Source organism: Notolabrus celidotus, chromosome 15 (genome assembly GCF_009762535.1).
Source record: "Notolabrus celidotus isolate fNotCel1 chromosome 15, fNotCel1.pri, whole genome shotgun sequence".
In the NCBI taxonomy this organism is placed as follows: Eukaryota; Metazoa; Chordata; class Actinopteri; order Labriformes; family Labridae; genus Notolabrus; species Notolabrus celidotus.
The window spans coordinates 15,535,167-15,678,610 of NC_048286.1; the positions used below are offsets into that span (position 1 = coordinate 15,535,167).

Genomic DNA, 143,444 nt, shown 5'->3' on the forward strand with positions numbered 1-143,444 from the left:
CTTTGGTTATAGCTCTGTATATGTTTGGGAGCTTTGAAGTGGTAGTGGAAAAATTCAGCTATTTTAAGTGCTGTCACTTTAAATTGCACATTAAGCCAAAGTCACTTTGGTCTCTGGGTAGTTAACTGATCTTTGTAGTCACTTTTCATAGTGAATATTGAGACAAGAATACTGAGACAAGATTGATTGATTGATCCATATGTGGAAAATCCCCTGCTTCCTGTATGGGAGGAGCTGCAGAGCTAATAAAGGTAGCATGCTCACCAGTGTAAAACCTTTTAGGCACTGGCTGTCCTCTTGTGGATGCCTCGTGGACCCCAATTTTTTGACTGTGTGTCTAATATGAAGTACTATTTTTGTTTTAAAATATAAGTGGATTTAGGGTATTTTATGCTGTATCAATTTAGTCTCTGCTGTGCTTCGATTATATCGTGACTACTAATTAGGAATCATTTTTTGGGAACAATGTCTAGAGCAAGTGGCAACCTCCGGTCTAAAAATATGAGTCCAATGCGGAAGTGCTAAAAGCTACAGTTCATCGCGGATCCGCTTTAGGCTTGCTCCAGAAGTACCGGAAACCACATACATACCAATTCAAAAAAGACGATCTTTACAGCAGAAATATGTACCAGGCAGGTGTAGTCTGGATAGCTCATTTCTCGATCGGCACACACTGTGAGAGGGGTGAATCTTTTTCTAACGCAGCAATTTCAAAGATATTGAGATTACGAGTCTTCCAATGAGAGGCACAGCTGACATTATTAGCTGACAGGCAGGAACACTGTAGCTGTTGGCGAGGAGGCTCAAAGCCCGCCACTTTACGTCACAATCGCTCGACAGCAGCAATATGGCTGCTGCCGACGATTGGCCTCAAAACAGCTCTTCAGAAACAGATGGGTGACGTCACGGATACTACGTCCATATTTTATACAGTCTATGGTCTAGAGCAATATTCCCAGTTAGACTCTTTCTTGTTTCAATTTCTCTATGTTGTTAATGTAGACTTAAAACCTGTTTTGGAATGCAAATGACTGGACATTAGTCATGCAATGAAAAATGTGATTAATTGTGGTTTACTAATGAAGTTCAGCGATGAATCACGATTAAAAAATTTTATAATCTGATTACAGCCCTAATTCTTAATACAGTTAACATGTTACCAAAGCCCTGTGAACAGATGTTATGATGCTTTGCAATCTTATTACAGCAGAGGATGTTTGCTTACACTGCATTATCATCCGACACTTCACACTTGAGTGTAAAACTGGTTTGCTGTCCACAAAATAACAAGCTCTCCTCTGAAAAGAAATGTAAAACCTATTTTCTTACATCAGTGCACTCCACAGAGGAAAATCACAATTATCTATAGATCTGAAATCTGACTAAATTGACACAGATAAAGACACTTTTGAGAAAAAAACTGACTGGAAACCAAACCATCTCCTAAATACATGTTGTATGAAACCCCTCATCGAATTGGCCAACATCCAAACCGCACAGTACTATAGGCGTTGTACTCATCTCACATGTTCTGCTGACTGGAGAGATCAGTGTGACTCCAGATGCCTGAACACGTAAAGGTCTGTTACACTGTGAGAGCTTTTGAGACCACACTGTGTCCTTTCTGTCTTAAAATTAACATGAAACAGACCAGTGATGTCATTCACATGTGGGAACACACTTAACATCCACATGAATGAGACAAAGAAAAGTGACTGCTACAAGCATCAAACAACCTTCATTAAAAGGCTGGCATGACTATGTGTTGTTGGCAAACCAGCATGTTTCTTCTTCTTCACTGGTGTGCAAAAGATCTGAATCCTGTTGACTCAGTCAGCATAAAATGCCAAGTCACCATGGTAACAGGGGATGCAACACGCTTTGTAAAGGCTGATGGAGAAGACTGAACACTATTCTCCAACAGCACCATCATCATCATCATCATCATCATACTCATCATCATCATCATCACCGAAGGATCTATTACAACTGTTCACATTGCAGTGATTGAAATCTACATATAAACGCTGCACACACACCGGATATCCCGTTAGATATTGTGCACCACACACACGCGCAGCCAAAGCCTACTACAGGTCACGTTGAAGCTTCTTCGTATTATGTAACTGCGTTGAATTAGTGGTAGCAATTACAAAGCGTTGACGAATTCAGAAATCACACATAAGCGGCATTTAAAGCTGTAACATTGCTGTTTCACAGGCAGTCTGAACTCCCTCTGCGTTTTTTGCGCCAGACACGTCAGAAACCAACAGCGTTGGTCTACAAAGTTGCATAACATTTCAGTCACATATCAGGCTTCCTTAAGAGGATATTTAGAGCTATCCGTTACATTTTGAGGGATAATCTCACAGGAAATGCAGCCTACAGGGAAACCAGCCCATAGGGACGTTGTTTTCATTTTCATTTGCGTAAAACATGAGCGCATTTGGGTATATCCATGTGACAACACCCGAATAAAAAACAGCTGAGGGAAACATTTCTTGGGGTTCAGGGTGGATGTGTGAGATCCTACCTGTCCTCAGGTTGAAGGAGAGTCGGGCTTCAACCAGATAGGGGGTGTCGCTCTTGGAGCGAAGTCTCCGTATGGGTCTGCGGTCTGTGCTGCTGTCTTGAGTGGTCGCCATCAATCTGAACCTGCGTCCAGAGGGAGACTGCTGCTGCTGCTGCTGCTGCTGGCCGACCGGGCAGGAGCAGCACCACCACCACGGCCGGGCTCTCACACACTGAGGGGAAGATGCTGATGGGGAGGAGGGAGGGAAGGACTTCACACACACTAACACAACACACACGGAGAGAGAGAGAGAGAGAGAGGAGAGAGAGAGAGAGAGAGAGAGAGAGAGAGGAGAGAGAGAGAGAGAGAGAGAGAGAGAGGCGTTGGTGGTGTATGACATTGATACAGAAAAAAGAAAAGATATTATTTCAAAATAAAGGGTAAAATAACATTCTGCCCAATCTTTAATATCTTGACCAAATATAGATTTTCGACTCTAAATCAAAAAATAAAATCTTGATGTTTAGAGTCATACAGCATCCAATACACATTTCCATTTTAAAAATAAAATCTAAAATAACCAAGATAAAAATAGCTATGCCAGTATTTTGCTGAAGGTTAAGGAAATCAAATATTTTATCATCAACTTTCTGGATGCTATATTTCTTTAAACACAAATATAATAAATAGTAAGGTATTATTATGTAAAATCCTAAAAAAAATCTAAATATAAATGAATTTCACATCACTGCACTGTATCCTCTATCCACACTAGAATACATGCTTTTTTTCAGCATAACCATAAAAATATCAACATAAAATCAATATAATTCAATAATAAGACTTTCTCGACTGTTAGACTTCAATGGTGCAACATGAAATTTCACTTTACCTTGAGGAGATCGGTGAATGAATCACCCTGAATGAAACTCATTGACTGTGTACCGCCACTAGATGGAACTCCTTTACAAAGCATTTATTTTTTCCCCCACTTCAGCTGTGTGCATTCTTAAGAGCGTTTTTGCGACAGTGTGGTTTGTTTACGGCCCCTCATGATAATTACACTGGAAGTAAACAAGAAAATTCAGCGTGACTTCTTTGCCCCGAAAGTGGTATTCTCACAAAACAAGGTAAGAACAGCACAGCAACCGAGAGAAGTTAATTTAAAACACATGTTTTGTTCATGTTTTCAGCAGTTATCACCAGTGGATATTCGTGTTTGGAGGTGCACGCTATAATTCCTGTTCGTGTGTTAGGAAGCACGTCGACATTTGACGAATAGCAAACTTAGTTCACGATGTCAAATGAGGACAGAAGCAACGCAGCCTTTCACATGGAGTGCATCCTCATTGTATCTCATGCAACAACATTTAGTTTTAATATTTCTCTCAACGCGGAAGTGAATTGAGGTGGTCTTTAGTTTCAAACACATGCTGTGCAGCCTGTAAAACCTGTTTGCACACGTTTTGCACAAAGTTAGATCTGGAATTCAGGGCGTGCCCAACCGTAGTGACAGTGTCTGAGCAGGCCGTCTAAAAACCTGCTTTACTTTAATTTCAGATGTGTTTGATTAAGAGTGTTATATCCACATTCCTAGTGTTATCAGTCAGCTGGATTCCTCTGCGTTGTTGAAACCACAGTACACACGAGACCACTTCCCTGAGTGCGCAACTGCAGTTTCGCCCGTGTATGTTACAGTCATTCTACTTATTTGATTTGTCGAAGCAATTTTATTCAAAGTGAGACACATTTATACAGCTTCAAATACATAGTCACTTCTTTGAAGTTGCGCTCTAAAGTTTCATATTGTGCATGCTGTATAGCAGGGGTTCCCAAAGTGCGGGTCGCGAGAAACAAATGGGGGGTCGTGAGATGTCTTCCAGATTTATTTTTTAAATGTTATCTAAAAATGTGTATTAATATTATTATTTATTTATTTTCTTTTGTTTGTTCATTTACATTGTTTTCTTATGTTTATCTTCCTTTTTGTTTGTACTGTTAATTATTATTATTTGTGTATTATTATTATTATCATTATTTTTCAATTTTTTTGTATTTATTTATTTTTTATTTTCTTTGTTTGTTTTGTATTACTTTTATATCATTTGTTAACTTGTGGTGAACAAAGAAATACTGAAAAAATGCAACAAAAAAGTTGAATGACAAACGTTATCTAAAAATAATAAATTGTATCCATGTATAGTAAAAAAATATTGACAGAAATAGATGCTAAACTTGAAATAAAACCTTGAAAATAGAAAGTGTAATGAGCTTTCTGCCTTTCTTTCTTTTGTCAGATGACTCCTAAGTTTAGGGTTAGTGAACAGTTATTTATGAAAAGCATCAGTAGCTGTAGGTTAATTCATATTGGCTCAGGAAACACAGCCCCATGCTCATATAGGAAGGCTAAATTTCTGCTGACCAGCTAAATGAAGCCACAATAAATTACTTCGAGGGAGAGTGGGGGTCACAAGTCTTTGGCACCTATATTTTGGGGGTAGCGGGCTGAAATGTTTGGGAACTCCTGCTGTATAGTATCAAAACACAAGAAGACAAGCTTCTTCCTACACTCAGTTTCACCTGTCACTGAAATAAATTGCAAGAAAGCATGTGCTTTATGTCTTCATAAATATACCAAATGCATCATTTTGGGCACATAACATATTTTCTATTTTAAACACAGTGAGATTCTTGTCCTGATAAAAGTCAAAGTTATGCAGGTTCAAACTGTTTAAGATCAAATGAGTTTGTGAAGACAGCCGACATTTGACTCTGGTTAAGCTGAGTTTGATCGAAGGTTTAATATCATACTAAGTGCATGAAAATCATTATGCATGTCATTTAAACAATCTTAAATCTGCAAAAGCTGCACCAAACACTGAACGCTATACAGAGTACTCAGTAAAAAATTGACTCTAAAGTTACCTTATGTACATACTGTTCATTTGTCTTTTCATAATTTGTTCTCTTGTTCTTCTATAATGATAGTAAGGATGCTTCTCCACAATCGAGCTGTGTTTGCTCTTGGTCTTCGCTTGTACTCCAATCAAGTGAAGAGAGGACTCTTGATCGATGCGGCGAGACACAGCTCAGGTAAAATAAAAGTTGTGTTAGATTTATAAGACATTATTGTAGTTAGTTAGAAGTTATTGACAGGTTATTGTCGAACAAACCAATGTACCAAATCATTTACCATGATTGTATTTCTGGGTAGGAAAACAAAAGCACGATTATTGGACTCAAGTAGTTTAATAGCTTAAAAGTAGCTCCTTGTATGTATAAGTTTAAACAGTTGATATAATTATATAAAAAGACTCAATGTAGATTTTCCCTTTGTTTCCTAGACATGTCTGAATTTCGGGATATCTTTTCAAAAGCCAAGCACATAGCAATCATCACAGGGGCAGGAGTGAGTGCAGAGAGTGGAGTTCCAACCTTCAGAGGAGAGCATGAGAAGTGGAGGAAATGGCAGTCTCAGGTGAAAAACACATATTTGTAATTGGCTGTTTTATGTATTAATTGTGTTTGTATTCCGGTCAACACTCAGTGTTTGGTCTAATTTTCTGCTGTGTTTCAGAGTCATATTTGTTGAGTGGGTGTGTTTTCTGTTTACATAATAAATCACATATCTCAGTGGACTTATCTCGGCAGTAACAGCCAGGAAAGAGATAACTGTTGTTTGTTTCATAACATGGCATCTTGTGGTGGGCTGCAGAGGGAATTACCTACAGGGAAAAATGTTTAAATGAGGCAGTTAGACTTCTTTGCTGTCTTTCATCATCTGCTCTGATTCCTCCTCCTCTGACTTCTACACTTTCGGTTTTACCTTCCTAGCTCTAAAACAAGTCTGTGCTGATACATCCCCAGGACCTGGCAACCCCAGAGGCCTTCTCTCGCACCCCATCTCGGGTCTGGGAGTTTTACCATTACAGGAGAGAGCTGGCTCTGAACAAGAAACCCAGCGCTGCACATCTGGCTATAGCAGAGTGTGAGGCCCGGCTGAGGAAGCAGGGACGCTCTGTAGTTGTCATCACCCAGTGCACAGATGACCTCCACCAACAGGCCGGCTCCAAACACGTGCTCAAGGTTCACGGTGAGAGGCAGAATTTAACCTACGGGACTACAACTGTTTTTAGACTTTAAAGGTGAAATTTTACAGGACATAGGAGATATGAAGGAACAATATTTGAAATGATTTGACTGAGAAATATTTTCTGTACGAGGAATAGAAGAAAAGAAGAAAAAGAAAGGGAGTAAACTGTCCATAAATTAGATGAGGCAGGGGGGGTCATACTTCCTTCCAACTCTAATGTCCTGTTTAACATTGGGGGTTTAACATTGTATTTAAAAAGAAAAACTATCCTGAAATAAAACCATCTTGTATTTTTCTTTTGAAACTTTGAATTTGAAGAAGTCGCCATCAAGAGACAAAAATACTGATACAGGTTAAAATACAAAGACTTAATTTGAAATATTGGGGACAAATACAACACAACCAGGTAAATTAAAACTGAAGTCCTGAATGATTTAATAATAATAGCTGGAATTTATATAGCGCCTTTCAAGAAACCCAAGGTCGCTTCACAGGGTCAGGTAGGGGGTCTGGGGGGTAGGTGGGGACAACACTAGCTAATGGGTAAAGGCTAGTGTTTGACAGCTCTGTAGTTTATAGTTTTTTTTCTTGGTCATAGAAAGTTTTCTGAGTCATAACTGTTGGTTCTTTCAAACAAACATTCCTTGAGTCCACAGAGTTAGTCACATATTTAAGGTCATTGGACTAAAGTGTCTTGTGATGACATCACCTAAAGTGTTAATTCTCTCATTACAGCCTTGTCTGGCTTTTCTGTTTTCAGGGTGATTTATGGCAAAAACACAAACTAATTACTTATGCATGAGTCAGGCTGCAAAGCCATCACTGTTTACATATTCTGTGAATAGAGAGGGATGTTTTCTGTGACCCCAGCAAACCTCACTAACAACCAGCTGTGTTTTCCATGTGTATCTGCAGGCAGTCTGATGGAGGCGCGCTGTGTGAGTTGTGGACACGTGACCGTAAACAAGCGGAGCCCCATATGTGCTGCCCTGAAGGACAAAGGGTAAAAGGCAGCACCTCTGGAATACACACAGACACACACTGATAAATATGTAGGATTTGTAGCATGAGGTCTTGAATTTGACCTCATGTGTAGGTTATATGTGATTGTTACTGCTGTGCTCCCATTATTTATGTACAGTTCACCTGGCCCAGATGTTGCAGATGCACAGATTCCGGTGGATAAACTGCCAAGGTGGGATTACTCGCATTTCATATTAATAATACTGAAGGTCAGATTCATAAAGACCTTTGGTGTGTTTTTCTGCTGCACGCTATTCCCAGAGTTTTCCCTCTTTGAAGACTGATTTATTCAATTTTATTAATGACCTTCTGAAATGCCTTGACTTACTAGACACTTACAGTGAGTAAGACTAAGAGACATGAATCAAAACCAGACAGAGTCAAAACTGCAGCAACACTTGTAGTGTAAAGAACTACTTTATTATTTCTTATTATTATTTCTGTCTTAGACCGATTACATTTAAATGTTGCTGGAGTTTTGAACCTTTTAGACTTCTTTTCCCTCTTGGTGCACCTTGGAAGTAGGTGAAGTTGTGCCAGGATCCTCTACCCTGCTTGAAATGTAGACCCATACATCACAAAAATATTATTAAATGATACAAAAAATAAATTAAACCATTTTGATGTGCCTTAACTGCTCTAGGAACAACACTGCTCAACTGATGAATTAACAGAAAACAGTCCCACAGTAAAACAGATGACAGCGGGTTTTTTTGTTCAGTTAAATGCAGTTTAGTAAACATACAGGACATCAACTGCATTCAAGTCCCTTTGAAATGGCTTGCTGAGGACTATCTGACTCTACATATTTGCCCTTTTCTCTGATATAAAAAGCTTTGGAGGGCTTGTTTTGGTTATGGATTGGGTCTTATTTGGCAACCAACCGCACTGAAGTGGGTACAAAATACTGGCAAAGCAACTCTTCCCCGTTGAGCCAGATAATTACACAAGTGGTTATAAAGCCATTCAAATTTTTTTTTTTGATTCAATGGGAGCTGTAACTTCTGTCTCCATCGCCCATTTGCTCCACTTCGCCGCCCTGCTCCTTCCTTTTCAGCGCTCTCCCTGTCTCAGCTCTGCCTCCCTACCTGTTGCAGTATTGTCCTTTTATATAGTGTGTTGTATATTTTTTACTGAGCTTAGATATTTCAGGCTCTTAACTTGCATAATGGACTTTGTGCTGATGTAGCAACAATCTTCTGATGTAGCAACAAGCTGTTGCCTTTGTAAATCAGTGAGAGAGCTCTGTGAACATTTTTTATTAGAAACTCTGGGCCCAAGACCACCTTTGTTTTATCAGGCATTGAAGTATCCGTGGGGCTGCAGTTGAATGCTTACATATTGCAACATCAGGGCCTCCAGTTAGGGGCAGTGTTGTGCTGCAGGAATTGCCTCTTAGAAGCAGAAAGTGTTGCTAAAAATACAGCCAAAGATTTGTATGCAAATATATTGATTTTTTTATTCAAATGCAAATACAGAGAACAGCAACAAGGAATAATATAGGAACAATAGGTAAGAGATTTTGCTTTCATTTTGTCTGTTGTTGTCGTGACATTTACATGATAATTGAACACAGGACTGCAACTATTCAGCAAGTTGCACCTCACCACACAGGCTTTGAAGTTATGACTGTGTGGCTCATGCTTCTGTGTTCCTTCTGAAATAAAACATGTCACAAAAAACATCTAAAAACTGTTTGGTGCTGCTGCATCAAGGTGTGGTGAAAGCGACTGCCACGGTCTGCTGAGGCCCAACGTGGTGTTTTTCGGAGAAACTCTGGACTCGCATATCCTGACCAAGGTGGAGAAAGAGATGGAAACGTGTGATCTCTGTCTGGTGGTGAGCATATTTGTGATGTAACCTCAATAAAATTAAGTTAAACCATATTTTTTCAGGCCACTAAAGCTGAATACAATGCTCCATGTTAGCTGACTATTTTGTAATGTTTATCTCATTTTAACTTTCAGGTTGGGACATCCTCCATTGTTTACCCAGCAGCCATGTTTGGCCCTCAGATTGCATCAAGAGGAGTCCCAGTGGCAGAATTTAACACAAACGCAACACCCAAATCTGAGTACTTCACGTAAGTCAGACAAGAAACTGTGTGCACTTAAACAGAGACAGAACTTTACTGCCTATCTAGGAATTAGTAATTTGATTAGCATGGAATACATGAGTCAAAAGTGGAATCAACCCAGTGAGAACTAATGGATGTTTAAACTGAAGTTTAGTGCCACCCACTGGCAGCATATAGGCAAGAACCCGACCTTCCTTAAGTAGCAGTTCACTGAGTCATTCACTCATTCTGAAGCACTTTCAGCTCAGTGAGAGACTTTCCACCCACTAACAGAGACTCCTCTTGTTTTTTCTGTCTCTCTGTGTGTGTGATGTGACACAGGCATCATTTTCAGGGTCCCTGTGGAACTACGCTGCCCCCGGCTTTGGCGCGTCATGAGTCAGAGGTTATTTAACAGCACTGTCGGGGAGGAACTTTACAGACAACCAGAGGCTTTCTCTACAGACGGCACAACACGAACGTTGAGAGAAAGTTTATAACATTCATTAAGTCTTTTTTAAATCCCAAATCTTTGCCTTAAACTGACTTTAGCTGTTAATGCTTGGGGGAGGGGGAGATATATAGAAATTAGCTTCTTAAGGCTTCTACTTGAATATACAGCTTACTAAACTGGAATTGGGATATTGTATATATTTGCTGCGGAGAATAAGGAAGTAACTATGCAGGGTGGTATTAAAAGGGAATGCACTTTGATTGTATGTATGTGCATAGGATAATATCTCAGAAATCAGGTGGTACTGTTATTCTTTACATATCTTGCATATCAGATGCTGGTGAAGTATTGTCATACTTGGATATGCTGTGCTCTTAACGTAATGCTGTAGTTCAGACTGTTATTTTCCCTTGAGCAAATGCACAACATTCCTTTTTTCTTGCCTCAGAATGAACAGATGTACAGATAGTATCATAATCTTGTGCCTTTCCAAACTGTTTACACAACCTTGACCAAATGCTCGCCTCAAACCTCAAGTGCAAATCGACCAATGTTACAGAGATTAAGCCAAGTGCACAGACTCTGCTTTGACCAAGGACAGAGGAGGTAGAGAAGAGAAATGTTTGACTGTGTTTTATTATGACATGAAGTGGATTTACATGTCATTGAGTTTTCATGATGCATTTTTACAAACTTCAGTGTCTCGTTTCATAAAATATATCTGTTTTCAAATACTGTAATTTGAAATCCTCCAAAAATCACAGAAATTATATCTTGAGTAACTTGATCTTTTATTTGTTTTATGCTCATAAACATCTTGCTTGATTTCTTATGTTTTCTAATCAAACTACCAATGCAGTTATACAAATCATGACTATTAAAACACTAAATAAATGTACATTTGTTGTGTTGTGTCTTATTATATTGAAGCAGATTGAAATGCACAGTTCTGTATGTGCCTAAAATGAACAGTAGGTGCCAGCATGTAGCTTTTTATCCCAGCCTTTAGTAACATGTGAATGCGCTCTGAAAGGGACACAACCTTGTATCCACTTTGACTCTGCTTTTAGTATGCATGAGTGAGAAGAAATGCAGACTTAAGTACCCTGAGGCCATCAGTGAACTCAGAGTTTTTACGTTTGAATTGAACTGAGGAAACAGTTCTCAATCTTGAATGTGGTGCTGAAAAAGACATTTCATGGTGAGGAGCAGTCTGGCAGGAGGTTGCATCTGTTGTTCCTGCTGATCTGTTGTAGATGTCTTAATGTAAGGAATATGTATAATGAGTGGACGGAGACAAGGATATTTCTGGCATCATTCAGCTCTCTTTCTTCTTGGTGCTCTGCAATTGACTCATAAATGAAGGTAAATGTCAAAGTCACAACTTTTGACATTATTACTATTATCCCCTTCGCCTCTGATGGAAGGTATTTTGTAGTGATCAGCAACTTCGAGACAGGCTCTTGCTCCACTTTTCCTTCCAGCAAAGGTACGGAAAGCCCCTCAAGCTGCTCACATCTCTGTCCAGTAACTGTCTTTATTTCCTGACTCTCAAGACCAACCTGAAACAGTAATTAACAACGTCATCAGGCAGAGGTGAAATATGTTGGACTCTGTTCTACCACTTGGTTTGTTGTGACTTGTGATAGCAGATTGCCCCTGTCATCTCTTTTGCCGTTGAGATTGAATCACCCTTGTTATGGGGTTTTAACCAATCAGAATCAAGTATTTAACACAGCTTGTTAATATCTTGTAATTAATGTTATACAATATTATGCATCGCAAATAGTTATTCCACTTTGCCCTTTGTTTAAAATCATATTTTTTTGATTGAAGTCGAGCTCAGCAGGTTTCTCAACCTTTTTGCCTCTTGTATTGTCAAAGTGTGACAAGTGGTCAGATGTTATACTCCCCTGCTGTGGCCAGTTTGACCATCCAGAGGTGCATTATAATCCACTTTAGGTTTGTCATTGGTTTCAGCAGACAAAGTCTGTGAATCAAATTTGGCATTGGCCTCAGGGGACTAATATAATGATATTACTGGTCAATTTCATGCTGCATTTGATTATACACATGCAAAGCTTATGGAGCTGTTGACGTTTCACTGACTGTAGGTATGCCATGTTTACATGCAGCATATGTTAAGTACATTTTGTTCATGAATACGTTTTATTGACTTTAAAAAAAGGCGACAATAATGCAGTTACCTCTATTATGGCATGATCTTCTTTATTACATATAATAGACACGGTCATGTTGATTCTTTCCAGTGTACTAACTAAAACTGTTCCATTGCTCTTTAAATCTTTTTATCTGATTTAGTTTTTCAAGCATCACTTTTCATGCAATTATTGCCATCATTTGTTCTCTTGACATTTTTAGTGTCAGGGTTACAGGCTCTTCCCAATGTCTGAGACAAACTGGTTTCTTATTCTGCCCAGTGAATGTGTACACTTTGAGGGGTTTGTGTAATCCAGCTACACAACGACTGTGTTGAAGAGGAGGAGTAACATGTTGATAGAGATTTGATGGTCTTTGCAGTTATATGGAAAAAATCTGTGCATATATATCAGCATTGGCAATCAGCTAGTGTTGCTAGAGCTAGAGTTGGCAAACGCCATCATTACAGTGCCACCCACACCGCTTTTTACTTTTGGGGTCGTGGGGTGCTTGAGGCTATCCCAACTGTATTGGGCCAGAGGCAGGGTACACCTTGGACAGGTCGCCAGCCTATCGCAGGACTAACATATAGAGACAAACAACACTCACACCAAAGGACAATTTGTTTTAGAGTGACCAGTAACCTAACAAGCATATTTCTGGACTGTGGGAGGAAGCTGCAGGACCTGAAGGCTACTGTCAAGCCAGGGAATAGAACCAGGAACTTTCTTGCTGAGGCAACAGTGCTACCACGGCACCAAAGTGCACAGTTTTATCAATGCATTGCTTCCTTTTTAATTTGCTTGTAAAAAGGGCAATGATAACAGAAGAGTCTTCAGAAATATTCCAGTAGAAATCCCCATTTTTTCTGCTTTTCTGTTCTTTCTATTTTCCTAACTCCTCATGTTTATCGGTTGTGTTTATTCTTACTGACTCAAAGGACTAACATGGTTAAGTCATTCAGTGGAAATGAGAGCAACAGAGGGCTAGCAGTCATTCAGATTAGCAGGGGTCATTAGACAGTTATCATGATGTAATGATAGTTGTAAAGGGATTATCTTAAGAGAGCAATCTGTGTGAGGCCAGTAAAGAAGTAAAGGCGTACGCAGGCAAAGGAACATATTCCATCTTTTATATCTTGGTCCCTCAGGGTTAGTTTAAAGCCCACTGTCACTAGAGCGCTTACATTTTTTATTTCACACACCACAAACACACCAGAGTTGTTCTACATTTCCTGGCACTATTTCCTCTGAAGTCATAGTCCTTCCCCGCTGTTGCATCTCAATTCTTTGGATGCTAACTCAATGATTAGCATCCAATTCAAATCCTTCTCTTAACTGCACAGTACCTCCACCTGATTACCATCATCATCATTGCTGTGATTAGATTTCCTCATTTCCTTCTCTCTTACTGCTGCTTCCCATAAAGTAGAGGTAAGGCCAGGTCCTATTTGTCATCAGGAGAAAAAGTACATGAAGAGCCACTTAAAAGGAATCTCAGCTGTCTGATGCGGTCATTTCTTGAGCTGATGTGAACTAGAGCAGAGAGCTGACAACTCTAACTTCGGAATCCTGCAGCTTATTCATGGATGCAGCGTAGAGGGGAGAAATAGTAGAAGAGGAAAGGTTCTTGTGTGACCCAGAAGCCAAGGGTTAATAGACTCATCATCATTGGTGGCAGCTCTACAAATATCCCTCTGTCTCTTTGGATGAGGAGCTATATTGACCGGGTGATGGCATCTGTGTGTGCTTTTAATGTGAGTGTCTGTGTGTGATTGACTCTGTGACTTATTTTCTTGGACTCTGTGTTTGGAGAGCTGTATTTGATGGCCAGCTGGATCAGTGTGTGTTTGTGTGTGTGTACATGTAGACACATCAGGGTTAAGAATGTGTTTGAGTGTGTGTATGTGTGTGTGTGTGTTTGTGCTCTGTGTGCTCTGGTGTGAATTTCTGTCTGTATGCAGACTGGCAGAAGTGTCAGACCAAACCAGGTCAAGCTTGGTGAGGAACCGTGAACGTTGCACAGATACACACACAGTTTCTTTACAGTTACACACAGCCTGTCCATGTGCATTAGGCATGGCGTGGCTCGGTCTGCCATTTCAGAAGAGCACTGTCTTTGTTTTGGAAACAGAGGCGTTTCATTCAAATAGTTTACATCTTCTATTTCAAAGAGGGAAAACAATGACGAGAGCATAAGGGGGACTGTAAACATTGGACAATAATATACAATATTATGAAAAAAGCTACAGTAATTAGTGGAATTTCAGCCAGTGTTTTTTAAATGGCTGCTATGTAGTCAAATTATTTTAGCAGTCTTGATATCATATGTGGTGCTGCACACGTTTCTTAGGACCCTTAATCTTCCTCATATACTGTAGATATTATTGCATTTTCATGCTGACGGTTCAGCTCCATTAGTTTGATCAAAACAGGTTGTTAACATGGGATATATTTCGAATTTAAGCTGCAACAAGACTTGCAACACGCAGATTTTCATTTGTTTTATTAAACTAGGGAGTTACATGTGACATGCTGTGGCCAATAGGTGGCAGAAGCAAACATGCAGTAATCATAAATTTTGATGATGTATATATTTAGATAACACTGTGTAAATTTCATGTTATTTGGATGATGTTTGTTTACTGCCCCTTGTCACTATAAATGTTGTATGCTTTTATATTCAGGAAGGCACTGTCATCAAACATGTATCAAATCATTTTATATTGGAGACGGTCCTGCCTTCTATCACTAGGTGACACTTTGCTTGTTGCTGAATATTAGTATGTAGATGGGCTCAGGTGTAAACCTTAATCTTTCAAGATTAGAGGCAGATTAAACATTACAACTTCCTATGAATATCAAAGTTTGTCGCACTTTCAGGGTCATGCCCATCAGTGAAACCTTGCAGTCTCTATAATACAGGATCACAATACAATACAGGATCACACATAGTATGATGTGGATCTGATCAGTGGGATAGGCGTTATCCACAGTGATATGAATCATGACGGGGCCAAGTTTGTGATTTATAAAAACAAACTTGACGGGAAAATGTGCCTACCAGTAAACAAACTCTGACCCATGCGTACGCTCATTTTAGAGGCAGGGGAAATTAGCTACACAGGCGGTGAGAGGGAGAGCTGAAGTCAGATTATATTTCAATTCTTTTTATACATTTCATTTAATTGAATAACAACATTTACAGACCCACGTCACCATAATCACTAAAACTAGCAGCGACGTGGTCACTGAATATTTTTCTTATTTTTCTTTCTTTTGTGGCACTCCTGCAGTAAGAAACAAACATTAAGTGTTCTCTGACCTCTGCTTCATTCACAAGGACCACGGTTTGTGTGTCAGAAACTTTATTTTCTCCGTCTTCCTCTCTGTAGTTGCTGTGATTCACCGTGAGAACCTTTGATCTTCAGGCTCATTCATATGCATTTTCATTCATAAAGTGCTTTGCATTGACCGTATATGGTTAAATGTGGGCGTAAAAAGGCGAAACACAAGGCTAAACTATACGTACACATGTCTCAAGGTGGTTGGTGTTTCATAAATGGAACATTGCGTAAAGTTTGCGTACGAAAGTTTTTATAAGTCAGAATTTTTTTTGGCGCACGCCACTTTCGGGTTTCAGAGTACATATACTTTTTGTAGGGATTCTACGCACTCTTTTATAATTGAGAACCCTGGAACTGTTATGATTGTACAGTATGTTAAACTTGGAGAATATTGATCATTGTACATTATATGGGTGTTACAATGGTTTTATTTTCAGGGCAAATAGACAAAAAATGATTCCTTGTATCCAATAAGGTCCCTATAAACGTATCGTGATTACTTGGATTGTTGTAATTTACGTGAGACTTTCAGCCCGTTTGGTAAACTTTTGACTCAAAAAAATCCAAACCTGTCTAAAATAATTTAACAGATAAAACTCCATGTTAATGAACTATTTTATTTCTGTTTGATTAATAAAATGGTTCTTCATTGATAAGATAACTGGTGTCAGGGTATAAATGTAATGGTGTGATAGTAGTCATGCCAAAAATTCAGTTTAAGGTTAAATAAATAATCTTAACAAGGGCTCTCCCTTGTAAATATTATATCTCCTCATTTCATCAGATGGCATGTAAAACCAGAATCAATTTCAGATTATAATAATATAAAAACCTGTAATAAATTATTTTGAATTACCTCACATTAAACTTAGGAAAACAGAACAAAAGAGGCCTTTAGTTAGTATCTTCTTTTTTTTAGCAACTGTCGATTTGCAACACTTGAGTGGTGACTGAGTGGGCTTGTCTCACATGCGAGCAATCTTGTGCACACACACACCCACACACACACACACACACACACACACACACACACACACACACACACACACACACACACACACACACACACACACACACACACAGATATTACGTATACACAGTTCTAGAAACACATACTAATCTCCTCATGACCTCTTCTCTCTAACCTTTCCCTGAACTGTGTTTTTAACAGACTTGGCTGTGATAACAAAGGTTTACAGTTAATCTGTCCGTTGCCATAAAAACTGTCTTTATTTGAAAGGTTCATGTCACTAATCACCCCCCCGTTTGAAATACCCACCATGCAGTGTATTTTTGTCACTTTATTTTTGGTCTTCAGAGGGAAGGATTTTATAACCTGACTAAGGTGTCTTTTGCTTCTAGGTACCCTGATAATTAGTGACTTGTTTTTTGAGAAAGGCTAAGGTAGGGTCTCAGGTGTGAGCTAATCTGCTCTAACTCTCCACTAATTAGGATCAAGGCCAGTGGCCAATTTCTCCTGGTTATTGATCACATGCCTTGCCTCACCTAGAGAACTATTTGGCTCCTATGAGAACAGCAGCACGGGGTAAACATGAGAGCCCAGTCTCTGTCTGCCTAACACTGCTTGTGTCCTTGATATTCAATGACCTGTTCATCTTTAGCATCAGTCTTTCCCACTGGTTTCCAACTGTTAAGATGACCTCACCTGAACTACTCATTCATTGTATGGCTGTCTGTAAATAAGAGAATAGTCATCTCCATTTTTCTTGGTATATTTACTTTCTTCTTGCTCTATTTTGGTCTCCACCAACTGCTAAACTAATTTATACTAAAAACAACATTATTTTGTCAGTTTTATTTTCAGGTAAAAACTGTGTAGGAAAAACTATGCCAGCACTTACCTCCTACTACAATCAAAGCCTTCTGTTGATAATATGAAGAGCTCATTCTGAGGACTCATTTATAGGTAACTTATAACCTTCCTGCCTTCTTATTTATAGTAATAACAAGCATCTTTTCATTTCATTTCCGATTATAGATACTCTTAAACTCTGCACACAGGTTCATTAAGTTGATAAATGCTCTGCTATGTATGCTAGGTAGATTGATTCACTAACTTTGTAGGTTAGCTTAAAGCCACCAGGAAGCTCAAACAACCTTGCTGGGGAGAGAAGTAAGACCAAACCAACCAGAAATTTTGGGGGCCAGATGCGCTGAAAAAACAATGCGCTGAAAGACTCTAGTAGTTTGAAAAAGATTAAATACTGTGTATATTTTCATAGTCATGGCCATCATTCTCATTGGTGAAAATAAATCAGAGAAAAAATTATAACCCAACATACACTGACTGCATACTTGGGCAAACACAATTTTGCTTAGACTTGATTTTTCCCTGATAGGACTGCATTGTAAATATATCACAACATGCCCAAATTTCAGAAGTATAGCAATAGTGACCAAAGTTCTAATGAGTAATCATTTCAGTGAAGTTTTAATCTTGATCACAGGCAGCTATTTTGTTTTACCTCCATTTCTCTCTCTCTCTCTCTCTCTCTCTCTCTCTCTCTCTCTCTCTCTCTCTCTCTCTCTCTCTCTCTCTCTCTCTCTCTCCTTCTCTCTCTCTCTCTTCCCCTTCCTCCTATATACTGCACGGTGAACACTTGTAACGCTAAAATTCAGCAGGGCACGTGATACCTTCAGAGACAGCCTCTGTGGGAGGAGACACCGCACATGGATTGGACGCAAATACACAAACACACCAACGCACACACACATGCACACACACTCACACACTCACACATTGCCTCTCCCAGATTACTTGAACTATCAGGAGCTTTAAGAGGATTTTACAATGGGGAGGGTGCCACACTTGAATCTCATGCACCTGATGGCTATTGATCCATTATAAGCTTGCAAACCAACACACACACATGCGCAACAGGCGTAGTTGTTACCTCTTGTCTTTATAAACAAGCTTCTGACCTTGCTTCTTCATTTTTTTGACCCATGGTAGTCTGCACCTTTTAAATCTGAGTTTACAGTACACTGCTTTAAAATAATAAACCTGTTGTTGTTTACCTGTTAGCATCAGAATATCCAGTTATTGCACAGAAAGCATCCTCAAAGTAATCTAAACCTTAATAAAGAGAAACGAATGCACTAGAGGCTTCTTCCCATCCTGCTCTGCTCCTGATATAAATGTGTCCATACACAGTATACTCTGGCAGCAGGGCTTATTAGCAATGCTGATGTGAGTGGAAGATTAGAGGGGTGGTGTTGTCTGTAATGGAGATGCTGAACGAGTCCCTGGGATGTGTAGGTTGATAAGCAAAGGTTGCAATCAGCCAGCTGTCATGTGAGAAAACAGGATAATATCATGTATAATGTTCAGGGGAAGGAAGGTACTGCCTCAGGAGAACATTTGATGCTTATTCTTTGTTTCTACCTTTCAATTAGATTATTATTAATTTTTTTTATTTAGATGTTTAAAAAAACTTAGTATCATATCTAGAAAATAAAAACAGGAAAAAAATAGGCTCTCATATTTAGAAAAAGTTACCCATATCTGGATTTTCAAATTAAGAGTAGCCAAATACCCTGGCCTATATGAGGATTTAGCTCTGACTTATTTCCTGTAAGGCGTAGCCTATTATAGTGGGAAATAAGTATTTCTTTACTTGTATTGTATATTAAAAGATATGTTTATTTATAAACACACACTATGACACTGGGATTTTCAGTTTAGCTTTTCTCTATTTAAAAATATCCTTTATCTTGAGAAGCTTCCTGTGGCCGACCTTTGGATTTATTTCTTTGAAGACTGACCCTTAGTGACCTTATGAGCTTACCTGACAGGGAGAGGCTAAAGTGATCTCTTGTTCAGACTGGTGGACTCTGATTGCTAATCGCTTACACCTGTGGATTCATTCAGCCTTTGTGTATGAGTTCTGTTTACCACATGTATCTGTAATTTCCCGGGGAAGGCTGGATGCCAAAACAAATTAGAGAAATACTTTTTAATCATGTTCTATCTTTAAAACTTGTTGGTTTAAAAAAAAAAGGCATTTTAACTTTTAGTTTTTTTCTGTCTTTCTTTTTATAGATTTTCTCATACCCATCACCTCAGGACACCATATTTTGCCCCATGGTTCTTCATAAACTTTGGTATCACTCTGCTTTGCGTCAGTGGTTATCAGTGCTCTTTATAAGGGATAAATAACCCATAAAGATATAAACCTAGCTTCTGTTTATGTTGATTGTTGGTACCTTTAATGCCTACATACACACAGGATTTCATTTCCCACAGACCTCTGTGGTTTCCACCTCTTTTTATTTTTTATTGGGTAGAAAGATTACAAAAAATTAAGTCGTACATAAGACATCCAAGATCAAAGCTGTTCAGTGTTGTTTCTCTCTTTTAAACTATTATCTTAAACTTTATGCTTCTTAAATTATCCTTCCAAGGGTGCAGATTTAGTCAATGGTTAAATTGCGTGCCCATATAGTCGGCAGCCCGGGTTCGATTCCACCCTGTGGCCACTTTCCTGCATGTTATTCCCCCGCAATCTCTCCCATATTCTAGCTCCATCCACTGTCTTCTCCTCTCTGGAAAAGGGATAAAAGTCCCAAAATATAACTTAAAAAAAATAAATAAAATATATATATATATCCTTTAAGTACACTGATCCCAATTGAAAACGATTCAAAATTTTTATATCTACGTGTTTGATGAAGAAAAGTAATTTTTTAAAGCTCCTATGAGGGACTTTCTGTATGTGTCAGTTTTGGGGGCCCCTGTGGACAAAATTGTATGTGTTGATTTTGGTGCCCTTTCTGGACACAGTGGTATGTAATATCACTCTTGATTTAATTCTGTTTCATTACCAGTTTGAAACTCTTCACATGAGCTGTAAATAGTAATGATGCTAGAAACAAGGCAGATTTAAAACTTTGAACAAAACCCACTGCATGTTAACAGCGAAGAAAAGCCACCAGTACAAATAACAAGCCATAACGTGTCATCTTTTTCTTATTCATATCTTTCAAAATAATTTTCTGACTAACATCAAAATGTCTCTAGGGATCTCTTTAGAATACAATCCAAACCTGTACACGGACCTTGATGTCAGTGAGCTGTATAGTGCAACAACAGATGAATCGTGTACGAATCGTGGATTCATCGGGTATCAAGGAGTCTTCATTTATCTGTGGATGTGTTCTGGAGCGGGGACCAATCACTCTCTGTGCTGAATGAGTGATAAGCTCATAGATTTTTTTCCCTGAGTCCAGTTTTGATTTGGTAATTATGTGTGTGTTGTGTTTTCAGCCTTGACAAATGGAGCTGTGACGGGTCCTGCTCAAGGCGGGATTTTGGCTCATTTCTTTTAAGTTTATGTGAAAAATATGTGACTTGTGGCCATATTTGATTAATATTTCTGTTTATGTTTCATAAGCAAAGGAAAAGAAACAGATTTGTCACCATGTTGTGAAAGCAATATAAGTGAATACCATGAATATAACTCTCATATTTTCCTAGGTTCCCTAGCTTCCCAATGTAGCTGTTTCTCTGAAAATCCAGGAGCAGCACACCTGAGTGACAAATGTGAGAAAAGGTGTTTTTTTTTTCTTAGCACTTTTTAATTAAGGCTGACATTAGCTAATTCACAACATGCATTGTCAGTCCCCCTTGGGTCTGACTGTGCTGTATAATTTGCTGGTTGAGCCAATGTGTCTGATTATAAGACCCGCTAACACATCTGGACACTGGTGGGACTTGCAGCTGCTGAGCCTCGGTTACAAATGATCACTTGATGACAGCGAGTGTAAAGCACATTTTAAAAGGAGGCAATAACACCAGAATTATTTTAGAGAGTTTTTTGTTCATCTGCTTTTTTTCTTGTCAAGCTTCTCCCTTCCAAATCAACCTCCAGATGGAGAGACATCCTGCTGTTTGTAGAATTAAAAGGCTGTGTTAATCTTTTGCAAGCATTTTGCAGGAGAGTCTTCCAGACAACAGAATCCATGTTTGAGACATGACCAAAGGCCCGACATGAAACACATTCAGTAGCAAGCTTGCTAAGATCATTTATGTGCTATAGATCAGCTTTTGGAAAGAAGCTATACAGCTGACATGTGGCAGAGAAGATTTTAATTGCTCCAGAAATCTCAAGCTGTTGAGTCATCAAGCTGTTATTCACTTTGCCATTTTGGGATGTAAATATGTCGGATACATAATCAGATGTTTTACATGATTTCAGCTGCTTGGCTGTTTCATGTCTTTCACTCAGAGAGGGTTTTATGGGTGTGATGAAAGCCAGAAATAGAAAGCGCACATGGAGGAATTGAAGATGATTTTCAGCAGAGCGGCATGCAGTGAGGAGCAGGATTCTGTCTCCTTGTCCGAATGCCCTTGGAGTGAAGCTTTGTGGCGTGAACTCCCATAAGACCTCTCTTTGTTCTCACAAGATGAGGGTTAGCAGAGTGTGACTGTGCACTTACACCTGAAGCCATCAGAAGCGGAGGGAATTACACCTTTATACTGTACCATGTCTCTGCTCTCATCCTTGCAGCTCCAATTTTCCTGTACACAAACAGGCCAGGAAGTCCTCCTGGAAAATACTGCACACCTTCACACATATGCAAAGAAACCATTTGTCAATCATTTGCATTCCAAAAAGAGTCCAAACCTGCATGTGCAGATACATAAATGGCAGTTTGAATGTCAGATTTTCATCTTGTTTGATGCACAGTCTGACATTTGCATCAAAGGAATGTGCCATGTCTTGCAGAATTGAAAAACAGCAGTGCTCATTATTTAGATTAATTTAGGAGCTGCAACACAAGGAACATTGAAATATTGATTAAGGCAATGACAGGGAATCAATGGCAGATTAATTACTCTGGGGTTGACAGACTATAAGTAATGACACTTTGTTTGATTTCAAAATCTATTTTGTGACAGCCTGTGGCTTGTTACAGCATCCCTGTACAGTATCACTGACAGGCACACTAGCGTTACACAGCAGTGTTGATGTGTGGTCTGATTAAAGCTCTGGTGAGAAATGTTCTGTTTGGTGATATCTTTGCTCATCTTGTTCTGGACATGGAATGGTATACTTTTCTGAAAAAGGATCTCATCTTGCTTTCTTTTAAAAACCAAATGTGTCACCCATATAAGATGTTTGCTGTTAGAAGACAGCTGTTTCTTCAGCAGTCAATCATCTGGTCTGCCCATTCAGATTTACAATAGAGAAACTGTCAGTCTTGATGCTGGTGGTCATTTGCTCTTAGAGGTCATATAGAGGCATCAGTATAAATTTCAGTCTGTATCACAGCCAGCGAACAACTCCTCATGGGAGCTTTAAGTCTAGTCAAAGGAGACGCGAGTATCAACCTAAAAGCATCATGTCCTACATCCTGTGTCCCACATTGTCCTCTCTGAGGAGCAGAGACAGATAGCACAGAGGAGTGAGACTGCCAGGCAGAAGAAGGGGGGGGGGGGGGGGGGGGGGGGGGGGGGGGGGGGGGGGGGGGGTAAATCAACAATAGGATGAATCCTGTCAAGTCATTCAGTGTAGCAGCAAACATTTTTTTAATTTGTGGCTTTTTATCAAGTACAGCTTTAAATAAACCTGAATATATGCTCCTCACTAAAAGAAAAGGAAGGACACAGCTCGTCTACCATTGAGTTAGACCTTGTGGAGTCAGGTGATGTTTTCTATATGATTGCTGGATGTCTCCTGGCTTACAACAAACACACTAAACTTTGTTATTTGTGTTATACCGTGATGGTTATTTGGCATTTAAAGCTGCTATTAACAGCAAAAGATATCACTCACTGTATATTTTTGTTATGGAAAATGTAAATAATGCATGTTTCAGCAGTGTGCTGTTTGCACCTTGTGTGACACCTACCCCCTGGCTGTGATTTATATGTGTTAATACTTAATCAGAGTCATAAAGAGGTATCACTCTAATTTTCAATCTGTTTCATAACCAGCTAAAAGCTCCTCAGAGGACCTTTAATTGGGTATGTACCTTTAATTCCCAAGTTATATAATTCATTATTTTTAAGAAATTGTTTGGTCTAGCAAATGTGAGAAAAGGTGATGTATCTGCCAAAGATATCTGTTACAAAACCTGTAGGGTAACATCTTCACTGTGAAAAAATCAGAATCAGAATTACTCAATAAATTCCAGGAGGAAAGGGGAAAAACTAAAAGGTGTTGAACTTGGATAAACGCAAACCACAGAAAGGCGTTGATTTTTCAGAATTGAAAAGCGAATCAGAGAAGATGTTGTATTTTTTTCTTGATGATTGACACAAAAGAATCACAAATTGTCAAATTATCCCATTTATTTAGTCTTATCAGTTCACTGACTCATTATTTCTGCTCCAATACAGCATCAAAATACATGAGCTTTTATTTTTTTTACCCCTGAAGAGACACGTAGTAACTTTTTTTCTCTCCCTCATAAAGCACTCTCTTTGATGCTCCTCCACAGTCAGACAGATCTTTTATAGAGCACTGCTTCTTTTTTTGGTGTATGAATTTGGTCTCCTGCCAAATATACTTTACTTCTCTGTTTCTATTTCTACTACACCCCATCCATTTGTCTCTCTTTGTTTACCTGTCACACTGTATTTTCACTCGTTCAAAAGCTGGGTTATATCTGTGTGAGCTGGAATACTTACTGAGAGAGTAATAGAAAGAGAGAGAGTGGACCAGGACGCATGTGAGTGTCCAGGGTAGCATGGTTAGAGTGCTGGACTTTGGCATGGGTCGCCCATCCTTCACTTTCTTTACACCCTCTCCCTGGCACTGACGGGTCATGGCAACGGCAGCTTGTGACGGATGACTAATGTTCCCCTGATAATGAATGAGACACAACCCTCTGAATGCCAAGTGGGTGCTGGGGGTGGTGGTGAGGGTGGCTGCCTCTCTGGCAAACACAGAAATCATATGAGGATGATGAATAGCATGCAGGCATGTTGCTATCCCATGTGTGTGCCAGGCAAACACAGTAAAGCTGCCAGATTGGGAGAATCTGTTGTGAGAATTTCATGAATCAGGGTCTGATAGAATTCAAATACTGTATTATATTAACTAAATCTTTTAATTCTGCTTCTTTTCTCCTCTCGTGTATTTAAGGGATGAAGGCAGGAAAATGAAGAGCATAATTGAATGAATTGATGTTAGAAAAATTAAATTAGGCAGGCTGTAATGATGGAAACATGCCATGTGTAGGTGGAAAAAAAGAACATTGCCATTACGGATGATGTATGTACTGCTCTGTGAAAAGGGAGCTCTGCAGCTCACAGTCAAATCGTCTTGACTGTGCGTTGAGTAGCTGAGACCTGTCTTATCTTCACCTCATAATGCGCAGGCGTGATCCTATCTGAGCCCCGCAAAAAAAAAGCTTTTAGACGTCGTGTGAGCTGCTCTCCTTGAGGCGAACGCGTAAAATTTGAGAGGTTTCTTTTGCAAGCGCGAATAAAAGAAGAGAAATGAAGCTGTGTATGGAAGGTGAGCTCTCTGAAAAGCACAATTCAACCTGTGGATAGTGTGTGGAGCGCGTCTGTAGCCACCGGTCAGTCTACAGGCGATCCGGGACGCTCTGCCTCCAGACTGCTGTGCTGTTTGTGCGCGTCTTTTCCCCACCGTTTGCTCCGGGATCCGGTGTGTTCCGTTTGACCCGAGGCTGTGAGCAGGTATTCAGTTTATGAATGGCACTGACATGGAGGAAATACCGTTTCAGAAAGTCAAAACCAGGCGGAAGAGAAGTCACTGTCCACCGGGCGTCCCTCTGACCACCATTGTGTGCGAGGACGAGTTCGACTGCAAGGAGCTCGAGTCCCTCTTCCAGAACTACAACCTGAAGCTGGAGCAGACCTCCACCTTAAAAGCCCTGGCCGTGCTCATCTTCATGTCCTCCACACTGGCCGTGGTGGAGTTGCTGTCCGGCCCCAGCCTCACCATCTCCAAGGGGTCCCATCCGGTGCACTGTGTCATCTTCGTGTCCCTCTTCATCGTAACCAACGTGAAGTACCTGCAGGTGACTCAGCTCCAGCAGATCGTCAACCTGACGCTGCTCTTCGGCTTCACCTTCTCTTTCCTCTGCTGCCCTTTCTCGCTGGGTGCGATGGGGATGGAGCCGCCGGAGTCCCCGGAGCAGGGCATGTGGCAGCTCATCCTGGTCACCTTCGTCGCCTATGCGCTCCTACCTGTGCGGACTCTGCTGGCTGTGCTGCTGGGAATAATGGTGTCCATCTCGCACTTGATTGTGACTGCTACTTCTGTCACAGTGAAGACACAGAAACTATGGAGAACGGTACGTATATGTGCTATATTGATTTTTGAAAATGTTTTTTTTCTATTACTATACCTCTATATGTCATTATTTAAACTTAACCTACAGAAACATAGAGTATAATGACACAGAAAGGGGCTGATACGGAGAAACACTTGAGAATCCAGTTCAGCACCAAGGACAGCTACCCATGGTTAGACTTGATGGGATTTGCTCAGGCTTTGATCAAATTTGACACAAGTGTGATTCTGCCAAGAACTGTTTTTGTTACAAAAACAGAACCCCGCTCAAGAAAAAAACCCATAAGAAATCATTTAAATGAGCAATTTGATCTGAACTTGAAGTGGCATGTAGTGGACAAACTCAAAGGGAAATATTTCTGCTTGAACAAGTTTTCTCCCCAATGTAGACACTTAAAATACCACAGATAAACGTAATTCAGTATGTTTGAGTTAAACTCACTTAAGTAATATTTGTATATCTGTGCAGATGCATACCTGTAAACTCATAAAGAAAATAAACAAACAAACATAGAGGGGGGGAATGAATGAGCAAAGCAGTCTGCATGCCCCTGTTTTTTCCCCTGTGGATGTGATTCAGCCCCCAAAGGATCTGTCTGGGAATGAAGAAGCAGAGTGACATCCTGCTAGCACAAGAAGTAGGGCAAACAGAGGGGCGGGCACACACACACACAAACACACACACACACACACACACACACACACACACACACACACACACACACACACACACACACACACACACACACACACACACACACTCATAAACACTCTCACTTCACTATATACTTCAGTTATGAAAAAGAGGGCAAAGTCATGCATGCCGTTCCAAGAGCTGAAATAGAAATTGGTACAGTGCTCTCTGTACATTATATCTTTGTACCTTTTTCTGTCACGCTGAAACACACACACACACACACACACACACACACCACACACACACACACACACACACACACACACACACACACACATTCATATTTCTGACTGTCACCAGGTGTGAGGAGAGAAGATATGTCACATCAGTCAAACCCTCCAGGGGTAATGGAACATTTCTGCCTCAGCCTCAGTGCAGCACATGACGTGAAGATTGTGCATTTCTTGGAAATTGAGATATGATCAGTTCATCATCGCCCCCGGTCGATGACAGCGGTATTTGCAGAGGAGATTGTTTTCCCTTCTGTATGTAGGCTATGTGATACCTGCATAGCCATGTGAAGGACAGTGTTAGCTGTACTACCAGAGATAGCTAATCCATTAAGCTTAGAGATGAGCCGTGTGGCATGACCCCGTGCAGCCTGGGCCTGCACCAACCACCCACCTAGGTCCCAGGCACTCAGGCTGCAGAGCTGTCTGCTCTCAAGGCTCAGTCTACCTGCTGTACCCTTTGACTGAGGCAGGAGTTGTGGAGAATTTAACTTCAAAAATAGGTTATTTTAAAGCTGCAAGCTGCTCAGATGGGAGTGTTGTTGTCCTTTAGGGTAATGGCAGAACATGTTTTACATGGTATTTATTTTTAATTAACACCAGGCCTATTCAGTTACTACTATAAGAAGGGTTAGATTCATAAACAGTGAACACAAATGAAACCAGAATTTTCCATTTCCTTTCAGACCTCTAAAGCTATGATGTTATGATGATATTTAATGGAGCTAATAATGCAACTTTTTTTTCTTAGAGTGAGGAAGATTGATGTTATAAGAAACCAATGTAACCTTTTTTAATCAATTTGACTCTCATAAATCATCAGTGGTATAAAACATTCAACAGAAAAAATGCATTTCTATCCCCAACTATAGGCTCATAATCAACGGCCCAAATAACTGACTGATAATGTCACAACTTGCTAATAGTCAACCTGTGTTCTTGCAAATACACCAAACTTAGCTTCAGCTCAGAGTTAACCTTCTTTTTCTGAATTAAAATATAAAAAATGTACATTTTCAAAAGCTCACACCCAAATTGTATCTTTACAAATGATAAAAGGGCTTAAATGACCTTTTTCAACCCAATTGAATGAACTTATAGAGACAATACTTGATTTGCATGTTTGAAAGCAAAACACTTGACAAATTTTAGTCAGTAAAATCACAAACACAGCCACACAAAATAACTACTGTAACTGTCATTAACAATATACTCAGTCCCAGTGTGTCTTTTATTTTGCTGTCCATTTGCATTATGTAAGAGTATCGCTGTATCTGAAAGCCCTGATTGAACAATACAATGCCAGAGGTATGCATTAACTACCTTTAAAATCATTAAAAACAACTATTATACATAACAAAATTGAGTATAAAGGTTGTCATTTTCTCGTGGTGCGAGAGTCTAGTGAGCAGAACGAGTTATTAGAATACATGATGGTCAGTTTTGGCAAAGAAGACAGAGGAGTGAGTGTTTTTACACCACTCCACTCACAGGTCCACATTCACTAACTGAAGGCTGTAAAGTAACTTGAGCATCGTGTGAACGTGTTGTAGCTCGCCAGCTCTGCTGCTGAGCACAAAGAGAGACTGCTACTGCCAGAAACAGTCTTTTCAAGGCAATCCATTATTCATCACACTGGGAAACATGCCTGTCTGTGGCAACAGAAGTTTGTTTAACGCGAGAGGCGGCGTGAATATCATATGAAGCTTTGACAGTATATTTTTGATGCTCATAAATACATTGAAGTTACACTTTATTCTTTACAGTGGAAGTGTTATTTGTTATAGCTTTCCTCAAGGTCAAATGTGCCGCAATAGTTGACTCTACTTGTAACAAACACTCATGATGAATGGCCCAGGATAAGAAGAGAACGAATTCCTTTATTCTTAAGAATACATAATTACTTTGCAGGGTGACAGCCTGCTAGTGCTCAGTCTAGAGGTGAACACAGGACCTTGTTCAGTTTGTGTACAAAGTCAGAGCCAGCTGACTTCAGTGAAGTAGAAAAAAACACACTTTTCTTTGTGTCCTGCACAAGGTTATAGCAGTCATGCTGCTGTGCGTCTGCTGTGATGGATGAACGGGGCCATGGATCCTCAAATGTTTTAATGTCACAGACTTCAAAATAGAGAAATATTAGGACCCACCACAGTCTGTTCCATCTGTAACACAATAGGGTGTTAGTTCTGTGGATTCAGCTTGTAAACATTATCATTTTGGGGTATAACAAAGTGAAATCTGTGTGGGATTAGAAATTCATGGTTCTCTATAGTATGTACTTTAAATATAATAGTTCCTAAGGTAATCTTTTAGAGTCAGTTTTGATTATTGAATGAACTGTTAATGACAGACAAAACACAACCACCAATGTCAGTCAAAACACCTTTTTGATGTATTATTTATTACATAAAAATTAGGATGAATTTAGCAGTTTTTTCAGGATATTATAAAGTGAACCACATATAATAAGAACCTTCTTAAGACTGACTATATGTTGTGTTTTTCTTCTGTTTGCAGTTGGTTGCCAACACAGTGCTGTTCACCAGTGTCAACCTGTCAGGCCTGTTTGTGCGCATCCTGACAGAAAGAGCCCAGAGGAAGGCCTTCCTGCAGGCGCGCAACTGCATCGAAGAGAGACTGCGCATGGAGGACGAGAACGAGAAACAGGTACAGGCACCTGTGCTGAAACGATCTTAAAATTAGATGTGTGTCCCTATTTTTCCTCCTCTCCATCCCCCTCCTTCCCTCTCTCTTGTGAGTCACATCGACACATTATTCACATTATTCATTTTCTGTTAGATTTCATGCCTTTTTGTCTCGCACATTTCCTATCCCTACTAACACTTTGTCCTGTGATAACTTTGCTGTGTTTGACTCTGTCAATGTAAATTTGAACTTGTCCTATCTTTCCCCCTCTCTTTCCTTAACACACGCATACACACACATCCAGGAGCGCCTGCTAATGAGTCTGTTGCCCAGGAACGTAGCTATGGAGATGAAAGAGGATTTCCTGAAGCCCCCAGAAAGGATCTTTCACAAAATCTACATCCAGCGCCATGACAATGTCAGGTAGGATCCTCATATCAAAACAACACAACTGCAGACAAGGCCAGAAATAACAAAAACTCTCCTAACTGTGAATCAACAACCGATACAACTTTTTAGCACTAACACAAGATTGTTTTTTTCCTGCTGAAGTTGTGTCAAAAAAAATTCTTAATGCATTACAGTGCATACTGAAATTAAACTTAAAAAATCTCATCCTGCTTTTTTTTAAACCACAAAAAGTATCACTCATCAGGAACCTCTGCATTTATAATGTTAAAAAAACATTTGTTTCAGCTGCTTGAAGTTAATCACTCTGTCTGCCACCTCCCCCCTGGCAGCAGTTTTAGACATTAAAATAATTTAATATAAATAGTCAGTCTTCATGCTGATGATCTGGTTTGCTGTTGTAGGTCACAAAGAGGCATCAGTATTAGTTTCATGAACAGTTACAAACTCCTCACAGGATGTTTAACCAATCATGTTGAGTGGAAAGGACTGAGGGCTACACAAGGTAGAGTGACCTCACTAAAACTGTAATAACTCCTAAGCTGCAAAACCTGAAACATTTGATTTATTACAATTATAATCAAGGATTAATTCTTCATTTATTTGTTTATCATCATTACTGGATTACCACCCCTGCGATAACATGAAGTTGCACTTTCCATTCATGTGAATTTGGTGGCTGATTTTGAAACTATGGTGGAGAAATTCTAAAACAAGGACATAACTCCAAAAAGTCTGGGTCAATCATCGTACCTGAGTTACCCCTGATGTAAACCAGGGTTTAACAGAGAAAACAGATTAAGTTATGCTAAATGCAGAAGGGATTTGTCTAGCACTAATATCCTGTGTCCAGTGTCATGCACTTTTACGAAGCCCCCAACAGTTCAGGAGCAGTGTCTTAAATCTATAAATCCTTCAAATTTACTGCAGATTCACAGCTACCTCACAACTAAATCCTTACTACAATGTAAGACTAACAAGTCCTCAGAAAGTGGCCAACAAATTCTCTCACAGTGGGAACTGTTTCATTTCCAGCTGTTAAGCCTTCTTGAGAAGTCACAGTTACTTTGTAATCAATTTAAAACAGAATTGTTTTTTTCATGATTCGGTAAACCCCCTCCTTCTTGCCTTCCAATTATCCTCTCCCTCCTTCCTAGCATGTTGTGGCACAACCTCTTTCCAGCAAACAAACCAGAAGTGAATCAGTTTTGTCTTGGGTTAGTAAGCACAGCTAATGTATTGATGCTGTTTATTTGATTTAGGCTGCTACTGTACATTCTGCATAGAAGCATTTCAGACACTTGACATGAGAAACATAATAATCCCACGTAGACAACCCCAGTGCAACAGATATGCTGAAGTCTGGCAATTTTAAAGTTTAAAAAACAGAATTGTAAGCAGCATGAAAGAGCTTATTTGATACAAACTGGGTAGTTTATGCTAAGAAAACAAATCCTTTGTCCTCAACCAATTGCATGTAATGTATTTAGAAACTTATTCTGCATGGTAAAGCTATCAGATAAGTGATGTAAACGTACAATATTTCCTCTTAGATGTTGAAATGTAGACATATGATCAAATGGAAACCCTCAGAAAAAGAGCCACTGAACTGCTAATTAACAATAATTGAGCTGAAGCATTTAGTTAGAATCCACTGATGTGCATATCGGTTTTGCACTTTGCCTTCTGACACCTGCAGCTGTAGTTGGCTGGGATTGACCTTTGACCCGTTGTTGGCAAACACAGTGCTTGAAAGCATAATGACCAGAGCTCTTTTCTCTTCAGTTTATAAATCAGCCTTTTTCAGTGCTCACTGTCATCACCAACTTCAGCTGGGTTACTCACCGCATTGTTTCTTTCATCACGCTCATCAACATTTCCATCATCGCTTTTTCGTATCTTCCCCTCGTCCTCCTTTTCTCTGTGTTCTCGGAGCAGCAGGGAAGCTTGAGGAGCAGAGTTTGCTTAGCCTCGGGATTAAGTTGCTACAGGGGATTAAATGCAATGGAGACTAAATTCTTGTTGCATAATCACGAGTGTGTGCGCGCCCGCTGTGGTTAAATATGGACACATCTCAGTGGAGCTGTGCTGATTGCTTTTGTGCCTTGAACTGCTTCAGATAGCACCACCCTTCTGAGAGAGATCTACACTGGGTGCTGACATGATTTATGGGATATGGGTGGGGTGTAATAAGAGAGTAAACAGTGTGCGGCTCAATGTAATGAGAGTTTTCTTCATTATTTTCTGAGACAGTGGATAGTGTTTAAACTGATTAAAATCAAGCCAGAAGGGTATTGTAGTAATTATCCACAAAGTAAGAATAAATACAAATAAAAACAATGATTTCAAAGTTACAATGGCACATTTTGTTTAACTAAATATCTGGAATATTACTGCTCCTCTTGATATGAACTTTCATTTGCAACCATAAAATGTTAAAGATGTGTTCATAACAAATACAGAAGAGCTGCAAGCTTGCATTCTTTTTTTTACTGTCAAGCAGGGGGAGACTCTAAAAAAGGGAAAAAAATAGGTTGAAAAAATAGGAATTTCTGAAATCAGGTGCTGTATATATAAGTTATTTTTCATTACAGGATGATGTTCATTTTGTATATTTTGATCCTATATATCCAATTGTCATGGGCTTTGGTAGTGAGTGAAAGAATGTGGTTGCATGTGAGTTTTCTTGGAAAGATGGCTAGGTGGCTTTCCATGGAAAGGAGACAGTTGAGGTGGTTTAAGTTTCTGATGAATATGCCCAGTGGATGCCTCACTTTGTAGGATTTCCTAGCACATCCAACTGGGGGGAGACCCTGATGTAGATGCAGAGCTTACTTATGGGACTGTATATCCCATCTGGCCTGGGATTGCCTGGAGGAGCCGGAAAAAGTTGCCCGGGAGAGGGTTGTCTGGGTCAGCTTGCTAACTACGAACAAATAAGCAGGGGAAATTTGATGGATGGATGGATGGATGATCCTTTTAATAATAAATTGATGTTTATGCAGGGTGTGCTTTATGACAAGTCACCAAAATTGCAACTTGTCATCAAGGATCAAAGCATAGTAACCCTCTAGTCAAGAACTTGAATGAATGGGTAAAGTCTCTGTTTGCATTTTGACTTCTTCTGTACAATCTATGATTGTGACTGACAGATTTTTGGAAGCATTCTTAAACTCCTAATCAAAGGACAGTGACACATTTTATGACTACCAACTATAGGGGTGCCTGTTTAGCTTAGTGGCTAAATAGCACTTCCCATTTACAGAGGCTTTAGTCCTTGAATATTGACTCCCATCCTTAGCCCAGTTTCCCACATGTCATACCCTGTCTCTGACTCCATCAACTGTCTTGTCTCTCTCAATGAAGGGGTGAAAAAGCCCACATTTTATGAATTTATATTCTGCTCCTGTGGAAAGCAATTTACTTTTTCAAATGAACAATAGCGTGAAAACTTGTGTGAATTTTAGGCATGCATCATGCTATTTTCCTTTTTAATAATAAAACTTTTGAATTGATTTCATTTTTATAATTTGGCAGCCCCTTCAATTTAATGTTTATGCAAGTCAAAGACAGATGAAGGTTGTAAGGTTGCTGTGGGACCTAGAAATCATTGGACAGACGTTATAGCAGAAGGAACCTCAGAAGTAGCAGAAAGAGGCAGCCAGTGTGGATATGGCTTAAACCCTAATAACATGTGCAGGGCTCATAAAAAACAGCATAACACAACCGAACCTGGCTCCTAAAGAAATTCGCAGTAGTAGGTAGATACGGGACACAAGCTGAGGTCTGATTACCCTCAGGGGAGGGTGTTTTGTGTTTCAATGGCTGAAACACGTATTGATCTAGAGGCTGATGTTGTATCCCCTCCTACCTGTTCTTGAGAATGCCCATTTAAGCACCCTCTTAAAGTTCCCTTAAGAAGATTTTGTAAAAAAATGAATGATTTCACTGAAGGAGATTTCAGTAAAATCAATACTTATGTCAATCTTTAGGTTGTCCTACTTTGCTCATTGTTGTTGTCGGAAGTTTACTCTTCTTAAATCTGCTGTAAGCACTTTGCACACTCCTCCGTTCTACCTCACCTTATTACCCTGATGTCAGCACATACGCCATCCACATACTGTAGCTCCAGAGGGGCCCATCCAGAGTTAACCCTTGAGTTGGCACGCAGCTCATGTGCTTCCGATGCGTGATTAAATTGAAATCAGGTCTGCCAAAATAGCTACAGTAATTCCTCCCACAGAGGGAAACAGGAACCAAGCATAATTGGGGGAATAACTTTCCTCGAAAATGTGCCATTGGAGAGGAAATAATGGATGAGGATGAGAGGGGGGTTGACAATATTAGATATTAGGTAGGTACAGGTTACCAGGGGAAGAATTATGTTCATATTATATGCCTTACTCATTAGAGGTGTGGTGCTGTGGATGATGAGTTGAGTTGGGGATGAGCAGTTTTCGACCTTGAGCAGTGAATCTGGTACAGTACACTTCCAGCTGCTGCCAAGACGCTGCAGGGTTTGTTTTGACGGTTTTGCTGGAAGACGTTCAAAATCTGTTACAGAAGTTCACAGTCTGGGATCTCTGGGCTTTCCGGGACTCCAACTCATAAAAACATGATGCCTTCAGTATGATATAACTCACTGATGTGTAAAAAAAATAGCAGTAACCATGCCAGATATCTACAGTTTAATGAATTAGGTGACTGATAATGCAAAATGACAATTGTAATTTATATGTGTACATTTTGAACACAGGTTTTTAAAGTATCATTTATTGGACAGACATCAAAAGTAATCCTGTGTTGTCAGAAATAAGCCTCAGGTGTTTTTTTTTTTGTAGTAAGTGCATGCTCAGCGTAGAGCTCACACTCGTATTCTTTCGTCTTTATGATTTATTGTGCCTGCCCCAGCACACATAAAAATGGTTACTTATTACCACCTAACCTTCTGTTTTTTTAATATATTCCTAAAAAGTGTAACAAGCTGCTCATGTTGGCAAAATTCTAAATCATTAATATTCTTTTGAGCTGAATATGCAGATCAACAGGCAGAAATGTACCATCTTTTGACCCATATAACATGCTGATCACAAAACTGTTCACCACTGCTACACTTTGTTCACATAGGGTGCCCCCATTACAAGATGACATTGAATATGTGGATCTTTGTGAGCCAGGATTTGAGACATTTTGTTTGTACAAAACTGCAATTCCTGCCCGGGCACAGGCCTCACTCTCTGTGCATGCTTCATATGAAGTTGGAGACAATGCTGTCCATGTGCTTACATGCGGTAAACACTGAGTGTGGTGAAGTTCACGTGAAGTCATGGGACAGCAGAGCGCAAGCTCCCAATGGGATGCTCCCTGCAGAATGTCACGGCTGTTTTGCATTGCTTGCACAGTCACATGGAGGATCCTCGCTCTAGCTTTATTTTGGCTTCTGTGCAGAAAATTCAAAAGATATAGTTTGGTGATGAAAGAAGAGCAGGATGTTAATTAGGGTATAATATAAGGTCAACGGGTAACTAGAATCCTGACAGGGTGAGTAGGACCTTGAAGGAGCAGATAGGTCTTGTCTAACCCTGAAAGGATTCTTAATAGCATTTCTACCTGTCAACTATACATTTTCAAGACATAAACATGTTAACACAAAATATTGATTTAAAGATTATATTGTTCATATTGCTTCAAAGGCAACATATTCATATTGGCCTCTTTGTGAAACTGAACATTTAAATTCATGTTCAAGTTAAAACACAAGCCTGCTTATTTTGAATAATTCACATTAAACTGAACACTTCCATTCAACGTTACGTTGGACAAAGTGCCCAGAACTACCAGGACTACCATTATTTGCAGAATCTCAAGACCAGCTTGAGACAGAAACTTAGATTTTTGCCACGGTGTCAACAGGCAGTGGAAAAATATGCCAGACTCCTTTTTCACATGTTGATTTGTTTGATCAGTTTGGCCCTGCCATCACTTGGATAAATGCGGTTTTGAAAAATTAGAACCAAGTATTTTACATTGTGATAAGATAGGATTTATCCAAAGCAAATTAATTTAAGGCAAGCAGTTATCATGAGAGTTGCAGAATAGCCACAGTCTGCAGCTAACAGGTGTCGAGTATCAGATATTTAAAAACACATCAAATCAAACATTTGCTAGAGTCTCGTGGAGAGTAAAGCATTGATCACCCTTAAACATGTGTGGAATATCATTAAACCAGAAAATAGCAGATGCCAGTGTCTTTCCCTAGACATGGAATGAAGCTTATTTTTCTTTTGAAGAGATCTGAAACAGCATTGTTACCAAAGCTAAATAATCCTCATCGCAGAGGTCACTGGTTTGACTACCGGCTGCCCCCCCCCCCCCCCCAAGAAAAAGTAAAGACCTTTTCTGTTCAATTGGAAGGAGGGCCCAAGCTCTTGAGGCCTAAGGTCATGAGTAGACTACAGCCAGGTGTGGAGATGAGCCAGGTATCAGATCAGCTACACCTACAGACACAGACACACCCAAACACACACGAAGAGACAGACAGGAAGGAGAAAAACAATGACCTGACAGTTTAGTACTTCTATTTTCAATGCACTAATCACTTGTTTAACCCATATACACATTGCCAGCTGGCAATGATAACCACAGGTGAGGCCTTGAAAATCATTACTCGATAAGCTCGTCTGAGTTAACATTTTGATCCTTTAAATAGAACGACACAGGATGTGGGACCGTCAGGGGAGAGCAGTTTAACTTTTATGGTGGCTCATTTGATACAATTTACAAGACATTGTTTAGGCTCATCTGGATTAGGACTGAAAAATAATTTCGATGTTAGTTTGAGGGATTGGTTTATATATTTTTATTTTATATTTTTGTGTAATTGATTGCACACATCAACAATGCTTGTCTGCATCCATATGTCATTCGCTGTTTTATTTTGTCCACTCATGAAATACATAACAGCATCATTTCCATTATTTCCAGAATGCTAGAAAATTTAAACTGCACTTAAATCACTACAAAATAATTTAACATTTCAGATATTTGTCAGCAGCAGAGAAATACCTACAACAACATCCATAAGAACAGGATTTAATTCCCACTCATAATGTCAGCATCTGCCAGACAGCAAATTGACATTTAGCAGCTTCCCTTTCAAGATCCAGCGCTCTGTCACACTGTGAAAAGTCCAACCCACATGAGAGCCAAAGACATGCAAGTTGTCCAGGACAGTCAGAGTTTGATGACTAATCCCCTTCACACCCAGCACTCAGGGCAAATCCTTCATGAGAAAAGTTCCTGCTCTGCACTGATGCAGCTTGATAACATGGTGTCTGTCTGGGGCAGAAGGACTTCATTAAGACATTACAGTTGACAACACATAGACTTCTGTTCAGTTGGAACTTGGAACTACAGAACTGAGACTACATGAATCAGATAATTAACACAAATTACATACGGCAAAAAAAAAAAAAAAAGCTTAGCGTAACTAAAGTGAGAAAAAAAATCTTCCCACCTGAAATCCAATCTTTCACATTCCCGAGGAATCATAGTGCAACAATTGTGTGTAATGCTAAAGTTTTTCAAAGTATAAAACCGCAGAGGGAGATATTTGTGGTAACATATTCAAAGATCCAGGCAACTGAAGGGAGGCATGTGTGTTTAACTAAGACTTAAGGGCTAGCATTGCCCTCGGGGTGACGCAAGAGCTTGTAAGCTATGCTAACTTAGCCAAGAATCGGAAATATGTGAAAGCTGATGGGTATTTTACTGGCATATGTAACTGGTTCCCCTGACAGATTTGCATTTGGTTTGATCCAGGCCAGCCTTATTAAAACTTTCTAAATATTAAGAGGCCAATTCAGAGGCATAAACATAGACAACCAAGACGGCTGCCACTGATTTGTAATGATCTGAATCAGCATTTTTGTGGATCTCAAATTAGCCACATCTAGTGTATTGTGTATGGACACACTCCACACCAAAAACCCCAATGCTGTGATGCAGCTCCTCCACCACTATGCCTTTTACTTTTACACTGAACCACACAACAGCATCAAATATTGGTGTCCCAGTGTGTGATTTTACAACGCATTATGGCACTGCAGAAGCAAAAGATGTGCAATGTGAAAACAAACAATGAAACCCCCACGTAAACACAGCCCTGTTCCATCCTGCTGGCTCTGTTGTTTACAGTGATGTTGATTTTCCTCCGTCTTGCCTCCGATGTTGGCTTAGCTGCAGAACTCCTCCATGCATTTCACATTAAGGACAAGGCATAACAGTCTCACCTTGAACAGGTAATGCAAAAGGACTACTCATTTCAACTCGACTTGACTGTTTGCTCATTTGAGTTCACGAGTCTTCAACAGCTTTCACACGCTCAGTGGTGCCTTGTCAATTAAAGTTCCCATTTTTTCTCCTCGTCTCTGGCAGTTTTTTTCCGACCACATCAGTACCCTGTCAAAACAAACACTCAGGATTCTATGATGCTCTTCTTCAAAATAAAATGCTTTATAATCAAAGAACTTTAAGTCCTACATACCACCTTTCAAAGAGGATAACAAGTTCACCTGGTGACGGTGACAGCACCATGATGGTTGCATTAACCTAGAACAGTTCCTGACCAACTCCTAACAGGACATGCCTCCACCTTCATCCCCAGGAGAATGCTCTTGCAGCTATTTTGAGTTTCTCTGCATGACTGCGCTGCCAGTCAGTGTAAGAGCACAGACTTCTCTGTCAGCCTTTTTTTAATTTATTTTTTAATTTGATCTGCTGCTGGAGGTCATTAATTTGAATGTTTGATAAATAAGCTGCGAACGTTGTATATAGAGAGAATGTACAAATTCACTTTAGCTAAGGCTTCCTAAATGTCATTTAAACAAATTCCTGGAGGCTAATCTGATCAGACATTCAATAATCTTATTTGTTTCATACTGTGTAACATGCTGCGATAAATCTCACACACACTGACTTAAACATTTCTTCTTCTTTCTCCGTTACAGCATCCTGTTTGCAGACATTGTGGGTTTCACCAGCCTTGCCTCGCAGTGCACAGCGCAGGAGCTGGTTAAACTGCTAAATGAGCTGTTTGGAAAGTTTGATGAGCTTGCCACGGTGAGTCTGTTTCACTTGACTGAACACATATGCTTCAATTACAGTCACTGCTGGCATAAAAAGCTGCTCTCTCTCTCTCTCTCTCTCACTCTCTCACTCCCTCTCTCTCTCTCCCTCTCTCTCTCCCTCCCTCCCTCTCTCCCTCTCTCCCTCCCTCTCTCTGTCCCTCTCTCTGTCCCTCTCTCCCTCCCTCTCTCTGTACACTTTGTCCAGTCATATGTGTGTGTTTATGTGTGTGGCTGTGTGTGTACTGCTTTGGCCACAGTCTGCTGGCACATGCCACTATTGTACCAGCTTAGAGTGATGTCACAGTGCATACTAGAAGTCCATATGATGCTTAATATGATTATCTGGTGCTTCATTTGAGGAAGAGTTGGGAGACCTCTTTAATCTAGTCCAGATTTACCCAGAGCTAACCTTTCCTCCTCTCTGGCTGTTTGAATGAACTGCGTGAAGGGAGCACTGGGTTGTACGTGTACCAATCTCTCTTGGTTTGCATGTGGAAAAGATTTCAGCTCTCCCATCTGTCAATATTTCACTCTTTGTGCTTTCAGTGCTGAAAATCCGCTCAACTTTTGCTGTGAATTTGATCGCTGCTGTTAATCTAGTTGCATTCAAATGTGAGGCTGTCTCTGATTTGTTACGAAATAAGTTGATCAAAGTACAAAAGGTGCCAGGATGAGCTTTTTCCTTTTTGTTAATCCAAGAAATTCTCCTGAAAAAGTGTGATATCACTGCTTGTCGCTGCTGTGATTTCTGCTGACACATGCAGTATTTTTGTCGGTGAAAAGGTTGAGCCCCTGCAGATCCCCCTTCAACAGCCTTATCTGCATGTAATCTGGCCTCTATTACTTACACCAGGCACATGCCCTTGTCAAATCCATTAATCCACAGGATTACAACCAACCCTTTTTTGCTTTCATAGAAGGTATTACTTGGCTATGTTGACAGCTTCTATTTTAACTTTTGTTTACAGGCCAAAATTAGAACTGACTAAAAAAGAGAGTGCCTCTCATTTGAACTGTAATTGTCAAATGACAGTCATTAGCTTTTTTATTAATTAACATCAGTATACCTGGCTCTTTTGTCTGTGTATCAGCTGGAGTCTGTCTTCAGAAAGTTGTATTTAATTCTGAGAGGCTACTAGCCAAACCATAGATATAAAAAAGAATGGACTGGCCACTGTGACATTACCAAGTTTATCTTTTGCCAGTTTGGAGCCTCAGATCAGGCATTAGGACATATCTCCTTTTGTTCTTTCTTTTTTTCATTTTTTTTTTAAGCTAAAGTTCCCATATTTTGACAGAAAGGTGAAGCTGGACAGGAGCAACATATTTACAAATGCTAAGTTTAAAGAGCTGATGAACAGTCTGTGCTCTAGACTACTTCATTAGCCAGCTAAAATGCTAGCTAATTATTGTGTTTGTCACAGAATGAGATTCTATGCTCTAAGAAGAATTTAGCAGAATTACTGCTAACTCAAATCTCTGCTAGAGTGAGTGGTTACAAACCATAGACTGTATTAAAATATGGACGTAGTATCCGTGACGTCACCCATTTGCTTCTGAAGCACTGTTTTGAGTCCAATCGGCGGCGGCAGCCATATTGCTGTTGTCGAGTGATGGTGACGTAAAGAGGCGGGCTTTGAGCCTCCTAGCCAGCAGCTACAGTGGTCCCGCCTGTCAATCTGTGCCTCTCATTGGAAGACTCGTAGTCTCAATATCTTTGAAATTGCCGCGTTTGAAAAAAATTCACTCCCCGTATAGTGTGTGCCGATCGAGAAATGAGCTATCCAGACTACACTTGTCTTTTGTACCAGGCTGTAAACATGTTTATTTCTGCTGTAAAGATCAGCTTTTTTGAATTGGTGTGTATGTGGTTCCCGGTACTTCTGGAGCAAGCCTCAAGTGGATCCTCGATGAACTGCAGTTTTTAGCATTTTCGCATTGGACTCATATTTTTAGACCGGAGGTTGCCGCTTGTTTCAAACATGTAGCAGTTAGCTCCAGATAACCAAGGTTCTTATCATCAAGGCCTGCTGTCTTCTCTACTGGGAATAGAAATAAAAAATATTTACTTTGCATGTATGGGCACCACTAATAAATCAATCACAGCCAGCCACATTATTTGTCTAATACTTGTAAGAAAAATCCCCTGGTGGCACCAACAGCATAAACACAGCCAAGAGGTTAAGTTAAGTGACTGAATTAGCTGAGCTCTGAGCAACCAACTCCCTATCTATACATCAAATTTAGGCCTTTTGGTGGGTCAAATAAATAGTAAAATCTGTGCATGAATGTTATGATTAGAGGAATTAGCCATAGAGACCAGAACCATTTTTGTACCAGGCTGTATAGTGGCCACTCTAGGAACTGCAGTTTTTGGCAATTCCGCCTCAGCTTCATATTTCTAGCTGCTGAGTTTGCTAAATGACAGAGCACAACATGATTACATGCATTACAATACACACACACACACACACACACACACACACACACACACACACACACACACGCACAGGCACACACACACACACACATGCACACACACACACACACGCACGCACATGCACACAAACACACATACACACGCACACACAAACACCCAGACACACACAGACACACAGACACACCATATTGGTTCTATCTATCAGAGCAGTTTGGCTGAAATGAATGCTAATAAAAGCTTCATCAGTTTTGTTTCTGTTGTGATTTTGAGCTGTGTCATATTTTGCTTACAACAGAATAAATTGGTCTGATCTTGTCTTGGCTGCCTGCTGGAACTTGTGTGTTACACTCAAAGGCTTTCCCCAGCTATGAAAGTTGTCATCAAATGTTCTCCCCTTGCCCCACCCTGACCAAAAGCCCCACTCACTTTGATCCACTTTGGCAGGAAGTGGCAGTGCCAGTGAGTCATAGCTGTGGTCACTGTGGGCACGCAGACTCCTCTCGTTCCATACGAAGAGCGGGCGATGCCACATGGCCACTGGGCATCATCTCATGATACGTTTCCAGCTCCATCCCCACACCACCTGTCCACTCTTTGGACTTGTCAAGCAGGATGGGAAGTGGGCCAGGAACGCAGTGTTCTCCTCAAGTGCTGTTGATGTAGTAGACCAAGGCTCTTCTCTTCTCTTCTCTTCTCTTCTCTTCTCTTCTCTTCTCTTCTCTTCTCTTCTCTTCTCTTCTCTTCTCTTCTCTTCTCTTCTCTTCTATCCTATTCTATTCTATTCTATTCTATTCTATTCAATTTTTTTTCTATTCTTCCCTTTTATGTCTGCTACTAGTCTCAGTTTTCTTTGTATCCAAAAAATGAAGTTGGAACAACATTCACTAGAGCTTCCATTCAGTCAGTTTGAGAAATTTGTCTTAGCTAACAAAGTCATTACAGCCTCTGGACTTAACATAAGACAACATGACCTAACCTTGAATACGAGATAAAAACAAAAAACTGCTGGGCACAAGATTAATGAGATCACTGAGAGTCAACCAAAATTAATGTTATCAAAACAAACCAAAACATTGAGCTGAAAGATACTAAAACTCAGCATTGCTGGCTAGCCTGCTAGCTGATTAGCTGACAACTGAGCCTTCCTCTTCTATTGCTCTTGCTGCAAACAATGAAAGAATGTTTATTAGCTATTAGGAATTTAACAATTTGATTGAGAATCAATTTATTAATTTTGATCAGTGAGCCATGTACAAGGGATTTTTGTGCAGATCAGTAGAAAATTGTAGTCTTTTGCACACATGTACCAAAACAAGGCAATTTGCTTGAAAGAATGAGAAATTGTAATCTCTTATGAAAAAGAATTTAAGAATTGAGCCAATGAGATTGAGAAAAACTGTAACAGGGACGACCCTCTGAGACCAAAATCTCTTTCCAGGGGTGCCCTGCAATGGTATAAGGACAAATTATAACCGAGTGAAAAACAATTACACATGCATTCATAAACTCACAGACTCGTAGACCCGTGCCATATACCCAATTGCAGGCTTGAAAACACATACAATTATGTAGGGTTAATGTTTATTGAACTGGTGGTTATGCACATTAGAATCCTGACAGGATGAGCAAGACCTGACAAGAAGTGGAGGGGTCTTATCTCAGCCTGTGCAGGACTTCTTTCCCCATATTGATTTGATGTTGAGGTTGTTCCTTATGTCACTTTTGCTGTTGAGAATTAATAACTGTTGTATGGGGTTTCAAACGACTGGAATCTTTAACACAGCGAGTAAAAAAATTATTTAGTAGTATAGCTTCTCTTTCAGCTTCATATGCTACCAAGAAGAACAGTTTAGCTTTATATTAGAATTGCTGCACATTGTGGGGGCACCAAACTAAAGGTGCGCTTGCCCAACTCTGTCCTAAATCGTAGTATTTTTGTTGGAAAGACACTTTTCTGCCTGACTGTGCTTGCACTCTTTCATGTCCTGCAAATAAATATGTGGCACCCAAAGCCAATGTGTTGCATGAACCCCACAGCTGAAAAATCAGTAGCTGATGGAACAAAGCAAAGATTCAAATGCCAGGTTGGAATTTAAAATTAATTTATGACAGTAAGGGATTTAACTGGCTGGGTCTACTACTACTGCTGCTAGAGTGTTGATCAAGTTTGTGCCCTCAAACTCTTTGCTCTATCAACTTTACTACAACTACATGAATATTAATACATGAATACTTCCTACCGAGAAAAACACGGCTCTCAGAATATTTTACTTTGGCCTCTCTTGTTTTAAATGTTGAAACTGAAGGGATGAAACGCAGAGTTAGAACTCTCTCACTGTACCAACACACTATACATATGTCGATCCTGTGCAGACCACAGTATGAGTTACAGTAGGAGACGTAAGAAAAAATAGTCTTCCCTCCTGGTCTGTGCCATATTAAGAATGGGGCCGCAGCTTGAAAATTGAAGTTTACAGGAAACCCACTCACACTGATCAGTATTTGCTGTTTGATTTCCACCACCCACATGAACACAAGCTGGGAGTAATTATAACTGTTCACCAGCAGGCTGAGAATCTGAAGACTCCCACTGAGAGCGAAGACAAGGGGCGCAAACATCTCAGAAAAGCACAGAAACATTATCACTTCACAAACTTGTGCTGTAAGGGGGCAAATGTAACATCAGAATGACACATGACGCAGATACAATAATTATTCTGTGACTGTCTGAAGCAGCATAGTTGTTACATAGAAGTCAGATTATTTTGGTTAAAGGTAATGAGTAATATTGAAGACTTGGCACTGTTTGCAGGGAATGTAAGATTTATTTTAAAGAGAATAAAAATTCACACACCAACTGGTCGGCTTGAGGCCCCCTCACTCGATGAACGCTTCCTCTTGCTGGCTGAGTTTCCAACAGTCTGTCCCGGAAAACAACAGCTTCTGCTGTGAGAGGGACTCTAGCATTAATTTATGCTTGTTGTAATGCTACAGTATAGAGCATTACTAGATCCGTACACATTTATATGTATGTGCACGTTGCTGTTTCCATGGCAGAGTTTCACAAAGCTTTTCATTCTTGTCTCTCTTTTCTCTCCTCTTTCGACACCTCCCTGCATCACAGCTCGCAGACTCCTCCGCTTCTTGTTTCGCAGCTTTTTTGATTGACATGCAGCAGCCTATTTCCCTCAACTGTGTCTTTTATGCCCTGTGGTTCTCTGTGCTCTCTTCCTCTCTCATGTTTCCATTTTTAGAGTGGCTCAATGATGTACTATATCTATCTGCAGCCTCTTACTTCCTCAACAACTCAGAGTTCCCTTTTCATTCATTTTATGGTTGTGGAAGCTGACAGAGTAGCCTGCGTCACACACACAGTGCATGTGAATGCAAAGAGAAGTTCTGATAATTCATTGACAATTTTTTGTATTCTTGATATTTTCCCTTATTTTTTACTGTTCTTAAAATATATGTTTAATCAGGAAGCAACATTGACAGAACTATGTTTCCTGTTGAATATTTTATCAACTAGTTTGAGTGACAAGGAAAATGCAAATCCTCACAAATAAGTTGAAATCATTCAATTTCAGGCAACTTCTTGTAAGGAAAATGTTTTTGAAAATATTCCCAAAACAGTGGGGTAAATATAGCAAACCAAAAGTTTGCACCAAGCACAGTGTAATTCTTCAAAAAGTTAACTTTGAAAAACGACTTCCAACTACTTGTGAAGGTCATCATTTGTTCATCTGCAGGTTTGCATGATTAAAATATCTAATGCCAAGAAAAACATAACAAACGCAACTTGTTAAGATGCTAATAATACATTATTTTTAAACAAAGCACACAGAGCGTTCACTGCCCACACTGTGACAGCTGCCTGCTGAAAGCTAAAGCTCTGGGTATAAACACATCTCAAATAACCCTGTTTGGGTTTGTTTCACAAGCAGGTGCAGGGATCACTGTCGAGTTCTGCAGTTCCCCTCAGACGCCTGCGAGCTGAAAACTGTGGACTGAAGCAAAACCCAAACCAAATACGACAGCTTGAGGTCTTGAAGGAGGAGAAGAGAGGAAAAGTACTGTTTCAAAATACAAAAATACCAAAACAACAATGGCAATGGTTGCCATTGAATTGAAAATAAAAAAACTTGTACAAACCTTTATTAGATACATTTGAAAGGAGCAATCACAAATATAAAAAAAGAATGATCAAATGAAGCACTAGATGAACCTTATATTTTACCATAAACTCAGAATAGGTGTCTGGGGACTTTTTGAAGAGGAACTATCCACTTGGAGTTCCCAATTGAACCCAATGGGGACTTTTCTTTGTCTTCATTGCACCGCCATGGTGATGGCTGATATGAACCTTAAAAATGACATAAGCTGGCCCACAACTTTACAAAGTTGAATTACCAGTCTTGTTAATGTAACCATACAAGGAGCAGCTTTCAACACTGCGATTGATGATAGAATCTAAAAGCCAGGCTGTTGAGCCCTTGGTGCCTGCTTCACCGGTTTAGCATCCAGCCTAGCATACCCTTGCTGTTATATTTTTAAACTTCTGCTTTGGTTGTTGTGGTCTTTTATTTTTTGTAGTGTTATTTGAATTTTTGCTGTCTGCTCACAGCACTGCTTCACAGGTGGATACCCAGATTAGCAACACTGATGATAAATAGATTTTGTATCTCCTCTGTTGCATTAACACTCCATATAGCTTGCACTTCTTTGTCGGTCAATTTGTTTGCGTTTTTGTATTTCTAATGATTTTATGGGCTTTTACTGACTGCTATTTTGCTATGGTTACAGGGAAATCTAAAAATGGAATTTGGTGGCACTGAATTAGCTCTGGTGTTCTACCAATTAATGTACACTCATGTAGGGACCAATAACTGTGCACTTGCATCACTCAAAGTCCCTCTTGTGCTGGGAGAGAACCAACTCTGAAACAGGAATTAAAAAGGTCCCTCTAAACTAGGCTCTAGGAACCAAAATAGATAATAGTTCCTGCAGTGAGGAATCAATGAAAAAAGCAGAGGGTTCATACAATTCCAGAAACTATGAAAGTGTTCCTCAGGTCCAAAGAAAGGAATACGCTTTTTGTGCCACAGGAGACAGATATCAAGCTGTGTTGATTTTTGCATTTAATATCTTTACATTTGGTAAATGCTTTTCACATCACATGGAGATTTCATATCTCCTTATTTATACTCTTGTCTAATACATTCCTGCAATCATGCTTTACAGTTCCATGCAAATATTTCTTCCACTGTACAAAATACCCTGTAATATTCTATCTTAGCATTGTCATAATGCTACACACCATGTATCTCTTAAAATGCCCAATTCAGAGCTGCAGCGCTAGAAGGATTTTAAAAAGTGGTCCAAGGAAGGAAAACTGGTGAACCAGGGAAGGGTCATGATTGGCAAAAGCTCATTGTATGAGGGGGGTAACGACGGGCCCATGGACACTTAGACAAGAGTTTCTGGAGCTCAAGTTGCTGAAAATGTTAGTTAAGGTTCTGATAAAGCAATTTAATAATGCTTTTCAAAGCTAAAGCCTTTTCTGTTTTTGTATTAGGAGAGACTCCCCTTGATTTTACAGAATGCTTCTATTTTAAAGTTGTGCCCAGGACAGTCATTTGGTGAAAAGTAGCTTGAATGCTACTTTATTCAAACTTTGTTCGTAAAAAACTGTCATTAAATATGTTGGCTGCAGGTAAGCTATGATAATTATTCAATAACATCAGGTTACAGGGATATCTTATCTTGTACAATCTCCCAATCTCTTACATCTCTTTCCATCTCTGTGTCACTGTCTCGGCTCAGCTGGAGTTATTTAACAGATAATTTATTGATAGGACCAATTCCCTGACACCTGTATAGCACCCAAAGTATCCCTGATAGTATTAAAAACGTACACAAAACAGAGTCATGGTTAATTACGGTAGACAATTCTACTAATGAAATAACATACGTTTAGAAGAGATAAAATCCAGTCCCTCGCTCTTCCTCCTGTCCTCGGTCTCAATCAGCAGACTGCTGTAGTATGTCTAGCTCCACTGTTAAGGGTCAGATAGGTACGCTTGGTAATCCAACGAAAGGTGCCAAAAAGTAGGATGATACAGAACTTTTGATCATGATAATGCTAACAAATGCATACCATGCTGTACCAAACTGGTACTGCTTGATGGAAATGCAGCTTTTGTTTGGATAAATCCATTTCCCTACAAAAATTTGTTTAGTCATTCAGACCAGAAGAAGAGGGCTGAGTGTAAAATTTGGTGACTACTTTAGAAAACTGATCTACCTTTTTCAGCCTCCCTTTGTGTCCCCTGAATTTATTTATTCATTGTTCATAATTTGCATGCTTTCATTTTTATTTCAAAATAAAATGCTTCTGAATGTTTCATTGATCAATGGTTTTCTATTTCAATAGAATTCCCACTATGATTTTTGTTAGATGCTGAATTCATGAAAGGCTGTGTGTGCAACAATGACACCACAATGTTCAAAATCACAAGTGCTCTTGGCCTTTTCTACTGTTGTATCAGAGAAAAAACTGACAAAGACATTTAAGAGTGAATAACAGAATCAATTGAATAAATTATTTTGTATTTTGTATAATAGAAATGATTCGCCTCTTCATATAATTCTCAGTGCAGTTCATCCCAAGCAGTATCAGATGTATGCTATCTTTTTCAGCTACACCATAATGGTAAATGCAGTGTGAGAGTTCTGCTGTCAAGAGTATTCAGTAGTCAATAAGATGGAAACACTCCCATCTTTGTAAATAACTGGTTTTCAAACTGTGAACATTTATCTTATTGGTCAAATCAGTTATTTATTTCTTCATTTAATGGGTCTACTTCACAGGTCCCTGACACCAACTCACCCAGCCCACCAAGCTGTGGTTGGGGGGAGGAGGTGTCGATACATTATTATTTGTTGCTGCACATAAATCATTATAAATGAAATAAATCAATAAAAGAGCTGTTGGCTAAAGGGTGAAAAAATATCCAGGCATGAAGCGGAGGAAAGTTGAGAACTCTTGTCGCACGTTTAAAGATTTTGGGCCCAACTGAATGTCCTGCTAATGAATCATTGTGGGCCTTTACTGATGAAATGCTGACTTAAAATACTGTGACTCAATATGGCATTGATTTTTAATATTTTTTCCTGAACTTTATGCAATGGTCTGCTAGAAAGAGTATAAATGTTTCTAAAATTTGCAATAAATCTACAACATCAGGAAATTAAAATATAGATACAAACAACATGTCCTCTTAAAGCCACAGAGCTACAAAAGTGGAACCCCTTATCTTAAGCTCCATCAGAAACATGTACACAGCACTGATCTTTGTCTTTATCTGAAAGGCAGCTCACTGTGTGTGCTTCTGTCTCCTTTGGGGACATGTGGGAAATGAACTGCTGCTTCTCTCAGCTGCCTCATCATTTCCTTCATAATTATTTCGTAATGCTTCCCCTGCCTGTCTTTGTGTCCTTTTCATCTTCTTGTTTTGTCTGCATGCTTTCAAGTGTTTTCTCGACTTCAACTCTGCAGGCGTACTGATTCACTGTATGTATTATACGTGGTATATACAATAATACACCATATTTTGTTATAGTATAGCATCTTTATTTCATTCTCATTGAAAGCACAAAGGACATTATCACAACTCTGTCAAAACTAAACCCCTGTCTTTTGCACCTCTTCTGTGACAAATGTGAATAGGTGTCACTGTACTCATCTTTTGTCTCTGCTGATGTCCACCCAGATCCCACAATGCTTCAGTCACATGACAGCAGTAATCCAGCTTGTGACTGAATCAGCTCCTAAGCCCTCACTGTGCAGATTAGTACAGGAAAAGTACAGAGTAGGAGACTCAGCAAGCACCAGGGCTTTCCCTGCTTCCTATCTTCACCATGCCTCTCTACAGCCCATCTGTTACTGTCCACATGACCTTAGTTAACCTGAAGACACCCGGCATGGTCCATCAAAAGTTTTAGTTTTTAATGTGAAAAATATATAAGAGAATCCTGGTGACTACAGAATTGAAGTGTCATTGCATGGGGTTCCACTTTTAGTTTTATAAGTTAATGGATAAGCTCTTGTTTACAGGATGCCACATGAATAAACAGCCAAATGACCATTCCCTTAGAATCCACTCTAAGGTGTTTTTTTCAAGATGGAACTTTGTACTTAGAATGAATAGCAAATTCTAAAGCAGAGTAACTTTCAAGAGAGGATATTTCAAAGAGACACTCCAAATTTTAAGTTTGTTCACAGAAAAAAGGACTCAGTAAAAGCACTGAGCGTGTTCCACTAAATACTGGTTTAAAATGTTGTAAGTTAAGACAAGATAGAGCTAAAGCTTAAGCACTACTGATCCCTTTGGAGTAATGTAAGTACTAAAGCACCATAAAAAACATACCCCTGCGGTAGATAGAATTAAATTACAATGAATACTAAACAATTCTCTATGACAATAGCATTGCATCAAAGTTAAATGGGGTATACACTACAGTCAGATACTTCATTTCTGATAGTTTCATCATATTTTAAAGAAATATAGACCCTCTGCCCTTTGTTGCAGGTCATCCTCAACTCTCTCTTCTTGTATTTCCAGCTCTATCCATTGTCCTGTCTTAGAAAAAAACGAACATGACTGAAGTTTATAACCCTCTATGATCCGGCTGCACAAATTAATAATAATATAATAACAATTTCTAAGTTGCTTATTGGAGTTCAAATTTGTAGCAGTAATAGCTCTTTACAAGTCATGATAGTTACCTTTTTCCCTCCTGATTTTATATATATTTACTCCCTCAAAGCTATAACTTAGATGATAATGTCCCAATGAATGCAGATTATTCTTGAATAACAAAATTAACTTTTTATGTAAAGCTCCTGTGGGGCACTTTTTTGTTTCAATTTTGGCACTCACTGTGGATAAACTGATACTATTTTTTATGCTTTGTAGATCTTTTCTTGTTTGGTCTATTTTCTATTTTCATTATAACGCAGGTCCATGGCAGTATCAAGACACTTTGTTCTTGTGGTATTGTAAAATTGACAATACCGTTACACCCCTAATATCTGTATATATTATCAGAAGCATGATGCCTGTATGTTACGATTATGAGTCAAATCACTCTGAATCCTTTGTTAGTGTGTACTTAAGAGAGATCTTTAAAGTCTACATCATAATTTGCCCTATATGGCCTCTTTTCTTTGCTGCTTCATGTTCTTCTTTTGTACCTTTGTGTCTAAAAATATATTTAACATGACCAGTACATGTGGGTCCATGCTTCTGAGCACTCAGAAAACTTAACCACATCATGTTACACTAAACAACACAAATTGTTGCTGCTATAGAAAGCCTCAGCTATCTTTCTTTTCTGAAACAAACATGGCGTCCATGTTATAAATAGAGCATCATTCTTGTCTTGTGCCCACCAACGTGAATAATTATGAGTCTTTGTGCTCTTCACATACATGGCTGGTGATCCCATTACCTCCATGGAAACAATAAAGGGTTATGAGAAGGCATCCACAGTAACCCGGTCTCCCTGGTAAAATGAATGTCTGGTGCTCATATCCTCTAATAATGTGTTTTATTTGTAAGCAGCCTTTTCATGCCTCTACTATTGGTCCCTAAAGAGTGACAGAGGACTCACCTTATTCCCGAAAGTGATGTAGCGCTGCATTGTGGGAACCATTTCAATGTTGGTGTATGATTTAAGTCTCAAGAGTTTGTAGGGGATAAACATGCAATACACACGTGAAGATCCTCAGCAGTGTCGTGTTAGAGTCTTATCTGACTTGTTTCAATTATTTCAATAACCATTTCAATGGCACTTATTGATTTTATACCTTCAGTGATTAATTGCATTAATGTTGGTGCTTTCTAGAGTTAGCTTAAATGAATCTGATATCAGAATGCAAGATATAAAGGGATTGCCACCACATGGTTCTAGTTAGCTCAACTCTTATCATTTTTTTCTTCATTGACTAAACTACTAAGACATACCATATTACTTAGTGAGCTCTAGAGTTGCTGTGGGGTGGATTTGTTTAACTTTTGAGTAAGCCAGGTTAGCCATTTCAGTCTGTTTCTAGTTGTGCTCAGCTAAGCTAACTGATTGGACATCTTAGCCTTGTAGTGTCTGGGCATGAAAATTAGATAAGTCTTCTTGTCTCACTCACAGCTAGAGTGAATAGTTAATTCTGAAGTGTTGGAATATTGTGTAATGGTTTTCTTGTGCTTTTTGGTGTTACACTGCAACAGAAAACTTTATAGAGCTATTGTTTAGGAAAAAGCTAGTCTTGACTGCACTGTAAGAGAAACAAAGTTAGTTCAACTTAAAATAATTTGTAACCTGGCTGCCTTAAAATGTTAAATTCAGCAAGCCAAGAAAGTTGTTTCCACTTTTGTCTTAGTTCCTTAAACTTAGTTTTATAAGTTGGGGTGACAAATACAGTGCTGATAAATGAGTTCTATCAACTTCATACTTTACGTTTAATCGACAAGCCTGTTTAGTGAGACCAACAAGCAATTCTAAGTTTCACAAAACCTAAATCTTAGTAGAAACAACATGAAAAAACAAATCAGATCAACACATTTCTACAGGTATGTTGAGTTGTAAAAACATGGAAATGTAACTTGCCTGAAGCATCCTGAGCATCTTGTTGGATCAATTTATAATTAATATTTCTGCAAACATGTCAACATCAATGTTAGCTCAACAAAGTGTTTTTTTGAATCAACTTTCTTTTTAAGGCAGTCAGGTAACTTTTTTCCTGACTTGTTCATCTTACTTGTAACATTACGTTCATGAAAAAAACAAGTACTAGTCATTTCTTAAAACAACCTAAGCCTCATTTTTCAAAAAATACTACATAAAATTATTTCTCAAAGTGGGACAACATTCAAAATACTTTATTTAATGTCAAAACTGACAATAGCTTTTTTGTTTCAAATTGATTTGGCATCAGAATGCTATCATGAAGAATGGATTAATATGGAACAGCCATATGTTTAATATTTATCTAGAAGTAAACACTTAGCTTACAAAACGGTAAGCAGAATAACAGAAGAGTGCTCTCACTATATAAGAACTATGTAGGGATAAAAACAGAAACTAAGTAGTAAAAAGTCTACAAATATCTTACATTGAACATTCTCTTTTAGTAAACACTCAGCTTCTGCACTGCATGCAGAAAAGTATTCAAACATTGATCCAAACCGAGTGTCTCTTGCAGCACATGGGATTGTAAAGGTTGGTCACTCCAGTGACTATAGGGGGTTTTCTATGCATTTGTGCAGGGGCACATACTTACGTCTAGTTGTATCAACAAGGAAATCTATGTTACCTGAACTACTCTGGTTGGACTGATTAGTTGGACACTATTTTACTTGATATTTCAAGTAAACTGACATTTAAGTTTCAACTGATTTGAGAAAGTGAGCTGAGGTAACTTAAACCTAAAATCCCTTTTACAGTGTGAATACCATTTGACATGTCTGAGGATATGACAAGTTATGATGATTAAAACGTTTTTCAAATTAGACGGTTTGCCCGTAGCTTAATCTGGCTTAATCTGATGCAGAAATTGTATTATCATGACTCCTTTTAGCTCAGGTTAGCATATCATGTTGTTATTTTACAGTTCCAAGTCTCAAGAACCACTGGGCTTCCTTATGAGTTATTAATATAGTACAATTATTTTTAGTATATGCACCATTGTTACAGGACACAATATACACACTAAAGCCTAGAAACCAGATATAGCTGTACTTGTCTTTCAACATATTCAACTGTAAATACTCTTAATGTGAGTAGTGATGGCTCGTCAAAAGAGAGTCTGGGATGCCACCCTTGCAGCACAGGCATCCATTGGCTCTTGTTTTGAATTGAAATGGTGCATTCACTCCTCTTAATACAAGAGAAATGAACTCCCTGGGCACAGGAAGGTGCACCCCAAACGTATAAAACACCACCACCACACTTATTTACCACACACACACATATCAAATACAAAGAAGGCCATGTTATGTGATTATATACACAGATGTAATACTGTTTTTATACCTTATATGTGTAATGTGCATATTTTGGATTCAGTTATTGTTGTCCATGAAGAAAAATGCCCCATGGTGTACAATTTTCTAAAACGCTGAGTAATAAAATCTTTATACAAATTACAAAATTATAGTATTATGTTAAATAAATTACAATTTCTCTTCAAATTAAAAAAAAAAAAATCTCAAGAACTCTGCATCGTAAAATCATTTACCTTGAAAGTTGTAGCAAAGGATAGCTTGAAGCACTGCTAACAAATTACACTGATGGATATGGATCAGGGTAATGAGTATAATGGATAAACTATAATTACATGTCAGCATATTTAACTCAACAACAACTACTCTGAGTCACCTAGAGTGAAACCTTAATTACACTAAAAAATTGATGCCTTCGGTACTCGGTTATAATGTTTTTTTAACACTCATTAGTTGATTTTTGATTCATTTCTAAGACTGGAAAGGCCTTGAGTGCTACAGTTGATTTTGTTACTGATACACAAGTTTTTCTTTTCTCTTTTTTTCCATGTGCAGGAGAACCACTGTCGCAGGATAAAGATCCTGGGTGATTGTTACTACTGTGTGTCTGGACTGACCCAACCCAAGACTGACCATGCCCACTGCTGTGTAGAGATGGGTCTGGACATGATTGACACCATAACGTGAGAGTTAAATGTTGTTTCAATCTTAGAAACATTATGTGTAGATCATTACAGTACTTTATAATAATGACACTTTAAAGTATAGTTGTATTAGTGTAAGTGGATGACATCATCATAATATGTCCTTCCATTCAGTAGAAAACCCTTTCTTAACAGGCTTGGTAGAAGTCTATTTAACTGGGTCCATGTGTAGAGATCTTACTCGAGTTGGGCAAACTGCAGCCTTATTAGCCATGTGTGCTGTGAGTGAATTCTAACACTGAACATTTTAGCAAGCATAGCTGCAGTTGGCTGGGACGAAAGGCACTATTGGAGAGAAGAGAAATAAACAATTCTATTGAGCTTGAAAGAGCCTGTTTCTCCTCACATAGCCTGCATGGTTTGGAAGGCAGAAAGAAAAGCACAGAAGAAAGGCAAGAGATACACAGCAGATTCAAGCAGATACTTTCATGGCTTGACTAAAAGTCTGTAATTAAGATCAGACTTTCTTTTTCATACTGATTACATTGAATTGCTCACACAATGAGTCTTTTTGTCTCTGGTCTATTTTAGTGTGTTGGAGAAAAGTGTTTGTTTCATCACTGTGTTTCTGACTGATCTCTATTTTCAAGGAATGCTTGTTTTTACTAATTTACATTATTGTTTAATTTGGAGTGGAAGTTATTGTATCTGAACTCATTCATTTAAAGTGAAGATTGCGTTTTAACACTAAAGATTTTGGTGTTACAGTAAGATATTTGTTAAATGTAACATTAAATGCTTTCTTCAATGCTCAAAACAGACTACTAAATCCAAACACAATAGGTCTTTAAACATCTAATGGGGTGCTGGTTGGCTTGGCTGTTTAGCCAAACCCACAAAGATTATTGTCTTTGGTGCAATTGGTCAGGGGCTTTAGTCTGACCTGCTGCCCTTTGCCACTGGTCATACACTTCGCTCTCTCACCAGTTTCCTACTCAATCCATTGTCCTATCGCTCAAAGGCATAAACCCGCCAAATAAACTTTTAAAAAATAGCATCTAAAAACCAATAGAAATTGGTCTCAACTCAAATGTAAATTCCCTAAAATTGTGTTTAGAGTGGACATGGTTAGATCTGATAGTTGTTACAAAAATGTTGATCAAATTTTAACCTCCAGGACTGCACAGCCCTGAGAAATGGTCTTAACTGCAAACTCAAAGGTCTTGTGACAAGTGCTAGCCAGTTATAGAACAGACTGAAAAATACTACTGATGCTTCTGTATGAGCTGCAAATCAACCAAATCTTCAGCATAAACACTGACTATTTCTATGCAGTTATTTTAATGTCTGATAAACAGCTGGTAGGGGGTATGTGCCAGTTGTTGACTTCATAGACTACTACCATTCCTTTTTTTTCTCGAGGCCAAGCTTTCCACTTCCATTAGTCATTCATTCTCTCAAAGAATAATTCATGATAATATTAAACAATAAGAATAATTATTAAACTTACAAACGTACAAGGCAAAGTCAGCAGAGAAGTAACAAGTACTGCTCTGTCAACAGGGGCTGGCAAAATCAACACTGAAAACTCCTCATAGTAGCTTTAACTGTTTTGTGATAGTTTGAAATGTTATTTTACACTCTGATTTCCTCGAAACTTAATGAGAACTGTCAACATTGATATAAAAAAAGGCATATTCTGCTATTTTGAGTCGATTTCAAGTGGCTTTAAAACATACAATAAAAAAGCAGTAGTGTGCATACTATTCATTCCTTGTGTATGTGTAATTCTGTTAACTGTACTGCCCCATATAAAGTAATGCATCTTGTCATGCGCTGTTAATGTCCCTTTGTGTTTCATTATGTTGTATGTTATTTCTGTGCTGCCTTCTCGTGCTGTGCCTCATTATAGATTCACTGTAGATATAGATTTGATGTGATCTCATGACCTCACCCCAACACTCCACGTGTTGTGCCCCTGCAGGTCAGTAGCCGAGGCCACAGAAGTCAACCTGAACATGCGCGTGGGCTTACACACAGGTCGGGTGCTGTGTGGAGTGCTGGGCCTCAGGAAATGGCAGTATGATGTGTGGTCCAATGATGTGACCTTAGCCATGTGATGGAGGCTGGAGGACTCCCAGGGTCAGTGCTGGTATTTACATGAATCACAGCCTCTGCTGATTTGAACACAGTCACCTTGGTCTGTTTCTATTGCGGAGCCCTTTAAATATATTTTGACTAATAACCTGATCTGGAATTGACTCTTGAAAATCGTTTGGTACTGTATTTTAATGTTTTAATCTTATTCTCATGTGTAATAGGTTCAATTATGGCAGGTTTTGAAACAACTCACAAAAAGACAAACTGCAGGACAAGAGGTGCACTTACCTTAACCATACAGTTGAATTTTTCAGATTACTGACCTTATTTTGACTGCTGACTGTAATGCTTTAATTCAGGCGACCTTTCTGTCTCCCGGATATCAATTTCACTTTGAAGTTGCGGTATATGCAACTATTTTAAAGGATCTCATTGCTTGCATAATAATGTTTTCTATTCAAATAATGGAAAAATGTTCAAATGGTAAAATTGTATTCTTAAAAAATTACAAAAAAAGGTAATACAGATCATATCAGTAAAATGTTTATTCATGGCATATTTAAAAAAAAACAAAACATGCCAACTGTAATATTATTATTTTTTGTGGTTATGTGCATTATAATGCAAGTCAGCAGTGACATTATTAGCTAAACTTTATCAAAATACAACCAAAACCACACTCTGCAAAGTTATACCAAAACAACATTTAGAGGAGACAGTGTCCGAACTGTCATGATACTACTGCTGTTAAGTCTCCTGTCTCTCTTTCTTGTGCTCTTCAGGAAAGTCCACATCACCAGATCTACTCTGGAGTGCCTAAATGGAGATTACGAGGTGGAGCCTGGAAATGGCCATGAAAGGAACGCCTTCCTCCAGAAACATGAAATTGAAACCTTCTTTATAGTGCCATCTCACCGACGGAAGGTACCGTATTGTGATTCTGTTTTTCAGCAAGCTGTTTTCTGTAAGCTTTATATTTCCACAAGCTCTTAACGGAGGAAAATGACCAAGATGACAGCAGCAGTTTATCCTCAGATTACACTTTTGTCATGAATTGGCCTCATTTGAATTTTTATCACCCAAACAGTGTGCTGAACACACGAGCAGAGCTTCTGCAGGCTGCATGCTAATCCATATTAAGCTACACTTCCGTTTGTGGTGATTCAGAGTAGGTTAGGTTTAAAAAACAACAGGCTTATCTTGTGTTTTTTTTCCATGCTAAGATGTATGATAAAAGACGCTTGTAAATATAAATCATTTGACTTTAGCAACACACAACACATTTGTTGTTGAGCTGATCTCTCTTCCAGCCCGTAATGGATTGAACTGAGGCTATAGAGACTGAGAAATAAAGGAATCAACAGCCCAAGGCATCTATCATCTCAATTCTGCACAGTTCAACAAACTTACAGAGATATACGTGTGTGTCAATGATTGCACATAAACACGCACATCTCCAACAGATGTTGCAGCTGGAGAGGGAATTTCAGTCTTGTCTTTGCTCTCCTTTCCTTTCCTCTCCTCCCTTCTCCTTCTTCCTCTTGCAGCAGGTTTTATGTTATGCAAGTAAGGGCTTGTGCATAGGTTACATGGGTCCTTTTGCGAACCTGTAACATCCCAGTTGCGTGTTTTTTCCCTTTGATATGCAGGAGACTTTGGTAATCCTCTTAATAGAGCTGATGGTTAGGCTTCATCAAAGACATGGCTCACAGATTGATGCTCCTTCACTAAGCTGTGTTAGATAGGCTTCTGCTCACTCTGCTTTTGTGCCTTTAACTACTCCTGCTTAGGGACACACTGCTAACTTTGTGCATCAAACAAAACATATGGTTCCTTCTAGAAATGGCACTTCTATAAACTCTTAAATATATGCTCTTTTTAGAATAGCTTGAAGAGAAATCAGGGCAGCAAGGTGCCAAAACTGTAAAAATCACCTGAGGGATTGACCTACCTTATTTTAACCTCTTTTTAGTTAACCTCCACAGCCTGATGATAACGAATGCATGCGTCTGCGTGTGTGCATAAGCATGTGTGCACATACATACTGTCTATAGCCTGTGCATGATTAACCTTACATAAGACATATCACTGTGTGGGGTATCATGACTAAATCCTTGTTCCCGTTTCTTATCTGGTGGCAGATATTCCCAGGATTGATTCTTTCGGATATAAAGCCCGCCAAAAAGATGAAGTTCAAAACTGTGTGCTACTTACTAGTGCAGCTTATGCACTGCAGGAAGATGTTCAAGGCTGAGATTCCCTTCTCCAATGTCATGAACTGCGAGGACGGTGATAAGGTATCAACTCTCAGTGTCTGTGTTGACGTTTCTGTGTTTGTTCGTGCTGTGAGTTTTTGCATAAATGGAGATAAAGAGACAGTCTGAATGTGTAGTTGTTTGAATTACATTGACTTCTTAGTGCCCTCAAAGTGACCTGATGTGTTTATTTAAACCACTACCCAAATATATCTTGACCTATTTATGTCAATGTGTAAGCATTATAGCATAGGGTGGTATCTATTGCAATGCAAGGAAAAGCTACTTATCTCAGGTGACACAACATTTCAAAGAGCTGATTATGAGGAGTTGGCTGTTCAACATGCTGACTTTTTTTAAGCTAAAACAAAGGTTCTAAAACTCTCAGATTATTTAACTTAATGTACCAAGCTGAGATTCCTAAGTAAAAATATTTACAACCATAGTTATTATTAAAAATGTTGGAGAGCTGAATTTTTGGTCTTAGTCTTGTAAGATGAGAGTGCAGCAAGCATATGACACAATGTCAGGGCCGGCTAGTGCCTTTTCGCTATTTTTGTACTCTGCCATAATTTAAAGAATTGATTTATCTGCTTTAATCAATGACTGAGAAGGTTGGATCCAGCAGTATGAAGCTCCAATAAAGTTCACACAATGTTGGACATTACATCACATGCATTCTATGTTGCTAGAATTAACAATTTTATTCAAGTTATCAACAGATAACTTTGTACAACATTGCATTGTTGTGATAGTAATATAAACGTAAATAAGTTACAGACAAACAGCATTTTTTTAGGGCCTCTAAATAAGAGTGTAGTGCTCCACAAAGTAAAACTCAAGTATCACTAGCCTTATAGATACAGGATTTGGGACTTGCTGAGCTAAAACTTTATTATAATAATAATAATAATAATAATAATAATAATAATAATTATTATTATTATTATTATTATTATTATTATTATTATTATTATTATTATTATTATTATTATTATTATTATTATTATTATTATTATCATCATCACCAAAACCCTCATTTGCAGTGGTCCTGAGATACAGACAGCAATAGAGCAGATACAAATAAAATCAAGCAGTTACAAATAAGTATTACAGAAGGTAAGGGAGTATTAGTAAGAAAGAAACATGAGTAAAACATGGACTTTATTGTATTAAGTGAGGAAAATGCAAAAAGTAATGATGAAATATATAAAGTAATCTAATAAAGTATAAATAAGTAGGATAAATTGGACTATTTACATAATAATGTTACAAAGAACAGAGATGTGGATCATTCAGGGGGTCTTTTAAAAACATTTCAGGGAGTAACTGTGTGTTCATGGAGTTCTTCATACTTCTGTGAACTCGTGGGCAGTAGATGTTACCCCGTGTAAGAGACGCTTCCTCACACAGTAATGTAACACAAATGTTCTTCATCACCTCAATGAACACTATAAAATGCACTCTTGCACCACACAAGCTGGAAATCAGGACACACAGTCATCCCCACATAAAACCCCTCGTTAAGTTTACACTGACTGGAATCTGTTTTTGTGCCCTGCAAATTAGATAATTTAGCCATTACTCAGCTTAGTAGGAATTAATTAAGGGTTCCTGGTAATTCAAAAGGCACTAGAGATACAGGTTTGATTCAGTTTATAAATATAGAACTTTCATGTCTCAATACTAAGGTAGGTATTGACATTCATCTGTAATCAATCAAGCTTTATTTATATAGCACCATACATATATATATATATATATATATATATATATATATATATATATATATATATATATATATATATATATATATATATATATATATTTATATAAAGGATTTAGAAGTAGAGATCAGAGGAAGAGACAAATGCAAGCCAACAGCGATAAAATATAATTTAAACAATTAAATGTAAAGAGTTAAATATCAATTAAAGCATTAAAATAACAGTAAGAATATAAAAAAGTGTGAATAAACAAATAAAAGGGATAGGATAGAGAGTTCTAGATCCATGAAAACAATATAAACAGGAACAAACTCAGCTTGCTGTTCTGTCATACACTATATTCCCCTCACATACATGTACTGTACTGTCAGTGACACAGCAGCCTGGCTAAATGCCAAAGAGCCGGTTTGACCTTGTGTGTCTGAAGAGAAATCCTGTGGCCTGGCAGCCCTACAATTCTTGCACCAGCTGTTTTAATCCAGACTTTCAGGTGTGTGTGTTTGTGTATGCGTGTGTCTATGTGTTCTTTGTATTTTTCTCTATGTCAAAACAAAAAAATAAATGCACTGTCATATTGTAAGATGATATTTACGTACATACACATATACACTTACACTTCATTAAAGTAATGTTCTTTTTATTTGAGGGTTAAGGCTGTGATAAGGGTTGAGGTGAGGTGTATAAACTTTAAGGTTAAGGTCAGGACAAGAACCCAGGGTGTTAATTCATGTCAACACAACAACCTCACACAGATAGAAGAGCACGTTTGTGTAGCACAGATAGTTTTAAATATAAAATTGCTATATATTTTCATATGTCAATGTTTTTTTCTGTATTTTTTAAACATTTAGAATAGAGGCTTGACTAACAATCATGTCTGCTGCATCCAGTGGATCTTTACTTAGCACTACATGATAGTATGATATCTGCCCTTGAATCTATGTAACCTTTAACAACATGCTGTCTTTGTAGACAGAAGTCAGCTTAGTATAAAATAGAAAAAAAGAAAAGTGGGGACAGCTTAAGTGATACATACACCTTCCACTGAAGAGTTATTTCACATTCAGACCACACACACTTGGGTTGCGTGAAATGATATATGCATTCAAGACACGGAGGGGAGTGATATGAAGGACCAGGTATGAATGAAAAGGATTTTTAGTGCAGCAGATATGGCTGCATGCTGCGCCCTGTGCTGCGTCGAGCACAATATGGAGCATAAGAAGAAGTCAGTATCTGCAGGTCAAAGTGTTGCTGTTTCATAAATAAAGCAAGTGTGCGAGGGAGGTGCAGAGATGGAAAATAAGGATAGAAATAGGAAGACAGAAGAAACACTGCAGGGAGTAGGTAAGAAAAGATGGAGCATGGTGCGAGGGAGAAAGTGAGCATGAACAAACAGAAACAGGAAAGAACTTGATTGTAAGTTTGTAAGTGTAGACAAAAGGTGAAATATACAGATGATGAAAGGGAGGATAAGCTGTGAAGAAGAATAGAAGAAAACAAATAGAGGTAAGGCAGATTAATGATGAATAAGTGAAGAAAGAGAAATAAACTGTAAAAGGACAGAAGAGTAGTAAAAAGGAGTATATGAAAGGGGGAGGATTAGAAGGAAGTAGGGAAAAAATGTTAGGAAGTAGGAAAGGAATAAAGAAGTATCAACAAGTGAATGTGGAAGAAAAGGGAAGAAATATGTCTGAAAGGACATCTGGAAGCTTGAAATTAAGTAGAAGGAAGAAAATGCAGGAAGTTGGAAAGAAAAGAGGAAATACAGAAAAAAGGAGGCATATATAGTTGAAGGAAAGAATTAAAGGAAGCAGGGATGAAGATAAAGAAGGAGAAAACTAAGGAGAAAATTAAGAGAATCACACAAAAGCAGAGAGGGAGGTAAGGACAATAAAAAGAAGCAGGAAAGGTAAGAAAAAGAAGAGATAAGAGGATAGAGAAACGGATATTGAAACAGAGAAAGGAAAAATGGAGTAGCTTAAAGGTGGATAAAGGGAGTGAAGGAACAGGGCAGAGGGCTGCAAGGAAAGTATGTAGAAAGTTGGTAAGTACTATGATTAAAAAAAGGGAAAAGAAACAATTTAAGGCAGAAAAACAAAAGCTGGAAGAGACAAAAATAAGGAAAAGGGGCAAGTCAGTGAGCTGCACACATTTATGTAATGTAATGGACTCATGAACACTCTCCCTCGCCCTCTGCTCCCCTAATGTGGCACTGAGCTACACAATTCATCCAGCATGCGCTCTTAAATGTACACACATCCACCTACACACACACTTACTCACACACACAAACAACTACTCTGCCATGTTAAGTCTCTGGCCTTGCTCCAATGGCCAATGTTTTGCATAGCTGCTCACTTTGGCTGCAGTAGACACTCAGACTCAGCAGGGTGCATCCAGTAATGAAGTTAAGTGTGAAGGCAATGTCCTAATTTGAAAGTATAATAAGCAGCCTGTGTTTATTGTTCACTGTTATCCAACCCTGTCCTTAATATGATAATACTCCAGTGGTACAAAGAATACAGCACACTGCATTTAAGCTGATTAATTACACTATTGTCTTTTCAAGTTCAACATTTTTCAATGTCTTTTCTTCCAGCGGAGAGCCATGCGAACAGCTCCACAGAAGCTGAGGAACCGCACCAACGCAAACCAGGCGAACGTGATCCAGAGCAGCCCAAGAACTCGCGTCAACCGCTATATCGGCCGGCTGATCGAGGCACGGCAGACCGAGTCAGACACTGCAGACCTCAACTTCCTCACACTCATGTATAAGTGCTCTGAGCGTGAGCAGAGGGTGAGGGATACATATAATGCATGTACAGAGAGATGCTCTGTTGTAATCTGTCACTCACTTGTGTCTGCTCTCTTGTAATGACATAGTACCACCAGGTTCCTGATGAGTACTTCACCAGCGCAGTGGTCCTCTCTCTGATCCTAGCTGCCTTGTTTGGCCTTGTCTATCTTCTCATTATACCACAGTATGTTCAGCAATTTATGTAGCTGTTCTTTCTCCTTTACTTTCTCCATTTTGTTCTTAAACTGAATTTTAAAGTTTCACTCTCTATAACTAACTGTCTCCATTTTCCCCTCTCTGTTTTTCTCACTCAGGGGCACAGTGGTACTAGTTCTTCTCGTCTTCTGCATCTGTTTCCTTGTAGCTTGTATCATGTACCTGCATATAACTAGAGTACAGGTAAATAAAGATGCTCTCTTACCCTTCCTAAACAAACTCTCTCTTTTATTTACATTTCACCTGATAGCTTTGAGCAGACTTGCATGATCTGGTGGTTACCAGAGCTTGCTTCTTTATTGTTTTGTAGTTATAATTCTTCATCTTCTTTTTGCTGACTAAAGAGGAATATGTTATGGTATTATATTGTATGAAGTCCCATAATTGGCTGCAAAATAACTGTCTAAGACGCTCTGCAGCGTTAGGGCCTATGTGCACAAGCATTAGTTTTTGCGCTTGCAATGCCCCAACCTCAATTTCAGAGCACTTCTAAGCAGCCCTTACTGTTGCTTGATTACAAAAGAGTGTGTTTTCCTCCTTCTCTCAGTAGTGACTGTTGAGTGTATTTTGTTGACAGAGTTGATATCAGAAGTCCGGCCCTTTCTTGATTTCATTAGTTGGTGACAGAAAAGTAAAACTGACGGTAAGGTAGTTTTTCCAAAGTTGAACTATTGTCAACTTTGGAGCGATGTGACTGCAGCAACAAAAATATGCTGATGCTGAGGGGGATTTTGTCCCCTGGACACTGATTTTAATTTGTTTTGTATAGAAATTAGACACTGCCAATATAAAAAACAGTGTTAGTGGATACAGGTCCTTAAAGCTCAGACGGATTGTCTATTCATTTCTGCTCTTGTACAGGTTCATGCAAATTTCAAAAGACCACACTAATTTAAACTATAAACCTTGCAGGTTTATTTTCTCCCTGTTTTTCACACATCTTTCACCATTATTCACACATGCTGTACTATTTTAGCAGCTACTAACACACAATGTCCTATCGTAATCTTCAAATGTGCAAACACATACAATCTATATTTGGTTAATACACTTTTATGTTCTCTTGCTGTACAGCTCCATCTAAGTGTCTTTGTTTTCCTCTTGTCTCTTAGTGTTTTCCAGGGTGCCTGACTATTCAGATTCGCACTGCTCTCTGCATTCTCATAGTGCTCTTAATCTACGCTGTGGCCCAGGCCTGTGTGGTAAGTAAGAAAGGGAACAATGCCTTCAACAATGTTGCACCACACTGGGATACCTAGAAGGATAGGGTAGATAATGTTACTGTAGATGAGGAAATCAAAGGAGCTAAACATGTAATAAGCTTTTTAATATTCTTCAAAACAACCAATGCCATTTGGGAAAAAAATACATGGATGCTCTGAGCCTAGTGTAGAACATAAGATAGCGGAGCCTCTTGTGGCTGAAACAAATATTACAACAACCCCCCCAAAATACAAAAAACAAAACAAAGAGTGCATATTTTTCCAGTTTCTTTTCCACCAGTCTATTTTTCCACAGAATATAAAAAAGCTCAGAATTATAACCTGTTTTCACAGGTGGAAAAAAACCAAGAATAATAACCTCTGCAAACTTTTTTTCACAGATTCAAACTTGTTTTATCACAAGGGAACAATCACAGACAACTTTTTTAGCAACCAAGCCAAACAACTTTTCCTCCACTTGTTTCACAGATGAAAACAGAGAAACTTCTATGCCAGAAAAAACTTTTCCCCCTTACCTTAGCCACAAACAAAGGAGAGAAGATACTCCTGATGAAACCTAAAGAAAGAATTTCTCACATCTTTTCTTACTATACAGAAAAAGAAAATACAATCATGTACAACTCACTGTCATTTTAGGAAGAGTGAAGACAGGGCAGGCTGTGAGAGCATCAATCAAAGCTTTCTCTTCTTTAAGTATCTTATCATTTCATGCCCATGTATCTTCTTGTTTTCCCTCTGTCAGGTGGGCTGTATGCCCTGGCTGTGGGGTAGAGCCAACACCAACAGTTCCATCATCATCATTGATGTGGACGGTGGTGCCAACCAAACCATGGCAGAGCTGCCTTGTGACGGTGCCCGATACGCCTTTCTGTCCTGTGTGGTGGGCACGCTCACCCTGGCGCTTTTCCTGCGGGTCTCCTGGCTGCCAAAGATGGCGCTAATGCTGCTTCTGGGGGTGCTGTACATCACCGTGTTGGAACTCAGCGGCTTTCGCAAGACTGCAGGGTGAGGTTCCCGGCACAACATGACCACAGAAACACTCATGTAAAACATTTTTCATTTCTGTCCTTTCCTGAAGTCGCATGACAGGAACACAAACATTTTATCAGAGCTTACAGTGAGAGCCCCCTGATCTAGTTATGATTGTGCGTCATTCGAGTAGCAGAGGCGAAGATTGGCTGTGAATATCAAGCGAAGGTTTTTGTGTTTGTTTTACAGGGAACAGATAACCAGGAGTTTGGGAGAGCATTTACTGTACATGTGCTTAGATATATGTGAGTGGAGGAGTCTTTGCTTGTGTACAGCCCACATGCTCTTTCATTTTCCACCCTTTTGAGGCAGCACATGTGCCCATTAGTTCCAAATCAGAAGCCTGAAAGGACAATGTGGGCTGGATGATGGGAATGGGCTAGCTTTGTCCACCCAGTACAGAGGGGCCTGGCCAATTTTATTTGAGCTTGGATCATAAAATGTATCCTTAAAAGGAATGTTGTTGAATTTGGCAAAGCAAGTCAGATAAAGAAGACTTTTAAAACTAATTTTGTTTAGATGCAGTCAACGGTATAAAACCATATTGTGAAGATATTCAACCTCTTTCATTTTGTTTAACTCTGCCTTTGAAAAAAGTATATTTTCATCATTTCTTAAGCAAGACTTAACCGTGATTTCTTTTGACACTGTGGGGGGTCCATCCAAACCATCCTATGTAGTTTCCTGTGTGGTCTAGTCCACTGCTGACGTGTGTGTTGGTCTCTTCCACAGTGGGGGGTCCCTCCACATCTGGGGCTATGAGCCCATCCTGTCTCTGTTGCTCTTTGTCAGTGCGCTGGCCCTCCACTCCAGGCAACTTGACCTCAAACTACGCCTGGACTTTCTTTGGGCTGTGCAGGTCAGGAAGTGTGTGTATCAGTGTGTTAGTGAGTCCGAAAGATGCTGTAGAGGATGAGAGACACATTATCAAAGTATGGTTTGAGAAAGAAGTGTACTTTATTTAAATTGTAGCTTTGTTATCAGTAAACAATTAGTTCGTGTTTGGAGGATTTGTATTTTAGGCTGCAAGCTGTCTCTTCTTTAGTAAAATGACAGTAAAAGGCTTGTACTACTGTTCAGGACTTACTGTCCATGTTGGAAGGCTTTTGAGGTTTTTTACTGCCTCCAAGTGGTGGATGTGTGTATTTTACGGCTGTATCTGTTCACTGACTGTGCTGCTCTCGCTGACAGGCCGAAGAAGAACGAGACGGCATGGAGAAAGTCAAGCTGGACAACAGGAGGATTCTTTTTAATCTTCTGCCCGCACACGTGGCTCAGCACTTCCTGTTGTCAAACCCCAGGAACATGGTGAGCCTCGCTAATAGACAGGCAGACAGACAGACAGTCAAACAGGTAGATAAAGAGACAGAAAAACAAAAATCACTACAATAAAAGGATGTATCAGGACCTGTTTTATACTTTAATTCTGTGTTCTCTCTTTTCCATTAGGATCTGTACTATCAGTCGTACGCTCAGGTTGGTGTCCTGTTTGCATCCATCCCAAACTTCAATGATTTCTACATTGAGCTCGATGGCAACAACATGGGAGTGGAGTGCCTGAGACTTCTGAATGAGATCATCGCTGACTTTGATGAGGTGGGTTGCAGAATTTTTCCTGACTTTATAAGATTTCTTTGCAATTTGTTGCATTTTCGCGTCAAATTTATTCTGATGCATATTTTTTTTGCAGCTTATGGATAAGGAGTGCTACAGGGACATAGAGAAGATCAAAACCATTGGCAGCACATACATGGCAGCTGTGGGCCTCGTCCCTACCATTGGCACCAAGGTGACATATACTTTTTTTTTCCAGTTTGCACATTTATAAATGTATTTAGTGAGTTAAAATGAAGGCAATAAGAAGGATGATCCCCCCTCAGGCAAAAAAATCTGTTTACGACCATCTGAGCACGATAGCAGACTACGCAATCGAGATGTTTGACGTATTGGACGAAATCAACTATCAGTCATACAATGAGTTTGTTTTGAGAGTGGGTGAGTATGCCCTTGTAATTAAACCGTGAACACAACCACAAATTAAGTCCCAAAGTATCAACAAGAAACCTCAGTTTGATGTTGTTTAGAGTTTGTTTTACATTTCCTTGTGTTTGTGTAGGGATCAATGTGGGTCCAGTGGTTGCAGGGGTGATTGGAGCACGGCGACCTCAATATGACATCTGGGGGAATACAGTCAATGTGGCAAGTAGGATGGACAGCACAGGAGTACCAGGGAAGATACAGGTATAAAACACATCTGAAATTCAAAGTTGGAGGGACATATCAATGGGTATATACTAACAATAAAAAAGAAATCACACAAACTACCAGACAATTAGAAAATAATTTGATGTTAAATTGAAGCTCATATAGTGGATGTGCTGTTTTCTAACATGATCATTCGATGTGATCAATCTGTCCTGTTTTCTGATACAGGTGACTGAGGAGGTCTATCGCCTGCTTAATAACAACTACGACCTGGTGTGTCGAGGCAAAGTCAGTGTGAAGGGTAAAGGCGAGATGCTGACCTACTTCCTGGAGGGGAAGGTTCAAGGCGTGGGTACCGTTACCACTTCCTCTGTGGTGCGATCGGCCAGCCTGGCGCGGCGGATTCACTCCTGTGGCAAGACAAGCGTACCGACCAAATTGGGGAGCGTCTCTTCTGCTGCCAGCCTGGCTGCTTATGCCAGCATGAGCAGCAACTTGCAGATGAACACTGCCAACAGCAGCAACAGCCAAGCAACATGCCTGCCTTCATCCTGCGTGCCCGCAGTGGGTGAAGAGGACGAGGAAGAGGACGTAGAGGTGACAGGGATTGAGATTGAGAACGTGGCAGCGGTTGCAGATGTTTCAGTGTAGGAAAAAGGACAGGAACTTTGTTGAAACAATTAAAGAAATCCCTGGTCCAAGGCTGAAAGAAGACAGGGCTGTCCAGGTAATTCCTTTTAATCCTTAGCATCTGGTACAAACCAGAATATGCTCAGCCAGGATACTAACATCCTGAAAAATAACACGATGATGCAGACAATCAAACTTGCTTTAAGGAATATTTACTATGAGAAAAGGAGTGAAGAAGAAAGACACGCAGAATCTGAAATCATCTTAAACAACCCTATACGAGACAATAAGGTTTGTGGTGTTCCTGGGTTCCCTCAGATCCAGGTCTACAGTAACGTGCATCTTTGTTTTATACATATAAAGTACATATTCCATGTACAAGGGATATGTGCATTATTATACAGAAAAAGACTGATCTTGCTATTGCTTTTGCACTGTCTTTCTGAATATGCCAAGGATACATTGCATTATTTACAGTACAAAATGGTGTTGTTTTATTTTATTGGTGTATGTAAGCATGCATGCGTGTATTTGTGAGTGTGTGTATGCATGTGTGATTATTTCTGAATTGTAACGAAACAGCACAAAATACTTCTTTTTTTTTTTAATACTCGGAGCTCACAGGATGAAACAGGCTTTTTTGAGATATATTTACAGTTAATAGTGCATGACTTTTTAAGAGTTGACAGCCATAGTAACGGTACTCCTGTTGAAAGAAAACCAAAGTATTGAGCTTTCCATAGATCTTTAGTTTGACAGCTTTTATTACCTCACCAAACAACAGAGAGAGGAGAAAATATTGCAGTGTGTTGAACACACTTGGTAGGTCGGATGTTACGGATAGACTTAAGGTGACTTTTTAAGACCACAGAGACTGAACAGGGTTTCCTGGGTACCCATTATTCAAAAAAGTTCAATGTAATGAAGCCTAAAACCACAGACAGTAATGGCTTTGATGCTGAGTTGGCAGTAAAAAGAGGGTAAAAGAAGCAGAGAAAGGTATATGAACCTAAAGTGTAATTCTACCAAGCAGCAGTGCTGCTATGGAACTGGTTAATGCCAAAACTGGACTAGTGACAAAGAATGATCAACATCATATAAAGGACCAAACACTCTTAAGTATGGCGCATACATACACGAGGACATCCAGGAAATTATACAACAACACAGTGGAAAGCACATACAGGACTTAGTCACATACAATAAGCACACAGCTTCTTCAAAATGCACGACGTAGTCCTGTAGCCAACGCCTTTTAAACGCTCCATGTACTTTGACACATCTCTGGAGGCTACAGAAGCTTCGGTGCATTGTCTTGGCTACTGTTTCTTTCCTCCATTGATCTACTTCAGTGTTTTTGCTAACTTGAAGCTTCTTTTCTCCAAAAATGTAAGCTATAGCACGTCTCTTTCCTCAGATACAGTCTCAGAAATATGGGGCGATCCAGATATCTTTATTATAGCCTATATCTTTATCATTGTAGAACTTTCACTTTATCTGCTGAAGTGTAAATTTATCATGTTTTTGCCTTACTAAATAAGCTTACAGTGATTGCAACCTGCCTTTTTAGATATACTCACTTTGATATGCAGATCAAACCTTTTTGTAAATAGCCAAAAGCGGCAAACTGTTGTATCTTGTACAGTGTAAAGTTGGGTTATTTGAATATTTTGTAATAAATACAATATTGGTGTATAAAATGACAAATGAGTATTGCTGTGACTGTCAGTAGCAAACATATATTTTTTTTGTTGGACCTTTTCCATGTTAGTTCCATTTTACTGAATTTTATCTCACATGTATTTCATGACTCTTAAAATCAGTTTTCATGGAAGAAAAATGTTGTTGAAAAATGCTTTATTCTGCCTCTCTGGATACTCCCACAGCCAGATGAATATCACCATGTCCCAAACACAGAACGGGGGCTGGATTTGTTTTCCCGGCATTGATCTACAATTGGTCTGAGGTTCACTCAGTGTAACAGTTAAGTCAACAAACACCAGGCTTGCTGCACTGTTTACCAGTACTGTACAGTACAGCCTCTGGGTTATTTTTCTTTAAGAATGATCTAGATGTGAACAATGTGGGTCATTGGTGACCTTGATGTATGCAAAAGCTTAAATAGTGCACTGTCATAGTGAAGTTCATTGACTCGCAGCTACAGTTGACATGAAGCAAGGAGTCATCAAGACTGTAAGGGGTCAAAATAAGTAAATTAGGTTGTGACATTTGTTACTGATTACATTCTCTCAGGTCTTATTCCAATAACCAAGAAACAAATCATTTAGAGCACATTTTTAAGATACTGCAGATAATGTTCTGAGGTTTTGTTTGTTTGTTCAGTAGTTTTTGTTAAGTAGTTCAGTAGTTTTTGTTATCCAGAGCATTTTTTCTTAAAGGAACAGTACATTATATTAATTTATCACTCCTAAGCAGCAAATGAAAGGCAGCCTGTGGAGATTTTTTGTACGTAAACATACTTTTAGGTCTAGGTCTTAGGTCTATTTCATCTTCAAAAGTCGTTTTGTTTTGGTTGTGTCTGACTATAACATTGTATAAATTTATACCCTCAGACCAACAATAAGTAACGATAGATTAACATACTACGTGAAGGATTGTGCGAAAAAGCATCATAACATGTCCACAGATAGAACTTTCACAATGCTATTGGTGTTATCGATTTTATGACACAAAACAGGACTTAGTTGCTAATAGACACTATTAAAGGTACAGCTTTTTATTGTTGATGCAGAGCAGCCATCTTGAATTTCAAGCTCTACTCTACTTTACACAAGTTTCTCAGAGCTACCGATAGTGTGAATTATGACTCCAAGGGGTGTTCTGGATGACACATCCGACTGTCGTCTCTGAATATTTGAACAATGAAATCAAATGGAATGACCATAGTCAGAGTGAAGCCTCTGTGTAATTTACTGTCTCTGTTAAAATGAGAGCTACTTGAAACAGATGAACATACAATACCTCAGAGATGTAATGGACCAACAATCATGGCATTTTCATTGCAGACATTAACGCTGCGTGGAAAGGAATGTCTTCCCTGGAAGTCATTGAATGCTACATCAGACTTACTGAAAAGTTGGTATCCATTCCTAGAGGCATATATCACAGAGCATCGTCAGAGGATGATGGACAATGATTGCGAATACGTTCCAAGATTAATCTGCAATCCGCTGTCAATCAATAGTACAATATGAATCACTTGTACATATGAATGTTCTCCTGCGATGGAAATACTTTGTAACCAAAAACATTGTCTGAATACCCTCATTTCAATACATTTCATTTATTATGATTGCCTGTGTTCACCTTTTCTGTATATTGATCTGCTGTGCACTGCTAACTCAAAACTCTTGGTTGAATGGTTGCACCAGCATTTGGAGGGTACCATGTTAAAATTGCCTTTTTTAATCTATATAAGGGACCAGATTACATTGTTGCACCTGTAAGGCAAAACAACAGCAACAGGGTTCCCTTTAAGCTTACATAACTCTGTGGTCACTGGCTGAGTGCTTTTCTTCATGACATCCCAGAGCATTACCATGCTTTAAATTATATCATACAAAATAAAAGGTTTAAGTACATTACACTGATTTGATTTTATAGATCCTTTTTGCTCAGATTAAATTGCCTAATCATTTACCACATGAGTCAAATAGGACCACCTGTCATTAGTGTACTTAAGCTTCAACAGCTGATTTCAATAATCAACTAATTAGAGCCAGAAACTGCAGGGTATTTGCATGTTAGGAAAGCTAGGTTTTCAACCAGATAAATGGAAATTCAGAAGCAAAAAGTAAGTTTTAATTCACTCTTGTTTTACTAAAGTAGAAGCTCTCTTTAGTTCTCTACAATGGCGTCAGTTCAAGACTATAAAATTGTGTTGGATGTTGCAGAGGCGACGTCTGGAGACCTTGCAGGAAGAGTCAGAGCCAGAGGAAGCAATCGAGGAAGGGAAAACAAGCGAAGAAGAAGAGGAAATGCAAATAGAAGGAGGTTTGGAGACGCAGGAGGCAGAAGAACAGAGTCAAGATGAAGAAGATGTGCTGAGGGCAATGAGACCAAGGCGACTGCCTCGTTCTCTCAGCCAGACAGAGAGTTTGTCTGAACTGCCATCTAGCAGCAGTTACTGGGGGGGAAAAGAGAATGTCTCTGAGTCCGATCAGTTCAGTTCATCGGACCTAAGAGATGTTGCTTCCACATCTGGACAGGCAGGATCAGGAAAAGAGCAGAGGTCCAGCAGTGGTGAGCTGAGAGTTGAGGTAAGAACGCAGGGCATTTGCATGTTTAGAAAGCTAGGTTATCAGCCAGATAAATTGACGTTCAGAAAGTAATTTTGAATCCTCTCCTGTTGTAACAAAGTAGAAGCTATCTTTAGTGGCATCAGTTTAAAACAGTAAAATTGTCTTAATTTTGCTTTGTAATTAAAAGAACATGATGGAACAGAGGCGACGTCTGGAGACCATGCAAGAAGAGTCTGATACAGAGGAAGAAATCAAGGAAGGGAAAACACGCAAAGAAGTAGAAGAAGAAGAAGAAGAAGAAGAAGAAGAAGAAGAAGAAGAAAAAGAAAAAGAAGAAGAGAATGTGCAATTAGATGGAGGTTTTGAGACACAGGTCGCAGGGGCAGAAGAACTGAGTGAAGATGAAGAAGATTTAAATATGCTGAGGGCGATGAGACCAAGGCGACTGCCTCGTTCTCTCAGCCAGACAGAGAGTTTCTCTGAAATGCCATCTAGCAGCAGTCACCGAGAGGCAACAGAAAATGTCTCTGAGTCAGATCTGCTCACTTCAGTGGACTTAAGCAATGTTGCTCCCCCATCTGGACAGGCAGGATTAGGAAAAAAGATGTCCAGCAGTGATGAGCTGAGAGTAGAGGTAAGAATTTCGGCTATTGTAACATTTAATATCAAACAGTACACAACTCAAATAAAGAGGAGATGATTTTATTTTGATTTAAGTTCTCCAAGGTTGAATGGAAGAAATGCAATCATCCAGTTTTTGAAACATATAAACCACGAGTGAAAGAAAGATACCAGAAAAAGAAGAAGTCATCCCGGAATGTGAGTGTGCATATTACGCCAAGAAGGTTTTAATTACATACAGATACATACATAATATAATGTAATATTTTTCAGCTATTTCCTCAGTGGCTGATAGACTTGATGGTCAACATTGAAGAGGCAACTACGCACCAACTGGTGGTTGAGTAACACTCCTCACAAGGCGAGTGTGAAACATGTTGGGAATGCTGACCAATGACCTCCTTGTGGAACACTGAACGTAGAACAAACATCACCAATTATTATGGTTGGTTACTTCTGGAGATTTAAGTTCATGTACAACGTGATAGTCACTGTTTCTTCTTTTTATTATCACCATTTGATGTCATGTGTAGCATTTCAGTATAGTTTGTAGACTTCCATGTACTTCCATGTAACAATTAAATCACTATTAATACTACATTAATACTATAGTATTACTGCAAATTTGAGTGTCCTCCCAACTTTCAAGCCTGAACCCTTTGACCTTTTCTTCAGGTCAGTGTTCTTTGATCTGAATGCCAGTGTAAAATACTATCTGAGAGGCCAAAGCTTTCTCTTCAAACACTGTCACACGCCTACGCACACAAATACACATACACTCAGATCTTTGAACTTCAGGAGAGCAATGGGTAAGAGGTTAGGTTTTAGTTTTATGTTCAACAGGCGGTGTGGTATGACTGTTTCTTTAATAAAAACAAAGAGTGATGTTTTGAACATTGGGCTGCAAAAAAAATGATAGCTTAATTATATTGTGGGACCCAAAGAAGAATAACACACTTTTTTAATTATTAAGAGGGATTTTTTTTATTATTCTGTTGTTGAAGCATGCTTCACACATGCAGGTTGAAAACATACAGACAAACAGGGTACTATTGGCATGATTTAAAGAGACATGTCAGAGTAAGGGGACCATAAATAAAATTGTGCGTTTGTGCGTAGGTGTGTGTGAGTGGGATATTTAATATTTACTTAAATCTAGCACCACTAGACTTTGATCTTCCTTGGAGGTAGCTTCCACATACCTTTGCTGATTAAACATGCTCCAGTTTGGAGCAGTGGTTACATGCCAGATTGACCAGGCACAGCCTTCAAACAACTTTATCTCTGTTTTCCAGATCAAAATTCTGCCAAACCACACTGGGTTACGAGATGCCACCTGTCAGTTGTGCTTATTTACATCAGGGCATAAGAGCATTGAGCTATAGCATTATGGCAGTAGACACTTACTGAAGCAACAGCCCCATACAGTGGTGGGTGGGTGTGCTTACAGCTTTCACACATCATCGCACCAGCATTTTGGAATAGTGAGGGTGACGTCATTTAAACATGAAGACCATGTTATGCACACATCCATATTTATAATGAACATAGTGTTTTCAATTCAAATCTTTAAATGTATTTCCATTTTTCTGTGGGTGTTAAACATCTTCGTTTTTTTCAAAGTGTAGAAAAATAACCCAAGAATCTGCTGAGACGATGTGTAAACTTGTGCTATAATAATAATATTTTGGTGCATAATCCTGTTGGCTTTCTGTACTTTCCTTGTTGAAGAGTAAAGTGCAAGGATTTTTTTGTGCTGCATAAATGTTGAGTAAAATCCTTGGATATCCATTCTCAAAAAATAAACAAAAGATACAAAATGAAAAGCCTGGGGTCATGTAGAGTTCATTGCATAAATAGTGTTATTGTGTATATGGAGTAAGTAGAGGTATCTAGCATTTGGCATACATATAGTTATACTACATAATACTACACCAAGTAAACCACCAGTTACTACAGTCTTTCTTCAGACAAACATGTTATGATTGAGGCAGAGCGATCCATAATGTAAGGGTTATGCAATGCTAAAGGGGAATGATCTTGTTTATCTGTCTGCCTGATAAGAGGAACCTTCAGCAAAGACACAGAAGGGCCAAACAGGACTTAAGCCTGAAAACAATCTGTCAACATTACTTCACAAAACAACAATCAAAGTAAAGTTTTTGTAATCACCAGTCATTGTCTCGAAACCTATAACTCCATGGATTATCACTTATTGTGGATGTTATTTATTGTCTCTTCATTGACACACTTCTTCCAACACTAGCATCCATGTGATTGTTTCCTTAACCTCAAAGGTAGAGTCAGAGTTTGGTAATTTGGTCGTCCAAAAACAGGGTTGTTTTGATGTACAATCACCTAATGTTCCAAAGTAAATATTGACAGCAGACCTTGTGAACCTGGATCTACGCACGTCAAGCTGGGTCATCCACCGTTTACAGCAGCTTTGTATTTTGTATTTTGTATTTTATAGTCGTGGTCAGTGTGTTAATGATTAACGTCTCTGGGGGCCGGATCTCCATATAAATACTACTGGTTCAGAGAAATCAGCTTAGAAAGAAAAGTGGAGTCATACTGAGTAGTCCAAAAAAAAAAGAGTAAACTAACCTGAAGATTAGAGATGCCCGGATTATCTGAGCAGCTGAGATTGGAAGCATTGGTGGTTCTGGCTTTCATAGCCGTGGTGAGGTCATCCCCAGTGTTGACACCGGAGCCTATCCGCTGTGCAGTTTGTTCTCAGGAGAAACTAAACGACTGTCCTGCCATCCCAGCAGACTGCAAGCAGGTGCTGAGGGAGCCTGGCTGTGGCTGCTGCATGGCCTGCGCCCTGGAGAGAGGAGCATCCTGTGGGGTTCACACAGCCCACTGTGAAGAGGGTCTTCGCTGCACTCCCAGGCCTGGAGAGGCCAGACCGCTCCACGCACTGACCAGAGGACAGGGGGTCTGCATTGAAGAGCTAGGCCAAGGTAGTCTGGGTTTTAAGTTTTTCTCTTTTGTATGCATACCCTGTTGATTTCTGCTACTCTTTTGAGCATATAAAAATCTAAATAGAGCCAAAAAAAACAAAGGTTTGAAAAAAAGTACAATTTTGCAGTGTTATATTAAAATTACTTTCTGAAATCTTTACAGACGAAGTCGATGGAGCCCCTGATCAAGGCTCCCTGCATTACCTGCTGGGTCTCAATCTCCCCCTGGACCACCAAGACACTGCTGAGGGCCAAGAGAGTATCAAAGCAAAGATCAATGCCATCCGCAGCAAACTGGTACAAGAGGTGAGGAAAAAGCCGTAGCCTGAATTGGTGGGCTGATTTGAAGTAATTCAGCTTCCTTCCACTAGAGGGAGTACTTGTTTTTAAGTAACAGTAGATTTTTTTTTAAATTATGCCCATGATTAATGTAAATCACTGTTTTTATTGAAAGGGTTTTGTTTTAAAGCGTCTGCCTTTGCACAGGGTCCCTGTCACATTGAACTGCATGCAGCACTTGACATGATATCCAGCTCTCAGCAGAAACTAGGGGAGAAGTTTACAACTTTCTACCTCCCAAACTGTGACAAGTACGGTTTCTACAAGGCCAAGCAGGTGAGTAATTAAGGATTCACAAAATAAAATTCACTCCACCTGTTTGAAGAGATTCATCTTAAACTACTGAGTGATGTATTCCTGCGGTTAACCATCTCCGTTTCTCTTTCAGTGTGAGTCATCTCTGGTTGGACCGCCGGCTCGCTGCTGGTGTGTTTCTTCCTGGAATGGGAAGAAGATCCCAGGATCGAGTGACTTGCTTGGTGACTCAGACTGTCATCAAGAAATTACTCACTAAAGGATGGACTCTTGCTACTTAAACAACACACAGACACAAACACATCTAAACAAAATCAAACATGTTTTCATAACTTCTAATCAGGTATTAGTGTAAGTCTGCTCGGAAGAGCCTGATGAGTTGACTTCCTTCTACAAAAACTCTCATTCACTCTTAATCTAATATCCTATTTCAGAGGAGGAAATTTCCTCTCATTTTATTTACATGTATGTATCAAGACTTATTTATTCAGTGCTTGTATATTCTTACTAACCATTTGTCGTTTTTAGATATTTTATATGTTTGCCTATTTTTTTGATTGTAAATAGGGCAACACTGTATACGTTTGTGTTTCTGAATAACTCCATTGCTCAAAACCACAAATCCACAGCTCTGCCAAGCCCATTTCAGAGTCTTCACGATCTGTTTTTTCTCGATTCATTCAAAACTGGTGCTGCTCACGGCACGAAAGACAACACAGCCGCTCATTCATACAACATGTTGACATTGTCTGAATGTATCTCCATTGGCGTTTCCTCAATGGGTATTGGGGGAAATACTTAAAGTGCCACAAGTATGCACACGGTGACCAAGCACAAACATATCAAGACTCATCCAGGCCACTGTGAGGTTTGGATAGGGTTTTTCTGCATTTGTCTACCTCTACAGGTCCACAGGTTTAGCACAGGATTGCTGAGGGCTCTCTTCAGCTACATCTCTCTCATATTCTCATATTTTATTTGTCTTTATTGACCTATTCCATCATTTACTCAAGTATTTATTATAATTTTAGTGTCTATTTATGCCATTGTTTGCTGCTGAGCTCTGTGAAGACCAAAGTGTTTGTGAATATTTTGCAAGGAATGCTGCATTCCGTTGTTGTTTTTGCTGAAACAATGTACATACTCTTTTAATTCTGTGGATCTGCATCCAATTAAATTGTTATTATAATGTGGTCATGTTCCTGGATTTTTTTTTTCACCGCCACAAAAATCAGTTTCACACATATTAAAATCAAGAGAGGGCAAGATGAAATGGGTAAAAGAAATGCGATACCTTGATCATTTTATGCTGCCTTTATTAATTAAAAATAGACCTCTGAGGGTTGCATTGTACATGCAAACAGCATAATTACTATAACATGGGCAAGTGTTGAAAGTTATCCCTGGCTACCAAGAAATCAGAGATAATGTGTGTCCTTTATCCCCCGTAAAAATCAGCTTATGCAAAATGACAACAAAACAGTAAGAACCACAGCACAGATTCAAGGAAATGTCTCTTTTCTTGGCTTGAGATCCAGCATAAAAAAATGTAATACCCACTGTAGCTGCACAGTCGTGTCCAACTCCCTGAGGAGCAGGAAGAAACCAGACAAAATGGAATTCATAGTGACAAGAATTCATAGTAAGGCACTGCATGCTTACTCTGAACTACATATATTATACTTACATAAATTTCATGTGTGTCATGACAAAAGACAATGTCTTATGAAAAAATATCAAGCATACATAATATGATTGCACATCACAAGCATGTACACATGTGCAATGCCATTTCATTGTGCGTACATGAAGAGCAAACGTTCTCATCAACTTCAGTGACAAGTTCAAATGTCTTTAATCAGAATGACACCTCTGAATACTCAGAAGTTGTCTTGGGTTGGTCAGAGACAAACAGCTTATGAAGACTCCATCCATGGCAGAAAAGTACAGACTGTATCTGTGACACGGAAGCTTTTTTACTCCTGGTACTCTTCCTCTGTTCCCCCTGCTCAGCCTCAGAAAAAGGTCCCACAGGCAACAGATAGAAATAGCAAACATCCATATATCGGTTGAGCCATCTCTTGACCTCTCTCCCAATATCCTCAGTGTCTCCATTTGTTTACAAATCTTCTTGCTCTCACTCCCACCCTCCCTCCCTCCGTTCTGCTCTGCTCCTATTGGCTCTCAGAGTTGTAGTACTGGGCGTCTCCTCGCTCCTTCCCATCAAAACCTGGCAAGGGCTGCCCATATTTGTCCACACACCAACAGAAGCCTCGCTTTCTGCCTTTGGATGGACGGCACTGGAAGGGAAAGAAGGGACAAGGTGAAGGGATGGAAGAGAAATAGGTGGAGAGTGTGCAGCTAAAAGTGCAAATCCATTTGAATATGCAACATTAAGGGTAACAAGCCACTTTACTCAATGAAGTAGAACAGCAATAGTGAAGAGGCATTAATGGTTAGATTGTGCTGAGTGGACGCAGCCTTGGTTATCCAGCACACTGTGGTATTTTGAGCTGCTTTTATGGTCTACCTCCTGTTACACACACATATACAGACCTTTAAGGTAAACAGAAACCTGGTAAAATATTTGCTTAGTCCCATTTGTGAACAACTGAGAACCAAGATCTATTTTCAGAAGCTGGTGGCCAGTACGAATCATCTGTTGCTGATTATACCCCACAGATCCAAATTATGGGTACGACAAATGACTTACAGAGCCTGTGGAGCTACCCAAGGGCTGTTATTTTACTGCCAATTTTACTAAAGGTCAACCTCCACTCTAGTAAAACATGCAGCCATTCATTTCAAAGGCTAAAGCAACTGCGCTGCTGCTGCTGCTGCTGCTGCTGCTTCTGCTGCTGCTTCTGCACAGAAGAGTCAGAGCTGATCAAGGAAGAAGTCATCCTTATTCAACCCAATATCTTAGCAGGGTTTGATTTAGAGGCTGACCTGGCTGAAGAAGTACTATAGTACATGTAAAGTGTGGAGGGAGAAGATGCTGCTAATCATTCAGTTGTAAAGTATGTCTTCAAAACATTATGTCTGAACAAAGAATGTATCATCAGGGGTTTAAAATTTTAACTGCAACACCTAAGTTTCTCCAAAAGAATCCTAGAAATCAAAGTTTTGAGCTGCGTTAGCTTACATCATTACATTTTAGCTGAGTATGTTTTTTCAAACTAAGTCATTTTCTGTTCTTAAGAGTTTCAAAAAGAAATCATTTCTACCAAATCATGCAAATGTGCAAATAAAACTGCAAAATGCCTGCCACTCCAACGGCACTTCAGAGCTCAGTGAGGAAACTCAGTCCATTCTATAAAAACTAAGACAATGAGCCTGGTGTTTGTGAGACTGGCTATGGGATGATTGCAGGTCAAGGAGAACACCCCATTAAGCAGGAGAGACTGCTGTGTTATAAGAAAAGCTTCTTCAGTGATGCAGTGGCGCGGGTGCCCTAAGTGCCTCCATATGAATGCGTCAGAACCACTCATTTAGTACAACCCAGATCGTGGGTGAACCATGTGAGCGTGGGGATGGCTGCAGCTCTATTTCTGTGCATGCTTCTCAAAAGTCCAGCAATTATGGGGGGAGCGCATCGGGTGCTGGTGGCCACCTTGACGTCTGTCTCCCTGGGAGGGTTCCCGTTAAACGGCCATCGTCCCAGCCGTCAACCCCACTGGGGTTTGGCCCCTGTGGTTCCTGTCTCCAGCGCCAGTGGCTAGGGTCTACCTCACTGGTGTGGTGGTGCAATGATGAGGCTCTAATAACTACCAATGAGTACAGGAGGACAGCTACAAATCTGTAATTGGGCTGCAGGAGACCTAAAGCTTGAGTCACTAGGCTACAGCATCGAATCCTTATTAATGTAGCATGTGAAAAGGGAAATGTGGGTTTCCTTTTTACAGCCTTTCAATGATATAAGAAATTTTTATCAAGTAGTTTTAATAACAGTGTGCCCCATTAAATAGATGCATAAATCAGTGTCAAAATGAATCCTTGAATGGTCTTTTTTTACCTGCTTTTTCTTATAGAAGCCCTTCTTGTCACAGTTTGGTATCCTGAAACCTCTGGGGTTAAGAATGTCTGTAATCTTGAGGCTACTGAGGATGCCCTCAATCTCTCTCCGACAGGGACCCTGCAGAAAAGGGAGCATATTAACAGTTAGTGTACTTTTTCTATTATCTCTACATGCAATACTGCATCTGCAGCTCAGACTTCTAGAAACCCGAGTGTAACTGATGCTAAAAGAACAATCTCATTTAGAAGTAATATTTTGCCATACATTCTCTAGTTTCTGGACATTATAAAAGCTGACTCACTCTGCATCAAACATTTCCCTGCTGTAATACCTGAACAATGGTTGTTGCAGTATAAAAGAGGTGACAGATGAGAAAATAATTCATTTAACCAGCTTGCAGCGACTTAACAGTTTTCCAAAGCTGCTTAGACCTCTTTTACACAAAGGCTGGAGGATAAAGTGAATTCAAAGAGCTCTAAGAAAGAGCCAAAAGGCTTGTCTTCAAGTCCAAGTACTCCAGTCACTAATCAAAGCAGCCAGTCAAAGCCCATTACTAGTGTGTGCTCACTTCTCTGGCCAAAAAGAAGATCAAAAATAGCAGCAGGGCTTCCTAACAGGCACTCACACAGGCCAATCCATCATTCATTGGCTCCCACTGCACCCGGCACGCGGACGCCTTGTGGCCAAACAATCGCCTGACCCAGGTCAGCCGCAGGGCCATCGTACCCGCTCCCTGCCATGCCATTCTACTGCTCACGATGCCTGCCAACCATCAGCGCCGCTACCCAAAACATTTCATCACCCACAGGGGGAGAAAAACACCAAAACACAGAGGAAGAGGAGAAAAACATTCCTCCAGTATGCTCTGAAGACTGAAAAATATTGGTAGCAGTACTTACATACTCAGGCTCCTGTTTGGTCTCCAGAGAGAAATTTTGTTGGTCTGTGATGAGTGGTCCCGGGAGCTCCTCCATCTTAAAGCTTAGGGTTCTCTTCTGCTGCTCCCGTCTGAGGACATCTGACTTGGCAGGGGGGAACAGAGGGTGAAGTGGAGGTCTTAAGGGTCCTGTTGGTCTGTGGGTGCTGTATGCAGGTTGGGGGCCTGAGCTGGTGAAATTCCTCTCCTCATCCTGAGTCTCAATAGTCTCTGTCGAAGTTTGGAAACATTTATTTGAGTACACCAGGAAAGTATTCAATTCATGTGTGATCATTTGCAGATTGCAATAAGTTTTAGAAGGAAAGTAACAGAGATCTGCAGCATAATTGCCACCTCTTCTTCACAGTCCTTCACACTTCAGAGTGAAAATTGTTTAAATTAACTTCACACATCTCAGGGTAAGAATAAAAATCAATTGTAACTTATAACCAGTCATTCATTTTTGCTTATACATTCGGGGACGTCCGGGTTTAAAGATTTGTATCTGCTTAAATCCGTCTTATCCTTCATGTTCTCTTCCAAAAATATTTTTTGGATGAAATAAACAAATGATAGTAGCTTTAAGTTGCATTCCATGAAACTGTTGACTTATACCAATGAACTAACCCAGCATCACAATATCAATATATTCACAAAAAAAAAGGTAATAATCATCTAAATGTTTCTTTGCTTCTCATAAATACATGTTGCTTGTTAAATGTATCATCAGTGCACAAGTCACTCACATAAAAAGGTGCATGCTGCAGAATTACCTGGAAGTTCGTTGACTGGAGGTGTTGGTCTGACGATGGGTCGTTTATTAGTAGCGTTTGCACAAATCCCCCTTCCCTCCAGCAGAGCCTGCAGAGGTTTTGTCTCGCCGGGCTGATGCTGACATGTCAGCCCGGAGCCACATCTCCCGGTGTACACACCGCACGGCTGGCCGAAGCTCAGCGCGCAAGTGAAGCAGCAGCCGCAGCCCGGTTCGCGGACTTTCTCGGTGCAGTCCTTTGGTAGAGGTTTGCACAAAAGACGCGCTCCAGCGTCACATGGTTCGCATTTGATTACCGGGCCGATTGCACCTGACCTCCGGGGGAACGATGCGAGGAAAAAAGTCATGCAAAGCGCGCGAAGGCAGGAATCCATGGTAGAGTCTGAGGGCATATGGTGTCAAAGTGAGGAAGCGCACTGTCCTGCTGTGGTAACTTTTCACTGGGCAGCTTCTCTCTCATTCACATAAAGCCACCGGACAAAACATCTCAATATATAGACCCCAGTGACTGTACTAGTCACACCCCCGCATAGCTTGTGGTCCACTGATGAATTGCCTCGACTCCGTTATTCCAATAAAATCATCAAGGGATTTTCCTGATCAGCTGAATAATAACATTTACGTCTTTTTTAAACATGACTGAGAGCAAAACCATATTTAAAAAAAACAAAAAATAAAATTGAACAACTTTGTCCTTGTACTGGCTGAGAGAAGTAGTGAGGGTTCATATTGCGAATATACCACATTATAATAAACTATATAATATACTCATGCCAAGATTTAAAAAAAAAAAGCAAAAACAAATACACTTTAATTTGGATCAGCTTTAAACTTATAGATCCCACAAAGAGCAGTTAATCATCTGCAATGTGCAGATTCAACCTTAGGGGGCACTCCTAGTATGTTTGGATGTGTGTGTGGTTGTGTGTACTAGTGTGTCAGATTTTATATTTTCTTTTTTTTTTACATCCTAAGAGACTCAGATGGCCCCCTCTTCATTAAAGTTGCATACACCTGCTACATGACTGCATGCTTTATAATTCCAATTTCTGTTTCTCATGAATCACGTGTGCGTGCGTGTGTGTGTGTGTGTGTGTGTGTGTGTGTGTGTGTGTGTGTGTGTGTGTGTGTGTGTGTGTGTGTGTTTGTTAACTGATCTATGGCTCAAGAAGCTGCTGCACATGACCATGATTGACCTTTGTATAGTTTAGGTGCATACAATGTGACGAATCCATACATGATATGATTATTTCAAGCTCTAATAGAGCATCAGCTACAAACCAGTGAAATATTAGAGAATTGATGATGAACAGTGCAGCATGTGAGCTTATGCAGCATGTGAGTCCAAGAAAAAAATTTCATATTGTGGTATCATATTGTTTCATCAAATTTATTAGGACTGACTATCCTATTAAATACTTTGTAGATTTGCATTTGTAGATTTAAGAACCCAACAGTTTGTTAAATTCTTTATTTTGACAACCCAGAACACAAAAATATAGCCTTTACCTTAATTTATCCGTGTATAAAGTTTCAAACAAACATATTCCTGGGCGCAGTCAGTCTGTATAACTATAAGCTTTACTTCCACCACTTTTTAACAAAACTCAAATGTTCACATATTACTGATAAATGAAAGAATAAAAAGTTGATTGACGAGTGATACATAATTTGAAGATGTCCAGCATGTCCATTACTCATGCTTATTTACGAGTAGCTATGGTTAGTCAAATTCTGGCATTTTCAAAGTTGCAAATAAGTAACACCAACTGCACAGAGAACTGATTTCTTTCTGAGGGCTGAATTTTCAAATGGGACAAAGATGATCCAAGTGATGAGAACATAACTTGATGTGACCTGTCCATATGGTGTATTTAGTGTTTTGGATTCATCAAAAAAAAAAGACTCCCATGTACCTGCTTCCCACATGCACAGTAATACAAAGGTCTCTGAACTTGTTATTAGGATGTGTGACATAGTTTGGCCTGTTCGTAAGTGCTACAAAGCAGACCTTAGAATAAGGACACATACCACACATGTAAGTGGGAAAATTCCTGTGTAATTACATCTGAAGTGTTTTTAGTTCCACTATTAATTGGTTACAGATGAGCCAAGGTAACACCAGGAAAATATGTCCCAACCATCTCAAAAGAATAACAGCAGGAGAAGCAAGGTGTATAGTTCCTCTTTTCTTTTGAAATTTCTTGGAAGCCAATGTCAAATCAGTTGCCAACAAGCCCTGGCGTACTGCCGCCTGTTAACAGACAGGTCTACAGCAGAGCGGTGCTCAGTGGAATGCCAAACATTTGTTTCATAAGCTGAAAAAAGCCTGCTGATTCTCCTCTCTCTCCTCCGCACAGAACTCCTAGGAAGGGGGTCTCTCAGCCACCTGTGCATATTCAGCATAGCAGAGGAGCATGTCGGGCATAGGGAGTAATGTACAGAAGGAATGTCATCCCACAGAGCAGCCACTCAATAAAGGGGGGTGTGAGGAATTTGCTTTAGCACACACAGGATATTACTGTACATGTGTTTAACATAAACTGCTGTCAAAGGCTGTACTGCCCAACCACAACTGCTTGTCAAACCCTACTCAAAGAGCAATTTTCCACTGTTTTAAGATGATTTGGACAAATGGGACACACTCGCTTGAAGCTCTGAGAGTGGTCTGCACTTGCTCCAGCAGCTCTCTTTGGCTTATTGAATTGAAACTGTCTGCTAAGTATAAACTGAATGCCTGCTTCTGGACAGAGGAGTCATGTATTGATTTAACGTTTAGTTAGCTTACAAAAAGGTATCACAGCCCGGCGTCATTTAGTGTTCTCCTGTGCCCAAATAAATGTCAGAATAACATAAATATGCACACAGTTTAAATGTTTTGTCCTCAAAAAGCAGAGATGCATTCACACACTAGCCTAAAAATTAAATTCTATTCATAACAATTTTGTTCTTTTATATCTCAAAGCCCTTGGTGTAGTGTTTCTCCATCCAGAACAGTACTTAAACAGGATGTGTACTTTCTAATTCTGCTCCAGTATCAGCCATGAGTACAAAACTGTAAAACAAAATGTATCTAAAGAAAACAAAATCCTCCTGCTTGTTAACTTATTTCTTGCTGGCAAACTTCACAGGAGATCCAAACAAGGCCTCTTCCTGGTGTTTGCCAAAGACTGACTAGGTTTATCCAAAAAACCAACTCCAGGTAAAATTTTTGACAGGTCACGTACACCTTCAATTTTATGTTGATTTGTACAGAAAAACAAATAGCCAACTTTTGTTATGCGTATCAAGAGCAGAGAGAATTTGACACAGTTTACTGTTGCATGATGGGAATGCATTCAATGTACCACCAAAATATGGAGATGTTTTATTTTAATGTGTCTTAACATACTTATTTTCAGTAATCTTTCCAATTCTGGCCAAACAGCAACCTTCAATCTTGAAACTTGTAGCCAAATTGCAATAAAAAAAAAAAATGCAGTTCCTCTATAGTCCACCTGAGGCTGGCCAAAAAAATCCAACTGTATATAACATGCATGTGGTCTCTGATTTCTGAAGTGGATACAAATTCCATCAACGGCAGTCACCATATTAAGGGCTGACTCAACTTAACTTTCACTGAACCCAGCAAGAGGCAAAGAGATGGAGTTGAGGTGGGCCTACAGCTTCCTCGCTAACAGCTACATTGCACCAGCCTGTCAGTCAAGTCCCTGATTATGCAAACAAATAATCTTAAAACAAATGAGTCATAAAAAAAAGTGTGCATGGATAGATAAATGAGCTTTTCAGACCATAAATGTTCTTTGTATGAGTCTGTTAACTTGTTCATTTTTGTTGTCAAAGGTGGGCTTTTTAAAATTAGTATGTATGTGGCTTCTGGGTCTTTTAGAGTCAGCCCCATGTGGACACATAAGGAACTGCAGTTTTTAGCACTTCCACATTGACTTCATTTCTCAAGACTGGAGGTTGCCGTTTGGCAAAAACTAAGGAACCCCTATTATGTTAGTCCAATGTGAGAATGCCTATTTTTACTGCAGAATACACATGTTCAAAAACCAGCTTTTGGTATGTAGCTCTTTTATACATTTTAACAAACTGGGTGTTCAAAGGGGTGGGTTTTCTTAATTAGGGGCATGGCTGACTTGATGGACAGGTGGCCTCAGTAGTTTCCCAGGTGGCTAAAAGCAACCTCAATTTCACCTCATTGCCTCTGTCAAGTTTAATCAACAATTAGGTTGAGGCAGCATTTTCAATTCAGTGACTGTATTTGGTTTAGAGATAAGAGAGGATAGTCTTAATGTATAGATGTAAGAAAAGTGTATAATTGTATCAGCTGTCGTCCTGCAGAATGTGTCTGGGTCAACCAAACTCTTTTCCCTTTCTCACCTGGGTTTTAGGCTGTCAGAGGGGGTCCAGCTTGCTGTGTGCGGAGGGACAGCATGTGTCAACATAACGGTATGTAAGTGTGTTGGAGCTGGGGGGGGGGGGGGGGGGGGGCTGTTCAGGAATGAGACTGCCACAGATCACATGACAAGTCTGGTACGGTCACTGTTATTCTTTTATCCCCCACAGTCTCATGACTGTCTGTCATATAATTGCCCCTGTCTGAGGGCTTTTCAGGCAGACTCTCATCACAGATGAATTGGAAGCAAATGTCTCTATTATGATTAATATGATCTTCTTTTCCCTTTGATTCTGCTTAGGCTGGCACCCATACAGGGGTTCAACAATTATCCGATTATAAGATGTGGTTTGTATGGTGAGCAAAATAAAGAGCCAAAAGGGCAAAGGCCACCTTTCATCTAATTCCAGGGTTGGTTAATTATTTTTTTGGAGCGGTCTGTTCATGGAGCTGTCGTGGTCCCCATTTCTGGAGGCTTGGCCCCCGAGGCAGTCAAAGGCTGTAATTAGGCCTGAGCGAAGTGGAGGACGGAAAGAGTGGAACTCTCAGCACTCAGTCTGACAGATTGCAAAGTGCTCGGAAGTGGGCTGAGAGTGGCGCCGCTCACTTTGGGCCCCGAATCCCCCCCACTTCCAGACAGTATCACTTCCTATGTCTGTGTTTCTCTGTCTCGTACAGTAACATTAGGACTTTGTACTTGAATTCACACATGTATTTACTTTTCCACACATGTGCAAAACATATTGATTCCCAATTTTTTCTCTCTCACTCTCTTTCAGTCACTCTGCCTTTTTATTTATCAACTGGAGTTGGTTTGAGTGGATAGCAGGATTTTTTTCAACATGTACATACATATAAAAGTGTTCAAACTGTTTCTTATTAAGTAAAACGCTTTTACATTTTGTGATTTATTCTTCTTTTAGAGTGTTTGGGACCTTCAATCAAATGATTTAGGTACAAATGAAATGGACAACTACATGTAATTTATTCCTCCACAGCCATGTATCATTTTTCTCACTGACACCAACACACCATTACTCATCGTAAACAAAGACAAAATTATAGTTGGTGGAGGAGGGAATATCCCTAGCAGATGCAGGCCCTACAATGCTCCATTTATTTTATAAGTGATGGTGGCTTGCGGTTGCAAGATGTGGTTTGATGCTAAAAAGAAGAGAAAAGACAGAGACTTATGATAGTCAGGTTTAAAAGTCATAGCTGTCTCTGACAGGTTTATAAAAAGGAAACATTTTGGGTAAACGGTGAACAAAACTGTAAAAAGTTACCATGAACTGGCGTTGGATTAAATGTTTGTTGCTGTCAAATATTTTTTACTGCTGCTGTTGCCTACTTTCAAAAAGGAGACAATGGTTTGACAAGATTCAATCAGAACACACCTCATACCAATTTGTGTCAGCTGTGTCATATATTGTGGCTTATAGGTCTTGGCACAGGGTTCAAACTTAGAAAAGTGCATAACAAAAGGTCATGTATCCTTAACAAAATTAACTTAACAAAAAATGTATCGCAGGAAAACGGACGACCCATCCACTTTTTCTTGACATGGGATGTTCTTAATTGACTTATTTCTTAGTTGGTTAAACAGCAATTAGAAAACACTTAGAAAACTGTCCAAATGTAGTTTAATTTATTAAAACATGACTAAACACTGGATCACAGGGTCTGCAGGTCCAAACAGTTTATCAAATGTGGCTAACATTAGCAGAGCTAGCACTACCTTTGGTCCTCCTTGACATCCACATGCCGGAGGTGGTGCATTGCCTTGGTCAAGTGGTTATATGCCAGTTTAACCTGTTACAGCCTACAACTTTTCATGTCACCGTGTCACAAGTCAGCAGTCTTTGCTCTTGCTTAGTATTTAAACCATGATGTAAACCAAACTTCACATGGCAGAGGTAGGTGTTTGACCTCACAGCTTGACGTTTCCAGTTCAGTGACCATGGCCTATGTAGACTCCTCCACAGCCACTGTGAGTGAGTAGATATCTATTGGCGGACTGGGATTCTTATGAGTAGCTGTGAAGTCTGTCACATGCTACGGACGAGCCCATGGATCGACTTCATACATCACGGACTGTTTCGGTTTCTCTACGTGAACTGTGTGGGACAATAATTCTCAGCTTTAACACTCGACAAACATTTTGAAATTATTCTTACACATAAGAATGTCAGGCTGAAAAACTAATGATCCATTGATGGTGATTGCTTCATTAAGATCTGATCCAAGCTATTCTTTGGCCTGATATGAAAGCCAAAAACAAATTTCCCAATGCATTTTGAGGTTTCCCTGTCTGAAACACAAAAACAGGGGCCCCAAATTGAGCAGCTATCCCAGAATGCACTTTCTATTTTTTGCTCCCCAACCTTTTATTCTACCCCAGAGGAAAGAGATGAGCCCTGTCCCTCTAATCAAGTGGCCGTAAAAAAACCCCACAGAGCTGGGTGATCGAGGAATGAGGATGAGTTCTGCCAGCCAAATAAGCACCTCTGACCTCCATATTATCTGCCAAGTAAAACTTGATTGGCCTCAGTCTGCAAGAAGAGACTGCTGTAAATCTGTGAACCTTATTGGTAAGCTGGTATTTAAAGGGACAGGCACTGTGTGTTACGGGCTTAATCAGTGTCTGTTACTGGTCTGTGCTGAGGGCAGGAATGTCGACATAATAGCAATGATAATATTATAAAGGCTTGCTCGCAGTTGTCATTTTTAGGTAATGAGTTAGAAAATGAGTCTTCCTCCACTCCAGAGAAGTTTCTGTACATTTCTCTGTTATCGTAAATCTTCTTAGAAAAAGCAGATACAAAGACATAAATCTAGTCTGATGGGGGATTATTTCAGTATCAAGCTAGGCCTGCATAGCTCACTCAAACTCACACACTGTTATTACCTGTGTGAAATACAGTCTCACCTGACAAGCTCCTCTGTAGTCTAATAATGTTGCTTGGTTTTCTGGACTTTCCCGGCTTCTTTTATTTCGAGGCCACTCCACACTAAATAACAGAGGAAGACGGGCTCTGGGCTCTCTGCAGTCACCACACCTGGGCCTTCGCTTCCTTCCTGCCCTCCCCGGGAATTCTTCACTTTCACCACCTGCAGAGGGACAGTAGTGAGAAAGGAGGGAGGAGGGTCTACCCTATTACACCTTTCCTCCCTCTCTGCAATTTTATTCCCTCTCAGCACCATTCGAGCAACCTGTCCAGGCTTGTGTGCAGGTAAAGTCCTCTTTTACAGCACTTCACGAATGAGACAGTGGACACGTGTGCTGGAAAGCACAGCACAGATGCACTGTAGCTGGCCACTTGTCAGACTTATTAAAATATATAGTGGTGGTCTGTTAATGTCTGTCATCATAACTGTTTCTTATTCTAGAAACAGATGACAACATTAAATCAATTCAACTCATTCTCCCTGCAGATAGAAGCCACGTCACAAAAGAAAACAAGAATCCACTCCTGCAGATTGCAAAAAAGTTGTGTTGCTAGTGTCCTCTGCTGGCCACAAATTGAACTGAAGCTTTTTATAAGACTAAAGGCCTCAACGAAGCTGGCAGGTATAACATGATCCACTGACCTAGCAAATCCTCCTTTCCAAATGGTAGATTAGTATCTATCAGAAGACACAGCAGCTTGAAACCTGCTGTGATTAACCCTCAAGTATTTTGTAATGTAAGACTTGTGCATGCTGTCAGCTGTATGCTATGTCCCTTAAACAGCAGCCAAGTGGGTCAGTTATTACAAACACATAATGTAACAACCATTATCCTGACACACAAGCAGGGATGTTAGCATGAAGTCTGGGTCCCAAAAGATATCATGTTGGGCCTCGCCACCGTGGCCCAGGCCAACCCGGTGAAAACCACACCTCCATTACACTTGGGATCATTAAAAGCTTTAAATAACAACAACTTTTTTGACCCACTCTGAAAATTGTGAATCAAGAATTTCTACAAATATGAAGTTATTTAAAATAATTTAAAAAGCAAAGAGAGAAATATTCCCTCCATGTTGAAATATATTAAGCAACTATAATGAAAAACTTAAACACACAATGGGCAATGTGTTTAGAATCTTACAAGGCAAGTCCGAATAAATCGATGCAAAAATGTTACAATAATAAAAAAGGAAGAAGGGTTGGGAACACAGATGACAAATGTTGGATGAAGAATGGTAACAGATGTTTCCTGAAATACATAAAACAATCAATTCCTTCTGATTGAAGGAGATAATTTGCTTAAAAAATAAAAATGAATCATGTTAAACCACAACATTGCTGATTAGCTCAACTGGTAGAGTGATGGGTTCATTTATTTAAGTTCAAGGAACTCAAGGGATTGTGACAAAAGCAGGGATTCAACAAAAACTGGCAAGAAGGGAAAAACAGGGAAATGTAAATTTGAACAATTAATGCAATACACCAACAGTATATGTGTTAGATGATAAGATGCAGCCATGTGAAACATTCAATCTTGGCACTATAAACATAAGATGGCTTTGGTACAAAGCTGGTACAAAATGAACAGAACATACATGAGCAGCTGTGTGATATCGATAAGACACATTGCTATGACTAAATATCAACACTGAGGGAAAAAACAGTCTCTTACTAGTAAGAGACTGTAAGCCACACAGAACGCTTCTGGGTCGCTTCTGGGGGTGCACGTGAGTTAGGTCATCCTTAACCTCACCTTAATTCTGTAAGGTGGCATGTTAGTGTGGTGGTTAATTCTGCCACCTCTCAGCAGAAGGGTTCAGGGTTCAAATCAGAGCCAGGGCTTTTCCAAATGAAGCTGGAGTGTTGTGGCTTCCTTGCTGTAGACTGTTAACCATTATTTAAATAGCCAGACTCAACTTAAAAAATTATAAACCTGAACAAGTATGAGCTGCAAAGTTGCATGTTACAGAGACTGAGACTAAAGTGGAAGGTAAACAAAAGGTAAGTACACTCTGCTGGGTAGTATGTTAGTGTGGCGGCCAGCAGGTGTTTCACAGTGTGTTGGTTCTGGGTTTGAATCCTGGCTGGGACCTTTCTGTGTGGAGCTTGGCTGAAGCTTTTGAACTACTAGAATAAAAGTAATCTAATTACATGTAAATCAGAGTACTTTTGGAATTTACAACTTGGGTGAATTTGAGACAAGTTTAGCAGACTATAATGCTCTGTTAATTTTATAGCAACTTAACAAACATCTTTGTTTCTATACCTTTCTGTAGCCTACATATCTTGCTGAGTGAAATGTTTAGTGTGAGTAAAAATAAATATGACGTCAGATAACCTAGAAAAGATCACACTGCCTCTCGTGTTGTTCTTGATCCCAAAAATTCAGTGTGTAAAAAGAAGAGACTAAAAGAAAACACTTTGGTAATGCTTCATGACACAAGAGAAAGAGTTGCGTACATTTTTTATGCAAGGAAGGAAGTGGTTAAATGCTAGCCCTAGCTTTGTCTTATCTTAGTAAGTGGCTTATAAACATTTTCATTGAGCTTTAAGAAGCAATTAAATCATATTGATCGTGAGATGAGAAAAATACAGAAGCGGTATAATTTTCCATACATTGAATTTGATGGCCTACAGAGTTCAAATAAATGTTTCACTTTGTTTATTTACAAAACAAATCACACAATTCTATATCAATACACAAACCAACTGTTCACATCAACAGTCATAAGCAGAGGCACAGTATTGGATGAGATACATATGAGGTACAGATTATAGGTCATAAAAAAGTGAAAAGAAATAAATGTTTAAGCCTATAATTATCAATGTAAGAACACAAGCTGGGCTTTGTTACAAGGGTAGGTTCCTCACTGGATAAAAAGGACACCAAACACAAAAAGGAGAATGGCCTACAACGACTAAATTACTGGAAAATGACCTTTTAGAACTTTTTAATACTAGTGTTTGTTCTCCTTAAGCAGCCTGTTACCTTTTCCATTTAAAAAAAGGGTGTAAATTGATTGGTTTCCAGCCAACTTGGTATCGAAAAACTGCACACTTGTTCCTGGTAATGGTCCCTTCAAAATAAAGGGCAAAAACTGACATTTTGGCAGCCTTGGTAAAAAGCAATTTGTACCCACTTTTACCCAAAGTACTGATTTGTTTTTAACTAACTCATGTCAAATCAATATATATTAGGGTTTCATTAAAATATTTTTCATGGTTGCTCTCATACTAACACACACACACACACAAGCATACCTGCACACTTTTGTTTCAATGTTGCTTACCGCTTTAAAAGTGGTCATGCTGATCACATATATCTTGAGAATAAAAGTCATCTAACAGTTTCAGAGAGGCTGCGTACATGCTGCACATGTACAGAGCTGTGGTTTAAAAAAATAAAACATTTACATTGCATAGATAAAATAAGATAATCCTGTATGCGATGTAGCCTAACCCCAAAGTCAAAACTGTGCGCAATAATTGCTGCACTACTTTCCCACATTTTATAATCCTCAACAAAAGACTGCATGACTGATGATATAACACAGAGGAGCTTTCACATCAACCACAATTTACAGACTATATTTAGCTTAAGACAACTTGGTTTTGGTTAAATATCAGGAAAAATAATGACACGTGGAACAAGGTAGGGTTTTTCTTAACTGTCCATAAATATGTATGTATAAGAAAAGCAGCTTTTGTATTATGTTTGTTATGTTCTTAAAATAAATTGCAAAGAATATATATCTTTCTTTATAAGACATTACAGTTGTAAACCAGTAACTTATAATAACATATTTAGATGTTTTTTAACTACATAGCTCATTTTACAAAAAAGAAAAGTAACGAAGTAGAAGGGAACTCATATGTTTCCATTAAAATATGTCATTAAATGTCCGTGTCCTGGTCAGTGTTCATTATTTATATAACATCCAGTAATCATCAGGGTAAATGTCCAGGCGTTCCCCATCTTCAGTCCGTGACATTCTTGTCTTTTGTTCAGTCTTTCAGTCTTTATTTTCTGCTTCTTCTCTTGGTAAAAGTTCATCCAGGTGAGCAGGCAGTCCTACTTAGTCTTCTGCGAGCCAATCATCACCTTGGAAACAAAGTTGACAATGGCGCTTGCCGGCTGCTCAGGATCGTGCTCTGCAAACAGGTGACATACGTTGTCCGTGGAAGTGCCAGTTTTCCTCGCCACAAAGCCAAAGATCCTGCAGAGATAGAGCAAAGTTCTTAGTGGTGGAGCTGTAATCTGCCTCTAACTGGCCATGTGACTTTAGATATAACTGCTTTAATGCTATTCTGGGTCTGATCATGTAAACAAAACAAAAAAATGTGCTTACTTTGCTGAAGGGTAGCCATCTTTTTTCCACCTGTGAGCAGGGACAAGAATATGACAGTGTTGATGGATTAGTGGAACTTTGTCACACATTCAGTGAACTTCATATTTTTGTTGCATAAACCAACTTTCTTTTTCACATAGCACAAAAAAAATCGAGGAATCACCAATACTCACTTTCTGTCTTGAGGGTCTAATGCGCAAAATATGACTGTGTTGACGTTGTAATGCCTCCTGAAGAAGAGCCTAAAACAGGACAAATGGTTGTTGTTGTCACCAAAAATACAAAATTGCATTCAGGTACAGCATGTATGGTGTCAGCATGCCTGTGTGATACTCACTTCCTCTGGTTGTCAGTGAGGGTGATTCCCTGGGATGACACCTTAAAGTGAACTACAGTAGAGGTTGGTGGAGGGTTGGAGTTCAGAGTCATGCTGGTGGCTTTCTGCACCGCCTGGACGCCTGTTAGTGACTCCATCTCCACTGAGCACAGGTACCACACATTGCAGGCTGCAGGAACACACACACACACACACACACACACACACACACACACACACACACACACACACACACACACACACACACACACACACACACACACACACACACACACACACACACACACACACACACACACACACACACACACACACAGATTACACTATGATCACATCTGTGTAAATAGAGCAAGTGTATTTAGTGACTCAGTCCTTAATGACAGGGCAAAGATAAATGAGAGGATAATTGTAGATGCACTCAATTCCAAAAGCGTCACACAAAGATTATGTAAGTGTTTATGTACAGTGGCATCATTGCTTTGTAACAATGTCCATTTCAAGAGGATGATCTTGGATGATTACCTGCACCCTGTTTTAACAGCTCAATAGCAGAGTTGGTGACTGATTGTGAGGTAGTCTCCACAACATCTTCCAGAGGATCTATGATCAAGAAAAGCAACACGGTTTAATAAGAAAATCCACAACAGTTACATCAACAACTACAATGACCAAATGACCAGACAGATCAGCAGACAGACTGGCAGATGTGGGTAGCCACATAAGCTGAAAAATGTTTAGGTTCTATTCTAAACATAATCGTCCACATAAAATTAGCTCTGTGACTGTGGGTCTGAGATTACCTCGGTCGGGTATGATAAGTTTGCAGGGCAGGGCCAGAGGGGTGATTGAATGTTGGCAGACCAGCGCAGTTAAGCTTCCTGAAAAACAGTAAGATATCAAACCATTATTACAGAGATATTTCGAGCTCACTGTAGCAACAACTTCTTTTTTTATTTTAATCTGAGACTGTAGTTATGCACTTCACTTCCATGTTTAAATATTTACTAAGAGCTATAGGTTTTGCATAAGGCATATTAAGCTGTATACCTTAAAAGGAAAAAAAAAAAAGGAAAAACTCTAATAAAATTATGATCAATGAAATGAAATTTTGATTTGATTAATTACCAATGTAATCATAGTCATAATAGATAACTTGATACTTGCATATTTTCATGAAAACATTGAGAAAAACATGCCGCTAAGTACAAGAAAAAAATAGAAAAAAGAAAAAGGAAATTACAAAAAAATATTACAATCCCATGTTTTCCTCTCACCATGATTTCACTTTAAAAGGACAGGTAAAATTGTGCCACTTACATAGATTGCTTGTTATTAAATAACCAGTAGAAGGCAGAATGGCAAATAGTTTTTATTTAGGTGCAATGTTGCCAAATTGCCAGAAGGTGTCACTGTTGTCAATACACAAAAGAGTATGTACTTACCAAAGTAGGGCTCATTCGGGCAACCCTTCAACCGCACTCCTTTCTGTGTACACTCGATCAGGAAGTGGCGAACCAATTCATTGGATATATCGCCTCCTGTTGTGATAAAATGGGAATTACAGAAATTAGACACAGTAAAGGAGAAGAGTGAAATCAGTAAGTCTGTGGTCTGCGCAAGAAAAAGGTTCCTCTATTGATTTACTCTGACCTAAATAACACCGCTCACATTATCTTAGCACAACATGTGATTTTCCCAGCCTAGAAGAGTTACATAAAACACATTGAATCGCTTCATTCAATCTCTGCTGAGATTAATGGGATTATGATTCAACAGAAGCGCCTCTGAAGGGGCAAGAGGAGTCTTATGTGAGGAATGTCTCCACACAAAGACTTGGAGAAAGGCCTGCTCCTTAAGGTGGGTTCGGTTTCACACTCATAAGGAGTCACAATACCCTAAGCTGAAAGTGTGGGGAAGGACCGTGTCATGATGTCACCACAGGTGCCATTAGACTTCAAATGCGTGAAGGCAAACAAAGGAGCAGGTGTGAGTGGAAGATAAAATAAAAGGGTTGAACACTGCGGTGGGTTGCTGCAGGAAGTGCAGATGGGCATCTTTTGTGCCTCCACGTGTTGACAGAAAATGCACATTAGATGTAGACTAATTTTTCTCTGAGTGCTAATTAAATAGGATTTAAAGTCTTCTGGCTCTTTTTTAATGAGAAAAGTGATGTGTGAATCTCTATTAGAGTTCAATCATCCTTTGTTTTCTTGATGAAACACAGCCAGAGAATGTTTGATTTCATTCTTGAAGAAACTTCATATACTTTCAAAAACATCCCTCCCTAGACATGCGAAACAACTGCATAGTGGGAAGCAAATAACTTACTTCAGCAACCTGTTTTGACCCTGGTCCCTGGAGGTTACATCTACATGCATATCAGACAGTGTTATGTGGGGCAGAGAGGCTCCCATGAAAAGGCCCTGGGATCAGAGTAGGCTTAAGGACCCGGCACATCCTTTGTTAGGGGGTGAAACATTAGCTGCACATCTAAGACTATCAGGCAAAAAGGGGTCTGTTTGGCTTCATCATGGCGATGCCCAGGAGAGAAACGCAGAGAGAGGAGCTCTCACACACACAAACAGAGGAAGGGACTCTCAGGTTCCAGCGTAAAGGTGTGTACAGTGTGCTGTAACTGTAGATGGCTTTGTGTGTGAGCGTGTGATGTATGAGTGACTGTACTACTGGACCAATCGCTGATATCAAAATACACTTATTCTCTTTCTTTTCTGTACTACGATGAGTATGTTGATATTCTTCCCATGTCTGGTAACAGGGTCAGCAGGATTTTTGCCTAGCTTAGCATAAGAGCTAGAAGCAAAGAGAAGTTAACCTAGCTCTGTCAAAAAAATCAAACTACAGTATATGTGTAAAGTAAATGTTTGAACAACAGCCAATGTAGCCTTTTTTTATTTTTTTTTAACATTTCCCTTGGTGGAGATTCTTAATGGGTGTTACTTTTAACTATTAAAAGGCAGCAGGAAGACATTTTCGTTAAAAAACACTATTCTGACATGTCGAGGACAAGATCAGCAGAGACTGTTTTGTCAACAAGGAACATCAAAATTAAAATCAAAGCTCTTCACAGTAGCTTAGTCTAATATATACTAATATATATATATATATATATATATATATATATATATATATATATGCAAGTATTACAGCTTATGTGATATCTTAAATAAAATGAAACAATTTGGGGATGTAATAAAATCTAATTCACAAGATACAACAATACCTTGATAATAAATAGTCCATGTTTCTTTATTTATTGCAATATTTAAAAGAAAAATGGACAAATGAAGACTTGTAAAAATTACATTTATTTACATTTTGGCAACGGCATTTACTGGCTGTAGGTCTTTGGTTATATATTTAGTGATACTTGAGCTCTCTTGTAGGAAAGCAATGTTATAAACGCTTCCTTTATAATCTTTTGGCCTGCCTTGATTTCTTTTTCTTGTGTCTTCTTGAATCTTTTCAGGGTGACGATTTGTCAATGGGCTTCTCATAATACTCTTTAGACACTATTTTTCTCTTGATATTATGAAACTGACCATACAGTTACATCCCTATTAAGCAATCATTTGTTATCACCATCTATCCTACCTTTCTTGGTCTGCTGGAGAACTGAGGGTGGAGGAGTAGCCACCTTCATTGCCAGTCCATAGGCCCCCCTGAATGAATGACTGTCTCGTACAATGAAGCAGCCAGGCTCCTTGTCCTTCAAGACTGAAATGGCTGAAAATGAAAAAAAAACAACTAAATAAGGATATGGCTCTATAATTCCACATAAACATGGATTTTCTTTTATCAAATTAGACCAAATGGGACACAACACCCACCTTGATCCCTTGAGATGTCTGGCTTGTACCAGAATTTGGATGTGTCCTGCACAAACTTTACAGTAACCTGCTTGATGGCCAGTACATCTGGAAAACAAACAATTATAAGCCAAACGAAGAGCAGGTTTAATTTTCTATCTCAGCTATATAAAGGAGCTCTAGTTTACCTGGCAGAGGTGAGGCAGTTCCCTGTAGCTGAGCCGAGAGGTCAGGCAAAACATTGGGGAAGGGAATACTCAGGGAGCTCCCACTGTGAGGACTGGAGAACCCACTAAGGGCTGGAGATGCTGTACCCAGCGAATGCTCCCCATCTGACACCCTCTTCTTCTCTGGCAGAAGTGGCGGCTGCAGCTGGGGCAACTGGGGCAAAAGTTCCCTGTCCATGCCGCCATTTCCCAGCAGGGAGGAGGTCGAGTTTGGACAGTCCGTGCCATAGCCGAGACCTGAGTCATCCTGCTCGTCAAAGCTCTGAGCAGGACTGCGGCTGAGGGCATAGCGGGCCATACAGCTTCTCTGGCTGCTGCGGGGGGAGCTGTGGGCGTTGGGGGCAGGGTGGATGTGGGGGTGGGGCAGAGGAGGAGAGTGGTGGCCATAGTCTAGTGACATGGTGTGCTGTACTGGTTGTCTGGCAGAGGAGTAGCTGCTGAGAGAGGAGTGGCGGCTCAGGATGGGATGCTCTGGCCAAGACGGGTTCACTGTTGAGCTAAAGTCAAAGTTACAAAAAAGAGAAATCATGAAATGCATTCATACACATTTGTAGATAATCTGTGCTACGTTTAAATAAAATGTACAAAATCACAATTTACTTTGTAACTAACATTGCTCTGTTTTTAATGAACAAGATGGAAATTGCAGTAAAAATTCTGAATTCTTCCTAGCCCTGATTTTTACCACATAAGCTGAAGACCTGAAACCCACCGTGCCTGTACCTCCAGTCCCACATGAAATAAACACCTAAATTCAAACTTTGTTTATGATACAACGCCCTCAGTAAAGCAGCATAAGTATTTCTGGATAGGAATCTTTACCTGTCTGTCAGCTGAAGAGTCCCACTGATAGAGGCAGAGTGTGTAGCGCTGAGCGTCCTGTGACAATTGATGGAGGAGTCTGGTAGACGGTCAACCCCAACATGACTGACCATCTCTGGATATCCCTGTGGTTCTGTTTGAGAGCGAAACAACTTTATATCTCAGTACAACTACACTTATTGATATTTGTATAAGAATGCTGTTACGGCTCCAAATGTTGACAGACATTTTAAAATGGACATACAATGATAACAACAGGAATAGAGAGATAACATGCAGCTAACAAAGCTAAAATAAGCAAAAGTATTGAAGCTGAATTGTATCATAGAGGAAAAGTAAAGTCATGGAGAAGGGAAAATATCCCTGGAGAAATAGCTGTGGGTTTCCAGAAAAACATAATCAATACTTGAGTTTCGATCAAATGAAACGTGTCCACATGGCCTTAACCCCAGCAATCAATCTATTTGAAACCAATCAACAGTTAACCCTGCCACAACCTGTGGAGTCAACAAATCAGATTCCAATATGTTGAAATGAAAAGCTTTCAGACATGATTCATTTCAATCAGTTTAAGTCTGAACTCCCCAACAGCCCCTGAAGTCTAACAGCTCATGTTCCCTCTCAGGCTTTACAGCTGGGTTTCCTCTTGGTTACTTTTACAGGACTCAATGGTACAAAGCTGAAAGAGCTGCTGGTTTCTCCTTGTCCCTGTTTCCCCTCTGTGTAAACAGAGACACTTTCATGGGGGAAGAAAAGTTGTTTTGTGTCATGCCTCCTGACCCACAGTCACCATGGAGATGTGGCAGGACTGAATGTGCTGATTCTTGCTGGGGTGTCTGAGGTAGCAAGAGGCACAGCGGGATGGTGAATCTGCTCCCAGGCCTGACAACATTTAAACATACTGTTCACTAGTGTTCACAGTGGAGACAATCCATATGAGGTCACTGCTTAATAACAATGAAAGTAAAGGTGAGGTTCATTTGAAAATGCACCATTTAGATGTGGGTGGTTGGTTCCATTCATTTACAATGTTGCTGGTCTGTGATAACATGCCAGAGAAAGCGAGGCCAGCTTCATTTAAACGGCTCAGACCCACTTTTTTGATTTCACTGCAGTCTACTCAGTGGTTATCTAGAATATGTTTGAACGGTGAAATCAGACCATAGAGTGCCTGTTATTTCCTGTTTGCTTTAGGCGTTATTGTGTGTTTGAAACTGAACTAGAAACCTTCTTCAATTAAAAACTATAACAACTTTGATGCTTAGCTCCTAAAACCTTTTAGCAATGACTTGAGATAGTTTGTCTCTTTTAACCCTTTAAAAATCTGGTAGAACTATTGTACAATGTGCTGTTGTCCATATATGCAAAATAGTCAACAGATACTGTATAAAGTGCTGTAAATGTATCTCTTATTCTCTGAGAATCTTATAACATGGGTATTTTTCCCCTCGGATAAACACCACAGTGAAAAAAAACGGCTGTGTAAACAGAACCAAAAAGGCCCAGTTTTAATCTAAAGAACAACACTGTGATGTCTAAAATAAGTTGTCTCCTCAGGCTGTGACCACAAAGACATTCTCCAAAAGCCAAGCATGAAGGGCAGAGACTGGTTAGGAATCTCCCTGCTGTAGCATTCATGAGACGTCTTTGTTTTTCGTCTCGTTGAAAACCACTAAAATGACTTGAACAACAATGTCACTATTATTAGGTAAAACTGGGGGAACCTAAAGTCGCTCTGTTCTTTCAAGATAGTAGACTCAGAGCCTGTCACAGGGCAGACATGAAAGAAGACCCTTAGAGCTACCCATTTCATAACACGTCTTTTTGTCACTTATTGCTTTAATTGGTTGAGGGGAAAAACACACGTCAGCTTAAAGAGTTTGCATGGAACAGCACTGCCAGACAGCTGGAGTCACAAGACCATGGACTTCCTGCAGTAACTACAGAATCAATGGTTTTCTACATCCATCATGAGCTTCTCCTCATCCATGTTGTCATCAGGGCCTCTGAGCACCTCTGACCTGTTGACTTCAGGCCTAGCTCTGCTCAATATGATGGTTTGTTGTGGTAGTTAAGTGAAATATGATCTGGCATCAACACAGAGGGTTTTATTCTGAAATCTAACTGGATGGTTTAATGTTGTTTTGGTATCTGATTTCCTGTCTTGCTCGATCTGTCCTGTGCTGATTGATGCACCGTGAAGTCTTGTGTTTCTGGATTGCCAAAGCTATGACAGAGCAGATACACAATACAGCTGAGCCGGTGGAGGTACAGTGAGTAGAGTGAAACCTATCAGCTCTGCAGCCATAGTGGAGCGAAGAGGGAGGGAACATGGATCTGAGGATCTGAAGTTCCCCATTAAATTAGGCTGTTAGATTTATAGAAGGAGCGTGTTTTTTTTCCTGTCAGACCAAAGACATTCCTAACAGCTTAATATGATGCTTCACTCTCTTTGAAGGATGCATTCAGTTCGTTTATTTCAGAGATTTGAACCTACCGTGATCAGTTCTGTAGCCTCCATATGACTGCATGCTTGGTGATGGTGTCTGCCTGAGCTGAGTGAATTCTGACATATTTTTCACTGGAAACAAAAGACGATAAAGAGTAAGTACATTTTATCAAACGTACAAAACATGATCTGGTCACAAATACAGAAAACATTTGCAACAAAAGTGCTTACCATAAGGTGTTGGAGGAGAAATGGGGAAGGCTGGGGTGGGTGGAGTCATGTCACTCCCAGCCTCCACACCACTGTCCATATCTGCTCCCTGGGCCCTGTAGTCTGCACTGTCACTCCTGTACAACATGTGATGCTGCAACAGACAACACACACACATGAAACCAACAGTACAGAATAAAATGATACACATAGGGCAGGAAAAAGAAACAAACATACAGACACGATGTAAACATGGAGCATATACCTGAGTCTGTGGTGCACATGGGGAATACGTCCTCTGGCCCCTGTACTCTTCTGTTACACCCCATCCTGAGTTACAGAAGCTTGGATGATCCGTGACATCATTGCCTTGGCGACTCAGACTCCGTGTGACACCCATGCGACCTTCGCTGGATTGGGCAGCTGGATACACACAGGTAGAGAGAAGCAAGCAGATAATTACATATCCAAAAGTTAACAGGCATTGTTAACCTCAAGAAAGAGGGAAAAGAGCAATTAGAAAACACAGAAAACAAACTATGACAGAGATCTGACCTCATATTGAGTTTAGAAAATAAAACACCAACACCTTTTCTCCATAGCTGTATTTTCTTTTGTTGTGGCCACTTTTAAAACATCTGCCTACTCTCAAATTCTGGGGAAATAGATTAGTGTTGGGCAATATAGTTGAAAAGGGTTTTGCCAGATTTTAATGACAGGGTCTGTCAGGTGGACCACTAAGATTTATGCCCCAAAAATACCCCGAAAAGATCATGGCGTAAGAGTATTTACTGATATATAACCCTGAACTGAACCAAACTGTGTGTCTCAACTACCACCCATCAAAAAAGTGTGAACACCACACTGCTAAGCCGGGGGCACTGCCTACAGTCATGTTCGGAGAGGACAGCTGAGGAATGCCAGGGGTCTGGCTGGGGGGCTAGAGGGTTGGGCATGTGTGTGTGTATGTGGGGGGTCAATGTTGTGACTACTCTGATGAGTGCTGCCACTCAGCACCAGGGTGTTAATTTGAGCCCTCCCAGCAAGCTCTGACCTCTCAGCCCTGAAGAATGCTAATGGTACAGAAGTGCTAATGCCCTGGATCATTATTCACTCTGGAGCAAGTGTGGATGACACAGACAGATGTTTCTCTATGCATGTATAACGGCAAGTTTTTTCTTCTTCAGTATTAGATGCATTTATAAAAACTGTGAAACTTTGATCCAAAATATGTGATCTCGGAAAGGTTTGAGAAGCAGTCATAAGAAACCAGTTAGAATAAATCAGAATGGTCCGAACTCAAAGTAGACAACTTTCTTTCCAACCAATTACTTACTGTCACTACCATCTGCTCTGTGACATGACTTCCTTTCTTACCAAGCTGTATATAATACTTGATTGGGGCAACCACATCACACGCCATATCAAATCAATCCACAGACAGCAGTCTGGCACATTTATATAGTTTATGATTTCACCTCTTCCTGTTGACAATGTGGCAAAAACACCCGTTTCAAAAGGATTGCTTAACTACAGGGACAGTAATTTTTTCAATTTCTTAATTCGTTTGAAGAGCACAAAATTAAAAAAATTATGTGTAGGAGCCATGAAGGATCCAAGTGTTTATTGTATCGTATTTTGATGTTTAGGGTAGGATATTATTTGTATATTTTTTGTGGTGTTATTTTTGTTGTTTGTTTACGATATGGTTTATTGTGGGGTCAGTTAATTAGATTATTTATGGGTCATGTGTTAGGGGCGGGGATATTGAGCTCATTTAGGCCACCTGTTTCCTTTTGTTTGGAGGTAGAGAGACAGGGTGAGCTGGGTCTCTGTACTTTTTGTTGACTGCTTATTTTTCACCTATTATTGCTTATTTTTGCTATTTCCTTTTGTGCACTTTCTTAATGAGTTGATTATCCTTTTTCGTTAATAAAAGGTGAAACTTACTTTTTGTGCATTAGGGATTTTTGCTTTTAGCGCGTACGACACTAACTAGGCCCAACCTCAGCCTCTCAGCAGCTTTTGGCTCTTCGTAGTCGCTACATTATGGTTAAAGGTTGACCAGCAGAGAAACGAAGACAAGAGGATGAAACACATTGAGTAACTAGTAAGGGGTGTTAAAATACAAAAGGAACTAAGTGAAACAAAGGTTCAGGGTCAGGGTCCTCTCTTACCTAGTTGGGATTCTAAAGCAAACTCACCCACTCACTATACGTTATCCCTTATCCCATATGTAACCTCAAGAGTAGGGGGAGAGAGTTGGCTATATGATTTCCTTTAAGGAGTCATCTCTGGTTGTATCAGGCTGTTGCAAATCCTCAAGCAGGGTTGCTTTAAAGTAATAATCGCTTTACAGGATTGTATTGCATCAAAGCAACCATTCATATCTCTGCTTTGTTTTCTGAAAGAGAACAATAAATGACATGTGTTGCAATAAATAACCCTTTCTACTCAAGAGGAACCTACACTGGGACTTTCATTTTGACAACACATTGCTGGTAATCTGCAATAATTCATAAAGTGATAACTGGTACAAGTATAAGCAAGGGCTGCATGCGTATGGTACAAAAGTATAGTAATCTACTGATGAAATGTTTAAATCACAGATGCAGTGAAATAGTGATGTTAAAAGAATGTAATAAGCATCTCATCAAAATGGATCTGCCTCCTGGAGGACATCAAGATTTTGAAGATATGCAAATGGAAGGAACTTTTCTTAATGTAAGATTGACTTTATTAATCCAGCATGCATTAATGTATTCTTAGGTGATCAAATCCCACCACTTCAGCCCCTGTTATCCCAAGGCAACAAGATCACTGCAGTAACCTTGCTCTCTCCTGTCCTTCATTACTATTTATGAATCTTTTCAAAACAACTAAGAGAGGTACAGTGAGCTAGGACTGACAAAGCAGACAAAGAGAGTTAGCCAAAGTACAAACAACATGGAAGTTTGGTGCAATGACCGGATGTATACATACAGAAGAAGCAAGACTGGTCTAGTTACAGAAACACAAACAACATCTCACTTCCTACAGGTTATTTTCAATTAGTAAACTTCTACAGCCTTTAGCACTTGTTTCTTGGAACGATGCGCCAGTGTAGTTGATATGCACCAACAGGTAAGCTCTTCGAATCAAACAGGGAAAAAAACTTGGCCTCCGGGCTCACTTGTTCCTCTCTTGGAAATTCCTCAGGCCTCCCCCATAATGTACCCCTCTACAGCCACATGTGCATGCTGGAGTGTGATTCAAACTCTGATAACAAGACAAGCTTTCTGCTTTTTACTCTGCTTTAGTGGGTTTCAGCTACAGAGAGTTATGACTTTTTTATCTTTAATGAAGTGTTCTTGAGTCAAATAGCACTAAAGCTGATCAGCTGACAGGGTGAGCTACATCTGATACAAAAAAGTCCTATTTTTGTAGTATGGAAACCAGATAGTTGTTGATATAACTTCATAAAAATAACAGCATAGTAGTCTGAACATCCTGTGTATTTTTACAGTTTATAGGATCACTCAAATAGTTAATGAGTTGATGAAAATCCAGTTGCAGTGTCTAAATATCACTGATTGTAGTGGAAATCACAAAAAAAGGAGTCACTTGAGTTCAACAATAAAAAGACATTGTGATTTTTGAGCAACATATTATTAACGAAACCTCAAAAGGACAGACTAATAGATTGATGTAGGCAAAACATAACATTACAATAAGGAGAGAATCTGTTAGATCTACAAACGTGTATAAAAAACTCAGTGGTTTTTCCCCAAAAGCTCACAATAAGCAGTTAGTCTGTGGGACGCAGAACTCGAGGGGCTTTGTTTTACTGAATATCTGTGTTTCAATCTCGATCATCAAACACTGAGAGACATCCATGTTCAGAAACGTTGATGACAGCTGCTCTCCTTCTCTTCATGTAACGTACTGATCCTCAAGTCAGATAGCTCATCAGACAAGTCTGGACGGCGCTCTTTGTTCAGAAACATACCGAAAACATCTGAAACGCTGGCAACAACCCTGCTATTTCTGCCACTAAAACACGCCAGGTGGGAGACGGGAGGGAGGGAGGGACGGCGTGCTTTGTTAAGTTAACTCTGTAGTGGAGGAGAAGAGAAGCTGAGGCTGCTGGAGGGAAACAACTCTGCTCTAAAACAAGAAGACTGGTCTGTATTAATGGATTGATCTCGGTCTATTTGACGAACAAAACTGATAAAGGTTCATAGTTTCATTCCAAGAACCTGTCATCAAATTGCTATTTTAGTCCAAACAACAGTCAAATGACAAAGAAAAGCCTTACATAAATCCTTACATTTAATAAGCGGGAACCAGTAAATATTTGACATTTCTACTTGGCAACAGCTTCAACAGAAAACAAATAATCAAAATTTGTGACTACTTTCTTTTCCACTGATAACACTATTGATCAGTTGATTGTTGCAGCTCCATCTAAAATGTTCTATGGTTAAAAAACTTGTTTTATTGCTCATATTGTTACCATGGATGTTAGACACACACAAAAAAACTTAGTGGGATTAATATGACTGTCAAACATTTCTACCATGACCACACTTCCACTCCACCACCACCACAATCACCCCATTCAGACACTCTGACTATCTTACCTGTCTGCTGTGTGTTTATCATCATTGCTGCGTTACTATCGCTGAATCTGACATCAATGCCGTTCGAGCATTTGGAGACGGATCCGTTCACTTGTGTCCCGCCATTCCTCTTCATTGAGCTGCTTCGACTCTTTACCGGTACAAAAGTGGGATCCAAGTCCATGATCAGCTGGTTGAGCTGGTCTATGGAGTTGTCTATGTCCATGGTTAGAGACTGGAACTCCTCATCTCGTTTGTTGTTGTTGTTATTGTTTATGGTCGCCTGCTCTTTGTGTTGCACTGTGTTTCTCTGAGAGTTCATTGTCATACTGTCTTTCGTAGGACCTTGGGGTTCAACAGGCAGGCATGGTTTGGGTGGACTACTCCCTTGCTTGTTTCCTGGGTATCTTTCTGTACCGTTTCCCTCTTCTGGCATATAGATAAACTGCTCTGCAGCGACCATCTGCTGCTGGCGAACCCAGGACTGTGTGGAATAACTCCCTTGTCTGTACACATGCTTCTTTGGGATTGAAGCGCTACTGGGATTAGAGGAGGCAACAGAGTTACTCCTTGAGCTCAGACAGCCTCTTTTAGCCTCAGTGTAGGCTCTCTCATACTCCTCCATGGGAGGAGACGCAGGTTGGTGGATGTGGTTCTGGCTTTGAATCTGCTGCTCCTCTCCTCCTGGACTCCCAAAGCCATCTGACAGCAGGGAGTTCTGGCTGCTCTTGTGGCAGGAGGATGATAATGTCCCTAAGCTGTCCACGCTGTGCAGATCATGACCTGTAATGACCTCATCATCTAGGATGTCTGTTTCTCTCTCTCGAGGTCGGGGGTCCCCGTTAATGTGCACCTGAGCCGGGACCACCTGCGGGATTCCTACTCTGGGGGCTTGATCCTCCATCCCCTCCAGAGTGGGGTCCTCGAGACCAAATCCACTCAAAAGGCGCTTCAGCTGGACCTTCTCCTGCGGGCTGGGGCCCTCTTTGGGCTTGACGATGGTGGTGGTTGTGGTGGTGGTGGTGGTGGTCGTGTTGATAGGTGTGGGTCTATCTGCCCACAGAGAAGTGCTAGACAGGCCTGAGTCGCTGCTGACGGAGAGGGCGTGGTCGCTGTGGTCAGGGCTGGATGTGGCAGAGGTGGTGCGAGCCCCTCGACCCAGCGTGGCCTCTCCTCCTCCTCCTCCTCCTCCTCTGCTAGGGCTCCTCTTGTTGGGCACCTTGTCCTGATTTAGGCCTTGAGAGCGTGGTGCTGCAAAATAGAAGAGATGCAGCGCTTCATACAGTCAGCTGGTACAAGCTCACGTACACACATACAGACACACAAACAGGAAGCAGGGACAAACATAAACAGCACAAAACCACAGACAAAACGAGTCTCTCAACAGGAACAGTCATGTTATCCCATAAACTAAATCATTTAGGATCTGTCATTTAGAAAAATCAACACTTACAATCACACATGACCAGACAAAGACAACACACACAAATACAAGACTACAAAGAACTAGGACATCAAAACAGGAACAGAGAATAACTTATAAATCATCTCACCAAAGGGAGACAAATCACATAATCACACTTGATACACATATTCCTCTTTTTGTCATTATAATCCCAGCTAGTGTTACATAAAGACACTAAAATTAGCCCCCATTCTGTCGACTGCCATTGTGATACTGTATATTCTTGTGTCATCAGGTTATCCAACACATGTTAAGTTTCCTGTAACTCTCTACAAGAGTCAGACGGCCATGAATCTCTAAAGTCTGACCCCTGCATTCCTCACCCTGTCGTGATTAAGCCTCCCTACTCCCTCTCGCCTGCCCCTTGACCCCCAGCATATGTCTAAACAACCTCCTTAATCCTCAGAAGTAAAAAGGAAAAACCATAGGTCAGTCATTTTACAAGGGCAAAGTAACATCCATGACAAAAGAAACAGTAAAAAGTTGGTAGACTTACGCAAGAAGAAGGTTAGAGTAGAAGAAACACATGTGAGCAGTGTTGCCAAGTTAAGTTAAACTCTCACTGTCTTTCTTCCTACTCTGCAACAAAAGAGAGCTGGAACATGACCCCTACACTTCTCCCTCAGTGTACCGCCTTAAGTGCTTGCCTTTCAGTCAAACCATGACTGGAGGATCTGAATACCAGACACGCATGATAAAAGCTCCCCCTCCTCCTCTTCCAAAGCTCCTGTATGTATAGTTGTCTCCCCTCCTCCTGCTCACACAAACACACCAGCTGAACCAGCATGTTCAACCAGCCCTGAGCAGCCGCAGCTCAGGCCTCTGCACAGGTCAGATCCAGGGGGAGTTCTCCTAATAAATCCCTCCAGTTGCATTCCTTCTAGCAAGGTGCAAGCAGGTTTTCTGCACAGATGTTTCCTCTCTTCCTCAACATCGGACATCTTCCTCAGTCATCTCCTGTCACGGTCCTGCCTCTCTTTGCTTTTCTCTCCCCCTCTCACCTACGCATCTGTCTCAAGAGGAAAAAATCTCTTACCTTCACTGCCACTGCCAGGTGAGCACTTAAAAAGAGCCAAGCAGGTAAAACAAAACTTAAAGAGGAGAAGAGGCGCAAAAAAAGCATGGGAGTCCACATGGCTTACAAGCAGCAGATAATTTGGGGGTCAATTCAAGAGAGTTGGTATAAGTTGGACCCGCTTTCTTCCTCTGCTGAGAAGGTGAGAGTGTTTGCACTCCACACAAGGGGGGACCTTGAGATCTCCAAATAAGGGCACAGGAATGTAAACAAGTGGGGCGGGGCTTGAGGGTGGAGGCGGGGCCGGAGGAGAAAAAGTAACCTGACCTCTTGCCCTACACTAGGGGACTACCCCACTGGGGAGAGAGGGGGAAAAAATCAGAGAAAGAAAGAAAGAAAGAAAGAAAGAAAGAAAGAAAGAGTGAGAGAGTGAGAGAGTGAGAGAGAGAGAGAGAGAGAGAGAGAGAGAGGGCGGCAAAGAAAGGATCAGAGAATAAAAACAACATTCCTGCAACTCCAGACTACTTCACTCTGTAAAAAGACACTTTTTAATTAAAGCTATCCTTGCCTTCTACTTGGAGCTTTATGTAATCGTCATAAAAAAGCAGCAGCCAAGTTGTTTTTCTTTCACTCTTATGTGTCATGAAATTGCATGGCTGCCGCCCTCATGTGCAGAATTGTCAAAAAACAGATGTGCCCTTTGCTCAATTATGGGGTTCAAAAATTGTTTTTAAAACTGTTTCACCTATTGGGATTACAATGACATGAACAATCCCATGCATGGTTAACCAAGTATGTTTCTTTGCACAAGAAAGTCAGTCAAAACTTTTATATTAGTTGGTTGTTGTGGTACGGTCAGTCCCTGAATAATCCACCAATTACAGTGCAGAGAAACCAGAACTGTTCCTCAATCTGCTCTCACATCACAAGAGGAGGTCTGGATGTGTACGGCTCTGCAATTACCCAAGCTTTCCATTCCATCTCAGTTATTCAAGCCCAACCTCCTGAATGCCAAAACCGTGAGTCGAAAGCATAATGATGATCATCATGCTTATTTTCTTCCGCCCAAGCTTCAACAAGAGCGATGAGCAATGTGTGTACATTTTGTACAAGACTAGATGTTCATAAAGAAGGGGTAAAGACGAATCAACTGATCAGAAAACTGTTGTTTTTTGTATTTTCATCATACGCCCATTGTGGTATCTTGCCACAGAGACAATACGGCGGCCTCTTTTTCATTAACAAGACAATAAAACATGTTTTTAAGCTGTGCTCCAAATGTTGACAAACTACAATATAGTAAAAATCTGCAGCAAATTTGTTTTCCTAAAACAAGATCTCAGACAGCCTCCTGAATCCACAGACTGACTTCTGCACTGTTTTTTTTTTTGTGTGCAACTTTTTACATGCTAATTTGTTTGTTTTGACAGGCCCTAACATGTTCCCAGATTTCTTAATTGTTCAGCTAATATTCAGCTAGGATCACTTGAACACAAGTCTGGTCATCTTTGGGTCTGTACCTGATTCTATACCTTATTTGATGGCATCCTTCAGTATTTTAAAGTATCGTCATGCTAGCCTAAATGTTGATGTGGGATTTTGTGTAGTAATGATGTATCGGAGGAGCAATACACTCTTATTTTGAGTATATGCCACAGTGCTGTTCTCTGTCCTGATTTCCTCCTTTGTCTTCCTTGGTTAGTGTCATTATAGACAAGAGAGTTTCCTATGCAGTGTTAGCTCATAGTAAATCATACTTGAATTATGGACACTATAAAACATTTTTTTTGCATGGTCCCATGTTATCAGGAGTTTAAGGATGTCAGATTATTGTTGGATTACTTAAAGCATTTTTTATTAGATAATATGGGATTCAAGTAGCAGTAAAAATCAAAAAATGCATAGCTGTTTAACACCTGGGCCACACATAAATTAATTTGACTTATCAGCTTTTTTAAATTTTAAATTTTAATATGTACTATCATCTATTCATTCAGCTGTTAGCTAAGGTACTTAAAGACGACTACCACCTACTTTGTGAACTGAACCAAACAACCTTTCTGGAAAAACAATCTTTTAAAATTAAAGTCCTAATTAACACATTGGGATAAACACACACACACTTAATAGGTGATTGTAGAAAGGCCATTGAAGTAAATTAGGTTTTCTTTTCACAACTTTAGCACCACTGTGGCAAACACTTTTTAGACTTCCTCCTCTGACTGACACTCTCTCTGCAGGCTAACTGGGCCGGCCAGACGACTGGTGGTAAGTAGATGAAGAATTCCAACTCAGCTCCGAGTCTTCCCTCTTAGATGTAGTGTTTACATGAGAAGACAAAGCTGTAAATATCCCACATGAATGCTCTGCAATCAAGGCAGAAGGGGAAAAATGCTCCTTTGTTGTTGCCTTTGCATTGCTTTGATGCATTCTTCAATTTGAGTGTTCGGCTCTTTCATTTAATTCCCAGGGGTGTTCAAAGCTCTACACGAACGAGTTGGGGTGTTTTAATTGAAAATAAAATAAAGCCACCTCATTTTCGTGAAGCTGAACTTTGCTTATAAAAACACTGAATGAATACTGGGAAAGGGTGGATCTGTGTTTTAATGCTACCACCATGTCACTCTATTCTGGGAGGTTGTTGTGAATTCTGTGGTTGAGTGCAGAGCAACAACCGCAGCTAGGACGGGACGACCCGACAGGGTGGCTCTGAGTGTGAGCCTGTGTGTGTTTGTGCAGGCGGGAGTGAGAGTGTATGTGTGTTTGTGTGGGATGGTTAAAGCATGCCTTTTCATTTGATGAAACAACAAAATAGAAATCTCTTGAGAACTAACTGCTCTCCCTCTGAACCCAGCATTCCCCTCTCACACACAAATCTCCTCCCTATCCTCCACACAGAAAAAAAAACACAGTTTGTCATTCCAAACATACTGCAACCTTCAAGTAAATTTAAGCTTTCATTTCCTTTCCACTCCAAAATAGAAGTCTTGCTTCCCCAAGGCCTGTGCACCTGGATTTTAAGTCCCAATAATGAGTAATAACTCCCGTTAGCAATGACTAAAACATAAACCATGCTGGTGGTGACTGTGTGTGCATGTTTATGCAATCACACTGCAGTTCCTCAATAACAGAGCAAAGGACCTGTTACACTGTGTGGAATTCCTGAGAGAAAAACAAAGTTTGTGTGTGAAGAAAGGGGGAAACTGTATTTAAATGCCTAAATAAGACCCTATTCATACTTCTACTATTCTACCATTCATTAAACAACGACTGACATGGTGGCTCATATTTGATTCATTAGGCAGACCCTGTCGATATAACAAAAAAGTCTCTTGAGTCATGTAAGGGTTAACATTACCTTCACCATCACAGATGTTCTGGTAGGAGTCCCAGCGGATTAGAGGATCTGCTGTGTTGTAGTCCACAATAACATCCACCCCATTTTGCCACCTGTCAGCACCTAGACCCAAAAATAACAGATAGCGTATCTTTGTTATATTTTACTGTTCAACACAGGAAGCAGAACACAACACAACTTGATATTCTGTTATTGTAATGTCTTTCATAGCTCAAGGGAAGAGAAGGAAGGATTGGATTTAGCAAGGAATTTTGTTTACATATTTCAGATTGGGCAACATTTGATATCTTCATCTCTATTTCTTTTCTCTCAGTGGTATTGCATCACCAAGATATAATCGTTTACTACACCCAGAACTTAAGATATATAGTATCAACAAATCTAACTCAAACAAATGGCAAATATGACATTAATGATGTATTATATATGCCTCAAATTGTATACACTTATTTGCTTTCTGGCAGACCATTCTCACGTCTTTTAGTCTTAGCTAGCAGTGAGAGAGAGGTAACAGAACCAAACAGCTAGATACAACAAACCAAATGCAATGTGTTTAGAAGTTTCTAGTTTACTTTAGACACTGTCAAGCTAGCTGTTTTTAGCTTTTAGCTAAGTTAAGCTAACAGTCTCCTAGCTTTTGCGTCACATTCACCACTCAAACTCACATTAAAATGAAGTCCAGCTTTTCTTTTAACTCTTCAGAAAGTTTATTTCCAAATAGTCTACGCAAACCATGGGATCAAGCCCAGACAAAGAGTCTGAATACGTTTTATTTATGGTTACACTATTACCCATGATGCTGTGGACTAAACTTATAAGGGTACTACCACATTTTGACCAGCATTATATTATGATCAAATTTGTTAACTGAGCTCCAGGCTTTGAGTTCAGTAGATACCAAAACAAATATAATCAACAAAAAGTTCATCTGACAAACATGTGCAGACCCACACACCATGGTTTCATTCTGCGGCAGCGCATGCTGTGCCTCTTTACCTCTCTGTCAGCACACACTTCACACTACATTTCCCCTCTGCAGCATTCCACATCCCCTCTCACCAGGGGGCAGAGGGGGAGGAAAAGAGAGCACGACAGCACGAAGGGAAAACTGGCTCTGAATCTGTTTTTCCCACAGCCTCTCCCTGTAGCAACAAAAAAAGTTAGGAAACTCACCTGGGATCCTCTCTGGTCCCTCGGAGAACACCAGCTCCACTTTACCATAATCTGGAAATCTGGGGTCTGGAATGTGAGCATATGGGAATCTCATCAGTGTGTCCATTCAGAAAAGAAAAACATGAATGGTGTTGAATGTGAATAGTATTCTCTTTACACACGTAACATGTTTTGGAAAACGTGATTATAAGTCTCAAAGTGCCAAGTCTAAATTAAGTGCAGACAGAGCCCTGCAGATGCTGCGTGGAGCAGAGGAGCGCACTAACAGCAGCACGTTGAGACCTGTTCTCCTTTTTTTTTTCAGGTCTACCTTTGTTGGCAGTCTCCATGTCCTCCTTTTCAAACATGAGGTTGTAGCCCTGCACTGCTCCCGTGTGGAACTGCAGCCGGAAAATGACTTCACGCTCTGAAGTGATGTCACTCTTATGATAACATTTAATCTACAAAGAAAAAAAACACCAAAAGTATTGTGATTATTACAGTCAATGCTGATTCAAGGAACTTCCAAAGGCATCTTCTTTTTTTTGATTGTTTTACCATGATGTCTCCTTTTAGAAGCTGGGCAGGCTCCAGAGTGATGCATACACGGTCTCTGTGGCTTGGACCGATGTGACTGAAATAAAATGACAGAAAGTCAGTAAAAGCAAGCACAGATATTTACTGAAAGCAGTAACCTCTAATTAAAACCAGCATTAAACTAATGTAAATTAAAATTACTTAAAAGGATTCCAACACTTTTAACTAAACAATGATATCAAATGACTGCTACACATGTGTAAGCTACTTACTAGATACCAGAGGAATACACTGCTTGCATTCCCTGGTAGACCTTGATGTATGGACGACACACTGTAAAGGAAAAAATAAAAAGACTTCAACAAAAAGTGCAATGATTTGGTGACCTTCAGTGTCTTTCTAATTAAGCTATTCGTGAGTGTATCTTTCTCAGATTGTTTTTCTGACACATATGTTAAGCTGTTTATGTGAAAAGGGGATTTCAACTCTGTGAAGTGAAAAAAATCTCAGTTGTTTCATTGAAATTAGCTATTTGCATGCAAAAAAGTAAGAGTGTGAATTTCCATTGATTAAATAGGATTGTCTTTTCTGCAGTTCTGTTTCTGTAAGAGCCTTTATTTGCCTGAGCATGCTTTAGTGTCGGAAAGAGGGAAAGATGTAAAACACAGATAAGTCTCCATCTTGTTTACTGCTCGGGCTCTGATGTGGTTGTGTCTGGATTCTTTTATACTGTTATGGTTGCAGCAACCACAGTTTTATATTGCAGTCACAGATGTGTGTGGTGGTAAACAATATGAGCTTAACCTCCAGCGGCGTCAAAGTTTGGTATCCCATGAAGGATGATGCAGTGTAGGAACAAGGGCGAGGCGTTGATCTTCATTGATCCGCTGAGGAGACTGTTTAGTATCCAGACATACCTGACACAAAGCATGTAAGAGAAAGTAAAACATATGCACTTCTATGATAGGTATTCCCAAACATCCAAGGCAACAAATATGCATAGTTTTGTAGGATAAACCAGGGTTACGGATTTTTCTTATAGCAATGCATTGTGCAGTTTGTTAGGCAGTCAATTAAAAAAAAAAATAATAATTCAACTCAGTTTGCTTTATTGGCATGAAAAGACATGTTGTTGCCAAAGCACATAAGATTTATACACATACATTACATATATATTCATTATTGGCAGTCTTGGTCATGTTTTTAAAAAGGGAATTTACTGTCAATATGTTTGTACATTGTAGAGACAAAGTTAAATGATGGCAACTTATGTTAAAGGGTCAGTCCAAATATTTGAAAGTGGGCTTTCATAAAGCTTAATATGCACGAGGGACAGATCACACAAAAAGATTGTTTGAAATGCATGGAACACAAAGACAAGACATCCAGAATTTTACAACCCTGTACGTACATAGGGACATAGGGACTCTCAATTCAGGCGATCTATCCTTCAATGACTGCATTATAAGACAGACTGAGTCTCAGAGGTGCGCAAGGCTTTCTCATTTCCTAAGCTTTCCTTCAATGCAGCTGACAATTGCATCCCACTTTTCTCATATCGCGGAGGAGGTGCAGAAGACTTAAAATTGTCTTTAAAGTAATGGGGATGGTGGTTAAGTTTCTGACACACCAGCTAGCCAGGTAGCCAGCTGGCTTTATGTTGTTTATTGACAGGAGCAGGGCTATGTGATGCAAGTGTAAGAGTGGGAACAGCCGCTGACAAAACCAGGAAATCCTTTGTTGAGTCGTTTCAGTTCAGCCTAAGTGGTCTACGCAGGCTACAAAGGCTGCTTCGAAGGATCCTACCCCTGAATTAAGACACAGCTCAAGTATCTTAGACTAAAGGGTGTCACGCAGCCAGGTAGCCACCAAAAAAGGCTGATAATGGGGAAAACAGCTAGCCTGAATCTATCCAATGGTAGTAAAATCATACTTCCAGCACATCTCAGGATCACTCATCAACTCTTTACATGATGTCTGTGTAATCTGTGCAAGAACAGGAATGGCGGAAACAAAATTTAGGGACTTTACAAAGGTTTATGTGCTGCCCAAGCGGCAACCTCCGGTCTCAAACTATGAAGCCCATGCGGAAGTGTTATAAACTTAATTTCATCAAGAATCCGCTTGAGGCTGGCTGCAGAAACACCAGAAACCACATAGACACTGATTCATAAAAGATGATCTTTGCAGCATTAATAAACATGTTTACACCCTGGTTCAAAAAACGGTTTGGCCCTACGAAGCAAATTTTTCTATCGGCACACACTGTAGGGGGGTTAATTTTTTTCTAACGCGACGGTTCAGAAGATATTAAGATTATGAGTTTTTGCCCAAATAAGGTTATGACTGACTTGACTCTCAGACATGAACACATAGCTGTTGGCTAGGAGCCTCAAACTCCGCCTCTTTACATCACACTCTGCCTGGCTGAGTTCTGCATTTCCAATATGGCTGCCACCGCCAATTGGCTTCAAAACAGCGCTCAGGAACAGATGGGTGACGTCACGGATACTACGTCCATTATTTATACAGTCTATGGTGCTGCCTGAAAACCTCAAAGATCTAACATGACGCTGTGACACTTCAGAATACTAAGGTATATTATGAAAACTTATGAGCTTCAGCATTACTGGTAAATGCATTTTGTTACACAAGGACATAGTCTAGCTTTGTTCCTCTTTCTAGCCTGCAAGCTAAGCTAAGCGCCAGAGCTTCATATTAAACATATTTAACATAAAGATAGGAGAGTAGTCTGTAGTCTGATGCCAAGGAATTTCCTCTAAAGAGCCGTCAGTGTGATGTTGATTCAAAGTGATACAGAGAGTAAGGATAACACTACATCACCATGGGGTCCCATTCACATTACAAACATCAACATTGGGGAGCTTTCCAGAGAAAAGCAAAACAGGAAATGCAGAGTTTTATATTGAATCGAGTGGCTGTCTCAGAACATGAAATTTCGATGTTGGTCAACAAAGCACCACACAGGCAGCACATGGATAGACGCGTGCTGCTAGACAGAAGGGCGTGCTTTGGTTTTGGGTCTTACCGTTTCTGTGAAGGTGTCATCAGAGCTGAGACCTTATCATCATAGTATTTCCTCATTGCAAAGCGGTCCAATGCCTGATCAGCACTTTGAGGGAGACAGAGAGGCACATTAAATGCTTTAGGTAATTATGACTCAGGAGAGAGATTTTTCACTACACAGCTCTATAATTGAATGCTGTTAACCTTAACTTGAATGAGAACAACACACACACACACACATACACACACAAATACTAATGCATAATGGACAAGAGTGAAAGTAAGCAGAGAGACAGGGGATTCCAGCAAAGAGGAAGAGAATGCCAGCCTTAAGTAAACAAGGAGGGGGAGAGGAGGACAGAGAGAGGCCAGAGTGTGTGCACAGCTCTGCTATTCAGACAGATCTTAAACCAACAGGCGCTGCAGCCTTTTCACCACAGCTCTGTTTCTCTCTCGCCAAACCCTCTCCCTCTCCCTCTCCCTCTGCTCCCCCCACTGAATCTGCTCCATTGTAAATCTGTCTCATTGTTTCCTATCTCTTCCTTTCCTATCTGTCTTTTAACATTCGCCTTACAGACTCAGTCTACCTCAGCAGGAAATAAAACCAAGGACATGTTACTGAGGATGTTGATCAGTGTTATGGAAACCTCTTAATTGGCATAACACCAGGCTCTAATTCTCCTAATGTTTGCAGCATCTCTCGACTCCAAGGCTCAGTAAGGCACCACCCTCACTCAAATTAAATGCCTGACGATGGTTACGAAATTGGAATCGGTTTTCATCATGATGAATAGATTTCATGAATTTGACACTGTGGCCAGAAGCCATTACGGTAACTAGCATGTTTCCAAGTTGATTCATGGAACTCAATACAGCATGATTCATTGCTTAAACAGTGCGGTTTTCCTTTGAATTTCAAAGAGCGGGCCTTTCTTTGACTCACTCTCTGAATCACCTTGACCCTAATTTAAAGGGGGGGAAATAAGTCAGCCGTGGTTAGGGGATGACATTGTTTGTGGTAGACGGGATGTTTTTTTCAAAAGTTGTGGGCTATTGTTGTCAAGAGGGAGTTCTGATAAATCCTGACTTCAGAGCAGACCGTGACATTTACAGTGAAATAACATGATGAATGCGGTATTGGTTACCTGGCTGATACGTCGGTGAAATGCACAAAGGATGAAATTACAACACCAATGCGACCCTTGCCGCCCTGCAGAAACAAAAGAAGATGGGAGATAAATCACTGCATACAACACTTGCAATTTATTTCTTTTTCTGAAGCAACACATTTTATTGTCTCGGAGGCTTTTCCAAGTGTCTGTGATGGGATCTTACCAAAAAAAAAAAAAACACCTGATAACAGAAAGGAACTGTTTTTTCACATGAAACAATCTGCTTTTCATGTTGTTCTTGAGCTGTCTGTCTTCACACTTGCACAAAACAAGACGAATAAAAACATCAGAGTTTGAAGATGGAGAATCATTTTCAAGATAAAAATAAGAAAAATGTCTGCCTATCCGTTTACAAACAGCAATGATATAAATGCAAAAACTGTCATAATGTGTTGCTCTCTGTTGTGCTGCCCACTATCATGTAGTAAATATCAAACTGCAGCTTCTGCAGTGCTTAAGTGTCATGTCCTCCCTGCTGTGATTCATCTCCCCGCCACCACCCCTGTTGGACAGGGAAGACTTCAAGCTTTGCTGGACATGTGCTATCAAGAAACTTTGGAAAATTTAAGGCTCCAGGATTTTTTTAAAATTTATGTCAGGACTCCATATGTAAGAGAGGTTTTGTTTACATGCACTGATCAGGTTTTAGCTGCTTTTGAATCAGAGTACAACAACTGTTGCTGGGTGGATAACTGTTAATCAAATGACACCAATACAGCAATAATGGATGAATTGGAACTTTCAAATGTTAAAGATATGACATTAACATTTGTGTCTTGTCATATAAAGCCATAAGTATCTACTAGTAATGCAATTCAGATCTTTCTAAGGATACTTTAAAATACGCGTTTTCATTAATCTAAACACAAGATGAGTTTGAGAAACGTACACTGACATAAAAATAAAAGTAGTTAAATCTTGTGTTATCGCTCTGTATTCATCAAAAAACTGAAACAAATCTGCTGCAACAAAACCCTGAATGCTCACCCTGCAGTGTATAACTGTCACATGTAGAGGGTCAGCATTGAGCCAGCTTTCCATGGCCTTACAGATGGTGCAGATCTTATCCAGAGGTGGAGCATGCATGTCCGGCCAGCCTGTGTCCAGCGTCTACAAAAACACATTAATCACTTTTAACAGACACAGCTCAACTCTAGATAGCTCCCTGTGTATTACCAATCAATGCTATGATGTAATGTGTACTTGGTTTGGCACAGCTGATCAAAGAGGATGAGCAGAAATCTATAGTTGTATCTGTTTTTTTGCAAAGAAATAGCACAGTGTCAAATAAACTTACCTTTGGGTTCATTTTAGACAGATCATGCCTTTTCTCGGAGAGGTTGATAATCTGAAGAAAAAGTAAAACAGAGTTGAAAAATAAAATGTTGTTTCTGATATGACTGCTTTCTGCTTCAACACTGGTTCTTGCATTATTGTGAATGAAACATGAACTGTGCACCCTGACATCAATATTCCTATGTCAATATCCCCTGAAAGCCTACCAGCCCTGACATCAATACTGTTTGCACTCTGACACTTGACTCATTTTGAGGTGAGGACAGCCAGCACTGACCAGGTAGTTATCTGCATGCTTGGACTTGAGCATTCGTGTGACATCCTTTAGGTTGTGGGAGTAGATCTCTTCTGAGCAACCCCGGGGGAAGGACACAGCGATGATGCGCTCTGTGATGTATGTCAAGTCCAGCTCATATCCCTCCTCCATCTTGAATCAAGGGACCTTCTGTGAAAATATAAAGAAGCACAGACACAATCAGAGGTCTGTCAGTTCCCTCACACTGTTGTCGCTCAGAGCAGGTGACTTTGCCCGTGTAAATATTTGATGTTCAAAGTCCTTAGCTTTAGTCATTGTGACCAAGTTTCCCGCCGATATCTTTAGAGTGTGACCTCAATTGCAGATTGTGGGACAGAGGGTGTCTTGTTTGCTCTTGTTTGTGTCACAAATACTGTACCAACACTTATCTTTACTGCAAAATGAGATACAGAGTAGTGGTTTCAGAAGATTTAACACCAACAATCTAACAGCCACTGTCAGTCCATCAGTCAGAGCAACAATGAAAAAGACAAAGACAAACTTTCAAAGAACTCCGGTTGAAACCAGTTGCTGTAAATCCCTGACTGATGGCGTGTCTGTGACCTCATGGCAATGCACTTCCAGCAGCAGTGGTCTGGAGAGAGCTGCTCTCACCACATCCACAGACACATCCCTCAATCTCTTATCTAGTCATCTGTGTGCTCTGCACTGCTTTACAGCCCCAGAAAAGCAGAGTGTTACGTGTTATCAACAATGCTGACACCTTGTATCAATACGTCAACTGACAACTTATCATTTTTTTATCAAGTGAACGTGAACATTTGATGTTATAAATTAGAAAATTAATGCTTTTTCCTTTACTGCTAGAAGACAGGAAGGGCCAAAGAGTCAAAAACTCCAAAACCAACAGCAATTGCATTTGAGAAAAAAGAAAAAAAAAAAAATTCTGTGTGTTAGATTTTGGGGAGCTAATGTGACATCTTGATCAAGGTAAGTGGTCCCAAAAAACTCAGGAACTTAATAGTAATTCTAGCTGTGCCTTTTAAGATTATCTGTAGATTATTACCCTCTCTAACCAATTAATTACTGTGTGCACATATAGTGTAAAAGGTGAAAAATATTCATCGCAACGTTCAAGAGCTCAAAACCTAAGAGGGTTCTTATTTTCAGACTAACAGTCCACATCTTAAAGATATTAAGTTTACAATTATCTAAAGAAAGAAAAACAATCTGAGACTGTTTATGTTTAGATTTCTGTTGTTACTTTTTACTTAAACAATCGCTCAGATTTTAATTCCAGACAATCACCGATAATCAACTTATTGCTTCAGCTGTTGTCCTACCCCAGACAAAAAAACCTTATAAATACATCAGAATTATGTCACCAAACAAAACCAGATCCAACAGCTTTTAATGAGCCAGAATTAGGCTGTATGTCGATGACTTAATGTAATAACTAATGTTGCATTTATAAGAGAAACCTGATCAACAGAGCCTAATAAATTCTTCAGATTTCACAGAGACCCATACCCACACAGTCACAAACAGAAACACATTCCTAAGCTGCCAAAGATATCATCATCCTTCTTCAATCACTCTAATTGTTTGTTTTGATTAAAAACAATCCGCAGCCCATCAATTAAACTGTAATCACTGCAAGCTACAGCCCAACACTTTAAAGGGGGCCAGAGAGAAGCCATAAAGCAGGGACAGTGTGGTCACAGCTTAAACCAACCCTCAGAGTGGAATGAAAGAGGCCATGTGTATGAAGGGGTCATCTCTCAGGGAAACGGGAGTGTGTGTGTGTGTGTGTGTGTGTGTGTGTGTGTGTGTGTGTGTGTGTGTGTGTGTGTGTGTGTGTGTGTGTGTGTGTGAATGTTGTTGGAAGTTGTGGGATCAGAGGTCCTCTGGGATTGTTGGAACTAACAGCGAGGTTAGTCTATTCCCCCTGAGACTCCGAGAAAAAACTGTTGACTAATGGGAAATTAATGAACAGGTCACCCAGTACTTAGAGGCTCTGAGTATCTGCAGGGCAGGGGCCCAGGACGAAGGCTCAGAAATGTTTTAGAAGTGTCATACCTACCTAACCCAACTATGTGAGAATATCTAACCTACACTTACCCTCCATGTGACCCAGGGAGATAAAAATAATGTTTTAAATATATGTGGTGCTGCAGTCGGGGAAAATATATTTTAAAGTTTTAAATTTTGATTTAAAACCGCCCCCCAAAAAACCTCTTAAGGCTTCTTTGCAGGGATAAGCGCTATCAACTGATTAGCCACCAATAATGCTTAATGCTATTATCTGAATGTAAACAAGCACAGATGACAGATGGCTTCTTGCAGTGGGGCAAGTTTGGCAGTATCTAATGAAAAACCTAATTTCAAAACAATTGGGATGCTGTGTTGAATGTTGATAAAAGGAGATTCTGATAGTTTGTAAATCATTTAAAACCTACATTCAATTAAAACATACATTTGATGATTGAAATTTGAAAAATATCTGCTCCTTTTAAATTTGATGCCAACACCACAATTCAATAGGATAGGACAGAGATGACAAAAAATTTAAGGAACATCTTCCAACTCATAAGGTTAACTAGCAACACGTTAGTTAGACGACTGAGTATAAAAAGGGTACAAAAAAGACCAAGTCTCTCAGAAGTAAAGATGGAAAGAGGTTCACCCCTGTGTGAGATACTGCATGAGCAGGTAGTTCAACAATTTCAGAATAATGTTCCTCAGCATAAAATTCACCATCCATAGTATATAATATCATTAAAGATTCAGAGAATGGGGTGCTGGTGGCCTAGTGGTCTAAGCATCCCAAGTATAGAGGCTATGGTCCGTGTCGCAGAGGTCGCCAGTTCGACTCCCGGCCAGTCGACCATTTACTGCATTTACCCCATTCTCTATTCCACGCGTTTCCTGTCTCTCTTCAGCTGTCCTATCCAATAAAGGCCAAAAAGCCCCCCAAAAATATATCTTTAAAAAACATTCAGAGAATCTGGAGAAATCAAAAAGCAATACTGCATGGTTGTGATCGCCAGGCTCTCAAGCAGCACTGCATTGAAAACATACATGACTCTGTAGTGGATATCACTACATGGATTCAACAACAATATCCGGTCTAGACCCATAGACTGTATTAAATAATACTGAATCCCCCCTCCGTTTTTCATTACCTGCACAAATGTGTGCTAACAAGGAGCTTAGGAGGGAGGCATGCTAGTTGTAGGCTGTCTTAATAAACACGAAGGTCAGTTTTACTCCCCATGTCTGCAGATTTGAAGATCTAGTGGATGATTTTTATTTGTCATGGATAAATGCTAGCGCTAGTTAGCATAGCCACATAGTTACATGTTCGTAGCTGTGTACCAAGACACACGTCGACATACTGATAAATAAAACAACAAGAAACACTAAATCTATGACCAATCGTTCAGAAAGGTCCTGCTACAGGCGCCTCTCCGTCAGGATCAGATTCTGGATCAGATTCAGAGGGTTGAAGTAACGCGATCTCTGAGCAGCCGTGTATATTCAGCCAACATGTAAACATTAGATCAACGTGCTGGAGAGCCGAGGCACATCCACTTCCTGAGGGGGCGTGGTCAGAGAGAAAACAGAGTGTTCTGAGGAGGACTGAAGAGGAGGGCTTTTCAGGCATGCCAAAATCTGATTTAAAAGTGTTTTTTTGAGCATAAACTTTAAAGACATGTTTTGGGGACCTCTTAGACCAATATATATTGATGAAAAAAGCGTGATACATCACCTTTAACATTGTACACTGGTTTTGGAGCAAAATTTTCTGCCATCAAGACAACGCTGTTTTTCAGGGAAGACCTTACTTAATATGCAAGAACATGCCAAACTACATTTTGCATGTTTGACAACAGCGTGGCTATGCAATAGAAGGGACAGGATGCTGAACTGGCCAGCCTGCAGTCCCGTCTAGTTACATTTAAATATTTGTGGTGTCATGACATCAAAAATTCAACAAAGAAGACACTGATCTGTTTAGCAGCTGACATCCGGAAAAGTCAGGGAAGAATGGGACAACATTGTACTTTCATAACTCCAGAAACTGCTCTTCTATGTTCCTAAACGTTTACAGGGCGTCATTAAAAGGAGTGATGCAACACAATGGTAAACATGTCCCTTTCTCAACTGTTTTGAAACGTGTTGCTGGCATCAAATTGAGCATATATCTTTTGTAAAAAGTGAAACTTTTCAGTTTCAACATTTGATATGTTGTCTTTGCACTATTTTCAACAAATATACAATTTCATTGATTTGCAAACAATCAAATTCTATTTTAATTAATATTTTAAACAGAGTCCCATCTTTTACAGAATTGGGATTGAATTTCTTTCTTAAAAATTGTTGTATGTATGTAGGCTGTGTTTGGTTAAACTGGCATGAACCACTCAACCAAAAAAAAAAAAGCGTAACCAGCAAAGGCATGCGGACGGTAACCAGCAAAGCAGCTGGTGGTTCTAGAACTGCTAATGTTTGCCACATTCTGCAAACCAATTTGACATGGTTTACATGCAGACTCTGTGATCCAGTGTTTAGCAGCAGCAAATAACTCGTGCTCAGTTTAGCTGTATTCTGGGTGTTAGCTTACCTTAAGACTTACTGGTCAGAAATAAAATTAAAATTTCTCCTTAAAAGACTTGAAAATAATTTGCATTGGAACATCCCAAGTTTAAAAAAAAAAAAGTAAGTTGGAAAGATCTCTTATGTCTGTATGGTGTAGAATTAAGCTAACACCACTTTTTGAAGTGGGTTAGCCAGTCGCCTGTTAGCTTAGTTTCCTGTAAAACTCATAGACTGTATAAAATATGGACGTTGTATCCGTGACGTCACACCTTGTTGGCTCATAGCAAACAAAATCTGCCAAAAAGGTCCTTGTATTAATTTTTTTATGCTATACATTTAAAATACATAAACAAAAACCTAATAGGCAAATTAACTTTTTAGTGTTACAGGGGGTGAAAGGGCAGGAGTCTAGTTACTTACCAATTACCTTCAGCAAGAAATGTGTCCCTTGTTGTAAAAGGAGTTTGTTTCTGGATGTGCTATCATGCTAGTTGGCTAATTTTATCACATCAGAGCCAGGCTAGCTGTTTCCAGTGTTTTTTTAGTTAAGCTAACGGGCTGCTGGTGGTAGCTTCACATTTAATGAAGGAACATTGGAAAGATATAATTTCTCCTATTGAGAAACAAATAGACATTTTTTGAACAGATATACTACTGAATATTTCATGAAGTAACTAATTCCTATGACAACTAAAAAATGAGAAATAAAGGTTGAAATAAAACTGTAAAGATACACAAGAGTTGTAATGTGTCATATCAAGAAAATAAAGCTCAAAACATCAAAGTATCATCTTTTGACCTTTTTTATGTCATATCAACCATTCATAGGCAACCCAGCAGCAACAACATCCTTTCCTACTCACTTCTCCCACTCCTCATTCAAGCTAACAGGAGCGACTTGCCCCAGCACGCACTAAAGATAATTGGTCTTTAATTTGCACTGACTGCTTTTGTTCCTGGTTTGAGGCGCAGCATTAGCTCACAAAGGCAGAATAAGCAGTGCCAAGGAACTCAAATCCCAAGCCCACCCATGGCACTGTGAGAGCTTGGCTGGTAGAGGAGTGGGGTAGCAGGCAGAGAGATCGAAGAAACTGGGATGCCCGGCGTCCTGTGAACAAGCTGCAACAGGTTTGCTAAGGTTAGGATGTTGGGGGATTAGGGTGTGTCTGGCTCCCCCAGCTCCAACCCCTGCAGGTAAGAGCTTGACTGGCTTGGCTGCGTGGGTGCTGTCAGCCACGTTCACACTTGCATGACCATCACTTGGGACCAGCTCCAAATGCCTATCATTCAATTACCCAGAACAACACTGAAAATAAATAAATCAGACATTCCATTTGTGAGTCAAAAAAAAATGCAGGGAAGACACGATAGGAAGGCTGGGATGAAGCCTGTTTCTATTTCAGGAACCACACCCTTCACCTGGCACACAGTGTACGCAATCTTCCATTTTGTATGGGCAGGTACACCACAAGATGAAAGAAGACGGCATCATGTAGTCAGGCCTTAAAAGCTAAAGAACTGTCTTAAAATTCAACAGCTATGGAGACCCTCAGGGTTAAACCGCGGCCTAATCATGTGAAAAGTGACCTCATGGTTGTTTTCATTTGTGAGTCTGTTATGGTGACAACAGTTGGCAAAAGCTCTGCATGCCTGTCTGTCGCAAATAATGAGACTGCCGAGCCTAGAGTTCAGCTTCAGCAACCAAATCCATTTACGGAGGAGTTTGTTTGTATGTGATTAGGCTGCTGGTTGCTACATGTCTTTAAGCTTGCTGGCTGTATTTTCCATTAGTGATTTCAGTGTGGCCTCATCATGCAGATTACTCTTACATACTTGTACAAGAAAAACACAGACGGTTACGAGGCTTGATCAGATGAGGGAAGGAAAAAAAAGATTGAGTAAGTTTACCATCAGATTACAACGTCTCACCAATTGTGTCAATGTTATGAAGCCAATGAGCATCAAATCCTGCAACTCCAAGTTTGACCTCCTTAGTGACTGAAGTGTAAAACTTTGATTAACAATATTTTTAATGGAAATGCTGAACATGAAATGCAAAATATTTCAATCAAGTGAAATAAATGAGAACATTTTGCCTGCACATATGAAAGCAATCACAGCATGTCCTCCCCCATTCACACTCCAATATCAAACTCAATTGCTTCTGTTGGCCCAAGCTTCTAGTTGATGATTGAAGTGTTGTGGAAACAGCCTCCAGTTTTGGACAGCTTTGATATTTTTATAGGTCCATTAAACTGGAATTATGTGGGTGAAATAAAAGCACGGGCATGCAGATATACATCACTGCTTGGAAAAAAGAAAACATCCAGAAAGTGCCAAACCCCTTGTTACACCTTGATGCAAACTTCATCTTGTACAGACTGCAGAGCTGGAATTCAAAGAGGGGCGATAAAGCTCATCCAACCCACCATGACTGGAGTGTCTGTGTTGTGGAGAAAGCAGCAACACAAACTGTCTCTTTGGGGGACTCCAGATGGATTAATGATCTCCTGAGCTGTCTGCAGTAACACCTAAAGTGCCATAAATGCTTCAGGACATCTGGCTGTCTGTCTGGGGGGAATGCTCAACAGAGGGTTTGTTTTTGATGCATTTTGTAGATCCATTTTTAACTTTCTGCCTGTATCCAGCAAATAAAAATACTTCTTAATACCTATCAAGTCTCCATCAGATTGAAGGAGCAACACAACCAGAACAAATGTGCTTCTTGCTCTTTCCTCTGGCTGAAATACCCCATTAGTATTTAGCATTCACATCTAATAGCCCCTTCATATCTTTGATACCATCAGCTTCACTGCTCCAAACCACCATTTAGTTCTACTTGGCATGAGCGCACGCCTCAGACAGCAGGATAACATGTCCACAGTGACATAACAGGCTGATTGAAGGGCCCAGAAGGGGACAAGGCCACAGTTTGTTCTGGCCTTTTCCTGCCATTGGCTCTATATGTTTGCGCTGTGGCTTTGACACCCATTCACTGCTGAAGAACTGAAATAAACAAAACCATGAGAACTATTGAAAAAAAAGCCACAGGAAGGAAAGGCTACGTATTTTTAGGAGGTTTATTTTGTAACCCTGGAACTCTAACATGTATTTGTCTCACATTTTCATGAGACATTTTGAAGAGAATAAAAATGACAGCCCTGCGCTCGGAGCAAATCTGCGCACCCTTCAGGCTCCTAAAGTACTCCCTAATTACCGTTTTCTACCCCAAGGTCATAGAGGAATGCGTTCCAAAATGGATTACGTTCCCACTCTTGCTCCCTCTTTCGTTCTTTTTCTTTCCCCTCTTTTTTGCAATGCTTTCCCCTTTATTGCGCTCAGTCTCTGTCCTTTTCCTTCTCCCTGTTTAATGGCTTACACATGTCAGCCAAGTGGCCGTGGCACTGCTGTGACAAAGTAAAAAGTGCCCCAGTGCTCCATCTCATGCTGTTAGATCACAGTGTTCTGCTTACAGTACACAAGCCTGACCCACCTGTCCAAACCACACTATCAGGATCTCTCTTCATCATTTCTAATTGCTGCTTATTATCAGTGAGGGGGGGGTGACATTTCAGGGTCTCTGATGGTCATTTCTTTAAACTTTAGAGGCAGACATGGCAAGCTTTCTCTGTATGTTAAAGGGAAGTGAAAGACCTTACTTTCTAATCTGTTTTTTAAGTTTTGATTTAGTTTTAATTTAAAGTGATGATTTAACCTGTGTCCAAGTTTTCTCATCTTTTTGTTTTACAAATAGTTGTCTCTGTTGTTTATTTTGTCTCCTTTTGTTTAGGTCTTGCAAAATGTAATGTACTGCTTTCAGTTTTTGCTTCTTGTTTTCAGTCTGTTGTTATGTTAGCCTTTGTAAAGCCCTTGGAGCTGCATGTTTTTATCTCACAGATTCAACATTTGTTAATGAAGTTTGCATACTGTTCATACAACTCTGACCCCAAAATAGAGCTAACAAAAAAGCTGTAATCACCAGTTCAAAGATGTTTTTTCCTTTCTCACTGGCGTCTGTAATTAAAGTTAATCTTGAAAGACTTGAGCCTGTAAAATGTTCAGAGCAACCTGCAATGTTTATGTTTTGCTTGAAAGGAAGTTGCGCAGGAGGGTGCAAATAAAGGTGTGCGTCTCATTTCCAACCAGGGAAAGGGACAGAGTGATATTCAGGTGAAGAACTTAAGTGATGTAAGGACACTTGTACATGTCATCAACAATGGCTGCCTCAAAAGCATAGCCCTAAGGCCCGAAATACCACCCAGCAGCTGCAGCTCAAAGAAAAAAGGGTAAAAGTCTTTCATTCTGAGTTTTTCTCTCATTTGTCTGCCAACAGAGGAGTCTTAAGAGTCACACTGAACAAACAGACTTGTTTCATTCCAAGCTCTTTTGACTACAAGGTACAACTCTTCCAAAGTATTGGTCCCATATGTTTCACATTATAGAGGTCTCAGTACACCATGCCCACAAAAGCAGGGAACCCCAAATTATAGCCATTGCAAAAGACAATTCATTGAGGAAGACATTTCATAGCTGAGAACATACCCAATAAGCTCAAGCTAAGCTTTAGTGAGTTTAATTCAAGGGCTGTAAATGATACTCTTTCACATTAAGAGAAAAAAAAACAAAACCTCAAGATCAGTGCTAAGTCAGATTGAATGACTCCTTCTGTGACTACAGAGTGCTGGGGCACAAACACACACACACACACACACACACACACCCAGAGCCAAAGTAAATACAGACAGCAGTGGCCTGTTTACCACTTTGAATAAATGAGCAAACTCAATGAAAAGTGACTGAGCAAAGGGCTAAAGGAAGAGGAAAAAAGGGGGTAGAAAGTTAGTGCTGTGTGTGGATGTATAATCCTGCTTTTAAGTAATGACCAACCCAGCTTTAAAACTTCCATTGCTAATGATTGACCATGGAAAGGTTAAGACAACTTACCTTTAAGAGTATAAAGGGAGACCTTTAATTCTTCTTTTTTTATTCCTCTGTTTCCTCTTTGTCAGACAGAGCTGCTGTGAGAGAAGGAGTCCTGATCAAAGAGTCCTCAGCCCGTCATACAGGCTTAATGCAGGCTGAGAGGCTCATTTTCCTCTGCAGGAATCTGCACTAAGGTCGGTCACACACCGCTTCTGTGAGCTCACTCCGTCCCTCTGCCCTTTTCTGTGGTTCTGGTTAAAAAAATGCAAGTCTTTGCCCGGTTCTTGAACTTTCTGCTTCTGCTGCCTGCTGTCGCTGCTCAGCCCCCCCCAGCACAGTACACTTCCTCCAGTCCAGGCTGCCGCTGTAGCCGCCACAAGTCCTGGCATGGGATAGTCCTCCCACTGCGCCGTTGGGGCTGTCTCCCCTTGTTCCCTCCCCCTTTTTCACTCTGCCTCCCCTCTCCCTGGCCTCCTCCTCCTCCCTTTGCCTCTTTCCATTTGTTCTCACCCTCACCTCCAACACTCAGACGGACTTCCTCCAGCCAGCCCCCAGTGGACCACCCCCAAAACTCTCAACTTGTGGGCACCGGGAAGTGAATCAGGCAGCAATAGCCGGTAAAATTAGCCTTTTGTGTGCGTAAAGTCCACATTCGAGTGAAAACAAAAATACAGCATATTAAAACTCTAAGGTTTAACCAAAGTGTTGCCTAATTCAGGAGTATGAATAACCACACAGAAACTGAGGAGAGCAGCAAGACATCTATACTTATGTAATATGGAATATAAATCTAGTTTTTCCTGTGTGCCACTGTTGAAGTGTTGATTCACTTCATATTTATGTTCATGACTGAGAAAAATGTTGAGTTAAAATAATGGGAAAATTATCTTATTGTTTCACCAGTTAATTAGGCCTGCTCTATTGTGCCTAATTCAATATTAAATAATAATAATTACATCATATGTAATTTCCCTTTTATTGTAAAAATGAGGCTACAACAATAATCATTAATCTAACAGGTATTTCTTTAAGAATATCAAAACTATCTTTAGTGCATGGACATGCATTAAGGATTTCTGCAGACCTTAATCATTATTCATGTGGATAAATGTGGAACATGATTTTTAACTTAATAAAACGGCATATGCATGATGGTGAATCTCCTTTCAGTTCTTGAGCATTTAGAACACCACAGCCAGTTTTAACAGGCTTGCAATTGCTGTTACATGACAATTAGCGCCATCCAAAGGTAACAACAGAAACTGCTTTGAACCAAGAGTCTACACAAGCCTCCACCTCATAACAATGAATTGTTTAGCTTTAAAAAAAAAAAAAAAAGCATTGCAGATAACCTGCTGATGAATTAATGACTAAATTAAGACCCAAGATTGTTATGAAAACTTTATTTAGAATCTCTTCAGAAAAAAACATTTCAGCTGCAAAACATTTTCATGGTTTAGCATTACTAACTCCAGACAGTATTGTAAGCTAAAACTCAACATTTGCAAATGACTTATAATCATATGTTTTCTACAGAAAAGCACACTTTAATCAAGAGGCAAAAACACAAGGACAAATATTGTGAAATTAATGTTGCTTTCAAGTGGAAGCTGAGGCAAACAAGCATTTTCTATAACCTTTTAAATTCTGAAAAAAGCCTTATATTCATATGAGCTGTGAAAAATATATTCAATGAGCATCTATGTATTAGAAAAAAAAGCATTATTTGTACTTGGTAGTTTATATAATATTGAAAAAAAGGCATTATTTGTATCGGTAGGTTATATAATATTGAAACACCAAAACACCACTTACTGCCACAAGAAAAAATCACAATACTCAAATGAATCAGTGTCAAGCTTTAAACAAACCTCCCAAAATCTCACAGGTAGCAGAAAAACATTTTTAAAAGAGCGAGTTGCATAAAAGCTGTTGGTATTATGTCTAGTTTAATTCATCCTTATGCTGTATACTAATATTGACTGTTGCTGCTATAGGTAGTACTGCTTGAGGAGAAGGTTAAGTTGTATGAAGAGGTGTAATCCACACTGCCTCTACGAGAGCCACTCCTGGAGCCGGTTCGGGAGCCAGCCCTGGACCCGGAGCGAGATCCTGGGTTAGAGACATTGTAAGGACTGCTGATTCCCTTGGAAGAAATTGAGGAGGCTTGCAGCATTTTCATCCCATTACTTTCCTCCACCATGCAGCTATCCATGGCTTCCTTGTAGGAGATCTTAAGTTTGGTCTTCGGGCAGGTCAGATTCTTCTGGTGGTTGCGTGTATCCTGAAGCTTTTGGGCACCTTTACCATCCAGCCAGCCTTTGCTGATGGCCTCTTCGATGGTGATGCGACGTCCAGTGCCTGGCTCTATCAGGCCTCCTGTCAAGTACTGAAACTCCAAAAATCTCTGGCCAGCTTCATAAGGCAACCATGTCTCCTTGACTGCTTCTGCTGCAGACATCCTTCTTTTGGTCTTCACATCCTCAAAGCCAGCATAGGCTTTCTGTGCAGGTTTAAGCTTTGTAGCCATGCTTTCATCAATGATGCACTGATGCACTGCATCCTGCAGAGACAGTCTCTCACCCGTGGCAGGGTTGATGATACCACCTGTGCAGGTCTGGGCCTCCAGGAGCCTCTGTGCTGTAAGAGTATCAACTATGCCTCTTCTGAGTGCTTCAGGGATAGTTATTTTCTCAATGGTCTCAGTGTCGAAGATGGCCCCCACAGGGCTTTGGTCATCGAACATCTCAGGGGGAGACACAGTGATAGAAATACTGTTGAAGCGTCTGCGGACAGTAGGGGAAGATGGTGCAGCTTGGGTGGGACTGCTGCAGGTGACCATGTCGTCAACATTGCAGGCAGAAATGGACATCTCAGTGGCGCTGGTTTTGCTTGTTATTTCATCAGCAAACTGGGTCAGGGTTAGTGTCCCATCACGATACTTATCAAATGCCTGCTTGTTGATGATGCCACGGTCCATGCAGTCCTGGATGTCGTACTGGGTTCCTGTTTTCCTGTCCACTATCACTAAGCGTGCAGAGCCATCAGAACCCGTGATGGTGATTTCCTCCCACTCACACTCCTGCTCTGACAGGTCCAGGAATGTGTCATAGTCGATGAGCTCCCGATGATAGGCTTCCCTCACCGACATCTCTAGCCCAGTGTCAGGATCGACAATCACGACTCGCCTCTTGCGAAGAACATTCGTGCGGCTCTCCTCTGTTTTCTGGGCTTTCTTCTTGTCTTTGAGTGGCAGGAGAATTAACTCAGTTTTGCTATCTGTGATGCACCTGTCCTTCAGCTGTAGATAAGTCAGGTTCTCCTTATCGTTAGGGTCAAAGAACCCCTTGGTGTCATCTCCTTCATAAGTCAGAATCTCATTCATCTCCTCATCAAAGTAGCCCCTTTTATAGGCAACTGCGACATCAATACGGTGGCTCTCTTTGGGGTCAATAATCCCGCCGCTGGCTATTTGGGCCTCAAGAAGACGGATTCCATGACCTTTCTCAATAAGATCTTTCTCAATAGCCTGGAAGAGGGAGATTGTCTTTCCTGTGTTTGGGTCTCTGTATCCAGTTACTGCCTTCTCTGCAGACAACAGCTTGTTCTTAAACTCTTTTCCGATCAGGCCCCTCTTTGTGGCGTCCTCTACTGTCAAGAAGACATTGTTGACGGGATCAACGATGAAACCAGAGGCAGCTTGGGCTTCAAGAAGCTCTAGGGTGGTTCCTCTCATGAGCAGACCTTCCTTCATCGCCTGATAGAAAGGCATTATTCGGTCATTGGCCTCATCATAGATCCCTGCAATGCAGGTGGAGCCGTAGAGGTACGTCTTAAGCTTGCTTTCAATATCTTTGCTGGTGAGTGTCCCCTGGTTGAGCTTTGCCACATCAGTTTCATCTAGCAGTTCAGATTTGATGAGCTCTGAAACAGAGACTTCACCACGAAGACCCTTCACTGTCATGGGCTTCTCTGGACCACGGAGTAGGAGCAAACCAGAAACCGGTTCCACTGTACACATCTTCCTCAGGTCATTGTAGCTCTTCTTCTCTCCTGTGGCAGGATCAATGTAGCAGGTGGGTTTTTTGTTCAGAGCTCTGTAAAGATCCTCATCAATAAGATTGCGATCCAAGGCCTGATCTTTTGGAAGGTACACACTCAGAACGGGGTCAATAATGCCTCCAACAGACTCTTGAGCCTGGAGCAAGCGGACAGCTGTGTCTTTGTCTACATGGCCCTGTTTGCAAGCCTGACCCACAGATAACACTTTGCCAGTGTATGGATCTTTGAAGCCTGTGCTAGCTGCTTCAGCTCTCGCCAGGGTGTCTCTGTCTTCTGTTTCTACTATTCCTCTTGAACAGGCGGTATCCACAGGCATCTTCTCATTAAACGCAGGGTCAATGATGTAACCTGTTGCTGCTTGAGCTTCCAAGAGCATGAGGGCGCTCTCTGGACTGAGGAGCTTCTTGTTTTTTGCTTCGGTGAAGGGCATTTTTCCTTGAGTGCCTGTTGTCATACCTGCAATGACACCTGTACCTTTAAGACTGAGCTGGATATCCGCAGCTACCTCATCCACTGACTTTTTTCCCTTCATGAGCTGGTCTAGAGTGGTTTTACTTATTATGCCACAGTCACACAATTGATGGGCAGTGACTTTGCGGCGCACTCCATCAAATACCAGCTTGGATGGATCAACTGTTGGCACCTTCTCATCTGTCTGGGTCTGCCTACTAGTGGCTGTAGGTCTCTGCTGCAGCCTCAAAATCTCCCTCTCCAGGGCGTCCCTCTTGAGAGCCAGCTCTTTTGCCTCTTTTTCAGAGCTAAACAGACGACTCTTGTAGCGCTCCTCGACACTCTTCAGCTCCCTCATGAGCCTCTCAATTTCATTCTTCAAGGAGAGCCTCTCTCGATCAAGCTTGTCTCTGTCTGTCTCACACTGCCTGATCTGCCCGTCCCTGAGCTCAAACTGGCTCTTCATGTAGTTGAAATCTTTTTGAATGGTGTTCTTTTCATCCTGCAGCCGCTGTTTGTTGCGGAGCTCAGTCTCCAGTGTGAGCTTGATGCGGTTGAGCTCCTCTTCCAGGCGCTGCATACGGGTCTTGTCCTGCTCCAGGAGTTTAAGCTTGGACAGCAAACTGTCTCTCTCGAGCTGAAGCTCAGTGTACTGGCTTTGAGATGTATGCACCATCATGGAAGTCTGGGGAGAGAGAGAAAAAAAACAAAAAATCACAAAACATCATCACTACATCTTTACAGATTTCCCAAAACAGGTACAGGATGTGCAAAGCAAAAAGTGACTAGTGTTCATTCTGAAGAGCATGTTTGGCTTATCTTTGCAAACAGTTTAGTGGTGCCCAAAGTTTTTAAAGAACAAAAAAATGATTTATGTCATATGCCAATTGAATGCCCTTCAGAATGTGATCAGTCTTCAGTACAATTTGAGCAAGTTAATAATGTACACATGTAGAGAGATGTGTACATTATATTGCACTTTGTTACAGCAATACTTTTCAGTGACTTACTATGACATTATAATGTGATTTAAATGAAATGATGTGCGTGGTGATAGAGTGAACATCATGCATAGCACAATTGGTGTATTTGTAAGTTAGTGAACTTCATGCAAACTATTTCAATAAGTCCTATGTCACTGAGATAGCTAGGCTACTATCAAATCAGGTTGAGTCTTGATGCATCCTAAAACATTCATGCCAAAGCAAAAGAAAATAATTAGTTGAATTAAGCGCAGATGATCCTTCAATGCAACCAAAAGTACCTCAATAGATTGCTTTTGGATTTTGTCAAATTCCATTTTTAGCTTTTCTCTCTCCCTGGTCAGGTCATTGATGAGAGACTGGAGCTCCGATGTCCTCTTGGTGCTAGTCTGTAGCTGGACATGCAAGGCAGCGATCTGAGAAGCACTCTCTCCATCAACAGCAGCTTTGCTAAGCTTCAGCTCATCTCTCTCCTGTCTAACTGCCCTCAGCTCCTCCTCCAACCTCAGCCTCTCCTTCGTCAGGTTCTGCGTCAGAGTCTTCAGCTTCTCGATCTCTGTGGTGTATTCGTTCAGTTGGCGGCTCTTCTCCTCAATGGTCTTGTACAGGCTCTCGTTACGCTGGTTGAGCTCACGAATTCGAGCCTCCTCCTGCTGGAGTTTCTGTTTGAGTGCCCTCAGCTCGGCTGTGACAGCAGCCAGTTCATCCTTGGTGATTTTATGATCCCTCAGGCTCTTGTCCAGAGCGGCCTGGAGGGCGCTGAGGTCCTGCTCATACTTCCTCCCTGAGTTGGATGCATCTATCTGGATAGATTTCATGGTACTAATTGTGGTAGTGTGCTCTCTACAAGTCTGTGTCATCCTCTCCAACTCTGACTCAATTCTCTTTCTGCGTGTTAACTCATCCTGGGTTGCCTTCCTGTGCTTTTCTGACTCAGCTTCCAGCCTATCCAGAGACTCCTGAAGATCTCGGATGCGGTTCTGCAGCCTGACAGAGCTCTGCTCAACCTTGTTTTTCTCACTGGTCTGCTTCTCCAGCTCTACTCGAGTGATACGTATCTCCTGCTCGGACACTTTAAGCATGTTGATTTCCTCCTGATATGATGTGTTCTTGGTCTTCAGCTCTGCCTCAGCCTGCCTCAGACGATTGATTTCTAATTCCAGAGCTCTCCTCTTCTTCCCCTCCTCCTCCAGATTAAACGTTAGCACACTGATCTGCCTGGACTTCTCCTGATTGATTTTGGTGGCTTCCTTTAGTTTGAGCTCATCATCTTCTCTCTGACTCTGGATTGATCTCAGCTGAACTTCCATCTCACTGCGGAGCCTCGTCTCTTGTGTCACTGAGGCCCTCTGCTGGTTGGCCTCCAGTTCTGCTCTGCTCCTCTGCTCATCTGTGTGAGCAATTGACTGCCTCATTCTCAACAGCTCCTGCTCTAGATCTCTCTTATCAGCGGCGAGTCTGTCAATTTGCAGTCTCAGCCCTGCTGCATCTTCTTCCTTCTGTTGTGATGTTTTCAGGATGGTGGTCTTGGTAACGTGGATCTCTGACTCGTATGTCTGCTTAAGTTGTTTAATCTCCTGGGTGCACTGTGCTCTTACCTTTGAGATATCTGATTCAGCATTTCTTCGACGTGCTGCTTCCTCCTCCATGAGTATCTTCATCCTCTCCAGTTCACGTTCCTTGTCCTTCACAGCTTTTTCTAAGTCAATCTTGGCCCAGTTGAGCTCTTCCAGTTCTTTCTGTCGACGACGAACAGCTGCCTCATACTCTTCTTGCTGACTTGTGTAGCGTTCCTCTGCCAACCTTCTTTTTCTTTTCTCCTCATCAAGCTGGTATTTAATGCGTGTCAGCTGTTCATTAAGATCTTGAATCTGGTTTTGTGTGCTGTCCAGGCTCTCCTTGGTAGCAGTAACTTGCATCACCGTGGTTCTCTTTACTTCCTCCATAGAAATGAGCTGGTCTTTTGAATCACTGAGGTCCAGCTTTAAGCGGGCCAAAGCATCCTCCAGGGCTTTGTTTTTCTGGTTACGATCTTGGATGTCCTCCCTCAGTCGCCTCAGTTCCTCTTCCAGCACATCAATCTTAGTGTTCCTGATCTGGAGAGAGTAACGACGAAAGCAGAAAGAGGACCAGTCAACTACTTTGAATCTCATTGTCGTTTCATTTGTTTAACTAACACAGGATTTTATACTCACAAAATGAATGATATCTTAAAAGACACCTTCCACCTACCTTCAGCTCCTCCATGTTCTTCAGCAGCTCCCCAAGAAACTTGTAGTAGTCACTGGAGCGGGTAAGCAGCTCAATGTAGTTAGACTGGAGGTCAGCTGCCTGATAGACACAAACGTATTGGGTTAGTACTGATGTAAAATGTGAATGTGCTGATTACAGATCAGTGTGATCTTTAAATAATCAAATAAAGATTAAAATTCAAAATAATAATTGAACTTGAATACCATAGTTCGACTGATATTAATGAAACAGAAGATACATACAACTGTTACCACCTGAATAATACATTTTCCCTAAATGGATGGGTAGACACATCACAGCACACATACCTCTTGTCTGACTACAGAGGCTGGTGACTGAAGCATGGTTCTCTTGATAGGAATGTTAAGCAGAGTTTCCAGGCCTGAACTGTAGGAGGCCAGCTGCAGCTCATAATCCTATAAAAACACAATAAAGTATGACCTTTAATATTTTGTGCAATATTTGCCTGTGCTCATAAACTTGGTAATACATCCGTAAACATTAGTATGTTACCTACCTTTATGGAGGCAGCACAGGTGTCTGCATTTTTATGCACATCCTCTACTTTCTCCTTCTTGCCTTTGATTTCTGTGTGAAGTGCCTGTGTGGTAAGCAAAGTAGGGACATGAAATCTTCTGTTTAATGTGACCTCAAACTGTCAAGTCTGTGTCTCTTCAAAGAGATCATTTCGTTATCAGAAAAGAATATCAATGACATTTTCAAAACAACTTTTAAGTTAATTGCCTTGATCTCAGGATCTCACATTTCCAAAATGTGTTTCCAGTGACCACTTGTGATTGGATGTCACTTCCCTGCTTCTTATGCAATTAAACATAGCGCCTAATGCACCTTAGTAAGACTAAAAAAGAGACATCAAAGGATAAAAAATAAGTGATGCAGACTCCCAGCGCACAGAGGGGGAGAGCTGCACTCATATTACTGAGCAATCTTACAGACAGACAGATAGACAGACAGACAGACAGACAGACAGACAGACAGACAGACAGACAGACAGACAGACAGACAGACAGACAGACAGACAGACGGACAGACAGACAGACAGACAGACGGTTCTGCATTATAGCTCCACTTCTCTATTAGCCTAGTGTGCTGTGTTGTTTCATAATCTAAAAACAGATCACTCATGAGTCATAGTCTGAAACTCTCGAACTGCTCATGAATCACAGTATGGTCCTGTCTCACATCCAGTACCCGTCAGTACAGGATTGTCCTGAGTTGAAAAATCATGGAGAGTGGGCAGTCCTTGTGGCCCAGAACAAATAGTTTAACATTAAAAATCATCCAAGAAACTTATCTCAACTTACCTTCATCTATCTCAAATGTAGATAGATGAAGGGGTAATAAATGTGGATAGTTTCAATTCAAAGTTGTCACGTCACATATGATTAGAAGATGTTGTTGTAAGCATGCCTTCTGTTGGTTGAGGTGGTCCATTAGAGTCTGGACATCATTGAGCTTGACCATCTGCAGGCTGTCCTGGCGCTTCCTGGCATTGTCTATCCACTGCTCCAGGGAAGTGCTGCTCTGCTGATAATGTTTCAGCTGCGTCTCTTGCTTCTCCAAGTCCCACACTCTGGAGGAGGAAAGAGTGGGAGGCAGAGGAAGGGATGAAAGGATGTTCTCAGTGTTATTTTTCGGCAATGGTGCATAGAGGAAATGGAAAGTATTCACAGGTATTGTAAGAAATGTGTGTACGTGCACGGACTACCCTACCTGCTATCAATCTGGGTTTGGATGCGGCGCCAACGGTCAGACATCTGACCCACCAGATCGGAGTACTTGGACAAATCAACATCACATTTGTGGAAGGACTCTGAGATTTGACTGTTCCAGTGTAGAGCTTTGGTCAGGTCGGACTCCATGGCTGTCAGCAGGTCTCTTTTTTGATCCAGATCACCCTTCAGTTGCTTTAACAGAGAATCACAGAATAAATTTACATTTTAAATCTCAAAACACACACACGCTGTGGTTCTTACTCTAATGTACAAAAGTCAAGGTCAGACAGATCTCAGCCCAAACATCAAATCATGGTCTTCATCAGGAAATCGAGTTGGCTGCTATTAGCTATTAAAATACAATATAAGTAAAAGTCTTGTTCTGTACTTAAAAGATATCAAAAGTTACTGTCCTCATAACAATGCATAATATGCAAAATGACTGTAGTATTGCAATACTACAGATGTGTTCATGTGTGAGTTTCTTTTTACTGTAGTCGTTTGTTGATGTGGTGCAGATTTTAACCAAATGTTTCCTGTTGACCTACCTGCAAATGTGCATTGTGTTTATTAAGCTCATCCTACATGTGTTTGCACTTAACTACATACCTAAGGTAAAGGCACATTGAGAACTGATAAAATAAAGAATAGACTGTAAAATGAAACCTTTAGGCAATGTTTGCCAAACCTTTAGAGTGATCCGATAGTTCTCCACCTCTCGAAGGTCCAGGGAGGAGGTCTCTTTCTCTGTCAGCCGAGCCTCGTGGACTTTAATGATGTCTTCAGCCTTGAGGAGGCTCTCGTGCAAGCCCTTCAGAGCTGACAGCCTGATGAAGACACAATGCCATGAAATTTAATATACCTGTTTTTTGTTTTCTATTCACTCATTCGTTGCTGGGTGACAAAAGTTGACATGTTCAGATGAGAATGGATTACCTTTGAATGTATGATGAGTAGAGACCCTGCAAGCCCCCAAGTTTTTGGTTGATGATTTCCAGCTCAGAGCGGAGAAACTTGGCTTGCTCGGAGTCTGCAGGTATACCTTCCAGCTGCTTTATAATCTTTTCTCTTAGGCGCAGGTACTCATCGTAAATGGAGTCCAGATCTTGATGCACAGTCTAGTTAACATCATTTGATAAAAAAAGAAATTGAACAGATAGATTGTTTTAAATTTCCAGGCAATGTTCGAGTGTGCGTTTTTTACAAAATGCAATCAGGCTGGGTACAAAAAGGATTTATAGTTTGTGTATTTAGTCTTACTTTGAATCACTTCAAGTTTTTTGATTGTTTGTTTCTTCAACAGCCTGAAAGATAAAAAATGTTACATACCTGCAGGTTCTCAATGCGTACAGTGCACTCCTGTACACTGTTCTCACCCAGGGGAACATGAAGATGGCTGGTGAGACCAGACTCAGCCAGCTCCAGCCTGCGTCTGATTTCTTGCAGACTGCTGAGCAGGCTGAGGCTGAGGGTGGATGTGGGTGGGGTTGGGGGTTGGTTATTGACTTTGACCGTAGTTGTCGAGGTGATCTTGGTGCTTGAAGAGGTCGAAGGCTTGACTTGTTCCTGCTTTGGGGGTTCAGGCTTCACCCCTTCATCCTCTGCAATGGTTTGTAGGTAATTTGGATATCATCATTCACAGTGAAAAACAATAGCAGGGTTGTTTTTATTATAGTTAACTGACAGTTGAGAGACAAGGTAAAAAAAAAAAGTATGAACTCACTGTAAGTAGGCAGCTGGATAATCAGTGTATCATAGTGGCCCTGGGCTTTATCAAAGTGACCCTGGATGGTTCTCATGTCATCATCCCCAAACAGATCAGAGCCTTGGCTGGTACGCTGGAACTCTTGGTAGTGAGTTTCCAGTCTTTTGATGATACTACGGTACTCCTCAGGACGCATCTTAGACAGCTGCAAGACAACGAAGGAGGAGGGAAAAGACACAACATAAGCAAGTGTGTTAAAGAAAGATGAAAAGTAAATCTAATGCAGGTTTACATGGTATATAAAAAGCACAATTAACATGTGATTCAATTCAACATCATTACTTACCATGCTGAGTGTGAGGGTGTTGATGTAATTGATGTCTTTGACACAGCACTGCCATGAGATGAGACTCTTGATGTTGATGTAGAGTTGATTCCAGATGCTCATGATGGCTTCATAATACTGCTCATTCCTGGGGAACAGCAATAGCCATTTGTCATATTTAAAGGGCTAACACAAAACTATGCGAACACACAATAAACACAGCATGTTGAGAAAAATTGCATCTGCAACAGTGGACTAAATTTTGATGTGTTCCATCTGAACAGGAACTGTGTTGATCGACATTGACTGAGTGTTGCTTACTTGGCAGAAACGCTGATGCTGAGCGGGTTTGGTGGAGGGATCAGCAGACACACAGAGGGAATCATCATGTCCAGACCTCCGGGTCCTGTTACAAGCCACTTACTGCGCTGTGAGTTGTCCTTCAAGATGCCCTCGTTCCCTTTGAAAATTCCTTTCTGAAGCACAAAATGTGACAAACAGGGAACACTGAATAATACTTGCAATATTTACTTTTTAATATGCTTTGCTTATGCTTGTGTGTTTGTATATGTCTAGAGGAGGGGGCTTTATCCCACCTGGTCTTGTTTAAAGTCACATAAGGCCTGGACCATTACAGTGCTGCTGCTCTTCTCCTCGGGGTTGCGAGGTTTCAGTCGAACAATGCTCTTTGATTTGTTAACCAGACTCTGGACCTGCCTCTTGTGCTCAATGATTTGCTCCTTCTCTTTCTGTGAACATCCAAAAACATCAGTATTAAATGTCTCACTGTAAACTGGAACTACTATAAAGTCAAAAACTCTACAACTTTGCATGTCCTGTACATAACACAGTGTGAAATACCTCCAGGTTCTTCAGGAGTTCAATAAGGTTTTCAATGGGAGTGTTCTTGTTGCAGATAAACTTGGTTCTGATAGTCTCATGCTCTTTCTGCAGCTTGGCATAGGTCTCGTTGGCGTCTTTGAAAAACTGGAGATAGCAGTAAAAAGCTTGGATCAGTGTTCACAAGAAAACCTTTGTGTTTTTTTTAGAAGATTGAGAGCAGGACTGAGCACTTACTTGGCTGTAGGCAGCATTCTCCTTTAAATGCACATGAATACACTTGGTGATCTGGAGGAGCCAGCTCCACTGGGTCTGCAGGGTGTCCATATAGGCCTGTGGGTGCATTTAGTCATCAGCACAACACCACTGAATAATTGTTCTCATTTTTTGCATACATAAATACCTGAAATGAGCTTAAGGTCTTACTTCAATTTTATCTGAAGCTGGGTGGTTGTTGTTCAGGAGACCGTCTGCTTTCAACTTCAGCTTGTTTAGGTCCTTTTCTTTCTCCTCCAGGTCCCTCATTAGACCCTGCGAGGAGAACAGAGTTAGGGACTCTCTGAGGACCGTAGATTTTTATTGATGGCATTATTAAAAACACAACATGGGGATCCTTACTGAGTAGCTTTCTTGCTTCTTGGGGATGTACTGATCAATGTTTTTGTCTCCCCAGTCAAACATAAGCTCCTCCTCCTCCTTCTCATTCACCCACATGATTGCTCGGGAGATTTCCTCAATGATACCCTGCAGGTCACGCAGCTGCATCACACGGTTGCTGGACATTTTCTGAAGCAGACAGAAAGTGCATTTATGAATAAGATAAAAAATAACACAAGCAATAAAATGCAAATTGCTGATTTTTTTTTTACTATTAACCTACCTGCAGGCTGTCCCATTCTTGGTCCAGGATGGAGAAATTGTACTTGTCACCCCTTGAATTCTAAAAACAAAGTTTTTTATTGATGAAGTTTAAATAATATCACAGTGCAAATAGATGGAAAATGACCACCCTCCCTAATTAACAAGATTGTCCAAAACAAATCATTAGACTAAAACAGTCAAAAGAAGGAGCAACTAGAAAGAGAGACAAAGGGGAAACAAGGAAGACAGATAATTTACCAGTTCATCCCTGGCTCGGTCTACTTCCTGGCTTCTCTGGAGGGAGCTGTGGGTTTTGTTGTGGCTCATGATTTGCTTTTCTATGGCTTCAGCGTCATCGCCAAATGGAGAAGTCTCAATCATGCGCTACAAAAATGCAGAATTACATTTAATACATTTTGGGTAAAAAATTACAAATACAATATCAAAACAATATCATTAATTGACTGAGAATAACAGATTACATGGATTTAAAAAAGTCTTAAGGGGTCATAAACGGTATACATTTTAATAAAACATTTAATTTCTTTAATTTCTCAACCTTCAGAAAGACCAAAAAAACAATAATACATAATCAGTCTCTTAATGCTTTCTGACCTCCTTGCCCTGTCTGTGGCATCCAGACCAAAACTCACCATTCAAACCTAAAGCTTAACTCTTCCTTAACTCCTTAAATACCTCCTAATACCTTCAGGTACTGGTATTCCTTA

The 143,444-nt window shown here is 40.2% G+C and overlaps 7 protein-coding genes and 1 long non-coding RNA gene across 10 annotated transcripts in view; 5 read left to right on the forward strand and 3 right to left on the reverse strand.

Moving 5' to 3' along the window:
- The first annotated feature begins 3,515 nt into the window (after window positions 1-3,515).
- Window positions 3,516-11,036, forward strand: LOC117827241 (NAD-dependent protein deacylase sirtuin-5, mitochondrial-like). The gene is made up of 9 exons (XM_034703777.1): window positions 3,516-3,642; window positions 5,501-5,605; window positions 5,857-5,990; window positions 6,380-6,605; window positions 7,521-7,608; window positions 7,747-7,800; window positions 9,344-9,467; window positions 9,596-9,711; window positions 10,027-11,036. Exons 2-9 carry the CDS (start codon window positions 5,506-5,508, stop codon window positions 10,097-10,099), a joined length of 915 nt encoding a protein of 304 aa, XP_034559668.1. The 5' UTR covers window positions 3,516-3,642; window positions 5,501-5,505; the 3' UTR covers window positions 10,100-11,036.
- A 14,292-nt stretch (window positions 11,037-25,328) lies between these two features.
- Window positions 25,329-70,069, forward strand: LOC117826231 (adenylate cyclase type 1-like). The gene is given in 21 exon segments (XM_034702160.1): window positions 25,329-25,937; window positions 29,381-29,530; window positions 29,814-29,932; window positions 38,926-39,037; window positions 54,100-54,227; window positions 56,173-56,300; window positions 56,303-56,330; window positions 57,071-57,212; window positions 58,430-58,585; window positions 62,873-63,070; window positions 63,157-63,254; window positions 63,385-63,469; window positions 64,399-64,488; window positions 65,252-65,514; window positions 66,271-66,397; window positions 66,730-66,846; window positions 66,988-67,134; window positions 67,229-67,327; window positions 67,419-67,533; window positions 67,655-67,779; window positions 67,972-70,069. Coding segments are annotated over 21 exon segments (3,459 nt in total). The 3' UTR covers window positions 68,395-70,069.
- Window positions 70,070-72,070: 2,001 nt separating this feature from the next.
- LOC117827390 (cilia- and flagella-associated protein 251-like) lies at window positions 72,071-73,860 on the forward strand. 2 transcript variants are annotated; one of them, XM_034703984.1, is made up of 5 exons: window positions 72,071-72,187; window positions 72,288-72,653; window positions 72,823-73,269; window positions 73,353-73,454; window positions 73,530-73,860. In XM_034703984.1, exons 1-5 carry the CDS (start codon window positions 72,167-72,169, stop codon window positions 73,602-73,604), a joined length of 1,011 nt encoding a protein of 336 aa, XP_034559875.1. In that variant the 5' UTR covers window positions 72,071-72,166; the 3' UTR covers window positions 73,605-73,860. The 2 variants fall into 2 exon arrangements, with proteins under 2 accessions (XP_034559875.1, XP_034559876.1); XM_034703985.1 differs by having other exon boundaries at window positions 73,542-73,860.
- Window positions 73,861-75,876: 2,016 nt separating this feature from the next.
- Window positions 75,877-78,009, forward strand: LOC117826966 (insulin-like growth factor-binding protein 1). Its single transcript, XM_034703405.1, has 4 exons — window positions 75,877-76,222; window positions 76,386-76,528; window positions 76,709-76,837; window positions 76,950-78,009. The coding sequence occupies exons 1-4, from the start codon at window positions 75,877-75,879 to the stop codon at window positions 77,073-77,075; spliced, it is 744 nt and encodes a 247-aa protein (XP_034559296.1). The 3' UTR covers window positions 77,076-78,009.
- A 964-nt stretch (window positions 78,010-78,973) lies between these two features.
- On the reverse strand, window positions 78,974-83,008 carry LOC117826846 (insulin-like growth factor-binding protein 3). The gene is made up of 4 exons (XM_034703224.1): window positions 82,524-83,008; window positions 81,734-81,981; window positions 80,832-80,951; window positions 78,974-79,116 (listed from the first exon to the last, which is right to left on the reverse strand). Exons 1-4 carry the CDS (start codon window positions 82,912-82,914, stop codon window positions 78,991-78,993), a joined length of 885 nt encoding a protein of 294 aa, XP_034559115.1. The 5' UTR covers window positions 82,915-83,008; the 3' UTR covers window positions 78,974-78,990.
- Window positions 83,009-92,521: 9,513 nt separating this feature from the next.
- On the reverse strand, window positions 92,522-129,989 carry LOC117827031 (tensin-3-like). Its single transcript, XM_034703481.1, has 27 exons — window positions 129,523-129,989; window positions 119,998-120,165; window positions 119,722-119,772; window positions 119,412-119,534; window positions 118,398-118,462; window positions 117,275-117,358; window positions 115,030-115,142; window positions 114,498-114,558; window positions 114,247-114,322; window positions 114,020-114,149; window positions 113,710-113,775; window positions 112,537-112,638; window positions 106,720-107,949; window positions 102,363-102,520; window positions 102,119-102,251; window positions 101,936-102,019; window positions 99,439-99,571; window positions 98,578-99,113; window positions 98,411-98,497; window positions 98,175-98,306; window positions 96,005-96,100; window positions 95,363-95,440; window positions 95,085-95,162; window positions 94,563-94,731; window positions 94,399-94,467; window positions 94,226-94,255; window positions 92,522-94,093 (listed from the first exon to the last, which is right to left on the reverse strand). The coding sequence occupies exons 2-27, from the start codon at window positions 120,145-120,147 to the stop codon at window positions 93,949-93,951; spliced, it is 4,179 nt and encodes a 1,392-aa protein (XP_034559372.1). The 5' UTR covers window positions 120,148-120,165; window positions 129,523-129,989; the 3' UTR covers window positions 92,522-93,948.
- On the forward strand, window positions 110,644-114,591 carry LOC117827032. The gene is made up of 3 exons (XR_004634133.1): window positions 110,644-110,690; window positions 111,419-111,446; window positions 114,014-114,591. It is a non-coding gene; the product is annotated as an uncharacterized LOC117827032 (long non-coding RNA).
- An 899-nt stretch (window positions 129,990-130,888) lies between the features above and the next one.
- dspa (desmoplakin a) overlaps window positions 130,889-143,444 on the reverse strand; it is a 16,749-nt gene continuing 4,193 nt past the window's right edge. Inside the window, exons 5-24 of one of the 2 annotated variants that reach the window (XM_034702960.1) lie at window positions 142,975-143,100; window positions 142,736-142,795; window positions 142,474-142,641; window positions 142,282-142,386; window positions 142,093-142,188; window positions 141,877-142,002; window positions 141,612-141,764; window positions 141,337-141,491; window positions 141,037-141,163; window positions 140,709-140,895; window positions 140,315-140,586; window positions 139,922-140,103; window positions 139,674-139,812; window positions 138,984-139,177; window positions 138,681-138,843; window positions 137,767-137,850; window positions 137,558-137,665; window positions 137,229-137,327; window positions 136,595-137,092; window positions 130,889-134,698 (exon numbers count right to left, since the gene is read on the reverse strand). In XM_034702960.1, coding sequence (XP_034558851.1) covers window positions 131,474-134,698; window positions 136,595-137,092; window positions 137,229-137,327; window positions 137,558-137,665; window positions 137,767-137,850; window positions 138,681-138,843; window positions 138,984-139,177; window positions 139,674-139,812; window positions 139,922-140,103; window positions 140,315-140,586; window positions 140,709-140,895; window positions 141,037-141,163; window positions 141,337-141,491; window positions 141,612-141,764; window positions 141,877-142,002; window positions 142,093-142,188; window positions 142,282-142,386; window positions 142,474-142,641; window positions 142,736-142,795; window positions 142,975-143,100 — 6,267 coding nt within the window. In that variant the 3' untranslated portion in view covers window positions 130,889-131,473. Of the gene's footprint in view, window positions 134,699-135,277; window positions 137,093-137,228; window positions 137,328-137,557; window positions 137,666-137,766; window positions 137,851-138,680; window positions 138,844-138,983; window positions 139,178-139,673; window positions 139,813-139,921; window positions 140,104-140,314; window positions 140,587-140,708; window positions 140,896-141,036; window positions 141,164-141,336; window positions 141,492-141,611; window positions 141,765-141,876; window positions 142,003-142,092; window positions 142,189-142,281; window positions 142,387-142,473; window positions 142,642-142,735; window positions 142,796-142,974; window positions 143,101-143,444 lie in introns of both variants that reach the window. The other variant, XM_034702959.1, reaches the window with a different exon arrangement.

What these genes read in the sequence shown, in the direction of transcription:
- LOC117827241 (XM_034703777.1), top strand. Translation starts at nt 5,506, where the DNA reads ATGCTTCTCCACAATCGAGCTGTGTTTGCTCTTGGTCTTCGCTTGTAC. An exon ending in TGCGGCGAGACACAGCTCAG is followed by an intron (nt 5,606 to 5,856) that starts GTAAAATAAAAG and finishes TTTGTTTCCTAG; the next exon opens with ACATGTCTGAATTTCGGGAT. An exon ending in ACACGTGCTCAAGGTTCACG is followed by an intron (nt 6,606 to 7,520) that starts GTGAGAGGCAGA and finishes GTGTATCTGCAG; the next exon opens with GCAGTCTGATGGAGGCGCGC.
- LOC117827390 (XM_034703984.1), top strand. Translation starts at nt 72,167, where the DNA reads ATGGAAATTCAGAAGCAAAAA. An exon ending in GTGATGAGCTGAGAGTAGAG is followed by an intron (nt 73,270 to 73,352) that starts GTAAGAATTTCG and finishes TTTTGATTTAAG; the next exon opens with TTCTCCAAGGTTGAATGGAA. An exon ending in AGAAGAAGTCATCCCGGAAT is followed by an intron (nt 73,455 to 73,529) that starts GTGAGTGTGCAT and finishes AATATTTTTCAG; the next exon opens with CTATTTCCTCAGTGGCTGAT.
- LOC117826966 (XM_034703405.1), top strand. Translation starts at nt 75,877, where the DNA reads ATGCCCGGATTATCTGAGCAGCTGAGATTGGAAGCATTGGTGGTTCTG. An exon ending in GCAGCAAACTGGTACAAGAG is followed by an intron (nt 76,529 to 76,708) that starts GTGAGGAAAAAG and finishes GCCTTTGCACAG; the next exon opens with GGTCCCTGTCACATTGAACT. An exon ending in GTTTCTACAAGGCCAAGCAG is followed by an intron (nt 76,838 to 76,949) that starts GTGAGTAATTAA and finishes TTTCTCTTTCAG; the next exon opens with TGTGAGTCATCTCTGGTTGG.
- LOC117826846 (XM_034703224.1), bottom strand. Translation starts at nt 82,914, where the DNA reads ATGCCCTCAGACTCTACCATGGATTCCTGCCTTCGCGCGCTTTGCATG. An exon ending in CCAAACAGGAGCCTGAGTAT is followed by an intron (nt 80,952 to 81,733) that starts GTAAGTACTGCT and finishes CCTTTTCTGCAG; the next exon opens with GGTCCCTGTCGGAGAGAGAT. An exon ending in GCTTCTATAAGAAAAAGCAG is followed by an intron (nt 79,117 to 80,831) that starts GTAAAAAAAGAC and finishes TTTCCCTTCCAG; the next exon opens with TGCCGTCCATCCAAAGGCAG.
- LOC117827031 (XM_034703481.1), bottom strand. Translation starts at nt 120,147, where the DNA reads ATGGAGGAGGGATATGAGCTGGACTTGACATACATCACAGAGCGCATC. An exon ending in AAACTTTGACGCCGCTGGAG is followed by an intron (nt 114,559 to 115,029) that starts GTTAAGCTCATA and finishes TTTCCTTTACAG; the next exon opens with TGTGTCGTCCATACATCAAG. An exon ending in GCTGTTAAAACAGGGTGCAG is followed by an intron (nt 94,732 to 95,084) that starts GTAATCATCCAA and finishes GTGTTCCTGCAG; the next exon opens with CCTGCAATGTGTGGTACCTG.